The sequence below is a fragment of the Aythya marila genome (genome assembly GCF_965140915.1).
Source record: "Aythya marila genome assembly, chromosome: 2".
NCBI lineage: Eukaryota > Metazoa > Chordata > Aves > Anseriformes > Anatidae > Aythya > Aythya marila.
This window is the reverse complement of record NC_139043.1, coordinates 92584429-92728607: the sequence shown is the minus strand read 5'-3', so window position 1 is coordinate 92728607 and position 144179 is coordinate 92584429. Positions and strand designations below refer to the sequence as shown.

The following is a 144179-nucleotide window of genomic DNA, read 5'->3' as shown; positions in this document are numbered from 1 at the left end:
AATTGCCACCCGTAAGTTTTGTGAAGGAATCGGGTGCAGTTCTGTAGTGGTAGAAAGTTAATACAATCATGATCGTGCACTTGAAGGCAAGCAATGCTCTAAAAACGAAGAATGCAAGGCCCTGGTTAAGGACAATCTTCAGGCTGCTTCTCGATCAGCAAGAATCTTATTTGCTTCTTCCACACCCTCATCTCCACTTGCTTAGAAGTTGTGAAGGTCGGAAGCGCACTCCGTGTTTTTCATCCCCTCTGTGTATCTTTTCCCTGACAGCAACTTCTGTCTTGGCTCTTCACATCCAGCCAGAGCAGTTTCTTTGCCTGCGGAACCTGCAGGCTGTCCTCGCGTGTGTACCCGTGCTGGACTGAGGGTAATGCTTGTAACGCACACAGATGCTGTATTCACTGTGACTTTGAGAAAAGAGAGCAAGAAGCTAACCTGCGCAGCAGTTTCTTAGGTTTCTGTATATCTATCTATCTATCTCTCTGCGTATATATTTCATTACTTATTTACTTCTTTAAAGATCCTTTAAATAGAATAGATACTTTAAGAAAGCTTACTTGTTCTTCTCCTTTACTTGTTTGTAACGTTTACTTTTCTAACCAATCCTTAATGTTACAGCCTTGGATTTATTTAGTTCTCAGTTCTTAGAAGTTCTCCAAGCACATCAGTGATTTCTATATTTCTCAATCTTTCCATCTGCATTGAGACCTCTTATCTTACTTTAGGTATGAGGTGAAGAAGAACACTGCAACCAGCTGAAGCCGTATCGGACACATGCTTCTGTTCTGCTAGGAAGTAATCCAGAGTGATTCCACGGTGTACTTTAGACAGATTTCCTCTGGTCCTCTGGACTCAGCATCCCTAAGGGGTATTTCAAAGCTCTCTGAAGGCCCTGTCAGTATCTGTGACACCGCAGTCTCCATTAGGAAGGGGTAAATATTCCTTGCCCTTGTGGAAAGGAACTACTCAGTTAGCTGTTTCTAACCCCAATCTCTTTGTTGTCTTCTATTGACAGACAGCAGCCGGCTAGCCAAGCTAACCCATTGAAAATGGAAGTAGTGGGACTACTTCCAAACCCTGCTGCCGCTTCTAAGCAGGACTGCGCTGTAGGTGGGGACCCAGCAAGAGGACACGTCCAGGCCAGGCTGGAACTGAAAGGCACCTGTCTGAGCCACAGAACCAAGTCAGCGATTCCCACTTGGAGACTGTTGCTCGACCAGTGACACAGCAGCTGGAGCGCTTCTGGTTGCTGCTGCTGGGTTCCCGTGAATCAGCCAGGGATAGGAGCTATGAGAACGACTGAAGCGATCTGAAGTTACCTGAAAGAAAGAAAGAAGAGAGGAGAAAAGAAGACAAGAGGGGAGGGGAGGGAATAAAGGGAAAAGAGGGAAGGGGAGGGAAGGGGAGGGGAGGGGACGGGATGGGATTGGAAGGGGTTTGGAGGGGATTGGAGGGGATGGGATTGGAGGGGTTTGGAGGGGATTGGAGGGGATGGGATTGGAGGGGATTGGAGGGGATTGGAGTGGGGGGGAGGGACAGGGAGGGACAGGGAGGGCAGGGGAGGGCAGGGGAGGGCAGGGGAAGATAGTGTAGGGGAGCGTAGGATAGGGTAGTGTAGCGTAGTGTAGCATAGTAGAGGGGAGTGTAGGAGAGTATAGGGTAGTGTAGGGGAGCAGAGTTTAGGGGAGCGTAGGGTAGGATAGGGGAGGGGAGTGTAGGAGAGTATAGGGTAGTGTAGGGGAGCAGAGTTTAGGGGAGCGTAGGGTAGGATAGGGGAGGGGAGGGGAGGTGATCGTAGGGGAGGGGAGCATAGGATAATGTAGGGTAGTGTAGCGAAGGGAATGTAGCGAAGGGGAGTGTAGGGGAGGGGAGTATAGGGGTGTGTAGGGTAGTATAGTGGAGGGGAGTGTAGCAGAGTGTAGGGACAGGGAGCATAGGGGAGGGGAGGGGAGGGAAAAGAGGGGAGGGAAAAGAGGGGAGGGAAAAGAGGGGAGGGGAGGGAAAAGAGGGGAGGGGAGGGGAGGAAAAAGAGGGGATGGGAGGGGTGGGGAGTGCTACCATAAATAAAATTGCCAAATACATGACATTTTGGATCTGGAGCCAAATATTTGCGTTGCTGAAGGGATGCAAGACACGGACTCCTGATGGCTCTTGAACAGGAGGCGTTTATTGCCCTTTTTCACTCCTACATGTCCTCTCCCCGTAGCCCCACGTGCTGTCCACGCGCCCGAATCTATCCCACAGTTGGTCAGAGACCCTCAGGCACGCGCCTGGAGCCAGCCAGCAATTGCCCACTGCCCAAAGGTCCTCTTTAACACTGTAGCCAATTCTTGATCTCAGCCTTGCTCAAGTTTGTGTTTCTCCTGCTTGTTTCCTCATTCTCTCTAACTCAGGCACCTGCGAAACAGCGCCAAGCCACCTGCAAATTCCTTCCCCACACGTTGCCATTCATTCCACAACCTGACTTATCGCTGCCATCCGTGCCTTGCACAGTGCCATGAAAGGTTTGGCGTGCACAGAGGTGGCTGAGGATTTTCAGAAATAACTTTCCTTAAGAACTGCATCAAGACTTTTGCTGGAAGGCAAAAGATCGGCTGATCGATTAACATCGGGATGGCAGCTGAGCAAGGGAAGCATCTTCCAAACTTCCAAATATTGCCTGTATACAGAACTACAACTCCTCTGCTCTCCGGTTAGGAGTTTCTGTCACCTGCTTAGGAAGCAGAAGCAGTAAAATGGGATTTAGAGGATCCAGCTGAAGCATCAGTGCCAGTCAGAGGAAACCATCAATTTACGGGCTTTGAAGAGAGTTTGACCGGTTTTCCAAGGAACACGTCCTAGTGCTGCATATGTATGTATCTAAATATCTCTACAGCTGGCTTGTATCAGAACTAGAGTGGCCATCAGGACTAGGGAAGCGGTTGTCCCTCTGTGCTTGGCTCTGGTGAGGCCGCACCTCGAGCACTGTGTTCAGCGAAGACCTCGAGGTGCTGGAGCGTGTGCGGAGAAGGGCTCTGAAGCTTGTTAAAGGTTTAGAGAACAAGTCTGGTGAGGAGCGGCTGAGGGAGCTGGGGTTGTTCAGCCTGGAGAAAAGGAGGCTCAGGGGAGACCTTCCTGTGCTCTACAGTAAGCTTAAAGAGAGGTGGGGATCGTTCTCTTCTCCCAAGCCCCAAGTGACAAGACAAGAGCAAAAAACCCTTAAGTTACACCAGGGGAGGTTTAGGTTGGTTATTACGAAAAATTTCTTCACCGAAAGAGTTGCTCTGGTGGGTTTACGTGGCAAGGTTTTGGTAGCAGGGGGCCATAGGGGTGGCCTCCGTGAGCAGAGCCCAGCAGCTGCCCCATGTTAGGTAAGGGCTCCACTGCTGGCCAGAGCCGAGCCAAGCAACTCTGTCGTTTGTTCCTCTGTGAGAGCGTAATTAAGAAAGGAGAAAAAAAGAACCAAAAAAAGCTGCTTCACAGGGAGAAAGAGAGGAGAAGCAGCCCTGCAGCCGCCCAAGGTGAGTGCAGCAGGAGGGCAGGAGGTGCTCCAGGCAGGCAGCAGCAGTTCCCCTGCGGCCTGTTGTTATGTATGGAGTGGTAATTTGTGTCGAGAAAATGGTTGATATTAATAAAGAAGGGGGAGATTTGGGAATGTGGCCATGGGGGTGGGTCGGAAAGCCCCGTGGTTGAGATAACATTCGACTCTTAACGCTGAGGCCATCAGGAATATGAAAGAGTTTAGAGGGAAGAAAGAAGGGTGATTCAGGAGACTCCATGCAGTCTCCGGTTGGTTTCTTGTTCTCCAGCCCTTAAGGCATGGACGTTTCTGGGTGTTTGCTGTTGTTGTTATATTCAAAGTTGTTTGACCAATGAAAAGTTGTTTTGAAAAGAACTGCTGTGGAGAGAAGGGTATAAGAGGGGAGCCTGCCCTCAAGACAAGAAAACAAAAGAAAGGCAAGACGATGTGTTGAAGTTATGTCATCAACAAAGAAGCAGAAAGAAGGAATGAAAAGGAACAGGCTAGCAGAACGGAGACCAGGACGAGAACAGGCACATTGATCGCCTCGTGACGATAGCTTCGGGCAGACTCAGCAAACCGCTCAGAGAAGCTCGTCCAGAAAGTCACTGGAAATGGGCGCACGGGAGCTGGAGAGAAGCTCGAGCTGAGAGAAGTGTAGCCGTGCACACAACTGCCCTTCGCTGCTAAGCAGCTGCGCATTATGGGGAATCATATAGAAGTCTAAATATTACAAAATTCAGATTGAGTTGAGACTTCATTTATAACCCTGTGGAGAGGCCCCTGGTGGAGCAGGCTGTCCCCCTGCAGCCCATGGGTGCCCCATGGAGCAGATGTCCACGCTGCAGCCCCCCCGTGGGTGGAGGAGCCCCCGGTGGAGCAGGTGGATGTGGCCTGGAGGAGGCTGCGGCCCGTGGAGAGGAGCTCCCGCAGGAGCAGAGGCTCTGGGGGGAGCTGCCGCCCAGCCACGGGGGACCCGTGCTGGAGCAGTTTGCTCTTGGGGGATGGATGGATGGATGGATGGACCCTGTGGGACGGAGCCGTGTGGGAGCAGTGCTTGAGGAGCTGCTGCCTGTGGGCAGCCCGTGTGGGATCAGCTGGGGAAGGACGGCATCCCGTGGGAGGGACCCCACGGGGAGCAGGGGCAGGGAGGGACCGTGAAGGAGCGGCAGAGAGCAAGCATCAGTCAGGGACTGACCGCAGCCCCCATTCCCCCATTTCCCTGTGCTGCTAAGGGGGAGGAGGTGGAAGAGGGCAGATGGGGAGAAGGCGTTTTTGCTTTCTTTCCTTTGTTTCTCACTTGTCTAGTTTGTTGGTGGTAGGCAATAACTCTTCCTATCTCCCTACGCTGAGTCTGCTTTGCCCGTCACGACAATTGTTGAGCGATCTCCCCGTCCTTATCTCAGCCCTTGAGCCCTTTGCACCGTATTTTCTCCCCCTTTCCCTTTGAGGAGGGGGAGTGAGAGAGCGGCCGTGGTGGAACTCGGCTGCCCACCCAATTCAGACCACCGCACTTGCAAAGGACTGGAAAAGTTTTCCGAAGAAACAAGATGTTTAACAAGGAAATGCATAGTTTCCTTCTTCAGGCTTCCTGGAGAATTGGGGTTCTTTCATATTGCCAGCTCGGAGGAAGAGAATTGTTGATGTCCCCTTCTTTTTTCTTACATGGAAATCAAAGGTGAACTGCTCTCCAAGTACGGGCAACGTATCGGAATCAAGCTCTTGTTGTCTGTAATCCTTTCTCAAGGAACAGATTTATCCCACACCTTCCACAGACGTAGGGGAGCAGAGAATAATTTGGGAACTACTCTAATTAAAGTCAGTGTGGGCATAGTGGTACTTCTCTAGCTGTTGCTGAGACATACGCATTAGCTACAGGGAGTGTTGTGCCGTCATTGCGAGGCGCCTGCGGTGACGACTTCAGAAACAGACCTGAATTTTGTCACCACAGCACTTTGGGAACAGCTGCCTCTGTGCACGTTTAGCTGGGAGGGACAGAGAAGGGTGCTGGATGTGACGAAAGCACGTGAGGATTTGTGGATCTCCCCTTGAGGTGCACAGAGAGGGCCCATGCCCTTCTGTAAGTGTTTTGATGCTTGGCTGAGGAAAAAAGTGTGTTTTTTGTTTTGTTAAGCATAAACAAGAGGCTTAGGAGTACCCCTGTCACGTTCAAATTCAGGACAGCAATGGACTTCATCACATGGGCTGGCCTGTCGAGTAGTGTCTCAGGATTTGGTGTATGAAGATGCACTCCATCTGCTTTCAGGCTAGCACTTGCAGTAGGCAAGCTGCCTGACCTTAACATTTTTCCTTTCATTTTTCACATGAGTTTTGCTTGTTCCCCACAATTCATCCCTTCTCCGTCTAGGAAAAAAATAAAAAAAAAAAAATAAAAAAAAATAAAAGGATTTCCTTTCCATTAATTCCATGTTCTTAACTTGACAACTTTGGTTCTTGACTTGGAAGGCAAATATCTGGGCAGACTGCAAGATGTATGCTCGCAGCGTGGGACAGCTCTTGTAAAGGTGATTCAGGGTAGTTTCTGGAAAACAAGACATCAGATCTCCAAAGCAGCTTTCTTTGTGCTAATGTAGGAAGGGCGAGTAAGAGTAAAGGTGAGAGCCCAGCTACCGTAAGAAGCAGCAAGTGTGAAGGAAACTTCCTTCTGGCTGATACAGCTCCATATCTAGTTGTCAAGTATGAAGAGAGCAGTTCTAAGTTTCTTGGGGAGAGGTAGAAAAGAAGAGACTGTGAGACTGGAAAAAGAAAAAGTGGGATTAGCTATTTCAGGAAATCATAGGAAGTGGAACTAGAGATTGGAAGAGTGCTTTAAGCCAAGACAGAAACGTATCAAACCTAAAACCTAGGAGTTGGATGAACCAAGAAACGAACACATTTTGATTATGGAGTTGTGTCCAGTGTTATCTTGGGAAACATGGTTTCCACCTAAAATGTATCTGGTGCTTGAAGTTTTCCTAAGGCCCTTCTCTGTGTATTCCCTACTGTTTGGTAAGCGCTGAGGTCACACTGCAGACAGCAGCACGTCCTCTCCCCACCACTTAGCTGTCTGTCTTCACAACATGTCTAGCAACAGAATGGCTTGGACACAACTGCGCCTATGACCGAGTTCATTCAAGCTGGTGGACAGCATAAGCTCGAAGTCCTGCTTCTGTTCGTAACAGGCTGGTACAGTAACATGTCACATTCGATGACTTTGCAGCATAGATGTCAGGAGTGCAGCTTGGGATCACCTCCTTCTACTTGGAGTTCAGTTTGAAGGGATGAGCAAGTAATTTGTCCTGGGTTGACGGAAATCTGTTTCAAGGCTCTTTTCTAACACTCTTACAGACACTTCTCTGTCCATCGGCCTGTCCTGCCAGCTCTGGTGTGAGTGTGAAGCTGTGGCAAGAGGGGTTTCCCATTCCTGTTTGACCTGGTGGACACCAGCTTTCCTAGGAAATTGCTGATGTTGCTGAGGAGGCAGCAGTACCAAAGGCCTTGTTGGTGAAGGTACAACAAGCTGGGGAGGCTTTGGCATTTCTGCACAACGCTGCTCCCTGACTGTCACTCCAGACTCAGATTCGGAAAGAAGCAAAGCAAGCTAGAGGAAAACTGGATGTCCAGGTAATTCTCGTTTATTTATTGTTTCGTTCTTCACTTGGAAGAAAATCTAAGTCTTTAAACCGTTTGTTTGAAAGCACAGCTTTATGGAAATGCTTCTGGGTGTGCTCCTTCACCTTGTTTGGAACCTGCTTCACCTCGCTTCAGCTAGAGGACACCTACGCTCAAATGTATGCTTCCCATGAGAAAGCGGTGTGCTTTCGGTATCCTTTTCTGTGATGGTTGCAGGTGAGGTTGACAAGAGTTGTCAGTACGATTCTTCGTTTCCTTTGCAGTATCCAAAAGTCCGTATCGCAGCGGATCTTCTCCTCTGATCCGAAAAGCTTCACAGGCCAAAAGAGAATTGAGATGAAGAAGGCAATAGAGAATGCAGACCAATACTTCCAATTGCCACCCGTAAGTTTTGTGAAGGAATCGGGTGCAGTTCTGTAGTGGTAGAAAGTTAATACAATCATGATCGTGCACTTGAAGGCAAGCAATGCTCTAAAAACGAAGAATGCAAGGCCCTGGTTAAGGACAATCTTCAGGCTGCTTCTCGATCAGCAAGAATCTTATTTGCTTCTTCCACACCCTCATCTCCACTTGCTTAGAAGTTGTGAAGGTCGGAAGCGCACTCCGTGTTTTTCATCCCCTCTGTGTATCTTTTCCCTGACAGCAACTTCTGTCTTGGCTCTTCACATCCAGCCAGAGCAGTTTCTTTGCCTGCGGAACCTGCAGGCTGTCCTCGCGTGTGTACCCGTGCTGGACTGAGGGTAATGCTTGTAACGCACACAGATGCTGTATTCACTGTGACTTTGAGAAAAGAGAGCAAGAAGCTAACCTGCGCAGCAGTTTCTTAGGTTTCTGTATATCTATCTATCTATCTCTCTGCGTATATATTTCATTACTTATTTACTTCTTTAAAGATCCTTTAAATAGAATAGATACTTTAAGAAAGCTTACTTGTTCTTCTCCTTTACTTGTTTGTAACGTTTACTTTTCTAACCAATCCTTAATGTTACAGCATTGGATTTATTTAGTTCTCAGTTCTTAGAAGTTCTCCAAGCACATCAGTGATTTCTATATTTCTCAATCTTTCCATCTGCATTGAGACCTCTTATCTTACTTTAGGTATGAGGTGAAGAAGAACACTGCAACCAGCTGAAGCCGTATCGGACACATGCTTCTGTTCTGCTAGGAAGTAATCCAGAGTGATTCCACGGTGTACTTTAGACAGATTTCCTCTGGTCCTCTGGACTCAGCATCCCTAAGGGATATTTCAAAGCTCTCTGAAGGCCCTGTCAGTATCTGTGACACCGCAGTCTCCATTAGGAAGGGGTAAATATTCCTTGCCCTTGTGGAAAGGAACTACTCAGTTAGCTGTTTCTAACCCCAATCTCTTTGTTGTCTTCTATTGACAGACAGCAGCCGGCTAGCCAAGCTAACCCATTGAAAATGGAAGTAGTGGGACTACTTCCAAACCCTGCTGCCGCTTCTAAGCAGGACTGCGCTGTAGGTGGGGACCCAGCAAGAGGACACGTCCAGGCCAGGCTGGAACTGAAAGGCACCTGTCTGAGCCACAGAACCAAGTCAGCGATTCCCACTTGGAGACTGTTGCTCGACCAGTGACACAGCAGCTGGAGCGCTTCTGGTTGCTGCTGCTGGGTTCCCGTGAATCAGCCAGGGATAGGAGCTATGAGAACGACTGAAGCGATCTGAAGTTACCTGAAAGAAAGAAAGAAGAGAGGAGAAAAGAAGACAAGAGGGGAGGGGAGGGAATAAAGGGAAAAGAGGGAAGGGGAGGGAAGGGGAGGGGAGGGGACGGGATGGGATTGGAAGGGGTTTGGAGGGGATTGGAGGGGATGGGATTGGAGGGGTTTGGAGGGGATTGGAGGGGATGGGATTGGAGGGGATTGGAGGGGATTGGAGTGGGGGGGAGGGACAGGGAGGGACAGGGAGGGCAGGGGAGGGCAGGGGAGGGCAGGGGAAGATAGTGTAGGGGAGCGTAGGATAGGGTAGTGTAGCGTAGTGTAGCATAGTAGAGGGGAGTGTAGGAGAGTATAGGGTAGTGTAGGGGAGCAGAGTTTAGGGGAGCGTAGGGTAGGATAGGGGAGGGGAGTGTAGGAGAGTATAGGGTAGTGTAGGGGAGCAGAGTTTAGGGGAGCGTAGGGTAGGATAGGGGAGGGGAGGGGAGGTGATCGTAGGGGAGGGGAGCATAGGATAATGTAGGGTAGTGTAGCGAAGGGAATGTAGCGAAGGGGAGTGTAGGGGAGGGGAGTATAGGGGTGTGTAGGGTAGTATAGTGGAGGGGAGTGTAGCAGAGTGTAGGGACAGGGAGCATAGGGGAGGGGAGGGGAGGGAAAAGAGGGGAGGGAAAAGAGGGGAGGGAAAAGAGGGGAGGGGAGGGAAAAGAGGGGAGGGGAGGGGAGGGGAGGAAAAAGAGGGGATGGGAGGGGTGGGGAGTGCTACCATAAATAAAATTGCCAAATACATGACATTTTGGATCTGGAGCCAAATATTTGCGTTGCTGAAGGGATGCAAGACACGGACTCCTGATGGCTCTTGAACAGGAGGCGTTTATTGCCCTTTTTCACTCCTACATGTCCTCTCCCCGTAGCCCCACGTGCTGTCCACGCGCCCGAATCTATCCCACAGTTGGTCAGAGACCCTCAGGCACGCGCCTGGAGCCAGCCAGCAATTGCCCACTGCCCAAAGGTCCTCTTTAACACTGTAGCCAATTCTTGATCTCAGCCTTGCTCAAGTTTGTGTTTCTCCCGCTTGTTTCCTCATTCTCTCTAACTCAGGCACCTGCGAAACAGCGCCAAGCCACCTGCAAATTCCTTCCCCACACGTTGCCATTCATTCCACAACCTGACTTATCGCTGCCATCCGTGCCTTGCACAGTGCCATGAAAGGTTTGGCGTGCACAGAGGTGGCTGAGGATTTTCAGAAATAACTTTCCTTAAGAACTGCATCAAGACTTTTGCTGGAAGGCAAAAGATCGGCTGATCGATTAACATCGGGATGGCAGCTGAGCAAGGGAAGCATCTTCCAAACTTCCAAATATTGCCTGTATACAGAACTACAACTCCTCTGCTCTCCGGTTAGGAGTTTCTGTCACCTGCTTAGGAAGCAGAAGCAGTAAAATGGGATTTAGAGGATCCAGCTGAAGCATCAGTGCCAGTCAGAGGAAACCATCAATTTACGGGCTTTGAAGAGAGTTTGACCGGTTTTCCAAGGAACACGTCCTAGTGCTGCATATGTATGTATCTAAATATCTCTACAGCTGGCTTGTATCAGAACTAGAGTGGCCATCAGGACTAGGGAAGCGGTTGTCCCTCTGTGCTTGGCTCTGGTGAGGCCGCACCTCGAGCACTGTGTTCAGCGAAGACCTCGAGGTGCTGGAGCGTGTGCGGAGAAGGGCTCTGAAGCTTGTTAAAGGTTTAGAGAACAAGTCTGGTGAGGAGCGGCTGAGGGAGCTGGGGTTGTTCAGCCTGGAGAAAAGGAGGCTCAGGGGAGACCTTCCTGTGCTCTACAGTAAGCTTAAAGAGAGGTGGGGATCGTTCTCTTCTCCCAAGCCCCAAGTGACAAGACAAGAGCAAAAAACCCTTAAGTTACACCAGGGGAGGTTTAGGTTGGTTATTACGAAAAATTTCTTCACCGAAAGAGTTGCTCTGGTGGGTTTACGTGGCAAGGTTTTGGTAGCAGGGGGCCATAGGGGTGGCCTCCGTGAGCAGAGCCCAGCAGCTGCCCCATGTTAGGTAAGGGCTCCACTGCTGGCCAGAGCCGAGCCAAGCAACTCTGTCGTTTGTTCCTCTGTGAGAGCGTAATTAAGAAAGGAGAAAAAAAGAACCAAAAAAAGCTGCTTCACAGGGAGAAAGAGAGGAGAAGCAGCCCTGCAGCCGCCCAAGGTGAGTGCAGCAGGAGGGCAGGAGGTGCTCCAGGCAGGCAGCAGCAGTTCCCCTGCGGCCTGTTGTTATGTATGGAGTGGTAATTTGTGTCGAGAAAATGGTTGATATTAATAAAGAAGGGGGAGATTTGGGAATGTGGCCATGGGGGTGGGTCGGAAAGCCCCGTGGTTGAGATAACATTCGACTCTTAACGCTGAGGCCATCAGGAATATGAAAGAGTTTAGAGGGAAGAAAGAAGGGTGATTCAGGAGACTCCATGCAGTCTCCGGTTGGTTTCTTGTTCTCCAGCCCTTAAGGCATGGACGTTTCTGGGTGTTTGCTGTTGTTGTTATATTCAAAGTTGTTTGACCAATGAAAAGTTGTTTTGAAAAGAACTGCTGTGGAGAGAAGGGTATAAGAGGGGAGCCTGCCCTCAAGACAAGAAAACAAAAGAAAGGCAAGACGATGTGTTGAAGTTATGTCATCAACAAAGAAGCAGAAAGAAGGAATGAAAAGGAACAGGCTAGCAGAACGGAGACCAGGACGAGAACAGGCACACTGATCGCCTCGTGACGATAGCTTCGGGCAGACTCAGCAAACCGCTCAGAGAAGCTCGTCCAGAAAGTCACTGGAAATGGGCGCACGGGAGCTGGAGAGAAGCTCGAGCTGAGAGAAGTGTAGCCGTGCACACAACTGCCCTTCGCTGCTAAGCAGCTGCGCATTATGGGGAATCATATAGAAGTCTAAATATTACAAAATTCAGATTGAGTTGAGACTTCATTTATAACCCTGTGGAGAGGCCCCTGGTGGAGCAGGCTGTCCCCCTGCAGCCCATGGGTGCCCCATGGAGCAGATGTCCACGCTGCAGCCCCCCCGTGGGTGGACGAGCCCCCGGTGGAGCAGGTGGATGTGGCCTGGAGGAGGCTGCGGCCCGTGGAGAGGAGCTCCCGCAGGAGCAGAGGCTCTGGGGGGAGCTGCCGCCCAGCCACGGGGGACCCGTGCTGGAGCAGTTTGCTCTTGGGGGATGGATGGATGGATGGATGGACCCTGTGGGACGGAGCCGTGTGGGAGCAGTGCTTGAGGAGCTGCTGCCTGTGGGCAGCCCGTGTGGGATCAGCTGGGGAAGGACGGCATCCCGTGGGAGGGACCCCACGGGGAGCAGGGGCAGGGAGGGACCGTGAAGGAGCGGCAGAGAGCAAGCATCAGTCAGGGACTGACCGCAGCCCCCATTCCCCCATTTCCCTGTGCTGCTAAGGGGGAGGAGGTGGAAGAGGGCAGATGGGGAGAAGGCGTTTTTGCTTTCTTTCCTTTGTTTCTCACTTGTCTAGTTTGTTGGTGGTAGGCAATAACTCTTCCTATCTCCCTACGCTGAGTCTGCTTTGCCCGTCACGATAACTGTAGAGCGATCTCCCCGTCCTTATCTCAGCCCTTGAGCCCTTTGCACCGTATTTTCTCCCCCTTTCCCTTTGAGGAGGGGGAGTGAGAGAACAGTTGTCGTAGAGTTTGGCTGCACAGCTGGGTAAAACCACCAAATACCATATCATGATTATCCCCATGGAAAATCTGAATTTTCTCACCCCCAAGCACCATGTGTCTATAAGCTTTTATCCCACAAAACCATACAACATAGAGGCAGTTAAACATACAGCCAAGGAATGCCCTCACAGAAAATTAATACACACACCTTTAGAGCAAAAACACCTCAGCATCATTTTCTTGGCCTTGTGGTCTGTTTACATGTGCGCCCACCTGCTGCTAGCTCCAAAATTTCAGCTTACCACAGAAGCTGAGACCACTCGGCTCTGTGGTTATATGGCTATATATCAGTATATAAAGCTATAAGAGGAAGGGTTAACAGGGCAGCTTGCACAAAGTGCGGAGAGATACTCCAGTGAACCATGTCTCACAGAGGAAGGGATCCCAAGTCCAGCTGGGTGCAGAGAAGGAGTGTTAACACAATGCCTGAAGCTCAAAAAGATGGCAAGCCATGAAAACCAGAGGTTTTTACTGGGGTCAGCAGACAACTAAAATGTTCAAATGTTAAAAGTGTGCAAGTTACTATCTAAGTATTTTGGCTGAGACTTCTACTTGTGAGTGCTCCATAAGCTTAACAGAGACAGAATGATCAATGATCTAAAAGAGAAAATAAAAGGAGTGCTCACATCACACTCAGGTACAATTATCTTCCCTAAGTTTCCCGTTTAACACAGACATAAAGTTCTGCAGGTTGCTGGAGGTGAAGACTTCTCTTCATGTTTGATAGTACAGTTATCTCTTTGGAGCTAACATGTGAAACAGTCGTGCTTTCTGTATAATTTGTATTAACATATATATTAAGCTACATATTAACTGAGATCTCTTCTGGTTTTGTTCTCTGACTGTCTACAGTGGTCAGGTATCAACTTGCAGGAAAAATGGCTTGTGTCACTCATTAATAGCTTTGCCAGTTTTATTTCAGAATAAGTTGGAAGATTTTGACACCAGCAGGTTACAAGAGCAGCCTCAGCTACAATAGCTCCTGTTGAAAGCAGTGAAAAGGAAACCTCTCTCATCAGTTTCGGTAACAGCTGGGTATTTCTTTATACAAAACAGTGAAATTGTTTGTATGAATGAGAGCTGCCAAAGCCCTGAGGCATGAGCCCACTGCCTTTGCTCCTGCTGCACCCAGTGCAGTACACAGCTCTCAGCTCTCCTTCTACAGTAATCAGGTTTTGTCACCATGAATGAGGGTGAGTACAGCTGGCAAAGCCACAGAAACGTCCTTAAAGAGGAACACATGTTCAGCTCTGCATTTGGATCCTGTGACTAAACCATTCATAGGAGCACTGACTGAAAAATAGGAAATGCCAAAACTTCTATTCCAAAGAACACACCATTGCTGAGATATCATTATTGCCACCATATTGTGGCTGCCACTTCCACTCCCACAGAGCGTTTCTGTGAATGCTTTGAGTGTCATGAGTTTGGAAGTAGCCAGAGTGCATGTGACACACACTAGTCTTCTACATGTCCCCATGAAACCGGATACACCTGAAAAAAATATGGAAATAATCTCAAGATTGCTTCGAGGAGCAATAAAAGGCCACAGAAGTTCAAATTACTGTACTTTTTGTCACAATATAATTCCCTAGTAAAGAGCCTGCACCCTCATCTGATCTGTCAAGAAGTGAGAAGGAGACAGCCTCATGGTCACGTTGCCAACATCATCCCCTAACACATGGGCAGGTGCCCAACGCTTGCAGCCACTGCTCTGAAATGCTCTAAATTGAGTGCAGTGGCAAACTGAATGATGTAAAGGGCAAGGGAAGGTGACAATTTTGGCAATGTAAAGTAATGACCTTGGTGTACACATCATGTCTGTTGGTGCCAAGAGGCCTGTGGCCCTTTCTATGGGAGAGAAACACATGCCATATCTCTCAACACATCTGCTACTCCAGGAGGATGATGAAGCTTTTGAGAAAAAAACAACTGCTGCACTCAGAAATGGACAGAGGATGCAAAGGACTTCATTACACATAAGAAAAGAAAGAAAGAGAGAAAGAGAGAAAGAAAGGAAGAAAACACTATAATACATAATACATGTTTCCAAAAAGGAGGCCATACATAAGGCAAGCAATTACCAATGAGGGGATTTCCAGAATAGGGAAAATAGATAAAGCAGAAGCAGCCCAGACTTGGGCAATTCCCTAGATTGTAGCAGCCACAATATTTTACAGTTCCCTGTTTCTGCACAAGTGTTTGTGGGTGGCTGTGTCTAAGCTCTTGTAAGAGAAATTACTCAGATTGAAGAAACATATCTGTTAATGATTACAGTGATAAACTTTATTCTCCATTCTTCGGTTAAGCACTGGTTTAGAAATCACAACTTGAGAAGCTCTGACTATAAATGTGAATTGCTGTGTACTCACAGCTGTCAGTACTTCTCTTCTGTACAGTTGTCTCGTTTTTCCTTTTGATGCGAATGAATTTGACCTGGCCTTTGCTAAGATTTTCACATGACCTTTCCATTTTTTTAAACCAATAACTAGTTCAGGCTTGGTATAATGTGTGGTGGCCATCTTTGACTATACAAAGTCCTTAAAGAACCAGAAATACAATTGTTTGGCCTGCTTTAGCCTCTGCTTATGCTCACCTCTTGAGGTGGATTTGTTCCCTGTGAGCCATACATTCATGTGGATGTAAGATTTCTGAAAGAAAGCATTATTCAACACACTGTAGCCACTATCAGTCCTGAGCTGGTGTTTAAAGTTAAATAAATCAAGCTACAAACAGCTCTGCACACCCTGTTTTCTACTTCAGGCAGCCGCCTGCAGGGATTGTCGTTGGGTGCCATCCAGGCACAGGGGCAGAAATAATGTTTTGAGGTGATTTTCCTTGTGTCTAAAAATTAATTGGAGGAAAAATAGTGAACAGGTGTTTAACAAAAATAGATCAACCCATGAATCCTTTAAGAATGAACATTTAAAATCACTCATTGTGTCAGATCCATTCAGGGCCACCCACAGGCTGAAGGTCAGCTTTCTCAGATCCGTGGCTGTGACAATGAGCACAAGAGAATTGGACCCAACGCCATGCTGTGACACAATTTTTTTCTAGAGTGCCTCCACATCCCAAATAAAATTGCTGGAAGTGTTCTTATGATGATATTTAACCCTCAATATCCCAAAATTATGACCACTTATATCTCTGAATATCATTGAATGGAGTACAAGTCAGTCACTAGAACTGAGCGATGGGCACACATGCTGGCAACACCTACAGCTCATTTCCTTTGCAAGCCAGGTTAGCACCCCTTTTTGGTGCAAACACTGAGCAGCATTCATCAAGTAAAATCGGAACCTAACTGCTGACTAATTCAAATAAAAATTGATTTTGAAACTTTTACTCGGGTAGGGCTAACACTTTTGTACAGTAGATGAGGCAGTGGACCTAGGGAAAAAAATGTGTAATTGTAAACTGTGTCATAAATTATTGCCTTAGGTTCTCAAATTCAACCTGCATTTAAATACAAATAAATAAATCTTCTACATTTAAACATTTAAATTTAAGCATTTCTTGACATACTTAAGGTGAATCATTCCCAGATTTTCCACTATACATTGTTTTCACCATCTGTAGCAGCCAGTTTGTGTTCAGGTGAGAGCCATGAGGCAAAAAGGGTGCCTTTCCATTGCCTCATAACATTTCCTTTACCTTTACTGAGATACAAACAGTTAAAAGTCACCATATCCTCCAGTCACATTTTTGCTGTTCTGGTAATTTTGGCATTATCAGGCAATGGTGGCTGAATACCAAACATTTCCAAGGGAGAATCTATGTCAGTGTGAGCATCATGGAGCGATCTTTATTTACAGTTACAGTTGTACCACTCCAGAAGAATTGGTAAATTTGACTCTCTCTCCACAAGTGGCTAGTTTTCAGGTGTTACCAATTTTCATCATGCTGCGGGGGATGGTTTTTGAAATCCAAAGTCCTTTCGCAGTTCTAATGACTCCGAAGTTATCATTAACAAAATTCCAAGAGCAAATTTCAGAAAGTAAATGCTTAATATATAATATAACAACAACAACAAAAAATCTGCATTCTTACATATACTCAGTGCCAAAATACAAGACAATAATGTAAAATGAAAGATTTGACAGGCAGGGCCTTGCCAGGTTAAGAAAAGCTGAAAAGTATCCAATGTTTGCAAGCATCAGTTTGCTCAGCTGTCACAACTACCATCGTGTTTCACTGGACTGTTACGAACGTATTCCCATCAGAAGCACTACTTCAATAAACAAATAACAAAAAAATGCTCTTTATTGACATAAAAACCTGCCTGTAGAATTGGTGCTGAATTCTCAAAGCTGCACATAAAATCTGTGTGATGGGTTTATGGTGATATTTCACCCTGCTGGGTGAATGCAGTAGGATGACAACTCTTGGCAGTTAGGCTTGCACCAAGCTCCAAGCTTGCTTTTGAGTTAGTTTGCTTGCCAAAACTGGAACATCTTGCTTAAAATGTCCTTCATCACCACTGGCTGGCAAGACCTTCCTTCCCAGAAAACAGTGGGTGTCCTTGCCTGCAGGCTGTGGTGTGAGGTGACAAGAAATCAAGTTCAAGCACTGATATTTTCCACTGAAATTACATGATTATCCTCACTGACATTGTTTTTCCCTGAGTGGGCATCTGAGCATCTGAAACTCAGAAGACAGCACTGCCAGATTAGGTCTTTCTATTTTCAGTTTAAGAAACAGGCAGGCACTTGGCTTTTCTTTCTTCCCAGGTGCAAACCCCTTCCTTCACAGATTTTCATCTGCTAGCCCTACCCAGAGGCACAGATCCAGTGGTGGGACTGAAGCAGAGGGAGCCCTGACGTGGACCTGCTCCACATTTCAGTGGGGTCAGCCAATCCAAAGATATGCACTGCCTCTCTCCAGCTTTTAAAGCAGGATGGACTGGAACTCAGCCTAAAATATTGCTGCAAAGTAGCTCGTCAGGTAGAGAAAGTTTGCTAAGAAAATGACACAAATTGTTAAATGCAAGTCTTTAAGAAGTGCTCTGGTTCCTGGCATCCATGTAGGGCAGGTCAGTCCCTCAGGGCTATTGCTGGCTGCACCCTGCCCCTCTCTCCCCCTGCACAGGCTCAGTGCCCTGGGGCAGCAGCAGCGTCCCCTCCCTGCAGAGGATTCCTGTCCAACAGCACCTGCATACCAAACACAGCCTGCCCTGAACTGCCCCACACTGCAGCCTCCCAAGCCAAACCAGCAATGCTTTCCTCACCTCTCAGCAACATCTACCTTTAGTTGGCATTTTATAAACAAGATCCATCTTCTCTGCACCACAGATTCAATGTTTCCACCCTGCAACTTCCTCCTTCAGCAGCAGTGAATGGCCAAGGTGCAGGAGGAGGCCAAGGACCTGGCAGAGATGGCCAGCCTGCACAGGCTTTGCTCAGCTCCTGAATAAGCACATCTCCACGTGGCTACTCAGTGCCACGTACATTCTTCTCCAACCAGCTCAAAAAGTCACTGGGTTTTGAACCAAGCACTGCACCACAATGCTCTCTCACTCGAAGCCATGCACAGCACTAGGTTCTTTCATCTATCAGATCACTTATCTGTAGGTATCTCCTGCTCAGCTTCCAATTTCTTCCTTGGTGTAACATTTAGATAAGCTTTTCCACTCATCCCGATTGCTGTTAAAAGGTTACATCTTTAGCTCATATCAGCCCTGCTGACTGCTTGCCATCTGATTTAACATAGCCAGTGACATGAGGGCTTTAAATCCTCAGTGTGTCTGCAGCCTGTAACACAGCATTTAAGCTGACACAATAATAAGGTACTAGTGGTGAATTATCCCAGAGACAAATAAAACTCACAAACTATGTGTGACTAAGTGCAAATCCTCCTGAACGACTCCCCTGTCATATACTTTACAGGTCAGAAGTGCAAGAGAGCTGAAATGAAAGCTAAACAACAGCAAATTGGGCACTTCCAAACTTGTGCACACCAAGCCAAAACTCTTCTTATTATCATGTCGGCATGCAAATTTATCGATTTAACCTGACATCCTGCAATTTTTCTGGGGAAAAATCTTCTAGGAAAGCTTGATTTTGTACCACTTCCTATCTCTGCCAAGTCTGTATGGAATTTGTTTGGACAAATGGCCAAATTTCATGATGTGAGCAGTGCAAAATTCCTCAGCATATATCTATACTTTATCTGCATGGTTTTGTAGCCTCACAAGGACAAAAGCAATGCTCTGCCATTTGGTCTATGCTGGCAGGCAGAGGTGTGTTTGTGTGCAGTGGCACCTGGCTGCCCATCTGGGCTGCCTGGGAAGGGAGTGCCTCACACTCCCTGGTCCTGATGAGCTAAAACCTGAGCCATGATGCAGCGAGTTGCTACATGGAAGTGTCCTTGCAAAGATTTGGGGTTGTCAGGTACAGGAGGCAGTGTGAGCTGGATGAATGGAAAGAAAGGTTCTTCTCCTGTAAGCGTGAATTAAGAGTAGACAAAGGAGAATATGTACCAGCACCAGGTTCCAATCTTGCACCAGAGGCATTGCACACTCCAAGCGTCCCCCTAAATCCTTCTGGATATGATGGCAGGAAAGGAAGGTCGATAAGGCATCCCATAAGACAGCTCCTCCTTTACATCCTTGTTTCGTCCTTTAGGGGCCAAGAGGACCAAAATATACCATGCTCCTCCAAGTCTTAGTAGGGAGCACTGACCCCAGTCCTGTGAGATTATGGAGCATGAACTGTTTCTTCCTGCACTTGACATCCATTCCACAGATGGCAGGTGGCAGAAATGTTGGAGCATGTTTATGAGGGTGTATGGAGTCTGTCAAAGTGAGGTGCAAGTGATTAAAGTGAGGTGATGTGCTGGAGGACCATTCCCAAAACCTTCCTGCATCTGTGCTTTTGAATTGCCCAAAGAAGCTGTGGATGCCCCACCCCAGAGGTGCTCAAGGCCAGGCTGGATGGCTTGGCCAGGCTTGGCCAACCTGATCTAGTGGGTGGCATCCCTACCTATGGCAGGGGGGTTAGAGTTAGGTGATCTTTAAGGTCCCTTCCAACCCAAGTCATTCTGTGATTCTGTGATTTCTGTAGGGTGTGGTGACTTCAGTGAATTGTTCTTTCAAGAATGCCTGGGTGCCATCAGACGGCCCAACGTGGTTCACTACAGATGAGAATGCTACTGCTCTAGGATGTATACAGCACGAGCCATCAAGGAGGCAGAGCCGTGGAGCAAAACAAGAGGCAAAAGATGCCAATATAAGGAGCAGTTTTCTGCCTGGGGAACAGCAGCATGTCACCTCTCATAAGGCACAGTTAGTGGGATCACAGCTTTACTGACAAAACTGAGTTGTGGGTCAGTATCACAAAAAAAGACGTAACGAGTAAAACAGGTGACATTGGTAAAAAAACACCCTCGTCTATATGAACAGATTTCTGCTCTCTTGCTCACCCACAAGTGTACAGAGCCTGTTTTATTTGAAAACACGAGACAGTTTAAGAATAAGGCTCTACCTGACACACCTTGTCTTCTCTTTAAGGGTACAAAGGATCACGTGTAGCTTTCAAATAGAAGTCCTTCCTGGGATTGGGAAAGAGTGGATCACCAGTCACTCATGAAGCAGTTATTTCTTGGTCTGAATAATTAACCTTGCCAAAGTAAAATGGGTTTCATAACAAAGAAAGAAAGAAAGAAAGAAAGAAAGAAAGAAAGAAAGAAAGAAAGAAAGAAAGAAAGAAAGAAAGAAAGAAAGAAAGAAAGAAAGAAAGAAAGAAAGAAAGAAAGAAAGAAAGAAAGAAAGAAAGAAAGAAAGAAAGAAAGAAAGAAAGAAAGAAAGAAAGAAAGAAAGAAAGAAAGAAAGAAAGAAAGAAAGAAAGAAAGAAAGAAAGAAAGAAAGAAAGAAAGAAAGAAAGAAAGAAAGAAAGAAAGAAAGAAAGAAAGAAAGAAAGAAAGAAAGAAAGAAAGAAAGAAAGAAAGAAAGAAAGAAAGAAAGAAAGAAAGAAAGAAAGAGAAAGAAAGAAAGAAAGAAAGAAAGAAAGAAAGAAAGAAAGAAAGAAAGAAAGAAAGAAAGAAAGAAAGAAAGAAAGAAAGAAAGAAAGAAAGAAAGAAAGAGAAAGAAAGGAAGGAAGGAAGGAAGGAAGGAAGGAAGGAAGGAAGGAAGGAAGGAAGGAAGGAAGGAAGGAAGGAAGGAAGGAAGGAAGGAAGGAAGGAAGGAAGGAAAACATAGAGCAAAGAGGTGGTGTATACAGTGCTGTAAAAGGAGGCAGGGAATGCATGTATCTGAAAAGGATTTGGAAAGTGACCTAACAGAAATGTCATTGTCCTAGAAAAAGTGGACGTGATGCAAAATGTATTTGGGTAAATGTTGTTTCTTCTGTGAAACATCAATATTTTTAACAATAATACTATCAATAGGGAATATCATATTCACATCACTGTTTTAGATAATCATGTCATCGGGGTTTTTTGTTGTTTTTTTTTTGGAGGGTTTTGGTGTTTGTTTTTGTTGGTGGGTTTTGTCTACTGTTAAGTAGGAGAGGCTGAACTGGAAACTTATTCAGTGGCTGAAAGTCCATTAAGCTACACAGAAACCCCAAGCTGGAATTTTGTAATAAGTTTTTCCAAAAAGTTTGAAATAAAGGTCTTTGATAAGACTCTGGGCATATGTAGGAGTGCATTTTCAAACAGTTGTTTCCGGAAAGTTGGCTGGCGATCTGGGAGGCTCGGTTACAGACACATAACAGCTATTCATGTTGTTAATGCAGAGAATATTGTAGATTCATGAGGAAGCCCTGGAGCAAAACAGTTAATAATATCGTGTAAACATTTTCCATACAGAGGTCACATATGACTGACACACAGCACTACCGATTTGATAAAACACTTTTGTAGACTAAAACAACATAAGCCAGGCTGTCACTCATTTGAGCCTTACCCTCAAGGCTTATTTAAGATATAGAAATGAAAACGAAGTGTGTTTTAGCGATACTCTCTCCTGTTTCTCTTCTGCTGCTGCTGGAAGGACCGGTAGGAGTTCGGTACATGTTAGAGGAAATTGTGGTACCTATTGGTGAATGACACTGCTATTTGTACTCTGTGCCCTACATGACCCAATCAATTCTCTGTTGTAATAAACACCATTGCCTGACTAAAGAATTTAACCTGAGAAATACTGAACCTAAAACAAATGTCATTTGACCTAGATTGGATTTTTTGTTTGTTTGTTCATTAAAATTGTTCATAAGGTTCCATTTCCTGAGGCAAGCCCAGGGCAATAGAAAGCAAATATAAGAACCAAAACATAATCCTTGACAATTTTATATTGAAACATCTGTGCTCATTTACTGCCTTATATCTTAATTATCCTGCTGTACTCAAATATTAGAATTAACAATTCCAACTAGATATATTCAGAAATATCAAACCTTGTGGAGAAATAAAACCCAAACCACCTTGCCTTCTATGCATATCTCTCTTTTACTTATTTTATATTAATAGCTCTACCCCCACCCAGAATTTAGAAATGATGGATTTGCTCCTGAACTCAGAGGTTGGATTGTTGTGACAGCAAGCTATTCATGTCTCCTCACATCCTTTTTGTTAAAAAAGCTTTAAGACCTGTTACTAGAGGGAAATAACTAAGAAGTGTTATTGCAGGTAGTCTGGATTGAGAGTTTCCTCACTGTTTCTGTTGCTATCTGTTTCTTAGGATGTTTTTGCTCATTCAACCTTACACTTAAGGTGAGCACAAAATGTTACTGAGCTTGAGCTAGCCAAACACTAAAATTAATGTATTTGTTTCAGTCCTTTCTCCTGTAAATATCTAGAAAGGTTCAGGAATATTCCCCTTGATATCAGCTTGCAGAGCAGTTGTCTAACCTGCCTCAGTGATGGAAGCCACAGAGATGGCTGACCAATATGTGAGCAAAATAAATATCTTGCCACCTACTCCAGCAGCCCGAGGGACCATAAGACCCTAACCCAGACCTGAATACTTTCTAGGAGGCTAGAAGAATACCAACACCTTCCCATTGATAAGGAACTATATCATGAAAACTATCAGAAAGTTACGTTTGCAGCTGGGCAGTGCATGGAACCATACTTTTCTGGGCTTAATTTTGGAGTAACAACAGTTGTTCCAGGAACCCAAGAGGGATGGGAAAGCCCTTTCCACACTGACACCACTAAAAAGGGAGCAATGCTGCTGCCAGAAAAAGACTGGCTTTATAAGAATGTTACCAGTTGAATCAACTCCCTCTCCAGATGAACCTTCAGCAGCATATTTGTCATCCCCTGCCAGTGAAAAGTCCACTGTGGGATTGAAACAAATAGACCAAATCTATGATAATTACTGAAAATATTAGACTTCATTACAGCAGATGAGTTTGTCTTTGCATCACAACTGACATCCATAATGATTTTGCTGTTTTACTGAAAACATCTGGAGAAAGTGTCATTGCACCATCTATCAGGAGGCTCTTTATTCCAGAGACAGTGTTTTACTGTATGTTTTAATTTGTGCTGCCTTATATTCTGTTGCATTAAACCCTGATGGCTTTCATAATTTATTATTTAATGAAATAGAAGAGCAAAGAGCAAGAGGCATTCACTGTATGGCTCACTGGTTCTCAGAGAGGAACACACACACACACACACCAAAAATATATATATATATGTTTCATACAACTTCTCTTTACAGATATACTCTTGTCTCTCACCACACATATTGGTATTCTGGTAGCCCTGATGGACTAATGACATACATGTAAGCAGGTCAAGATTTGTAATCACCCCTTACTAGACTGACTCATATTTGGGAAAAAAGAAAAAATGAGGATTTGGGGCACAGAGTCTCTTCTTGTGTACACAAAACCTTGCCTTCATTTTCCACCACATGATAATGCTGGAGATAGACATTATGAAAAACACAGCAATGAAGTTTCTACAATTTGAGCTCTTTGGAGTCAGTATTTGAAGAGTCTCAGGCAGAAAAGAACAAGGTCTTTACTGCCAACCTCATTGCTATTACAAGCACTGTGATTGACTCTGTATTGTTTGATCGTTTTGATCTTGGGGTAAATCAAAATGAGTGGCATGAGTCCCCTTTCAGATAAAAACTTGACATCACTCTGAAGAGTTGTCACCAAAGTGGATTAGCCTTCACTTCAATCTTTGGCATGCATGATCAAATTATATTTGTTGTACACATAGCTGTGCAATTTTGACTAGGGATTTTTGTATAAAAAGGTAGAATCCCGTGGTCATGAATTTTCTGTCTTGGTGACTCACTCCCTCTAGGGTCAACAAAGCTGACTTTGGGGACTGATGACCTTATGACAAAGAAGATACTGAGATTTTCTTAGACTGTCATCACAACACATTAATTCCATCCAATTTCATTCTGCATTGAATATAGTTATATTTTTATTAGCATTAGTATTTCAGCATAGCTATAAAAACAAGCTTTGCTTCTGAAGATTTCTGTTTTGCAATGCACAGCATCTTAAATACAAGATTGCTACAGAAATCATTACGCACATAAGGTGGGTTGTAAAATGGCTAAATGATGGTTGCCCAAACAAACATAATTATTAATGAGGACTCGTTGATAAGAAGGGTTTTCCTAATAATGACTCTTGGGAATCAGCTGAAAACATTACTGTATATTTCCATGTCAACTCTGAAAGAAAATACAAAAGGCTTATGCCCATGCAGGGAAGCCAAAGAGTGTTTGGCAAAGAGTCAAGCAGTAGTGAAAAGGAGTGGCCTTTTATACAGAGGGCACCATTACTGAATCATGGGCAAGGAGGAAAGGTTTGTATACAAAGTGAAAATACTTTTGCTGTCTCTGAGGAAAAGTTAAAAAAAGATTGAGTGCAAGAGGAAAAGGAGAGAGAGTGAAAAGTGAAAGGATGCTTTCAGTCTTAAAGCCTTACTGCTTTTTCAGTCTTAAGGCCTGATACTTCTGAAAATCAGTAACATTTTCCTCACCAGTGGGCTCAAATCTCAAAGAAGAATATTTGGATGAAGAAGGTAGGGATTTTTTCTGTTTTGTAGTAAGAAATTAGGAAGTCTCATGAAGAGGGCGGAGCACTAACAGGATGGCAAAACAGCAAACTCAAGCACAGAGATCTTCTCTTCAAAATAATAATAAACATTTTTAATACTTAACTTATATACTTTACTTACTTGCATACTGTGCTTATAAAACAATGATTTTAAATGTTATCAATATATGTAATTATACTATACAAAGTTATGTTAACTAAAATAGATTCTTTCTAAAAGTGAAAAAAATGAAGAACATAACTTGCAATTTTTTCAAGGTTGAGTCATGGGGTTTTTTTAGCCAACTTTCATAAGATTTTGAAAAAAAAAAAAAAAAAAAGTTGGCTTTCACTCATACAAAGAATGAAGTCCTACTACAACAGTTCTCCAGAAAATAATAATAATAATAATAATAATAATAATAATAATAATAATAATAATAATAATAATAATAATAATAATAATAATAATCTTGTTAAACAAATAGAATTAACTGATAGTCTAAGGCAGTAATAAAAATAAATACAATGTCATTTTTTGCTTGTTGTTGTTCATCAGAGAATATCTCCAGTTCACACCAAGTCATTTGGAATCAGGGAACAGGACTCTGAGGAGCAATCAAAGTCTAGTATGCTTCACTAATAGAGTTTAGGAACCAGTAATTAATAGCGTGCAAGTCATATTACACTGCTGCAGTGAAATAGGATTAAGCAGAATGAAGGAAGTCATCTCATTACTTTGAGAAAATTTCCCATTTCTTGTAATACTGATATAAATCTGCAGTAACTTTGATTGCTTGAATATAGCCACTCAAGTTGGACAATAGTAGAGAACAAAGATAGGCCATTGGCCTTTATCAAAATTCTCATCTCCTGGACATCAATCCCTATGCTTATTTTCAAAACTACTAACATCAAAAAAAGCAATCATTGCCTGTATATAATAGTGCTAAACCAAGAAGCTTATGTGTATGTGATTATTTCATATCATTCTTTGTAATGTATAAATGAAAGCTACAATCCACAGAAAGACTTCTAGGCACCTATTTATAGTTATTACACTTCCTCCAATGTTAGACAACTATTTATTTCTGAGAAAATACAAGGTCCATATTCAGTAGAAATATGTTTGCTAACAGACCAGATGGAACAGAACAAACATTTAATTATGTCATTGTGCAACTCCAAGAGGATCAGCTAAGCTGTAATTTGTCATGTTATTCTGGTTTTGAATAGTTCACGGTAAACTGTCTGATTATATAAATTGATGTTGGCTTTCACAATAAAAGCATTTTTGCTTTGGAGTAGTAAAGCACAAAAAAGGATTTTCTCTCTAGAATTTGGGCTGTGGGGGAGCAAGTTTTCTATGGAAACACTACTGCTTCCCAAAAAACATCAGTTTACGAAATACCCCAGATGACTACTCTGAGCTAGGGTTTTTTGCAAAAAGGCTAAGGTATTTCCATGTGCTTTCATATGTCCAAAAGACATTCAAGAGTTATCCTAGGAATTATTTTTTATAGGAGACTGAAACAGAAATGATAGATCTGTTTGCTAAGGAACATATAATCTATAATTGATTTTACTCCCCTAAATTTGAATAATTCTTTCCTTTATCTAAAATGCATGAGCACATTCACATCTGTGGTCAATTTTGGCACAAAACTACACCAAAGCTTCTCTCCAAAAAGAAGTTGCTTTCTGCCCACATTACTTACTGTCTTCTCATCATTCTTACAATATTAACTCAGTACCACAATTAATTTCCAACACTTAGGTTATAGGCTTTAGTATTTTTGATTGATTGTTAGGTCATCCTGCTCAAAAGTGCCACACAAAAATAAAATTGGATAGGTAAATAAATACAGGATAAATAAATGTGATGTATTTAAGCAAATATGCCGGTGGAAAATGTGTTCAGTTATCAAGATTCATTAGGCCTTTTGAAGTCTATAATCATGGATGATGTAAAAACAAAGTTTGCTTTAAAGAAGAGTGTAATTTAGATTAAATATACTAGTTTTCTGGAATTGTTGTAACACTGTTAAAATAACTACTGATCTAACAAAGCTGCCCATTCAGCACTTGTAAGCCTTGACTTCACTTTAATGCAGAACCAATTCTTATGAAAGGAAATCTCCTTGTTATTTTGTGTTCTCCCCTTGAGTCCTCAGCCTGGATCCTATCCAAAAAAAGAAGATGCGTGAAGGTCATTTGTGGGAAGAAGAATGATATTACAGTGTTTCCTGTACCCTTGCTCCTTTTTCCTGTGTTTGCAGATTCCAGTTATTCTGTATATGTCTATAGAAGGTGTTCTGGTGTTACACTATCAAAACAATGTCAAATTAAGATAAGTCAATCAAAAATCATCTCTGTCCTGAAGTTTTTATTAAAATATTTTATGTCTTGACCATATTACTCAGTGCAGAGCTCTGAACACAATGTTGATAAGACATAAAACCCATCTCCTCCATTTAAAAGCTGGTAAATCACAAAGCCACGCAGTTGCAAGGCACAAAACACTCGTGTTGAAGCTGTCCTTTGCTGTAACACCACGATTGGCATCAACCTATCTAGAGAATCAGGAGGAGAAACAGCTCCTGATTTCATCACCAGCCATGCCAGAGTCAAGTTTAAAACAGTGCTGTCAGAGAGCTGCACTGTAGTCGGGATCATGAAGAACTTGAACCCAACATCTCTGTAACTTAGAGTAAAACACAGAAAATTATCTTTCCTGTACAAGTATAAAAATGTGAAAGGTAATTAGAAGGTGTTGGAAAAGGATAACCAAACAAAGACAAATGCTTATAGGTGTTAGGAGAACTCTCCAACAGCATAGTGTCTCCTGAGGAGTGGGTGCATGTTGCTGAGAGCCGAGGCGAGGCCTATGCCCACACTGTGTCTGTGGCCTGTCCCAGGGAGCAGACCCTGGTCCCCAGCCAGGTGACATGGACAGGCTCACCCGGGACAGTGCTCTGCCCCGGCACCCTGGGAACAGGCCACTCTCACACACTGCCCATCAGCTGGCCCAAAACCTGGTTCAGCACTTGCTCCAAAGCACACACAAGTAAGCAAGCAGGCAGGCAGGTCCACTCTCTTGTGACCATGGTACCATGAGCCCCATAAAAGCCCCACACCCCTAAATGTCCATGCAGAAAATGTATCTTCTCTTCCCATTTCATTTCCTTTGTCCTTCATTCCCAGGAAAGCACTATCAAAAACTGATCTCTGGTTCCAGTCACAATCATGACAACAGGCCTGCCTAGGAAGGCTTCAGTGTGTCTGTGAAGGAAAGATCCCCAGTCACATCTGCCCCCATAAGGTCTAAGTGTCCTCAGGTCAGCACTACATGTGGGAAGCAGCCAGCAAAAACTCCTGCACTCTCTGCTTGTGCCACAAAGAACAGTGTGGGGTGACTGCGTAAGCTCCATGACCTCTCTGGCCACAGATTTCGTGGTGTCCACACCTGTCTCCTGAGTGTAAACCGCAGACAAAACTGGTGTGGGGGGAAAGGAATATTTTGCGAGCAGCTTGCTATAGGTTTAGCTACTAATATTTTTTTTTCCTAACTTGTAAGAAGCACAAAGACTGTCAGAGAGCAGTGAGTGCAATATGGGTAGGAGGTGCAGGTACAGAGCACATGGTACTACAGGGCCTTACAGAAGAGGGAAGACTTGTTGGTGCTGACAAAAATCAGGTAGCTCCATTGTCTTGAAGAACAAATCTCACATTGTAGTGTGAACAGAAAACATTTCAGAAGAAGCTTATTCAACGAGCAGTAAAAGATATTAAAAAAATCACAAGATCTATCTTTCCTCTTTAATAAGAAATGCAATGAAATTATTACACTGCCATTTGCAGCGCATAATAAGGAGATAGTTCAAAGGTTCAACAACTTATTCAAAATCTGTAGAAAATGCGTCTGAGAAAGAAGTAGTGAGACTTAAAGACCTCAGCCTCTTTAACTTATCAAAGAAAAGACTGAGGAGAAAAGATTACAGAGTTCAATTATCTCCATGAGGGAAAAACACTAATACAGGGATTAAGCCATTTTAAAACTGGCAGCTAAAAGTGCAACAAGAACTAAAGGCTGAAAATCTAAAACGTGACATCTTCACGTTACTAAATAGGCAGAATATTTTAATGGGCAGGGTAGTTTACCCCTGAAACATGGCAATAGAAGAAGTAGCATATTATGCATCTTTCCTGGTCTTCAAATTAACTATCCTACACTAAAACATGAGGGAACTATGGTTTCTTAATGAAGCAATTATAGAGAAAATGTTAACAGATACAAAACAGACCTCTTCTTGTAATCTCAGTCTGGGAAATGAACAGACTACTTCAGGTGAAAATCAAATATGCATAAACACAGAGCCAGCTGGAAGCTGGCTCCTTAAAGGAGAAAATTTGTAAGGCTGTAGACAAATTAAAGGTGTTAACCTTAATTATAAGTAGTAGTATGAGGTCATTCTTTTCAAATAACCTTTGGGTTTTAGTGGTCTTTTGTACAGAAGCTGAGGCAGAAATGATTTCCACAGCCTAGAGTATTCATATTCAGCAAAACTACTGACAGCATCTAGTCATTGCTGAAGTGACCACTTTCAAATATGCGCAAAATGACTGCAGTTTCATATCAGTATTCATATATAATCCTAATGGTCTTGATTAAAATTTCAAAAGAAAAATAAGATTTTAGATTCAAAAAAAATATTCTTCATGAAAACAGTAACCTTTTCAAAATGTGATATAAGATAGTATAGAGTATTGTTTAAAATAGAAAAAATCTGAAATATTATGCAATTAAAGGGATTGAGCAGATTTCTTTTTTTTTTTTTTTTTTTTTTTTTTTTTTTTTTTAATAGTGGAAATATATCAGGTTTTGAGAGCTTGCAAATTTTTGAAAACTTTTTTTTCTAATTTTTTCATCAGTGTAGTACCCAGCGTAAATCGCACCATAGCCTTAAACTATAAAAATCAGAGAAAAGTCTGTACCCAAGCCAGACATACCCACATGCATATAGTAATATGCACTCATACACATGGATCAGATGCAAGTAACAGAGTTTGACTTCATGTTTGCAAATTGTATTTTTTTCTTTTTTCTTTTTTTCTCTAAAATTCAAGTGTTGTAATGTAAGCCTTATTAGATTTTCTACTTATTATTAACCTGGAGGCCCTTCAGCCTCCTCCCTGCTCTCTTTCTTATTCGTTTTTATACTTCTAACCCGATGCAATCTGCCTGCAGGGGCAAATACAGTTATCTCCTTCTAAATTAAAATTGTAACTCATTTGGTACAGTTTACACAAGGCCTCAGCTTTGACACATGCAATTACTATGAACATAGAAGGAACATGATTGCTGAGAGCCACCAGAAATGGAGTTTAATCAGAAAACATGGACTTGTTCCAACAGATTTATAATTTCACCACTTGCTATTCTTTTATGTTCCTGAGCGTTCGGATAATTAGAAACACTGTTGTGTTTTTTTCTTCCCAAGAGGCCAGGGAAAGCAAAATTTCTCCTTTTACATTAACAAGATAAAATTATAATACAAACAATCCATAACTTTTTTGTTGAAATGACAAATTCATACAACATAAATTTTAGTACTTACAAAATGTTACAAATAATTTGGTCTGTAGTATTTGTATGTACCTCACAACATAGACTTGTGTGAATTAATTACCCATTCAAGCGGATGGCCTAGTCTGACAGCTTTTCCTCACATAAGAACCTCTAGGCAGCTCACCTAGCCAGTCTTAGAAGGCAGCTTTTTTAAGATAGTCTTTAAAAATGTGAGGTTCACTTCTTTTACCACTGGTGTGGAATGATCTTCCTGGGCAAGGGATCAGATTGCAGGTCTGGGAAAAAATAAAAAAATAAAAATTGAGATGTTAAGGAGCCAGATCCATAGCCCTGCCTGATCTGTATGCCTCAAGCTCCTCTCTCAAAAGGCTATTTCAAATATGTTTGATGAATTTCAGCAAAAGATGGAGCTGAATGAACAAAGAGACACTACTCGCTGTAGTTAGGAAAGGAAGATTTAGACTTCAGCTATGTGACACCTCGCATCATCATGCATTCTTCTAAAGGTACCGGTGCTCATGACTTGAAATTACTGTTACAAATGAAACCATCTGAGCACTAAACATAACTTAATAGACACATGCAACATTGCAAGGTTTTACAGTCTCTTTACCGTGGTCTGAATGCATTCTTTTAACTTATATTTTAATATCAAGTTTTCCAGGCTGGTAGACAGGCCTCTGGGAGGTAAGAGTGAGGGTAAAGAAAATGAACAGTTTAGGATGTGCTCTGTAGTACAAACATGGGCCTGAAGCTCTGGCTGCCTTTTCAAGAGGCCACCTGCTTTCTATTTCTCCTTGTGTTAGCTATTAACTTTGCTGCCACAGGCACAATTCATACATACAAGGTCGGGGGCTCGGACAGGAGCAGCTGCTTTTTCAAGTGGTTCGCCTCAGTTCCCAAGGCAGTCAACTCAGCTGCGATAGCATATGTGACCTGGATACACGAATTCACCAAAAGATGATTTTTCCTGTCCCTGACACAGTCTTTTCTGCTGTATACTTAACACTGGTGCAAATCTATAAACCTGGAAGGAAACAAATTGTAAGATAAAGTCATGGAAAGAAAAAAAAAAAAAAGAAAAAGAAAAAGAAAAAAAAAAAAAAGAAAAAGGATTACCTAAACCCTAAACATTGCTGCTGAAGTTGCATATCTCCAGCAAACTACTTGATCTAGAAGTTTCTCTGTGTTATTAAAAACATAACTTTGGCAATGGTAGAAGACATCAAATTTATAAAGAGATGGTAAAATGGACCAAACAAGCAAACTGGTACCATCATGTCTGTGTAAATCAGGAATGGCTGAGTCCAGATCCAAGACAGATTTATCTTATTTGGCCCCAGGAAGGAGATGAGCTTTGATGTTGGGCAAGTGCTCATCTGCTTTTTTCTTAATCCTGTTTGGTTTCCTCTCGGCCCATTCTACGAAACCTCAGCCCAGGGATCCCTGCACCACGTCTCTGGGACTGCAAATGCAGGACATGCAACACAAAGAAGCCTGCTGTTTGTTATTACAGGTGCTGCTTCCAAATTTATTACAATTGCTGCTTCCATTGCAATTGCTGTAGGCTGTTCCCTGTCTTTTTCAGCACAAGAAGCAAAAGCCATCAAACAAATTCAGTATAAATCAAGTTCAAAATAAACAAAAGGAAATGGCTCATCACATAGCAGTTCTAGGGCTACAAAACTCCTCACCCCAGAGGCTGCAGCTGCAAAATTCCAGTGGGGCTCAAGTGGAAGCTGTAAAAGTTCTTAAAACTTCCCCTGAATGTTATAAAAGGGATCACAGCAGGCTTGAGAAATACCCGCAGGTGGGGAAGTCCCCAAAGGGGACTATTTTATACATGTGCCTTTGTTGTTCCCAAGCCATTTGCTTTGGGATATTGTTGAAGGCAACATAGTGGATTTGATGACCTGTGCCACCCCTGCCACTCCTCTGTTTTTAAGACTGATAAATCCCACCAGTCTCCGGTCATCAGCACCTGGGACTTTTCCAAGCTCAGGGCTGCAGCTAAACTGCTGAGTAGAAGATCCAACATTAGAACTATCCCCCAAAGATATGCCTAATTCCTTTTTTAACCTGTTTCTGATCTCCACATCATCTTGTGAGAGTATAACAATGAATGTTACTTTAAACATACCACTTGGCACAGTCATTGGGAGCTCTCTACTTGCCATGTTATGAGAGAACAGTAACAAAAAGTGTAGGAGATATCATATTCTTTCCCATGCACTCATATAGTTCTTTTTCCAGCTTCAAGCAGTTCATTTACTTATTTATATTTATCTACAACTCAGTGCAAAATTGTTCTTACAAAATGTTAGAAAATACATATGTTAGGAAGAATCTTGGAGAGTTCAACATGAAATTCTTCTACAGATAATGTAAGCATAGGGATTTAAAGAATAAACATTTATTCCTATAGATGATTTGCAATTCCTATTATGGTCTTCTCTTGTGCTGAGTTTTCACTAAATATAGACTCTCAACATTTATATGAGACGCTTCTGCACCCCTCTGTCTTGGTTCAGGCACTCACAGGCACATAAATTTAACCTAAGGGAGTGGGTTAGGACACTGAGCACTGTGATATGAAGGTGAAAACACCAAACATCAAGTGTAGTTGTGGAGAATCCACAGCACTTAAAAAGAAAGAGTTATAAAAAGGGATAAGCTGTATTTTTACAATGGTCAGGAAAAATGATAGTAACGATGGCTAGATAAAAATGAGGATGGACTAAAAACACTTTAAAATTCAATTCATTTCTATTGCTACACTTAAACTATTTTAATTCTCTTGTGTTTGCAAGCAGGGATAAGAGCAAGGGTTTAGAGTGCCGTAAAAATCTGCTGCCCTCTGAAAACATGAATTATTTGCTGGGCCAGCCTAGGCTGCCACTAGATGGTGCTGCCAGCCTTAGAAAGCCATAACTGGATTGATGTGTGCTGTCTAAGGGGAGGAAGGAGTTGTTCCACGAACTGGTGAACCAACACATGTGGTAGCTTCTTGCACATCTCAGCCACCTTCCCAGGTTCCCAGGCTGCAAGAATTTCGCTGTTTCCTCACGTCTCCTGAGAACTCACAAGTATAAAATTTTACAGTTTAATTCTCTTTTTGCAACATCTCTCCCCAGTAGCTCTCGTCCCCTGCCTGTGTCTCTAGCTATGAGCTGGCGCTGTGTCTTGGCCATGCTGTGTGTGTCCACCAGCCTCTGCTGACAGGCACAGGCCCTCTGAGCCCATGCTCCAGCCTTCCCATGGCAGGGTCTGGCCTTGCTGTCCCATCCTTTCATTCAGCTCCAGAATTTCAAAGAGCCTGTATGATGCTGCCAGGATGTCTTCTGCCGTGCCAAAGCAGCTTCATGAAGAGACACCTTCTCTCAGAAAGCCTCTTTATGGTTTATATACATGTATATTCCACAGTTCACTTATCTGATCTTGTTAATTCTTGCTGCTGTGCTTTTTACCACCTCCACTGATGCTTACCATCTTCATTTTCACTAGGTAAACAAAAACAAAACAAAACAAGCAAACAAAACACTTTTCCCAAGCAATCGTCTACACAGATGTTCACTTTTGAAATTCCATTGGCAGACACTGTAGTGAAGACTAAATCCAAAAGAAGGCATTAGTGTCTGACTTTTTGGCTAACACCTGCTGACAGCTTCCTATGCACTCCCTTCCACCTCAGTAGGGGAGCAGCATTTTCACCAGTCAGCCTGTTACCAGAAACTTACTTCAGACAGATGTTGAAACACTGAAGACATTTCAGAGGCGAGCTACAAAGGTGGTTGAAGATAGGAGAGAGTGTCTCCCTGTGAGACATTCAGAGTCCAACTCTGTCCAGTTAAAAACTGCTTAAGCACCATTGAGGCTCAAGTCTGGAAAAGAAAGGAAGAATTAACAGAAGACCAAAAGATGCAGACACAGCATGCCCAACATGCTATCTGTGTACAACTGAATGTGTTCACGTGCGTCTGGGAACACCTCATGCAGTTCCTGGGGACACTGCACTGGCTGGGCTGATGCAGAGCAAGTAGGCATTGTAAGCAAACCCGGCACACACCGAAAGCACCAGGCTTACAGTGGGTTACATACAGACCATGCACATGTGCCACAATCTGATGAGGTTTTTCAGATACACAGAAAGAAGCCTGGTCAGAGGTGCTCAACTCAGGTTGTACAGTTATCTGAAGGGCAGATGGAAAAGACCTGTGAGGTAGAAGAACCTAAAACTCAGCAGACATTTTTATATATCTATAATGGGGAGAGACTTTTTAATTAGGCAGATGATAGGACAAGGGGGAATGGTTTTACACTAGAAGAGGGGAGATTTAGATTAGATGTTAGGAGCACATTCTTCTCTCAGAGGGTGGTGAGGCTCTGGCACAGGTTGCCCAGAGAAGCTGTGGATCCCTGGAAGTGCTCAAGGCCAGGCTGGATGGGTCTTTGGGCAACATGATCTAGTGGGAGGTGTCCCTGCCCATGGCAGGGGGTTGGAACTGGGTGGTCCCTTCCAACCCAAAACATTCTGTGATTCTATGATACAGAGTCATGAAAGCAAGAAAGCAAGAAAGAAAGCAAGAAAGAAAGCAAGAAAGCAAGAAAACAAGAAAGCAAGAAAGCAAGAAAGCAAGGAAGCAAGAAAGCAAGCAAGAAAGAAAGAAAGAAAGAGGTTTTTTTGCAAGAACTGAAGAACTGTCTCTCTGGCTCCAGCTATCACTGGTTGGTGAAACAGAACAGAACAATACCTGACCGTACCACCAAATGTCTGCCTTAAGCCTGCAGCTACGGTTCACTAAAGCGAGATTTCTCTTCAGGGTGTAAGACTTTCCTCTGACATCCAAAAGGTGAGCATTTACAATTGCTGTAACCACCTCACTGTCGATAAACCAACTGTTACAGCAGTAGCATGCACTGCCATTGCACTGCCATGTTGCAATATGTCCAGAAATACCACATACCCATGTAGGATTCATGTACCCAACATACTGAGTTTATTCACAGAAAAAAATACTTCTCTTGTTTGCCAGAGTCACAGTGAAGTCCGTAGTTACAGTAAGATTGGCTTATCACTCTTAATAGGGAAAGGCAGCTTGTTTTCTGCTTCTCTAGGTTGCAAATCCCTTTAATAATTACTTTGCTGGAAGAGAGGAATGGCTGAACTTGGCCCTAGGAATTTGCACTGACAGACAAATGAAGAAATCTGAGGCTGAGGCTGACAGATCCATTTAGCCTATTCTGAGCGGGCAAGATGTGTAGAAGAAAGGAACAGAGAGAGCTGCTAGAAGCTTGAACTGCAAAAGATGTTTCTTTATGAAATCCTGCAGCTGATGGGGTAGCCCACTTTGCCCTACCTGTTCAGGGTCTGACTCCATGCTACAGATTTCATGCCTGTGCACCTAGATAAACAGTGCCCTTAAAGGAAAGCATTATGGACACTGAATGCTCCGAATAACACCCCAGATTAATACAGCTTTACCACCTCACCTAGAGTTATGGTCTTCACTGACAAGTATTTCATCCCCCGTCCCATATCCCAGTGCTACCTCGTAGAGCACCCCAGGAAGGGACATGTGCTCAGAGTGGTCCTGATGGCCTCTCGAGTACAGTGTATGCATGTGTGTACATGAATATATATGAATTATAATTATATATTCTATTTATATATGTATGATGCAGTTGCAAAGATTCTGTTTAAGTGGGAGGCTATCAAGCTGTATTTCTTGTAACCTGGAGAACAAGACAATCACTAGGAATTCAGCATTCCTCCCAGGGGAGAGGGCTAAGCTAACAGCTCCATGCATGCTGTGGCTTCTGTCATGGCTCATTTTTGGGAAAGCAGTCTAGAAAATTCTCTTCATCATATCACATAGCAAGAGGCAGCAGATCAGTGGCAGTAAAGAGGAAAAGTTACAGGAATAAAGTTTTCCAGTGCTTGCTGAAGAATCCCAAGAAGCAGTTAAAAATGAGGGGGAAAAAATCTTTTCAATGATCTGAAGAATTGGATGTGCTCTGAGAAAGCTCCTTTTAAATCATTGTCATTTCCTGATTCACAAACACTTCATGTGACAACAGCAGGCTCACTGATAATACTGTTACAGAACCTGAGATTTTTAGGGCAGTTGAGCCCTTCCATACATTTCAGCTTGGCTAGTGTCATATTTTGCTTCTTTCTGATGCTGACTTTGACCATTCCCAGAGTCTCTGGCAGCTGGCAGACCTCCTCTGCAGTTCATTAGTTTAACTTCCTGGCCAAAGAGGTAAAGTCCACAACTTCCGCAGCATTCAAGCAAAAAAACACCTGATTGTCCAGGCTGATCTCTATAACTTGTGCTCCAAATCTCAGAAAGTAACTATTGCATTAATTTCTACTTCATTTTGAAGGACCTCTATCTTTTTAGTAAAATTCTAGTGAGAGGGATGTAAGCATCTGAAAGGAGGTCTTTGAATGTTTAATTATTTCACTTTCACTAGTCCTTCCTCAGATTACCTCTTCTCCAATTGAATTTGAAGCTGGATGTTTTTAGCTTCTTGTAGCTATTGAATCTTGTTACAGTATTGTCTTCTGCCAGGTTAGAGTTATCTGATACTAGAAATCTCCCCAGGTATATTTAACTACAGATCCTACAAAGTACATCAGGCTCCAAATTTCTCACCAGATGCATTTTACCAGACCGTGGAATATTCTTTTGTGTTCTGTCTGAAACCTCACTTATAGGTCAGTGTCATTAATGAAGGGAGGATGTGGTACTCTGGCAGCAATCTCACTCCTGCAACAAGCAAAGGACTGCCAGGGCAGACAGGCACTCGAGCCGAACAGGAGAGCCATGTAATTGCATGATTACCACTTGAGTGGGAGCCTGAACATTGTGCTGGGAGGATGCTAGTGCTGGGCTGATGATCCCTTTGCCCTCTTAATAAATTCATCACCTCTGAATAACTGTTTCCCTTCTCTCTGCCTCGCTGTGATGCGAGCCAAAGAACTACGGCGCTTTAATTAAAGGGTACAGACAGGGCAAATTCATTGAGGGCAAATTCACTGCAACCGCCACGCAGGCATGCAACACCCACAGCTTCCTGAGCACAGCGTGTGAGTAGCTCTGTATTGACAGCTATGTGCAGGGACAATAATCTCTGCTGCTCCTATAGCCATGGAAAATCCTCCACTGGCTGGCCTGTGATTACTGATGGCTATAGGGTTGTGCAAAGTCACACAGCCGAGCTCAAACCTCGTGTAAAACACTGTGTTTAACGGGGGCTGCTCAGTTGACCAAGGAATCTGGATGATTATTCTTCTCTGACACTGAGTAGATTTTCTAGGACCTATCCATCCTGGCCAAAGCTTTGGGAAAACAGCCTGGTCTGGCCAGCAGCAGCACGCTATGAGGCTGGAGTCACTGGCAGGGAGCTCCTGCTAAGTAGTAACTGGGTACCTACTGCCATCTTTTCCCACCTTACATAACTGACGTTAAAAAAAATAATAATAATAATAATAATTAACATTTACCTTCTGGCAAGAGCCAATGAAAGCGTTAAAATCTGAGTACAAGAACAGTATAGAAAAAGACTGCAATTTATAACTGAACCATTCAAAATGATTATTGCTTCTTGACAGGTTTATAAGCTTTCACATTAAATTATTGTACTCAGTTTCACCATCCTCATTGTTTGTCGTCGTGGTTTATTTCTGTAAAACATTTGAGTTTAAACATTACTAACAGAAAACGTTCTGTTGAAAGAATTGCCTTTTTATTGGTTGGGCGAATTTAAGCTAAGCTGTAGAAAAGTTGGGTTTGGCCATATTAATTAACCACTCCACTCTCCAGTGCCTAGAAATAATTCAGAGCATGAATAAGAACAGCTAAACGATACTCAGCTCAGCCAAGAGCCTATCTAAATTTAACTACTGTATCATGTTAATGAGAGATATAATGCCCTGCGTCCACAAACAGATGGTGTTAGCCCACATTAATAAACTCACTGGAGAACTTAATATGCTTAGATTTAGATGGGTTATTCCATGGGATGACGCAGCTGATGACGCATCCTGAAGCAACATCTTTGTATCTGGCAGTTCTTTATCGTCTTACTCTGTGCTACAGGCAACGCCGTCTGCTCTCCCTGTGCCCTGTCTCGCCTCTGGGTTATCCTGGCCGGCGGATACAGAGGTGCAGCCCTTTGTGGGTCTTATTTGTGGAGGCCAAGCACAAGTGGGATAAAACACTTGCTGTTGCACAACCATACTTTGTATTTGTGTTGCTTGATCCCTGGATTTCACTGACCCCAGGGAAGACTTGTGCATCCATCTGTATTTGGAGAGCAGTCAGTGTATCCCTGTTCTCTCTCTATATACATACATATATATATGTTCTCTTTATATATACATACACATATACACTACTCTCTCTATCCCTATTTTCCTCTCTCTCTGACTTACTTATTTGCTTTTCCTCCCTGTTCTCCCAGCAGCATGGGGCTGGGCACACAGGTAAGGGAGACGTGGCTGCACGTTCCTGCCTTGCCCTGTCTCATCTGAGGGCTGCAGCTGCCGTGGAGCTGGCGTGGTCAGGGGCATGAGCTGGGCAGAAAGCCACTGGCGCTGCTGTGAGTCCCATATGGTCTCTTTTTCACTACAGGCTGTGATTTTGCCTCTCCTAAAATCTGCCTCCCAAGGCAACAGATTGGGCCTGGACATTCTTGCCCAGGGATCTTTTGGCAGCTTATCCTGATTGCACTTCCAAAAGCATAAAATGTTTGTATGTTATGTTTTGCATATTTAACCACTGCTACTGGCTTACAGTAAATAAATATTTGCAACATATTAAATAACAGGCTTTACTACCTCAGAAAAAGTAACTGAAGCATTTCATATGATTGCAAAGTGGTATTGGATTTGATTGGATCGTGGCAATAATTTCACCAGGGCAGCTTCTAGTGATTTCATTTATATGAATTTGATGCACCTTACCAGCAATGCCCTTAATTATTTCTCTCGCTATTTTGTTATATGAATAATGCACAGAGCTTCCTAAATTAAATCTTTTGGATACTGCTTCACTCATCTCTTAAAAAATGTTAACTCAGTGCTCTGTAAGTAAAGGTTATTTGATACAAAAGTATGTATTTACCTTTGCAAATGCATACAGGAAATTAGAAATGAGAAATCGTAGGAAGCAGGTGGAAAAGAACATGTGCAAAGTAAAAGTTAGATGTGTTGGAACTCAGAAGGTATTTTCATAAGATATTGTAATATTTGCAGAAAGATACAAGTGTGAAGTCTGCAAAAAGCTTAAGATGTTCTTATCTAGTTTATATAATGTGATCAGGAAGATGGAAAATATTGACTCGGTGCTTAGTATTCCGACTTGCAGAAATTACCATGACAGTATTACAGAGCTTTAGCCGCTGTGTGGTTGGGCATGGGTTTTAAATACGGACAGAGAAAAATTGCTTCTTTCAAGCGTAAGTAAAGAATTTGATGAGCAGGCATACTCTGCTTGCTAATGACATACATACCAGAAAAGTCACAGAAAATAATTTCAGGATTTCATTTCCTACCTTGTAAGATTATCTTATGTTAGGGACAGAGCCTGTTTCATTCCCTCAGGATTGTTCTTTTCTGTTAGGACTAGAAACAAAGAGTCCTTTCAGCTGAGACATTCAGAGAAAGAAGAGGAAGGTGTATGAAGATGAGAAAGCAATGAACACAGAGGTAGAGGGCTATCAGCATAGCACAGCACTGAAAATATGCTGCTTTAATTTGTACCTAGTACACTTTATCTGTGCCCTACTTTCATCTTCATATACCTTGGTTGTGTGGCCATCTATAAGGATGTGGTTTCTGCAGTAAGAACTGAGCCTAGATCTGAACCATCTCTAAGAGCCAATGTGTTTAAAGGTCAGTGAGATACTGCCAGAGCCACTATGGTCTCTTCTTCCTCGGTTTTAGTTTGAGAGCAACAGGGGGGAATAAAATACACAAGACTTGAGATGCTCTTAAGTAATTCTGGCATTTCCTATTCAGGCCTTCACAATGCCTTCACCCCTGGGTGGCCTAATCACCCTGCAGCAGCAATATCATAGCACTTACACATCGTTCTCCTGTTCTTTTCACTCCCAAACAAAACTCCTGAAGTTTTATTGACTTAACCTTTTACTGAATACTGATGTTTCTGCCCTTCTGTATGAACAGTGTATTGAGGACCAGGCTAAAAACACGATGCAAAATGGCAATGCAAGATGATTGAGTATGAGGCAGATCTCAGATTCCAGAGCAATTTGCTTTAGTCTTGGACTGTCTTTTGAAAAAGTCAAGCAAGGCTCCAGTTGCCCCAAATTTCTTGCCATTAACTGGTGAAAGATAGAAGCAGCACACAGTGTTCCTTAGGCTCAGGTACCTTCCTAACACTGTGTGTCTCTTGTGGCATCCAGGGGGAGAATTTAGCACCTGGCACAGGCTCTGCAGCATCTAATGTGCCTGTTCTTGCTCTCAGAGACCATCATCAGTGTTGACAAGTTTGATCTCTGTTCATAGAATCACAGAATGTTTTGTGTTGGAAGGGACCCTAAAGATCATCCAGTTCCACCCCCTGACATGGGCAGGCACACCTCCCACCAGACCAGGCTGCCCAAAGCCCCATCCAGCCTGGCCTTGAACACGTCCAGGGATGGGGCATCCACAGCTTCTCTGGGCAGCCTGTGCCAGGGCCTCACCACCCTTTGAGAGAAGAATTTCTTCCTTATATCTAATCTACAACTTATATATATATACACTATATAGATATACAATATATATACGTGTATTATACATACACATATAAAATATCTAATCTAATTCTCCCCTCTTTTAGTTTAAAGCCATTACCCCTTGTCCTATCCCTACACTCCCTGACACAGAGTCCCTCCCTAGCTTTCCCACAGGCCCCCTTTAGGTACTGGAAGGCTGCTGCTGTAAGGTCTCCCCGGAGCCTTCTCTTCTCCAGGCTGAACAACCCCACCTCCCTCAGCCTGTCTTCATAGGAGAGGTCCTACAGCCTTCTAATCATCTTCATGGCCCTCCTCTGGATTCATTCTCATACGTCCCTGTCCTTCCTGTGCTGGGGGCCCCAGAGCTGGACACAGGGCTCCAGGTGGGGTTTCACAAGAGCAGAGCAGAGGGGGAGAATCACCTCCCTCGCCCTGATGGCCATGCTGCTTTTGATGCAGCCCAGGATATGGCTGGCTTTCTGGGCTGCAAATATTTTTGCAGTTGCTGAAGCCAAGGCCATGTGGGAATTATAACACTGGAAATCTTGAGATGGAGAGCACATATTTAAGCAAGTGAATAATTATTTCTTGAAAACGCTAAATTGCACTTACTAATAAATACTGAATGAGATCTCATCGTTGTTTTTTGTTTGTTTTTGTTTTGTTTTCTGTCACAAGTACCTCTAATTTCTTCAGGCTAACACATCCAAGATAACACAGCACCATCAAAACAAGAAACTGCTGTTCTTCCCACAAACCTGCCATTAGCTCCAGTCGTTCTTTTCCTGATTCAAGAAACTCAAATGGATTCTACTTTGCTATCTACACATCAGAAGGAAAATATGAGCACATTTCATTAGAGTATCTGTATTACTGCTAGTAATTCAACATGAATATATTTGATATTTCTCTTCACAGAGTACATTTGTTTTCCAATTTTTTTTTTTAAGTCTGTCTTTTGGCTTGAACTCTGAATAGATTTGCAACAGGAATCATGAGGGAAAAATAAGAAAAATTAAAAGAAAAAACAAATAGAACTTTAAATCAACTGTTGATTTTTTTTTAAAAAAAAAAAAAAAGAAAGAAAAAGAAAGAGAGAAAGAGAGAAAGAGAGAAAGAGAGAAAGAGAGAAAGAGAGAAAGAGAGAAAGAGAGAAAGAAGGAAAGAGAGAAAGAAGGAAAGAAAGAAGGAAAGAAGGAAAGAAGGAAGGAAGGAAGGAAGGAAGGAAGGAAGGAAGGAAGGAAGGAAGGAAGGAAGGAAGGAAAGAAAGAAAGAAAGAAAGAAAGAAAGAAAGAAAGAAAGAAAGAAAGAAAGAAAGAAAGAAAGAAAGAAAGAAAGAAAGAAAGAAAGAAAGAAAGAAAGAAAGAAAGAAAGAAAGAAAGAAAGAAAGAAAGAAAGAAAGAAAAACACAGTTATTTCAAGGGCAGAGGCGTGTCTGAATTGTGCTGGAATAGGTATCAGCTGATTCTACCAAATGGCCATCAAGGTCAAGGACCATCTTAAAAATCAAAGCAAGGACTTTTTCTAGGCATGAAAGAATATTACTATTTTGAAGATTAGTGCTGTGGTCAACTTATTTGCTCTTTTATGAACATTTATTTGATTTGTTTTAGAGAAAGCCACTTCAGCTGTTAAATACTGAATATTCTTTTTCCTACTTCAGGGTTCACAGAAGCATATTTCATAATTGATATTTGTATGCTTTTTATATGAGTCATCTTATTTGTACAGCTCCCTATAAATCATCTGAATGAATGACAGAAAGGACCAATTAGAGCTTTTGTGTGCTGGGGTAGAATGGCACTTATATATTTGTGCAGTCTCATTTCAATAGTTTCAGGTTCCACAGTTTCCCTGAGGAGATTATTTGAGAGCTTACCGCAACATATTCTCATGGTAGTCAGCTTCAACATTTCCTTTTCCAATTGTATCATAATACACTTACATGCAACATAATGTATTACACATTTTCTTCTCCTGTGAAGCAAGGTAGATTCCATAAATCCTGCAATAAATTCGTCAACCCTTCCTATGCCCTTGTAAGTGGTTATTAGATGAGCTATATAGCATATGTGAGCCTTGACAGCAACACCATAGTTTTGTGATTTGCACAAAAAGTAGCAATCTCACCTACTACTGCCGTACTTCATTCAATCTCCTAATTAATTCACAAAAATTTGGACTATGGAATAACTAAATACTTAATCCCACTTCAGCAACCCAGTACATGCACTGATAAAATACTGCTCTTTCTAAATGCACGGTTGCACAGTCTTAACCCCCTTTTCTCAGGGTCATATAATAACAACCCAGGAGCAAGTTTCATCATGCGTCTCTGAAAGGATCCAGGTAAGCTTTCCAGCTTGCTGCACAGAAAGTAGTGTCATATAAGCGTGCTTTTTATTCTGTCCTGCCAGTCCCTTCACTGCCCCAGTTTACCATACGCCAAACTGCTTGCAGAGTCCTAGCCTGCCTTTCCCATTCAAGCTGTGCCACAAGATTTCCCCTACACCAGGATTCATTCTCGTTTTTACGGATACCATTGAAGGGGACTACAGAGATGGGAACACACATTCCCAGAAACTTGAGAAAGCGAGGCTGGACATTTTAAGTTATCTGTCTTAAGTTGTACTGATCACAGCAGAATTTTAAGAAAAACAAATGACATCCAAAATCCTGGTAACTCCATAACACCTCAGGTATGTTCATATTGTACCCAAAACCACCCAGAAGATGGCTTCCATTTTTGGAATCTGACTGTAAAAAACTAATACAACACACTCGGTAGAACTGGGGAAACCTGCTTGCATCTCATATCTCATTTTCCCTGTTTTCCTGCTCCAACACCCTCATTTCTTCCTGTCTTCCATGCCTGCTGGACTGGGAATGAGCGCATGTGCCAGAGTCCTCTGACAGGCTGTGCACTGTGCAGCCAGTGGCCACCACCTTCTGCCTGCTGCCCTCGCTTAACTCTTCAAGAACTCTGCTATCTGTCATGGAAACTAGCCCCTATGAACTAATCACCGGCTTAGTCATAGGAGAGAGAGCAAAGGAGAGGGCAGCCAAATTTTCCAGAACACAGCTAAAATACTTTAGAGAGCTGAGGGTTGGAAGGGATCATTGGATCATGTACTCTGGCCTTTATGTCATGGGCCATTAAGCCACATTGCCAGTCCCAAACCTAACTGCATAGCTTGCGTATGATTAAAACTGTTAAATTTGACTGAGATTTCCTCAGTTCCCAACCACTGATACTTCTTGCATGTTTTTCTAGTACTTAAAAAGCTTTAGCTCGTGGTACTTGTTCCATGTGAAGGTATTTAAACACTGCAGTAACTCTTAAAAGATCTGTTTGATAAATTAAATTGATGTAGCTTTCTAAATGTATTGTTGTAAGATATTTCTTCCAGCCCTCTAACATTTTTTTCAGGTCTTTTCTGCACCAGCTGATCTTTAATGTGAAAACTACACACCTTGCTCTAGCGTCAGTCTCACTGATACACAGAGTGGTTGACTTCCGATACACAAATCTTGTTGGTACACCCAACAACAGTACAGGCTCTCATTCCAGAAGCATCTTATATGGTTTGGAAATATATATGGAGTGGGCTGTAAAAGCCTGTTTGAAACTGTTAATTTTACCAGTCAGTCCACATGATTTTGCAGTTACTCTCAGCGTAGCTTACCAGGTTACCATTTAGCATGTCCACAGATTTTATTAACAGTGAGCTTATTTCGGATCTTTGGTAAAAATCTTGAGACTCTGGACCTGCAGAACCTAGGAAACTCCACTATCATGAAGATTAACCTTTGATGCCTTTTCTGATCTTTCAAAAGTCAAAAACTATTTGTGTACCACCTAGTTAATTGATACTGTAGCTGTAGAGTTAACTGTTAGAAGTATACATGGTATTAACCATTGGATTCGGGGACCATTTTGCAGTTCTAAGCCTAATGATTAGGAACTGTAGAGGCAATGCTTTATTGTAGTCACTTTTATCACCTTACCTTTAAATCTCACTGAACAAGGCCACCAGAATTGCCTTATAAGACCTGTGAGATGATCGATACTAATGATATCTGCACGTACTTCTTTATCAAACGGCTTATGTACCTTTTGCACTGCTTGGCCTGTGGCTGGCGTCAATTTAAGCAGCCCAGGATTGTGCCGGCCACTCGGCTAGGCTTCCTGAGACCTGGCAGAACACCAGCGCTTATTTAATAATCAAGAACTTCCTTTATATCCAAAGATTTATTAGGACCCAACCTTAGCTACTTCCTTCCAACTCCTTCACGATCCCAGGCTGCAAATTAGCGAGACTCCTTGGTTTATAAAATAAATAAATAAAGAAGTCTAGGTTTGCTTGGAACAAAGGCCCCCCAAGAGATCTGAAAACACCTCCTCGCATTTTGCAGCGTGTGAGAGACATTCACCCAGCTCAGTGGTCTCGGGGGGAGGGGGTTCACTTTATCCTTTTTATTATTTTTAATTCTTTCTTCAGCTGCAGTGAGCTGGGTTTCTCCTGCAGCCTGCCTGTGACCAAAACCCATGGGGAATGAAGGGGGGAGTCTCTCGTGGTAAGCCTTAACATCGCCCCCCACCCCCAACCGGGCGCCTGAACCACGGAGGGGCTCTCCCAGGACCCCCATGTGGGGTTGAACAGCCCCAGGGGGCGGGTGGTCTCGGGCGGAGCGTCGCCATGAGGCGAGCGCACCCCCCCCGCCCCTCCACCCGGCCCCCCCGCCATCCTCCCAACCGACGCGGAAACCGGCGCCGAGCCCAGCGGCCGGAGCCGGCGCGCAGGGCGCATGCGCACGGTCGGCGGGGAGGGCGGGGGCCGGCGCCTGCTGCTGGGGGAGCGAGCGGCCCCCGGCACCGCCACCACCACCGGCACCGGCACCGGCAGCGCCCGCTCCGCTCCGTCCCCGCTCAGGGCCGTGGCCGCAGCCCGGCCCCGCCATGAAGCTGAGCAGCCGCGGCCGGGGATGCTGCGTGGCCGGCAGCCGGGAGCGCGGGCCGCCGCCGCGGAGCCCCTTCGTGCACCAGCTGCGCCTCGGCCCCCTGCAGAAAGCCAAGGTAGGGGCACGGCCGCCCCCGGGCCCTTCCCTCCATCATCATCATCATCCTCATCCTCATCATCCTCCCCCCAACCCTTCCTCCCTCCTCCATCTCACCGCCCTCCCGCCTCCATCTCCCCCCCCCCCCCCCCCCCCTTCCCTCCTCACAGCTCCGTGAGGCGGCCGCGCCCCCGCCAACCGCCGCCGCCTGCCCGGGTTTATTTTACTCCGGGAATAAAGCCCCGGGTTTATTTTGCTCCGGTATTTCTGGTGTGAATTCGTCTTTACCTTGCCTCCTCGCCGCCTGGGTGTCGAGGAGGAGGCGCACATGGCCCGCGTTACCCCGCGTTGAAGCGCGCCTCATGTCGAGCACCTGACGGGCAGGGAATTCCTAGCGGGCTTCCCAAGGTGTTTTTTTTTTTTTTTTTTTTTTTTTTTTTTTTTACCGATTTTTTTAATCCTATGAGGCAGATCAGGGCTGAATCCGGTGGCTGCTGCTAAATTGTTTCAATGGGAGGCGAGAGGAGAAGGCTGGTGTCATCCGCCTCCTTCAGTTTATACCCAGAGCCTCCTCGATAAATCGTGCAGTCGCAATGATGTCTTTGCCATGTAACTTGCTTCATTCCTCGTGTCACTAATTATGTGGAAACAATGAGGCAAAAGTCTTGTAATGGGAAGAAAAGATAGCGTGTAGTCATACGCGTTCTGATCGTGTCTCAGTATAACAATAACAAGGTTTTATTTTGCATTCGTAACCTCTCTCTTCAATATTCCTTCTTTCTACCTGATTATTAACAAGGGGTTTTCAAAATGCTGTCAGAAGGGCAGAACACCAGTTTCATAGTTTTTTGCAGGCTCACGTAAGCTACCAGTGTGGTTCGTCTTTATCCTCTTCGCCAACTCAGTGGCTGGCCGTAGAGTGCACCCATCTTCCATGCGGGCTGCTCTGCGCATCTGTATCGGACGTGAGCTTTGCCGCTGGATCTCAAAGATTTGTTATTCCCAATGAGAACTGCAAGCTGCGTCGTGTTTTACAGTGTGAAGACCAGAGGAATAAGCTTATCAAAGCCTGGCTTAGTTTTGCTAACTGAACCATCTTTTGTGGCACAAAATTCTTTAGCCCATCCAGTCCTGTAATCGTCTTTCTGCAGTGTTTAAGGAGGGAGAATGCAAGCTGACATAGAGAGCTATGATTGATTTTCTTCTTTGCCTTAATGATGTTCTCCTAACCTCGTTTTTAATTAAAAGAATAGTTGGATTAGAAACTCTTAAAGGAGAGCTGTGAAACTATTTGGCTTATGTGAAATGCCGCACTCCCAGAAAGGGAGGCTTCTGGGCTGGGGAGGCTCCTTTACAGTCGATTACAGCAGTGCTTTCTCTTCCATGCAGTCCTGGCCTGTCACTAAGAGTTCAGCATGAAGTATTACAGCTGAACTCACTTCCTGTTCAGCTGGAGGCACAGACTGTGTCACAGGTTTTTCTGTCAGCCCTGTGAGTTGAACAGGGGTGAGTTCTGGCTTTGCACGGCCTCACCAAGTTAGGAACTGGAGGTATGTGAAGTTGGCGAGCACAGGGGACTGGGAGATGAGGCTGCTTTGTCTGAAGGACTGTTGTTTGTTGCTGATGGTCTGTCAGATAGCTCCATTATCTTCACTGCCACCTCATGCCTCCCTCATCCTGCACTCTGCAATGGGTTAGATTAACTTTTTTTTTTTTTTTTTTTGCTTGTTACTGCAATTCAGAGTAAATGCATCTTAAAGGATTTTAGCCACAGACTGGAAGCAAAAAAGTAGAAAGTAAGTGGACAAAGCAACCACAAAGAGGAAGAAAAACAGAAAAGAAAAAAAAAATCCCTTTGAGACCCAATAAACCGTTCACGTCTTTTATTGACTTGATAAAGACTGGGAGGTACCAGGGCAAAAGCAGCAAGCTGTACAGAGAACTGAGTCTCGTGCTTCCTGTAGAAGTTGCGGCTATTTGGCGCTAATCTGAGGATAACAATGGGGATCATTCCCGAAACTACCTGTTTTATTTTTATACTCCAATAAAGAGATCCTTTCTGGAAGACAGGCAGACATGATTTCATTAACCACAAGTTTCGTTCATCATCATAACATGCTCTGGGCAGCTGTCAAGTAAGTCAAAACTTTTTCTTCCTGGTTACCTCTGCAGAGCAGGCAGAAGCTTTGCTGAAGCTGTCACAGAGCATTTGTAGCCTTGCCTCCTGCCACTTACAAACGCGATATGGTGCCGTATTTCTTGCTTCCAGTGTTTCTGGCCTGTGTATTGCACCGGTGCTGGTGTTCCTTTGGAGCTGATTTGGCTCATTAAACCAGCAGATTGTTGTGTTTTCCTCTGTTCTGATTGGTTTTTACTTTCCTTTGCTGGGATTGCTTTTCTTCAGCTTAATGAGCTGCACTGCTCGCTGCGAGCTCGGATAAGTGCTAGAAGGGACCCGAGGGGAGAGCGACCAGGACCACCCTCCTTAGCAGCAATGATCTGTTAGGTTGGCTGAGTCACCAATGAACGGTTCCGCTCCCGTAATTATCTCCAGGAAGGTGGCAATCGGGAAGCTTGCAGAGTGGGAAGGCAGGTGGTAAGGTGGATTGCTGCTGGAGGAACTTCTTGCTCCTTCAGAGCCACCTGTGGTATTGGCGACTGGGGGCCGTAGAGGTGAGAATAGCGAAGAGGTGGAAGTGCAGGGCAAGTCATGGTCTGTTCTGTTAAAAAGAAAAATTAGAACCTCCCTTTTCCTTGTTCAGTATTTGGCCATTACTTTGTTGTAAGTCATGGAAACTTTGTTGCAAATGAACTGCTTATAAGGCTGATTCTCCCTGTATGGGTAATTTCAAAGGTGCATTTTTCAGCTTCCCTGCATGAGAGGTATGTTGCTGACTTTCAGGACAAGAAACTGGCACACATAAGACGCAAAGTTGCTCTGTGATTCTTGTGGTCAGTGTTTAGATATGTAGGACCTGAAGCTTTGAAGAACTTAGAAAGGCCTTAAGTTCATATTTTATACCTTCATTGTAAGTTCATACTCAAATCAGGATGTGGCCTTTCTGGACAAGGAAACCGTGATAACCTCTTCAGTTTCAGTGCCTTGTCTTGCAGCAGATTGGAGCCTTCTGGCTGAAGGGTGGGATCCAGTTTCTCAGGCAGACTCGTTACAAGCTCTCAGACCATCCTCTTCCTTTCTGCTGCCTGTAGGTCTTGCACATCATACCTGTCAGCTTCTGAAAAGCTAAGTAGGATCTCGCAGAACACACATGTAATTGAGCTGCAGTCAAAGCCCTCTTGAGAAAATTGGTCATGAGCTCCAGCTCCCAAAGTACAGGTCCAGATGGACCTCCAGATGTCCATGTTGATTCCAAGCCTTCTTCAGGGGCCAAATGTAGTCATCCTCTTCTTTCTGCTATCAGACTGCTTTTATTGGCAGGTCCTGCACTCCCACCTGCTAAACAAGAGGCCGGTGTCACGGTGGCTGCTTGGAGCTGCTGCTTGCTGGTTCTTTCCTGCTATCTCTGGACACAGAAGCCCAAGGGGCCTTTTCTGCTCGTTCGTGCTATCTTTCAAAACCTTGTGGATGCAACAGCTGCTTCTCTTCTGCTACGTGGCTCTAAAGTGGTCACGATATAACAGATTGCTGCACAGATGCAAAGGGCTGCATAGCTCAGCACCAGCCAGCCTCCTGCCCTGGTGCAGGAGGAGGCTTTGAGGAGTTGGGGAGAGGGTGTGAATCCCAGAGGCTGTGTCCTCACCTGCATTCTCCATCCTTTTTTTCTCCACAGCTGGTCCCTTCCTTCTGGAGAGCCTAGAAAGCAGCTGCTCTCTCTTCTCCAGTTTGCAGATGAATATTCCCCTATTCTATGAGTTTTCTTGGGGCTGCTGCTTTCTCCTTCTCTGATCTTCTGAAACATTTGAACCCTTTATGCTGTCTCTCGCTTTTTGCTTGTCCATGCTTCTAATCGATACTTGCACCTGTGCTCCTCATTCTCTTCTCCAGTCTCGTTTGCAAATGAAGATCGTGCGTCTCGTTCTTCTCACACAGCTGCCAGAGCTCATGTCACCTTGTCCTGAACTATTCCTCCCCTCTTTTTCCACAGTGTGAGTGAAGCTGTATTACACAGCTGATGTGACTCAATTGCTGCTTGCTGCCAGAAGCAGCAGTCTGTGGATGCAAAGTTGCGTGAGTTAGTGTGACTTCAGGGCTTATCTGACCATTGCCGCTTTAGGAAGTTGAACCGGTTCATCTGGGAAACGATCATATCAAAGAGGGAAGAAAAAAGTTTTCTTCTGCTGTGGCAAACAGAAGCTGTGTGCCCCGGGACTGGAGTCCTGTTCTGGGGAGTAGGACCGTAGTCCTTGAGAGATGATGGTGCTGGTCTGAACTGTTACTGTAAAACCTGGCGTTGCAGTGGGCTGTCTGAGGAACTGGTAGCTCTGGGTTTCTTCCTGCTCTGTTTCCTACCTCAACCCCAGATGTAAAGGTTTGTGCTGCCGGAGTGAGGTGGTTTAGTGAGCTCTTTGGGGAAGCGAGAGGAAGCGGGAGCTGGTCAATGGAAAACTGAGCTGCATGATGACACGGGCTGCATCAGGGAAGAGAAGCAGGATATGAATGATGCTTTCCACAGCACCCTGGGATGCATGAGATGAAGCACGGTGTGAGACAGCACCATATGCCTCATTTCTCATCCTTGTCTGGCCATGATGATGTTGAGAAGTACTTTTCTGCTTCAGCTGGTGCACCTGTGGATGCACAGCATATTTCCTTTTGAATTCTTTCTTCACAGATCCCTTTTATCATTTCATAGCATCTTGTCCGTCTTCTGCCAGCTTCCCCTGAGCAACTAGAGCAGTGCTGGTGCAACCCCGGCCAGCATCAGACAGTTTTCGGTCCTCACTCTTTCCCCTAGCCAGCCTTCTGGAGCCTTACCCCATCCACTTAAAGAAGTAAGTGCACATCACTGGCTGCGTGTGCTGTGACGGACTCGCTCCTCGACAGGGCAGTAAGATTTACAACACACCCATGCTAAATATTTACTTAATGTGAGGCTGCAGAAAGGAAAGAGAAGATGCGGATGTATTCTCAGACAAACTCTGGATCTGAAGAAGTGCAGAAAGTTGACTGTGTTAGCTTTTAAGAGCGTTGCTGTGTTTCAGCTGTAATTCAGATCTGTGAGTACAAAATTGTGACACATACACTACGATTGTGTGCTTGGGATTGAAACATACGCGTTTGTGTTTAACATGAGGTATTTTAAATTTAAATATGCAGTTTCTAGCAATTACTCTTTCAGTCTAAAATTGTGTTAGAATAACTCACTTGTTTTGGGTTTTGCAGATTGCCTTCATGACCTTGACTCTGTTTCCCATCCGGCTCTTTTTTGCTGCTTTTATGATGTTGTTGGCCTGGCCTTTTGCGTTCATTGCTTCAATGGGATCTGACGAGCAAGAGCTTGAAAAGCCCCTCTCCTGGTGGCGAAAGTGAGTGCCTGATGTAGTATGGTACTGAGAGAACCTGTGTTTAGTTCAGCAGTTGGAAATAGAGAAGACTGGAAATATCTCATGATAAGTCTGTCCCATGGACCTGCTTTCCTGTTCAAAAGAAAAATATAAGAAAAATGTTATTTACACATTCTCCTCAGTTGGGAAAATAAAAATACCTAACAAAACACCTTAACAATGTTTGATTTACCAAACGACCCAAGAATTACAGGGAGAAAAACAGAAAAACATTGCTAGCATCATATCTTTACTGAGGACTCACTGAAGATGTCGTATTAAAGCTTCATTGTGCCATCCTTCAGTTTTAATTATTCCCATACAGTTATGAAGATTGACGCTTTGGAACGCGTCCAGATTTCATATTCTAAATTGTTTCCAATTTTTTCACCCCATTGTTTCCTACCCGGTGATGAATTGACAAGACTGCTGTTGATTCTCCGAGGGCTTGCCCCGTGCTTTGGCGCTCGTTAATAAATCTGTGCTTGCTCTCGTATTGGAATGCTAATTAAGGTAGAATGTAAGGTGGTGCTCACCCATCCGTGAAAACTGCCGCTCGAGAAGCGAGGAAGGGGTGTAGTGTATTGCCTGTTCTGCAGAGAACATTAAAAGTATGAGCTGGCAGTAGCGTGAGGGAAGCTGATTGCATTTTGTATCGCAGGAGGGAAGGAGGCTGGGAACTGCGGAGGCATGTCGCTTTACATTTAATTTGGAGTGATACTGGTATAATGACTGAAGGAATAATGGACCGCCTTCAATTCTGCATACAGTAATTTTCAAGCCTTTCAGCAGGCCCTCTCCTATTTCGTCTTCTTTTGTGTCACCCAGCTCTCCAGCCTCCGATCCCCGTGAGGATAACAACTTGTGGTGGTTAGGCTTTGCACCCTGTTGGTTCAAAACAAATGTTTCTCTTTTCATTGCTGCCAAGCTATAACAGCAGAGGGAAGAAAGTGAAATATTTCCAGAGCTCCCAGATACGTTCTGTTTGCAACCCCCTGATTGAGAATCTCTGCACTAAGTTACTGCAGAGGTTTGTTTGGGTAAACTTTAACCCAGGAATCAGGGTTGTTGCATTCTAACAACATCCTAATAGTGTTGTTTATTTTTGTTTTTTGTTTTTTTAGGGCTCAGTTTTAGAGCTTTTTGGGTATTAATAGAAAGCATTATTAGGCATTGTATATGCAAAGCTCAACAGTCATAGTGTGAATCAGAATTAATGTTAAAATAAAAGCCAATGTTACTATGATTTACAAGTATTAATATTTGGGAATGAGATGAAATTGAATGGTGTCTCACCTTAAGTGGCATTAAACCTGCTCAGAAAAAGAAAGCAGGAGGTCTGTGCAGTGTTCCTGTTTCAGCAGTGCATCCTGCCTATGTTTTTGTCTTGCTAATAGTTTTTATGTAATGTTTTTCTTTTTGTTATTTGAAGGTACCCCTGTGGCAGTGTAACTGTTGTCTTAACTCTTTTCAGGATAGTGGATGTTTTGCTGAAAGCAATCATGAGAATGATGTGGCTTGCTGGTGGATTCCACTGGATAAACGTGAAAGGCAGGCGGGCGTTGCCAGCAGAAGCAGCGATCTTAACAGTGGCTCCCCATTCTTCCTACTTCGATGCCATTCCAGTAACTATGACCTTCGCCTCCATTGTGATGAAAGCAGAAAGCAAAGATATTCCTGTTTGGGGAAGTAAGTTTTTGTTTTGTTTTGTTTTAAATTAAAAACCATTATTTAGGAACTTCACTGGTTGTGGATGAGAAGGTCTGAAGCACAAAGAAAAAAATGCTATAACACGTGGCGAGATTATTTTTCTTGGTCTAGCTTGAATATTAACAGGAAAAGGGAGGGTGGAAGGGGAGCTGTCCTTTCTCCAAAGATGAATTATTGTACTGAGTCAAAACAATTCCAGAGAGCTCATGGTTCTATTTCTGCTGAAATTGCAACGTCTTAGGACCCGGTAACTAGAAAAGCAAATTAGGATGAGGCTATAGAAGCAAAGCATGAGGCTATGGAGTCTACCAGAGCTTCCCTTTCTTAGCATGGGTAGGGGTGCAGTCCCAGAAGTGTTTCGTGGAGCATTGTCGGCTTTGAATGGTAACCTGCATCAAGGGTGTGTTGCTAACTCCTCATGCATCAGTGGGTTTGCTTGTGAGGGAGAAGCAAAAGCAGATGGTTGCAGATACCCAAGTCAGTAGTGTTTAAACAACCAACGTAGATTTTCATCAGATTAGTGATTTTGATTTATTTGGTGCAGTTGTGCTGAAGAGCTCCATGTGGAGCTCTTCTTTGCATTTAGCGGGACTCCTTGCAGGACCCCAACTAGATGAGGGAACTCCAGGCCATGTTGTGCTACTGAAATGTGATGGGTGGTAGGATGGCATTTGACAGAACACTGTAATTGCCACTTAAATATTCCATGTTGGATTCAGTGAGGATTAGTGGAAAAACCTGAGTAGAATCTGTAGGGATACCGAGATTGCTACCTTCAGTGCAATGACACAAATAATGTATATTAAAAAGTTCCAGCTGCTTCCTATATACTTAATTTACTTTAAGGTGATTTCAGAAACTTTCAATTGAAAGCCTAGACTTACTGCAATCAATTTTTAAAAAGTTTCACTTAATGTTTTGTTTTTTTTTTTTTTTTTTCCATCTGTGAGCAAAAACACTTACAAAAGTAAAAATCAGAAAACTTCATGTAGGGATTGGGTGGACTATTACTGGAATATTATAGTATGGTCTAAGTGTTTTTTCCTATATAGCTGCATTCATTTTATATCGTGTAGCCACGAAATTGATGCAGTCCATTATGAAGTGTTCAGAAAAATGACATGGAATTAAGTATGGTAAAGGTCATAACTGAGATTCAGAATTCAAAAAAAAAAAAAAACTTTTTTTTTTTTTTTTTTAAATAATACTTTTATATGAGCAACATCATTTACAGTAGCTTGTGGTGCTAAAGTAAATGGACCTTAAAAGAGAGGTAAGGAATCACTGTAATGAGTGGTCAAACGTTTAGTGAAAACTTCCTGGTAGAGAGAAATTGTGTTTTTTGTATATTGTGTGTGTATATATATATATATATATTTTTTTTTATTTTTTTTTTATATATATAAATATTGCTTGAAAGAGGTTTTCTGTGGAGCAGATGCAACTGCCAATCTTCTCCTCCTTTTGAATCTGCTATTTTAATTGTAATGTTATTTATAATTTTTTTTTTTTTTTTTTGGTAGAGATATATTTTGTAGTACTAGACTACTGGTATTTCTTTAATGCTACCTGTGAAAAGGTGGTCATGTTTTTCTTGAATTGCTTGGTGAATTGTCAACACTCCAGATACTCATCTAGAATTTCTCAGAGCAGTCAGAATTGGTTTTTATGTTCTTCAGCTTTGCAAGTCTTGCAAACCTCTTGTACTGGCTGCAGTGGAGTTTTGCAGTCAGCTGCTGATAATCCTAAGCTTCCTATCTCTTAATTGAGGCTCGTTAACAGTCATTCAGAATCTTCTGATAAGTTTTGAATAAAGTACATCCATTTAACTCTGAGCTGACTTTTCAACACATGACGAATGAAGCATTGGATGAAATTTAAGGTAATTTTAATTGGTGAGGACTTTGGGTGAAGAGATGATCTTTGTCTAGCCATGTATGGATGTCTTCCAAATATATATAGTAAATAATGTAATGACAGTGTTGATCAGGGTATTATAATTGTTTAACAGAAGGATCAGGTCATTTAGTAAGCACGAGAAGATCTGAATGCTAATGGCGTACCAGGATTGGTTCTGGAATTATTTTAATAGGTTTCTGGAGAAGCTGCCTGTATTATTGTACCCTTAGTTTGCCAGTCATGGAATATTAAGCTTTTGATTCATTGGCAGTTTTATTCCTGATGATTAAAAGCTTGCTCTTCATGGCACTGGAAGTATTCCACACGTGTGTCTGTATATACATGTTTTATTGCTTTCTAATTTGAAGGCAGTTCTCCTGGACCACAAAATCCAGTTTCAGAATCAGACGTAACTCGTGACTCCTTCGGACAACTTCCTTATTTTTAGGCAAACAAAGAATAAAACAAACAAAAACCCTTTTTGGGCTCTAAGAAGAGTTATGACCTCTCCAGTCACTCATTAGTAGTGAGGAAAATCACCTACTTAACACTGGCTTAAACTTCAGGGAGGAACTGCTCACCCAAAGACCCCACCTGGCCCCATCCAGCTTTGGGGTCTCAGGTGGAAGAAAGATATGGACCTGTTAGAGCAGGTCCAGAGGAGGGCCATGAAAACGATCAGAGGGCTGGAACAGCAGTCCTGTGAAGAAAAGCTGAGGGCTGGAGTTGTTCAGCCTGAAGAAGAAAAGGCTGTGGGGAGACCTTGTTGCGGTCTGCAACATGCATAAGGAAGACTTATAAGAGAGATGGATAAAGGCTTTTTACCAGGGCTTTTAATTACAGGACAAGGGGTAATGGTTTTAAACTGAAAGAGGATAGATTTGAATTGGATATAAGGGAAAAAAAATCTTTCATGATGATGAGGCACTGGCACAGGCTGCCCAGAGAAGCTGTGGATGCCCCACCCCTGGAGGTGTTCAAGGCCAGGTTGGACGGGGCTTTGAGCAACCTGATCAAGTCAAAGATTTCCCTTCTTGTCCCTGCAGGGGTGTTGGACTAGATGACCTTCAAAGTTCCCTTCCAACCCAAACCATTCTATGATTCAGTGAAATACACGTGAGATTTCAGTGATCATACCAAAAAATAAAATAAAAATAAACAAGCAGCATCTGGTAAGTAGAGAGTGACAGAACAGGCTGAGCACATCACCATGATACTGAAGTAGGAAATGTCTTTCAGCACGATGGCTTTCCAGAGTCTTGGTAGGTTGGGGCCCAAGGAGGGTGGCATCTGTGAATCTGTTGCATCATCTTAGGTGGGCTGAGGAAGCTGGATCTGTTCACCTGTCAGCATAGGTCCTTACATTTTCACGTTAAGTCTACTGGATCCCACTTCAAGTTCAGCTCTCTTACTTTTGACTGGTAAAACAGCTGGGATAAAAGCTATATTTCAACTAGTTTTCATAGCTGATGAAGTCAGTGCTAGTGCAGAAATAGTTCAGTGAGAAGGAAAGGCAATTTGTCGTCTGCAAAATCTGATTTGGTGCTCTTAGGCAACTTTTGAGATTCAAAACTCTCTTGCGGTCTGAACATTTTGAAACTGAATTTGAGTTGATAAGCCAATTTAAACTTTAAGCAACTGCTCCACGTCTGTAACTTCACCCTCTGAAGAGAAGAGAGGAAGTTGGTACCTTTTGAAATGAATAGGGAAATATGATAGTCAGTTGAAGTCTGTGAAGGAGAGGAGGTAATTTGTACTTTGCAGAATACAGAGAAGCTGTAGGAGAAGGGAGGATCATACTGTGCTATAAAAACTATCAATTTTTGATGTCAATTGATCCCCCCATCTAGTAAACGTATGAGTTTCCATTCAGGTTTATCCCTTGAAGGTGCTTGATAGGCTTTTCTTGCACATCATGAGTAAGAAATATTTATATAGAGGGAAAAAAATATGCCCGGGTAGCTGGACATGTTTTCATCTTAGAACTGAAAAGATACCAAATTACTTCCCCATCAAGTTCTGCAACTTAATCATCCAGTTCTCTATCCCAACACAAGACAGAGCACCATTGTATAGCCATGGCCCTTCAGAGAGAATCTCACATTTAGATACTGCTGAAATTCATTGAAAGAGTCCTTAAACACTTTTTCACCTTACAGCAGTTTGTTTTGTTTTTTTTTTTTTTCAAAAATGTTGCAGATTTCTTCTCTCTATGTTGTAAATCAGCAGCCTACAACACCATTAAGGTCAGCAGCTTGAGTGCCAACAGCCCACTTTTTGTTGGCGTTGTAGCCTGCCTGGAGAGCACGAATGAACTCCCGGGTTCTTCAGAGTATTCTGAATTTATTGTTGAGCTTATCTATTTCAAAGACGTCTGCCTATATTTTGGTATCTTTCTCATAGTAAAGTAAAACCTGCTTGCTTAATTTCTTCTGTTTTAAAGAAGTCCTGTAACAAGAAGTCAATTTGTATAAGAGCCTTGGAGCTCTGAAATTTTCCTGTTCATTCCACGGTCTGAATTCCATCACCTGGGCTTAACGCAAAAGAAGTTTTTGGGGAAAAGCTGAGGATGCTTGAGGTTTTTCTGTTATAATTGGTGTGTTTTTGTTTTTTTTCAATAGTAAGAGAAACTCATGCCTACCATCAATACGAAAGAGTTGTGAAATTCTGTATGGTTTTCTTTGCTTTTTTTCTTGGCTTGTTCTGTTTTTTTCTTCTTTTTTGGGGGGTGTTTTGTTTTGTTTTTTATTTTTGTTTTTAACCTTCCCACAACAGTAGCCCCAGCTGGCCCACGATGGCCTTCGATGCTCCCCTAGTCAGCACCGTTCTGTGGATATTGGTCAAGAGCAGGCATGTAGGAAAAAGTGCAAACGTGTTTTCCGGTAACTTGTATCTAATAAACTGTGTCCTAAGCTTCTGCAACTTGTGGGATAAACGCAATTTCAGAGGCTGGTCAGATGTCTGGGAATTTGCTGCAAGGTGCGATGGGTTAGTTTAACACAACCATAGGACGATTTTGGTGAGTGCTGGCTAAACTGCCAGTGGGACACTAACTGAACCAGCAGCTTTTGCTGAATACAGGACTGTTCTTTATGCTGTGTTTTGTTTGTTGTTGTTGTTTGTTGTTGTTGTTTTTTTTTCTTCACACTTTAAGTACTGGCTGATCCATTAATGCAGCAAGTATATCCTTGACAAAAGAAGATTATACAACTAGTGTCAGGGAACTCATCTTATAGTAGTGGCAAATATGAAAACTGTGTTTTATTTGTGTGTTTTAGGCAACTAGAATAGCTAATGATTTAGTGACTTAAACCTCTAAGTAAGACTACAAGATATGGAGGTGATAAGTTATTTAAGGACAGCCTGCTGATGTTAAAACATAGTGGTATATTTGCAGATGCTTCTGTTGTAATGCTCTTCGACACTGCAGATTTGTATATACATGGGGTTTTTGTTTGTTTTAAAAAGAGGGCTTCAGTATCCTTGATAGGCATGCATGGGTAGGGTATTGTGGATTGCTTTCTGACTCCTGCTAATTCAGATTTTGTGTCTTCCTGTGTATAAAAAGTTTTCCCACTGAGCCAGGAAAAGAATGCCTGAGATCTGAATCATCTAGTATGAGAAACAGGCAAACAGGTGACAGCTTAGAAAATAAGCATGCATTTTCTTTTGATTGTGCTGATTGCCCCAGAAAAGATAACGTAAAGCACGTATGCAATATCTTTGATAGAGTACCATCAGTGAAGCTGAGCTGTCGTAGGAAATAAAGACAATGGCAGTTCAAGCCATAGGGTATGTTTTTGCTTGCCTAGGGAGGCTCCTGCTGCTTTTAGGGGTGGGATGGGGGGAGTACTGTAGGTTTTGTAGGAGGAGGAAACTGGCTGTAGTCAGCCACAGCAGCTTTGTTACAGAAAACTATGCATAATATGCACAATCGTGTTTTAAATTGTGATTTATGTATAATGGTCTATTAAAGATTGAACAAGTGCCAGAATTGTGAAACTGGTTTCCCTCGCAGGAATTCATGAAAGTATTTGAATAAAACTCCAGTAATTCAGCTGAGAATTTAATGTTGTAGTAAATATAATAAAGTAGTTACATACATTTATCAGTATTTGTCCAGAGGACTGCAGGGGTAGAAGTGGATCTCTTTCAAACAAAGTAGAAAAAAATGCAGTTTTGCTTGTTTGTTTTCCTTCCTCTTTAGCTCTTATCAAATACATCCGACCAGTATTTGTGTCTCGGTCAGACCAGGATTCTCGCAGGAAAACTGTTGAAGAGATAAAGAGACGCGCTCAATCTGATGGTAAATGGCCACAGGTACTGTATGCTCCTACTGGGTGTCAGATGGTATTTGGCATTTCGAGGCTTCAGATAGGCAGTTTTCTTCATTTCCTTGCAGGATGCTTTAGGTGGTTTGTGGGGGGTGAGGTTCTCCCTTCTTTTTGGAAGATCAAACATAAGATCCTAATCTATACCCAAAAAAAAAAGTAACCTAGCTTTTCATTGCAGTGTGTTTTCAAGGGGAGACTGGATAAGTTCCTGGGAAGAGAGGTTTTAAGTGATATTGAGTGGACAAAACCGTGTCAGGTTTAGGAAGACCTCTAAGAAAATCATTAGGTGCTCAGTAGAATACCTGGGGAGTATTGTGCGTTCCTGCCCTTCTCAGTATTCTGGCATACTGTCACTGCTGGAGATAATCCAACAATTCAAATGTTCTAGTAACTGGAGTATGTCTCTGTTGGGCCACATCGTGAAAACAGTTCTGTAATCGTGTTTCAGGGTTTTTTCTTCACTTAAAATGTGACTGCTTATAAAGCGTGTTGGAAGAGAGTAATGAGAAGGGAGGGATGAATGCCTAAGGTCTATGTTTTATAAAAGCATGTAATTTCTCTCAAAATTTGAAGCACTTTTCTTGTGATTTTTTTTTTTTTTAGAGTAAGATAAAAAGTATTACTTTTTTTTAATGGCATTGTTACTACTACAGTTGTTATGTCCACATGTTGGACTACTGAAACATTCTGAACAGTGTCAGAAAGGCGATCCAGAGCTTTCACATCATGACTTTTATCAATAGATTTCAAAGCACATAAAAACAAATAAATATTCATATTTACAGATGATGAAATTGAATTACAGAGCTGAAATGATTTCTAGAATATCTAACAAACTTGTACAAAAGTAGGCAATAAAACCAGTAATGATCATTCTAGTTCATTGCTGTCTTATTTACTTTCTTTTTTTTACTTCCTTTAAACGCCTAGTTCTGTAACGCAGCAAAGTTTCAGCAGTTCATGGCTTTTTGCCAAGATTTTTTGTGCATTTTTTTCAGTCTAATCTCTTCCTCTGAATTTGGTTCAACTTGAGCATTTTTCTCCTTGTTAGAATTCTGTTTAGATATTTTCAGCCTCCGTCATTCTCATATCTGTGTGCAAGCCCAGTAATAAATGCAGAAAGAAGATATCAATCTTTCTTTTCTTAGCCTGTAAGCAGGTAGACTGGGAGCAGGAATTTAGTTTTGGTGCAGAACTGAGTACAATATTTTTACAGGCACCAAAGACTTTTATGAGAATTCTTTCAAACTCGTGAGGTTTTCCTAGTCCTTGTTAATGTTCTGATAGAATCATGTTGTTATCAGAGGTCAAGAAAGAAGCAAATTAACAGTTTAAAAAAAAAAACAAAACTCCTCAATGAAGAGGTCAAGCAGAGTTCTGTCTTAATAGTCAAAAATGTTTTTCTTTTATCAGGGAAAAGTAGTTCTGCTTTTTTTTAATGTAATTGGTTAACATTATATTTTAAAAGATTTTATAAATACACATTCAAATATTTCTTAACTCTTTTTTTTTTTTTTTTTTTTTACTTGAAGATAATGATATTCCCAGAGGGCACTTGCACAAACCGATCCTGTCTAATTACATTCAAGCCTGGTAGGTATGATGCTTACTTCTCTGTTCTCTACAGACTGTTCTTGTTTCTTCAATTTCTGAAATACCGCTTGCATTGTAATTTGTTTGCTGTTGCAGAAATAGAATTAAATCTTGCAGTAGGGTGGGATTGAAATAGAAATTTCTTGAACTGCAATTGTTTTGTAGAATTGTAGTTCCACTGTTATGTAAAACGTTGATTTGAATAATTAGATTTATTTTCTTGACTTCTGAAATTCATGAGAGCTGAAGGAGGTTTCTTACTCGGTATTTGTTTGTGGTTGTCTTTTTTTTTTTTTTTTTTTTTTTTTTAATGCATCCTCCATTTCCTCTTTTGGGTCCGTCTTGTAGTATTTCAATATGCTATAAAGGTATCAGCTTGTATCCATTTCAGACTGGTGCTGCATTTGCTGCTGTGTAGTGTTTGGTTGATTCCTGACTTCTTGAACTTTCCTGTTGAGTTGCATTCTGGTGAAGATAGTACAAGAATCTTGCCAGTATAACACTGTTACAGGGGCTCTTTTTTTTTTTTTTTTTTTTGTCTCAAGCTTTATTATCAAATGTCTGCATTCTAGGCTGTTTTCTGTTAGTAGCACCCTGTTAGCTTATCAAATTAGTAGAGCACATAACACTGAACATTGTTGCAGATGTGAGTCGTGGTTATAATGGGATTGTCAACACTGCGGTGAACGAGCAATGGTTAATAAAAACTTGTCTTCCTGGTGTAGGTACAAAGATGAGAATGAGCAGGCTGCGGTGAACAAGGCCTTTGTGATATATGTTTGTTTTTTGTTTTTTTTTGACTCTTCATAGGCTTCTGCCTAGCTCACCGTGTTCTGTTCTTACTGAGTGTCTCATTTTATGTTGCTCGCAACTTACATATCCCTACTGGAATATCATGCAGTGAGTCAGCATTGTGGTTCCTTGCACTAATTCATTTGGCTGAAGGAAATACTGAGCAAACATTCAAAAAGCTCTTTCTTCACCCTTCTTAACACTTACCTTGTAGATGAATGAGTGGTGGTTAGAACATCTGCTTCTTTCGCGCTCTATTCCTTCCCTCTCCTCCTTCCCCAAATCCTGGCCACGCTTTGAAAACCCATCCAAATTCTTCTTTAAAACCCTGTTTTCCTTCTCTCCCTCTGTTCCATAGGCATTCCAGCCACCAGATGCCATATACTTTCTGCCTCCAATTCCCACTATCTTCCTCTCCTCTGGTCTAGTACATGCTGCTGTCTGCCTCTTGACTATCTCACTTTTCCTGCTGCAACTTCATTCTGTATCCGTCCAGCCTCCCAGAATTCCTTTGCCTCAAGATACCTCACTTTGATATCAAGTAACTTTAGGTCTCTGAGTAACTGCTTTCAGGATGCCTTTCCCAGTTCTGCTTTTATGGCCTACATTCCTTGTTCTTATTATGCAGTTTTTTGTTTGTGGTCATGCAAGCTAATCACATGGGCAAACTATCTAGCTTTGTTTAAATAGTAACGTTGTCATCTACCACTCAGATTTTGTCATCTTTGAAAGTTGCTTAGGCTGCTGTTCTTGGAGACATAATAGAAAGTACTACTGGGCCAAGAACCACATCTCTGCAAGGCCCCGTTCAAACAACCTTCATTAAAGATGTTTATACACCACTAGCAGTTTTTCTTTTTACGTCTATGTAATTATTCATTCTGTAAAATAAGCATAATGCTAAGCATACAGTATACTTTCATCATTTGGTTCTTAATTTTAATTGGAATATTCAGCAGTATTTAGCAAATTACCATACAAAACTTAGTTTAAGTAAAGTTTTCTTTTCAAACCAAATGTTTTCACAAAAAAAAAAGATGTTTAGAAGAATGTTGAATAAGATAATTATAAAAAAACGATTAGCAAATGACACGTAGATTTTGTGCCACTTATTAGAACCATAATTTTCACATGAAATGAAGTGACACTTCCGTGCAATACTTCTAGTTCAGTATACTCCATCGTATTTTACATAACTGACTAAAAACAAGCCCTTCTGAGGGGAATTAAGGGGGGGAAAAAAAAAGAAAATAATTCTGTTACTTCAGAGATGATACATTTCCTCTAAACTAGTGTTGCTTAGCTAAATGTAGAGAGCTTCTTTTGCATAAGAAAGCTTAGATTCTTCATGGAAAAAATACTGTTGACTATGAGGAATCTTTTGACTTAACTATCTTGCATGTTCTCTTAATTTTTGTAATAATTTATCAAGTTGAATTTGGTACTGGGCTCTGAGATGTGTGCATGACAGTTTATGTAAAGTATAATTTAGAAAATACAAGTAAACATTCATAATCTTACCTTCTGAAAAGGTGGACATACACTGTCACTCTTTTTTTTTTTAATTACTTTTGAGGCTACTTCTGGGTCTTTTTTCTCTATCAACTAATCCTTATACATTATCAGACCATTAATCATAAAATCTTTTGCTGCAATAAATTCTGTACCAAAATGTGCTATAAGGTAATGGGGTGTCTTGTGCCTTCTAGGAGCATTTATTCCTGGAGTTCCTGTACAGCCAGTGGTTTTACGTTACCCAAACAAACTGGTAAGTTCAGCTTGCAATGTAATTGGAAACATGGGGCATTTTCCTCTAAATTCATTGGTACTTCTGTAACCTTGTAGGTTAGATAATTAGGCTTAGAAATTTGGAAAGTACTAATAAACGCTTATTTGCTGAGTATGCGTTCCTTAAGCTTCTAGCAGGATAAATAGACTTAATAAAAGCAGAAGCATTTAAATTTCGAGTTAAGTTACTCCATTAAACAGTGCTCTCAAAGTTATTCAGGTTGTTGTGAGAACTGCTGTGCATGTGACAAGGCATAAAGGTCCTAGACAGAAACTGACACTTGTTCTGAGGCACTGCCCGTTATTGCACTGTGTGCTGGGGAGTTTTCTTCATTTATTGCTGGAAGGTACATCTGCACCTGCTGAGTGTGAGGATGCTAGTCACGCATTAACACAGCTAGCTAAATGATAATAGAAAAACGTGTTGGGGATCTTGGCACCTTCATAAGGTGTCTCATTGTCCATGTTTCACATTCACTTTGCACTTGGGTCGCTAGCTAGTTTGAAATAGTCCTTCAGTAGACATCAGATTAAGGTAAAACACAGTGTTTCTTTACAATATCTAAAGTCAACAGTTGTCACAAATGGTTGCAAAGATCTAGGTAAACGAAGATGAAACTCACCTGATCTACCTCAAGATCATGAAGGATTGTGTTTTACTTCAGCTTTCTTCCTGTGGATACTTTCTTGTCCTGTTGCAGCAAGAATCCTGTCTTTCTGCATTCCTCAGTTAATTAGATGCTTCCCAGTCAACCTTGCTAGCTTTTATAATTGAACTTCTTTTTTTTTGAGCCCTCTGGGGCTATTTTCAGGTCCAGTGTGTCCCCTTATTAAAATGGACATTATGTAGGGGAAGGTGGGAGGAGAGTCAGAAGTAATATAAGGACTACCTTGCCTCTTTGATGTGCGTCACATCAGGTCTCATGTCATCTCTCCTTGACTAGCCCGTTAACAACCCCTTGAACTAAGGATGGATTTCATTTCCTGAGTGCTTATGTTTTAAAGTTGGTTTTTGTTTTGTTTTTTTTTTTTCATCCATTGAACTTTCCATCAATTTATAGGCTGATATCAAACATGCTTGATTTAAAAAATAAATAAGTAACTTTTCTTAGTTCCTTTATTTAACTTGCATAGACCAGCACTTGCCGTTGACTGAGATCAGGCATGATAGCAGTAACTCAGTTATCTTCAGGGATGCTGTGACAAGTGTAGTAGTTGCTATGCTCATGTAGAATTAAGAGCATTGTAATGCGTTGCCCCTGACTTCTGATTACATAACTATTTCCAAGAAAAGGTTGAGTAGCTTCTAAAACCTTTATTGCACTGCCAGTTTTTTTATAATGCAAATATGCATATTTATAAAACTACAATATGAAAATATCAAACCATATATTTTTATATTTTATATAAGTTTTTAATAAGGCTACCGAACTTTAATCTACAAGTATCTTAAAACATGTAGTACATAATATGCAGTGTTTGCAAGCTAATATAAATGTTCCTAATGCTGTATGAAGAGACTGAGGCTCACATTGATTTATCTTCAATATAAGAAATTTTTGAGCTTTTAATTTATTTTTTTTTTATTATTACAACGTGTTTTAAACCTGTAAATATCTATGTAGATATTCAACAGGCCTGAATCTGTGTATGTTACTTTACTTGTTCCTACTACTTTTAATTACTGTAAAATACTGCTAGGTTTCAGTGCCTTGCTGAGTAATTTAACCTCCAAACTTTCATTAAACGTTGAGTGGGGGAGGAGAATAACTGCTATTGCTGCTTAAGTTTATATTAGTTTGGGATCAGAGAAGAGTTGTATCGAAGTTGGAATGAGGAGGGGAAGGAGGAATACAATACGGTGGTATATGAAGGTGAGATTTTGATTAGGCTGCAGTTAAGAGTTAAGTAGCAAGAAAGAATGGAGTAGGGAGATAATGGTTTTCATAGGGTAGGACTACATTTCTGGAAAACTTTAATTGTTTCTGGCTTCTTCTCTGTCTACTTGTTTGACCACTGCATATTATAATTTGGGGTTTACAGAAGAATTTAAGTTCTTTCCGTAGCCAGCAAAGTCGAGTCAGGCATTGTGTTCGGTCACTCCACTGCTTTTAGCTTGAGCTCAGCCATCGTGCTCTGCATGTAGGATGTTAGACAGCTACTGACTATATTCCATTTAAAGGAAATGCTCGGATGCCCAATCCACAGGTCCTACAGCAATTGTTTTACAATTCATTTTTATGCTAATTCCCTTCATTGTTCATATAGCTCTTCCTTTATTTGAATTTTCTAGCAGAGTGCTGGTAACTATGGAAGGCTATATACCTCTCTAAATATTACAGATCTATTTTAACCGTATTTCGATGTCCACGTGTCTCCCGAAATTAGCCGTGCTATTTGTTGTGAGGTTTGGCAGCATCTCTTCTTCAGTGTTACTGTGTCAGAGCTGAGTGGTTGTATTTTTATATGCTTGCTCTCCTTCTGCTACAATGTTTGCTCTTATGTTTATAGCTCGGTATGGTTCTCCAGCATCTCCCTATATCAAATAAAATTATGTGAAGGATGGACTTCTACACCATCCAAAGGATCCATTAATAGATGTAAGAGTTTCAAACTGTTCTTGCGGTGTTAGCAGAGTGTGTGCTGTCTGTGAGCATACACTGGTAGCTGTGAAGTATCTTAACCCAGGTATGGAAAACACTACTTACTGTCTTCTGCTTGCTCTTTTCATCCTAAAAATATACGTTAGCAAGAGCTTACTAATAAATAGTTCTCTCTTCTGAAGGACGCAATCCTCTTCTGCACTCCCTGGCATTTACTCCTTATCCCTGTTGCATCCAAATGTTCTCGATGAGAAAAAAGCCCACATGTCTACTGTGACATTCGTATTGGGAATTTCTCACCAGACTGTTGATAGATATGTTACGTATTTGAGTTTATCGAGGGCTGAATTCTGAAAATATCTACTCTTCTTTAGTGATCCTTTGCCTAGCCAAAGGCAGGGGGATTGGCTTTTTCTTTGTCTCCTGCACTGTTGTAATTTAGGGAGATGAGTGAGATACATGTAGTGCTTTGGTGCTCTATTATGGCAAATCTATTCCCTGGTAAGAGAGAACATCAACCATCTACTCTTCAATGGCCAGGGCTTATAAATGAAAGCTCTTTATGGGAAAAACAAAGCCCCTCATGAGTTTATTTGCAGTATTACCAGAGACATCAAAATTGCCATAAGAATTTTATTTCATGGCAGAACTAGAGACCAAGTTCTATAAGATTACTAGGTGGAGAAGTCTACACTCGTGCACCCATGTCAATTGCTGGAAATGGAATGCTTTTTAATGATATTTTGTTTGGTTTTAAGATAACTGTTGAAAGTCAAAATTTAAATTCTTAGCAGTCCTTCATGGTGTATTGACCTTATTCCAGGCTGTCGATCTATCACAATAATCATATTTTTCACTTTTCATGCCTGTGCTGCCTTCTTTCAGTTTTCCTTGAGTCACATTTTTAAGTTGTAATTAAAAGGAGTTTAACTTGATTTTTTTCAAGATCACAGCATGTGATCGATCACCTAAACTCTTTAAAAAGATTTTCTGTGGTAGCATAGAACGAACCTAGAATTTTTTCAGTAGGCTAACAGAAATCTTTCCAATGTTTTAGAAACATGAATTTCTTGAGTCCTGTTGGCTTTCTGCATGATTTTTCCAGTTAATCAAAAAACAAACAAACAAACCTGGAACTCATTTTCAGGTTTTTGCATTCTTGCTCCTACATGTAAATTAAGTCTCCAAGTATTGCAATTTTTTCCTACACTGTTTCTTAATCTTACAGTTTAAAAATCTTGTGACCTTTGTCATCTTCCTTCTTGTGATCTGTTATATACTCCATTCAAGGTCTCTGTTCTCTTTTGGCTAGTTGCATCTTGTTTACTTCTTTAACTGCTATTTCCCCTCTGTTAATGTTTTACACACGATTCCTTTTTTTTTTTTTTTTTTGACGGTTCATAAAGGCATCATCTCCATCTCTTTCAAGACCCTTTTATTGCAATAAAAAATTGGTTAGAATTCAGGGATGATTGACAGTAATTTCTGAGTAGTAGAAAGGAGGTTAAAACTCCTGCTAGGCATCACCCCCTACTTTCTGAGCAGGATTATAACTGTGGATTCCAAGAAATGTTCCCATGTGGCTTTGGGATTTGGAGTTGTAAACTTTTTCATGTCAGCCATCTAAAAGTGTTGCTCGTCTTCCCTGAGAGCAGCTCGGTGGGTTTAGATGTCTTGTACCATTTGATTTTTGGATCAGGCAGATGGATGGATGCCATGCGTGAGGGGAAAAAAAGCAAGTGGAAATATCCTCTTTGAGGTAAAACATGTGGTCTTCCTGGTCCTACTAATTCTTTTCAGTTGAGAGGATTCCCATTAAGTCATCTCTACAGGTCTCAGACACTCGAGAATTGTTGCAGAGCTCATATCTGTAGCTTGGAGGTCCAGCTACAGTGTAGGGACACTTCCTGGACACTCTGTCCAGCAGGGTGGGTCAGGAAAACGCACATGGACTGAGAATCTCAAGGAACATCAGCTTGTGGTTTAAAATATTATATATATTTTTATTTTCCAAGATTAACAGCTTTTTAAGAATTCCCTGAAAATCTTTACATGTCTTATAACATGTCTTATAAATACAGATATAGATATTCCACATTTATGAGCTGAATTGGTGGGTGTTTCCTAGCTTCATAAGAGTTTGATTCCTGCTATCTTTGGTTTACTCATGTTGGGACTAAGAACTTGTGGAAATTGAATTTTGCATGAAAACCTATTAGCCATATGTCATCAGTTATGCCATCTATAATTTAACAGAAGTTTCAAGTGCAATAATTAAAACTGTTATGCTTCCTTTCTGAAGGATACAATCACATGGACATGGCAAGGCCCAGGAGCGTAAGTGGTTTATATTTTATTGCTTGCATCATAATTGCTTTCCTTAATTAGCTTCTATTTACATGATTTGTAGAAGTATGTAGTCAAGCAGTAATTGCTGGCTATTGCATTGTGCTGTGGGTTTTAGTCTTTTATGCATTATTCCCTAACTATGATAATGTTCAGTTAGAGGAATCCAGTTATAAACAGTGTATTTCTGATACTATGGTTTTGATGGCTTGCTGGATGAATTTTATTTCTTTTCTTCTTCCTCTGAGCCTGAAGTAAAACGAGATGCTTCTGCTCTACATATTTTATTGCCTGCAAGTTGATTTGGAGTGTCTGTATGAAGTCTGTATGGCTACTGTTTGAAATTGGTCTAGTCCCATGGAGACAGTCATCCCACCTAGGAAATCTGAAAATATCGTTTCCATTGTCTTGCCTGATTGTAACTTTGACTCATTTTAAAACACTATGTTATTCTAGAGGTTCCTTAGCAAATTAATGTCATGTAAAATTCAAAATGGAGGAGTTTGGGTTCATTTAATTTTTTTTCCTATGCTGTTTCAACATTGGAGTCAGTTTAGAAGTTCTAAAACATTTAAATGAAGATCAAAACCAGAAATTTTCAATCCTAAATGAAGGGTAGTTGGATTCCATGGTTAATGGTTTGCCTCTTCCTTGGTAACTGCTGTTTTGAATGTCCCACCTGAGATCCTGTATTTTAGTAGGAATGAAGAAACCATTGTGATAAGCCAGGATTCAAGTAATTTAGCATTTTTTTCACCTTTAGTTGGACTAAGAGCCAGATCTAATTAAAGACACAAATTTGGAGACTTGAGAAAATCACTGATCACATTTTAAACTTTTAATTGAAACTTGCAGCTTTAAAAACTTCCAGCTCCTGTCAGAGGAGTCAGGAACATATAGGAGTTGGGGAGGAACTTGTAGATGGGTTACCTCAAAGCACTTAAATGTGTATAACACAATACTCTCATTCAGAACTGTTGACCCCTACGAACAAACTTAAGTCAAATGAAAGCTGAATCAAATTCTGAAGTAGCATGTAATGTTATGCAAATTCACTTGGGGCATTTAAATTACTGTTTTACTTAATTAGGTTTAATTCTCCTGAGTGGCCTAACAGGTATTTCTGATGTCTTAGCAGAAAATACTGTTAAGGCTGCTACATTCACTTTCTCAAACATCTGTTGTCTTATGTCATTTTATTTTGGTGTCAGCCAGAACATAATCTGAAAACGTTGCTGTATCCAGGCGTGTTCTGTTTACAGAAGATTGGCAGGGTATTCAAAGTTGATGCGGCCCATAAAATAGATTGAAAACGTGTTTCATGGAAACTGAACGCTTTCAGAAAGTAATGTTTTTACTAGTTTGCTATTCAGCTCAGATTAATTTGACTGCACCTTGAAAACAAAGACTTTGACAACAGCATACGATTTAAACTTTCTCTACCTCAGACTTGGAGTTAAATATGGCTTCTATCAACTATTTATTAATGTTTTTAATTTAAGGTTAGTGTGTAAAAAGTTGGAGCAGATTTTTTTAGGTATCTTTGAGGATTATAGAGTTGGAAGTGAGAAAGTTGTGCTTATAAATTATTAGCTGTTTTTAATGTTCTTGGAGTAGGACGTAGAGAATCAGATCTTCACATTTACTGTTAATGGTGTAAACGTGAAGTCATAAGTTCTATTGTGGTGGTTGTACCTTTTCTTTGTTTTAATGTATTGGAAGTTAAATTGGAAAGGAGACAAACGTGCTGCATCCCTGAATGAGTGTGTCGCAAATTAGTACTGCTTCTAGTAAGTGCACTTTATCTGCCTAAGAGGATTTTTATCTGCACTTCTAACATAATAATTGGCTGCTGTATGTACCCAAATACAGTATAAAGTGTGCCTACTAATGCTGCTCCCTAACTTAGGTTTACTAATTCCTATCCTGAATTTGAACACTACTGGAGTCCACTCAACCTTAGAAAGCAGTATCTTGTGTCTTAGACTACTGAAACACATGTACTGCATTTCATTAACAGATTTCTGAAGTATAATTTGATTCTAAGCAAAGATAAAGATATAATCATAGTGGTTTTAATTAATCTTGTCAACTCTGTTGAATACAGCATTTTCCTGAAACAGACTTGCAGTTTCTTTATGTTCTCTGCATACATGTACATCAGTCATGTTGTTATATGTGCGAGTAACTGTGTATGTTACTGTTTGTCTTTTTAATTTTGGGTGTCTTTTAAGATGCTGTATATATTATACACATATATATTCAGTATAAAATGTTCCTGTCCCCCCTTACAGAACGTAACGTGTAGAAGTACTCTCAAAGACCTTTTCTGTTAAATTTGTATTTGAATATGATTGTATGTACATACCTGCAAGTAGGAATGCTACCTGAAGAATTCAGAGCATCATGTACTACTGTTTCACTATGTTTATTTTTTTTCTTCATCCTTTTCCTTTTTTTTTTTTTTCTCCCTTTTAGGTTAGAAATTCTGTGGCTTACTTTGTGTCAGTTTCACAATTCCGTGGAAATTGAGGTCAGTAAAATAAAGTGTATTCAGAGCAGCATCATATACAGTAGTATATGATCATATACAGCAGTATACATCATATTGTTCATAATTCTGCAGTAAAAGTTTGCAATCAAACTCTGCTTACACTGTTTTTTTTTTTTTTTTTTTTTTTTTTTTTTTTTTTAAAAAGTTTAAATACCACTTATTTTGGACAAGTATATCTGTATCTGAAAATGTAACCTAAAACTAAAAAAAAAAAAAAAAAAAAAATACGGTTTCCCACTTGGCTTATGACTTTCTTATTTAAATTGAGTAGATATATTTCCAACTATAGAGTTAGCATTGTGAATAAAGCTCTTATCTTGTAATGCTGTCATTTGCTATTCTAGCAATCACAGTGAACTTAGTGAATGCTGATGTACAAAATAAGAACTATCTTTTAAAGAATAAGAAACCGCTTACAGTAACTTTTACAATTTCTGCAATGTTCTGAATGTGGAATCAGAAAACACAAAATTGGAGTTCATGTATATTCTTAACATTGTTTTGAGGAAAACATTGTGGTCTTAAGGCTGAAGGCTATTGAAGTGGAAATGTGAAAATGTATTTATGTTTGACTGATGGATCTGATGGCAGGGTAAATTAGTAGGAAGAACTATTGCTATTGTTATATACAACATATCCTAATCACAGTAATCGTTGCAATGTTCTGTGTTTTGTTTCTTCAATAAATATTTGGAAAACAATGAATGCACAGAATACTGGCCACTAAACAATTGTATGTCTTGCAGAAACTTGTGATTGGTGTTATCGCTTCAGCTGAAAGTTTTCAGCTATTAACGGCTTAAAAAAAAAATCTTATTTACAAAATAGTGGTCTGATCGTGGTGTCAAAAAGAAGAAAAGTAGATGTACTTTAACAACAACAAAAAAAAAGTTGCATATAAGATAATAGGAACTGCCAGCTTACAAAAGGGATGATAAAGTTATCTGAAAATGTTTTTACAGTAAACTACTCCCCGTTCTGTTTTGGTAACCCACAGCAGATAAGATCTTTTTCACAGGGGAGATATGTTTTACTTTAAAAGTATTCTACCAGGCTCCTACTGTCCTGCTTATATAGTGTGTAACAACTGGATTCTTTCACTTTATATCTGTTTATAATACTTTGTTTTTCCCATGTTTGTCTTGTAACTTTTTTTCAAGTACTCTTAATGCTTGAGAAATTCCATTGCAAAGATCAGTCAGTATTCTCTACTTGTGTGAAAGACTTTTATATTCAGATGAGTATCTCAAAACTCATATTTTGCCTTCTAGTAAGGTATATATGAGCTAGAAGGGCTGGGGAGTTATTGCCTCTTGCAAGTATAAAACAAACCAGCTGATGAGCAAGCAGGATTTTTACTCTCTTGGAAACATGATTTTCTGCCCTAGGCAAGTAAAATGAGTCTTTTCACACAAGTGAACACTGCTGAGCTTTCTTGATTTTTGAGGCAGCAGCTGCTAGCAGTTGCTGAGTTTTGTAGCTCACAGAGATCTTGCACAAGGACAAGTTATGGTCTTTGGTCGTCTTTAAGTAAATGAAATACCCTGTCCTAGAGCACGAGCTGGCAGGGCGTAGAGGAGCAGAGATTTTTGCCAGGCTGTTTGCAAGGGTGAGGCAGCGTGCTTGAGAGCTACATATTGAATCTGGTCTTGTAAAGGAAGTGCTGCAGATTGAGGAATGTAGTGGAAGAAAGGGTGGTTCTGTGTTCACAGTCGTGGTTTTTCCCTGCTCTACAAAGTTAGTTGGCTTTTACTCCTGCCTTGTTCCATCAACACAGGGATACTGGTAAATAAATACCAACGTTGATAACAGAGTAAGAGCTGAAGATCCAGTTATTCAGGGAGGTGTACAGCCAGACAGTACAGTATTAGTATGGTTTTGATTAGATAATAGCTGGTAAGGTCTAACTGCCAAGCAATCAGAATCAGAGGTTTTCTGGTCTGGTTTTCTATGTATCAAATGAATGTCGTGGTGTACCATACATGTCATCCAGCATGTATATTGAAAAGCAAACATCAGCGTAGGTTTTATGATAGGTTGCTATAAAGATTGGGCTGTCCATCTTTTGCATACCAGAATGATTCCAAGTGTGCAATCAAGCTCTTAAAGAAAAAAAGGGTGTGTGATCATCAGCACGTGCAGCTTGCTTTGGCTCGTGCCAGTTTGTTTTGCTGGCCTGTCAGCATCAGTGTTCAAACATCCATCACCTCACAGTAGCTGAGAGTTCTGTTGGTTTTGCTCGTGATGCCAGAATGACGGTGCTGTTTCCATCTCGTTAGGCACAGGTACATAGAACACCTCTGAAATTGCCTCATATTCAAACTTGTCCTGCATTTGGATGAATTACTTGATAGCAATTTGCAACTCAAGTAAAAGAAATATAATTGGGCTTGCAATTTGAAGGAACAATCTTTCTGTCTCTGTTAGCTTCATGTTCTTTGTCCTTTTATATGTTATATCTTGCTGGACCAACATAATTACTTGTGCACCTAGAAGAGAAGAATAGTGTGTTTTCAGTTACAGTGCTGAGTATAGGGAAACTAGGAAAACTCAAAGTAAATTTTTTTTTTCAATCTTTGAACACTTCTAAGAAACAAACTTCTAATGATTTTAGATGACCCAGAATTTTGGATTCTGCTGACCATACCATTATGTGATACTGAAAATGCTGCTAACTTCAGTTATTAAGAATTCTTTGCTTAAATGATAAAAATAGATGTTTATTTTCCAATTCTTACTTTCTTTTTAAAGACCAGTATGAAATTCCTGGATCATAATTCCAGTTTTGTACTACCCATAGGTAACTATGTTAAATATAACTAAGCTTATGACAGTTGTTTTCTTCTTCCGAAGCTTTCCACAGAACTATAAACATTTTGATCAGTTAGTGTATAAATTTTCTCATGTCATTACACTACCAAAGGAATTGTCTGTCTTGTACTGACATGGGGTGGGGAGGAGTCAGTGATTCCTTCTTACTCGTTATATCTGAAGAGTGAGTTAGTGGAAATGAGATGTTCTGAGGGTTTTTGTAGGTGAAACTGGGAATGATCTTGGTGCCTACATCATAGTTTAATAAATACTTAGTCATAGGTAAAAGCTCAAACGTCTTTGAACGTAGGCCATCTCATTCTGAAAGCTGCCTCTTCTATCACAGGTCTCCAGCAGCTCTGGTTTAATTGTGTGGTCACTTCTGCATGCATTTAGAGGTTTTCTGTTAATTGAGTACTAATACCCGGTGCCCAATTTGAAGGAGAAATTTTTGAAAAATTTCCGACAACAGAAGGATGAAAATGCTTGACTGCTTAATGTGCAAATTGAATGATTACAAAATACGAGGTGGGAACAGTAAATATCTAATGTTCTGAGAACTTTAATTCTCAATATTTAAGCTAATTTTCAACAAAGCTCATGTAGCAGATGGTTTTCTTGGTTATCTCTGAAGAGCTGAACAAAAAAGAAGTATAATTTCAATGTCAGGGGCTCATGGAAGAAAATGCTAATACTTCCAAATGATTTAAAACTTCCTGTTCCCACTTAATGAAAAGAAGATAAAAATCTTTGGGTTCCATGAGGTAAGAAATGAATTTCTGGAAGTGTGATGAATTTTAAGCATTTGAGTTGTGCTTTTTTTTAAAGATGCACTGTATAAATCTTTCACCACGGTACTGCAATACAAGTTGCTTAAAACGTTAAATGTTCTTGGTATAATTCAGTTTTCTGTATGCAGTTTCTACCTGTGTATATTCCGTCAGAAGAAGAAAGAAGGAATCCAGTGTTATACGCCAATAACGTCAGACGTGTAATGGCAGAGTAAGTATGTTGTAATATGCAATAAAAACAGATGGATGATTTAATTTTACTATCAAAGAAATGTGTTAAATCAAGTCAGTGTTTTTGCCTACTGGCAAAGCAGTTTGTCATCTTCCGTAGTGCATACAAAACTATATAGCACTCGCCTTCCTCGGTGAGGAAGGCAGGGAGGCAGGAACTGTAGGGGTTGCTTTTTTTTTTTTTTTTTTTTTTAAACATCTTTATATAACAATCCAATACTTTCGCTGCTGTGGGTGTGAAAGTCCTCTGGGGAGGAAGGTATGGTTGAATCATATGAAAGCTAATGTAGCTGAATTGTGTGCTATTGAGGTTGCATTTTCAGCAATGACTTTTTAATGGAGTTAAGAATAGTTCCATGTATTCGTTGTTTACCTGTGGTTATTTCAAATAGTAAAGCATAGGAAAGCTGCTGCTGTTTTAGAAATAGAACACTGATGAAACACAAACAACCACTGATACACACTTCAATTCATCCCCTGCAACAGACTGGGTTTGCAAGAAGACTTTTGTATTTTTGTTTTGCTTGAACTGACTTGCTGGCTTTGGAATTCCATGTTGGGTGGTGATATGAAAGGCAAATGCCCAGCATTTCAAGGAAGGCAAGGGTGAAAAAAGTCTTAAGGTATGTCAAGTAGACATGCATATCTGGCCACATAAAATTAGCTGAACATTGAAGAGAGCAAGCTCAGGTTAACGAACTGGGGAAGTAGAGGTAGTATGAAGAAAAGAGGGGGGAAGAAAAATGCTTCCAGGTGAAGGCATGGGAAAAGCTGCTACATTCATAGTTTATAAAAAACATGGTGCACTTGCAATCTGCATCTCAAATTGAAATAACCTTTCTTTTCCTAGAAGTTGAATTGAAGTAGAGAGAGCTTGATGGAGACAAGTTGAAATAGTTCTGTAGAAAATCCTGTGAGTTAAAGTTGCATCAAGGTTTTTACATTGAATGCTAGTATGCCTGTCTTTATTCTAAGAAACTGGAAAAATTGCAAGTTGTAGCAGAAGTAATGAACTCTGGATATTCCCCAGCTTCAGCTTTTTCAGTGTTCTGAGCTGAAATCAAGGTCTTCTCGTATTAAAGTGTTAGCCCTATATGGCTTGTGATTTATCTTCTGAACTCAGGAGCCCCTTGAACTCTTAATTTTATCTGGCCTTGGCTGATCGTACAACTGAACTTAACTCTGAACAAAAGTTGCTTCTTCATCTTCCTTGCTTCTGATTTTTTGTAATTCTAAAAGTCTGGATGTATATATAAACATACGATTTTGTTTCGTTTTGCTTTTTCTGGAGGTACGAAGGCTGGAAAACTGCCAACAGATGAGCAAGAGAAGGTGCTTTGTCCTTCTCAAGCCTGTTTGTGTCTGTGTTGACGATGCAGGTGTTAGCTGCAGTAGTAATTTTCCTGTACCGATTGCACTGAGTCTGGTTGAAATGCTGCCCCTTATGTAAGGGGGGTACACAGCTATTTATTAAAAGAGCAGGTCATAGTTGGTTTGTTTTTTTTTTTTTTTTTTTTATAATTTGTTCTATCATAAGATTTTTGTTCCTCTTTCAAAAGGCTTCGTCTAGGGACCATTATGTAGGGGTTGGTATTTAAATCTGGCATTGCTCTTGGGATGCCAGTATGGCAGGCCTTTACCTAGCATGGAGTTTGAATAGCCTGATCTTTCTTAGTCATCTTCCTTTTGAGGTATTTGAAAAGCTTCCAACATTTATTTATTTTTACAATTTATCGTTTCTTGCTTTGGCTTGCCAGCTTATGATTATGTTTTAACTTGTCTGTCATCTTCTGTTTTCCTTGAAATTTTCTTAAGAAAAAAAAAATCCTTCCAATTGCCACCTTTAATCTGTTGCTTAGTCATATTGGACTTTTTTTGTGCTAACAACTTTTTTTTATATTTTTTTTTTTATCCTGATTCCCTAATATGATGTCTCATTCTGTACCACAAATGAACGTTTACCCTTTCAATTTCTTCTTTTAGCTTATTTTTAACTAGCTTCTCTTTTTCTGTGTCTTTTCCCCACACTTCTTCTATAAGTTCCCATATTTCTGTTGCGTGCTACACCTACTGTTGCCTTTAAGATCTAATTAAATTTTGTGTAATGTGCCTGACTGGACGTGACCTTAGTGATTACCACATTCCTTTAGGTAAGCCGCTCTGGGTAGTACTCCTTGTGGGTTATATTGTATTCTTTCAGCCCTGGAATTCATCTGTTTCCCTGCCTGATCTTTGACAGGGAAGTTTTTAACAAGATAATCTAGAGCACACACAGTACGAAAGTAGGGAATAGGAAGTAATCTAAACTGGCACGATAAGCACTCCTTCTTTCTTCTTCCAAAGAAAATTAATTTCATGTTGTGTAATACTAGTGCCTCTTCTATACACCTTTTTATACATCTATACATTTTTTTGATTTAGTTGGCTGCTTCTTTTTGTTCCCTTCCTATTTGTTGTTTGTTTTTGTTTTTTTTTGTGCAAGGGTGAGGCCATTCATCCAGAAACACGACAGTGTACGTCCTGTTTATTCATAAGTAGCTTATAAATAATATCTAACACATTTAGTACTTTTGAGCTTGAATATCAGTGATATTTTTTCATGAGTATTTACTTTCTTATCCTTAGAAGAGAGAAACCCCGATCAGTAGCTTTATTATTAAGTGCATATCTCACTACTGTATTAGAATTGCTGAAGTTAATCAGTGGATAAAAGATCTGGCTCGTGGACCTCACGCTGGCATTCAAAGGCCTTTTAAGAGGTTCTTAGGAAGAAGCTACTTAACAGAAACTAATTGGTTATTATATGAAACTACAATTACAGATCAAAATGGCTACAATAAGTGCAGCATTGGATGCAGAATCTTCATCACAGCCAAAATGACTGTGATATGTCTCAGGATTTTTTAAGTCTTGCTATTGATGTAAGTTAATTTAATAGACAAAAAAGGTGATTACTAATGAGGTAGAAAAACCTCCAGATGAAAGGAATGAAAGTTAGGAAATCCTGTGAGGACTTTATCAAACTAGAAAAGGCTGCACAGTAGAAATGATGTTCTATATTACTACAAGTAAAATCGAGTATAATGGAAAATATGGCAGATGAGTAACTTGTATGAAGCTGTTTGCTTTCTAAATTGCTTTTTACATTTGTACACTGAATTCTTCAAGGCTTCTTAAAAAACAGTCTTTCTCTAAACTTCAGTGCAGCAAATATAATGTAACTGCTTTATCAAGATTTCCTTGTGAGCTATCTTCGTTGCAGTTTGTACCACACAGCATCAAGTTTGAAAAAAAAAAAATGAATACTTAATTGTTTGGTGCACGAACACTTGGGAGTATTTTTTTTTTTTCTTCCATCTATTGCATATATTTAAATATGTCATGTTTGCTTAGAGTTTACTTGTTCTTTTAAGTTCTATCCATTCTTTATGGAGTACTCTTAAAAATATTGCCTGTTGTATAATTTTAATATCTGAAGGTAACAGTTCTGTTCAGGTGATGATTGATTTATTAATGTTAATGTAATAACAGTATAAAAACTTCACATTAAAACTTGAAAAATACATAATTATGGATGAATAACTTGGAAATTATTTTTGTTACTTCTCTGAAAGTATTAAAGACTTTTGCCTTGTTCTTTTACATTTTCATGTACTTATGAAGTAAGGATATATGTTCTGTAGTGGGTTCATAGTGTACAATATTTCATTCTTTGTATGTGAACTTTCTCCTATGGGATTCCCTTATTTCTTCAGAGAGGAGAAGAGTTGTTGCAGGGTTTCTTGCAGTACAAAACAAAATAATGAACATTCTGCTCAGTTTTCATAGGTTAATTTGCTTCCTGTGTTTCTCTGGTTTATTCAAGGGCATTGGGAGTTTCAGTGACAGACTATACATTTGAAGACTGTCAGCTAGCCTTGGCTGAAGGACAACTTCGTCTGCCTTCAGACACGTGTCTTTTAGAATTTGCAAAGCTTGTGAGAAGCCTTGGGTGAGCATATACAATATTTATACATAAGGTGCATCTTTATTATATATCTATGTATGGTTTTTCTTCATATAACAATATTACATTTATGAGTACATATGGAATGTAGTCATACTGTAGTCAGGGAAACTAATATAAAGGTTAAACCAATACTGTATTAGAATCAAATGTCTCAAAGCCAACTTCAGATGTCAAGACAATTACTTAAACCATCAGGGAAAAAAGAGCAGCCCTAGATGCCTTTAAAATTATTTCTTCTTTTTTTTTGTTGTTGTTTTGTTTTGTTTTCTCTTCATGCATTGGGGAATCAAGCCTTCTCTTTTGCAGAAAAGGGTGGATAACCTTTTTCTGGTCATCTGAACAGGAAAACTATATAATTATTGTTTACTGCATACTTGCAAGGGCTTTAAGCCTTTCCCCCTGACTGGGGAAGCTGTTTTATGCATAAACAAGGGCTCGCATTCTTTTCTGCCCTTAAGATGAGAGTGGAAACACATTTTGAAAGGCGTTTGCCTGTGCACCGAGAAATACAGGATTTTTTCTACTTGCAAGCAATGCCCCTAGACCCAAATGTGTGGAATAAGTTGTAAAATTTATATAATTTTTTTTTCAGTCTAACAAGTGAGCAGTGTATAGAGTTCATTCCTGTACAGAAGTGGAAGACCCCTCCCAGGGAGGGTCAGGAATACTGTGGGGCTTGTAACATTTGATACAGCTAAGGGTCAATTACCCTTTCCCCATGCCATCTATGAAGGAGAACAGTGCTGGCATAGCACAGTCTTGTGACTGGGTAGTGTTGTAATAGAGAGGGCAGAGAGGTCACTGTTTCCCAGGAAGCACAAAGTGGTTGGTCTTTTGAGTGGGTTACTGCTAGATGTACTTTCTAATGAAACTGTAGCTTCTTTTAAGCAGTATGTCTCATCTCTTCTCTCCTCTTATGACATCAGTTCCCTCTGGCTCTACCTCCCCAAAAAGCTTCAGGAAACAGTGGGGGGGGGGGAGGGGGGAACACATAAACCACATAGAACTTACTGCTGTTTTTAGCTTTTCTTCTGTGTTTCTCTTCTCATCCTATTAAACAACCACAAACTAAACTTACATTCTCAGCCTATTAACTACTTTAATATGTAAACACCCTTTTCCTTTTGTGTCTCCTTACCTGAAAGTATGGAGCATAGTTTTAATGTTTCAATTCCATACTTTATTTTATTTCACTTTTTTTCCTTCATCTTCCAGCTTCTGTACATAACTGGAAATAAAAAGGAGGCAAGGATGCATTAGAGAAAAAGGAATGTAGAACAGCATTTCCAGTAGGATGATAGAGACTTCTAGAGGTAGATGAACCAGATAGATTCTTGCTTCATTTTTCCAAAACCTCTGAATGTACAACACATGCACACAAAACACACAACACTCCTCCAACATATTAAAAAAAAAAAAAAAAAAAAAAAAAAGCCTCGTTCTTATGATGCAGTTGATAATCCCAGGATTCAGTTTAATCTCCTTGTAACATTCACTGGCTTCTGTCTGCTGAATTTAAAGCTGTGTTTTTAAATTACAGTTCTTGATATCTTTGCTTTCGCCTCTAAAATGATTTATGTATATTTGTAAGTGAGGTTCCCCACAACCCGAAAGTTTTGTCTGGTTTGAGCAATTGCACATTGGTGAACTATCATCCTGTCTTGATTTGTGTACATGCCAGCAAAGAAGGCTATTACCATGGTATTTTTCTGGCACAATTGGATGAAGCTTGTAATGTGATTTCACCTCTAATGCATGATTGATGGAAATGCAGTCATTTGCTGCTTATTGAAAGGCTTTGAGGCCAGCATGGCATTAAGATCATCTAGTCATATCCCTGAATAACTCAAACAGTGAATTTTATCAAATGGATTTTGCTTCCAGTTTTTAATACTTGCTTTTGAGCAAGAACATACCTTCTAGGTAACACCCACTTTTAAATGCAAGACTTCTAGAAGGCAAATCCAGACTTGCTTTTCCTCTGTTTTCTTTGAAGTCAAGTTATATCTTGGTTTGCTACACTGCAGAACTGTTTCTGTTCCTATGATGTATCTACAGGATTCATTACCGTTTACATGTCTGTAAAATTTGCTCAGCCTGTACTCCAGTTGGGGCATCCAATTGCAATCCAGAAGCCATGTAGCCACAGCAGCTAGGAAAGAGTTTGTTTTCAACTAGCTTTAAGGAGGGTAAGACGTTTCACTCACTAAGAACAGTGGTAATTCTGCTGAAAGTATCCTACCACCAGGGATCTGGTTTTCCCGTCAAGTCTGCTGTGAAGGATTAAATGTTCAGAGCTGTTCATCCTGAAAAATAGCCTTTCCATCTTTATGGATTGGTTTACAAAATCAGGCAAAACGCCACGGTAGCAAACAGTGTTATGTCCCATATAGCCTTGATGCTGCACTGAAGCCATTAGGCAAACAAACGTGATTTCATGGGCAGAGGCAGCCACTACTGGCCTTCTAGCTTTTATAGCCTCCACTGGGATAAAAGTAACAATTGTAAAGGAATTGAGACATTCAAACCTTTTCATATTGGTTTTGAACTGCAGCCTGTTGTGGGATTTGGAATGCTTGGCTTCAAAAGACCTCAGCATTGTATGTCTTGGTCATCCACACACCAGTTACTTTCTGATTCTGATGGGGCTAGAGGGAAGTGAACCCCCCTTGGATTCCAGCTAAGTACAGTGCATTCAGACTCAAGCTGAAGCAAAATGGTCAACTCACTGATCCACATACTGGTTTTGAGATTGTCTTGAATCTTTTTCTATATTTATAATCCAAAACCACAAGATGTCTGTAAGATTTGTGTTAACTTATGTCTATTTTCGATACAAGCTTTTGCCCGTCAAACTTTTAGCTTTTCAGAATATTTAGCTAGATGTTTGGTGAAGACTTGACCCCATCAAGCCTCAAATACTACTCACCAAACAAGTGCTTACTCAGTTCTGGAAAGTGAATTTTGAGTCACTGTATTCCAAATCAAATCTCTCTGGTTTAGAGACAGATGCTAGACTGCATATTCTGTGTCAGTGCTGGCTTATCTCAAGGGAGCATTCAGATGCCAGCTGGCCTCATCCTACAGTTAAAATCCATTTCAGCTCCTACAGGGAGGATCTATCATCCGTGGACTGGTTTTACATGTAATGCTGCATGTTAGAAGCTGAGTGCTGTGTGCATCTCAAGCCTTCCATGGATTCCTTTGTGCCTGCTCCTTTTTTTTTACTACATCATGGAAAACAAATGTTGCAGGGGAGTGTTTCACTGCTCTTTTTATACTTCCTAGGACTGAAACTTATGGCAGGTGCTTTCCTGCCAGGAGGGCGAACATATGAATGTTCTGTAGGGTATGCGGTCTCTGAAAGAACTTGAACATACTTGGGTCTTATACTTCAGAAATACAGTGCTTGGAGTTGTTTAGTCCTTTTTTGGCAGGTTAAGCTAGCTAATGGCAGAGAGCATTGTAATTGTGTTTTTATTTAAGAGCAACTTTTGGGAAGGGTTGTTCAGTCATTTCAGCTAGCAATCGAGGTCTGGAGCTTAAGTATAGGATAATCTTCCTACCAGGAATGCTTTCTTTTTTTTTTTTTTTTTTTTTTTTTTTTTTTTTTTTTTAAACTTTTGAGTATGTTGTTATTAATTAAATATTTGATTAAAGTCTCCTCACTGAGAGAAAGCTGCTGAGGAGGTCCAGCTGCAGTCTGGAGGCAATTCTGTTGTGAGCTTGTGGGTTTTGTAAATAACTGCTTGCCCTTGTCTGCACCAGCAAATGGCAAAACAGATAACTGCAGAAGAATACTGTAGAAGATGTTACTGGCTCCTTTTGTCTTCAGACTGAAAAATTTGGGTGCCTACCATTACCCTAAACCAGTTCAGAATAAATCTATTGGTCAAGATTTGATTTGTTTTACTAGGGACAGTGTTCACTTTACCCCACATACCTGCAGCACCACTTATATTCATAGCAAAATTTATCTTTACAAAACAAAAACAGGAAGCTTGACTTAGCAGAAAAAAAACACCATGCAGCAGATACCTGCATTAGTATAAACCCGTTCCATCATCCTTCTGGTTTTGCAATCAGAAGGAACGAGGTAATTTTTGTAGCTGTATTAACAGCTGTAGCCTTGTTTGATGGGTAGCCTTATCATGGTGTCTAACTACAGACCGAATGTGAAAAATAAGAACTGACAAGCAGGATTAGCAGTATAATCGCTATTATGTAATCCCTGATTTCTTTTAGATGAGATGCATCAGGTCTTTCCTGTTCAGTGATATTAGTAAATTTGGAATCGTAATTGGTTTATGTTACTGTCCTGCAACACAGCTGTGTTCAGGTGACCTAAATCCTGCCTAGCTCTCCATGCCTGGTATTTCTTACTGGCTAGTTCTAGGTTCATGTTTCTTGTACATGTTGGACTGCTTATACATCTGTCTTATAACCGAGATAGAGGACACAAGTTTATGACCAGGGTTCCTGAAGCTTACCAGTCATTTCTAACATATTTCAGGAACTAAAGGGAGCCTTAAAATGGTAGGAATCCTGTACTTATTTTTGTAATAAAGCAGTTTCATAACACTGATTCTGTATTTTGTTGTATTTTACAGTATTATTACTCATCGCTTCATTCACTGTATTGATACTTGTCTTTTAAAACTAGGTTTATTTTTAAAATGTGCAAAAATAATGTGCTTTCTAGGCTGAAACCAGAAACACTTGAAGATGATCTTGATAAATATGCTACAAGTGCCATGAAAATGAAAGAACAGAAGGTTGCTCTTAGGGAATTTTCAGCATATTTGGAATTTCCAGTTTCCCACACGTTAGAAAGTATGTTTGCCCTTTTTGACGAGGTAAGAAACAATATCATGTTTACAAATTGTACTACTTGTGATAAGCTCTGCTCTAGCCTGATTTGCCTCCTGTTGAATTCGTGGAGGTCTGATTTGGGCCAGTGTTAAGTGCTTTTGAGCTCTTCACTGCAGTATTTGCCTGCTATACCACAGTATTTGCCTACTGCATTCCCCTTTCTACATGTAAGGACATCCATCATCAACTAAATGAAGCAGTCATTCAGGTAGAAGGTAAAAAGCTTATCAGTTTCAGAAAACTCATTTTGTTTCTAGATGCAAAATATAAAGAGGAAGGAAGGTAGGCTCAGGCCAAACTATTACTACTGCTTGTCGCAACTGAATGTGGTGTACATTAGCTACAAACTTAACACTTGGCTTGTAAATAAATTATTCTTCTAGGATACCCGAAGCAAACCTTGAAGGACCTAGGAACATAGTAAATGCGCCAGTTTTTCTATCCTCTGGCAATCAGACAGGATGGGGAAATGACCATTAACTTCGTCTTGATGAGATGGTATTTGAACCTTGAACCAGGAGGTGCATATGTTCACAGTGTTCTCTCCTAGACCAGAGAGGAGATTAAAATGTCATGTGTTCAGGGCTTAAATCAGAGTAGTTTGACCTCTGGTTCTCTAATTTTAATTTCAGCCTATTAAGTCAGATGATTTAATGTAAAAATCTTACATATGCAACTAAAGGCTCACAATAGCAGCACTGTCTTTGAAGAATCTTTGAATTAGGAATTCTGGCTGGGACTCTGAAAAGGGCCTACAGAGCTTTTGCAACCCTAGTTCTCTCACTGATGTAATTCCATTTCAGTGAGACTTCTTTTTGCATATGCAGTGATCTTTCTGAATATTCTGCATCTTAGTTGTTAGCTGTTAGTTATTTTAAATGTTCTGAGGCAAACTGCAGTATTCAGAGGTGAGGTTTTCCTTCACAGAATGAAGATGGCGTCATTGACGTTCGGGAATTTGTCATTGCTCTGTCAGTTGTCTGTAAGCCATCCAAAACTCTGGAAACAATTCAGCTGGCATTTCAGGTAAGTAGAGTTTTCTTCCTTTATATCATTTATTTAAATTTTGTGGGTGTTTTTAGAGATAATTAATATTGTCAATTAGATTTAACAGAAGCTTGTTTCACATGCCTTTTTGATACTTAATTACATTAAGATAACATCAGTGAAATGTTAGATTAGGAGATCATGTTCAGAGAGGAAAAAATGCATCATTTTGCATGACAAACTTGGAATATTGCAAAGTGAAATTGTTCTGTGGAGTTCTTATAAAATCTTTCCATGCATGAAGTCTGTTCCTTTGTATTGATTACTGTGGACGGAAGGAGAATGAGTTGTGCTTGCTGCTTGTAAAATATTTCACCAAAATCTTTTTTGTCAAATTAAAAAAAAAAATAAGTCAAAATTTTCATTTCTGCATGTTAACACAGATGACTTTTTCCTCCTTTATTTTGTTGAAAATATTTATTCTTCCCTCTTAGTCTTGCAGTGTCTTTTTTTTTAGTCCTGCAGTCTCTGCCCAGATTTTATACTTCCCATAGGTGCTCCTGATCTTGTTCTAGACTCGGTGGTTTGTTGCAGTATCAACATAGGTAGTTATTACACACCTTTTGGAAAACTGACAGCAGCAATGCTTGAAGTTAGCCTTTCCAGTAGGTTTGTCTGACACCTTAATCTGGTACTTGTAGCTTATTTCATTTCATATTACTGCTGTGCTGCAGCTTACATCATCATTTCCTATTGCCTTGAACTCATAGAGTCTTGTGTCTTTAGTGCTACGGAAAACTGAGAATGTTAACACTTCACGGTGTCATCGCAGATGAATGCATGGACTTGAGAACTTTGAGTTGTATGGTACTACATGGGAGCGTAGCTGTTCTCAGGTTCTTCAGCAAATTTGTACGACTCTCAACTATATTTGGTAAAGAAATGAGGCTCCTGTGAATGCTTAGTGTTCAGATCTATCATTCTCGCCCTTTGGCCACTGTCAAACAAATCTGACAGAGGAGGAAGAAACAAAAATATTTAGTCCCTACAATTTCTGTGGAAAATCAGCTGCTGTTGGAGGGGTTAATTTGCATGTGAGGGAAAAGCCAGAGAGATTTCTGCACTTGTTTATTCCATTTGATCAAAGTAATGCAACAAATGATAACATGGTGTTTATCTCTGTCTTCATCTGAAAATTAACAGTCCTAAAGTAGACTTGAATGTGGTTTTGGGGCAGTATTTCAGTGAAATTTCACTTTCATGATGCAAAATGTGCAACATACTTCCTCAGTTTGAGGAAGAAAAGACCACAGACTAGGTGATTTCTTTTTGGAAGCACATAACTTCAAGTCAATTGAACCGTTTCTTCAAAAAAATAAGTTCTTCTCTATCTGCTGTAGTCTTGGAAGCTCATAACCAGGGAACTTTGTATTTTGCAATTAATACATAATTTTAATTTAACTGCAGAATTTCTACACGTTTATTAAGAAAAGGAAGCATTCAGCAAGGAGAAGCAGGTATAGCTCACTTTATCCTTCTAGTGATGATCAGAAGGTTAAAAAAAAAGAAGTCGTCAGCTGAGGAAAAATTGCTGACCACTATTCTAGGGAGAAAAAAACAACCGTGAAGTGATTTTTTTCTAATAATTTCTGCCTGGTTTCCTGGGATCATGTATATTAAGATATTCACACAGCTTACTGTTAGTCATCAAAAGATCTAGCTAGCTCATGAATGCATGACTTTGAATAGTTGCTGTCCTCTGCCGCGTGCTGCTACTTGCAAACCACCATGTCATTTGTTTTTAGGGATAATGTGCAGTATTTCACGTAGCTGAACAAGTTTTTGAAGCGGGAGTGTTTAGTTACGGCTGAAGAACTTGAAAAATAGGCTTACTGAGCCACCAGAGATCTAAAGTGGTGGGTAATTAGAAGCAGAAGTGGGGATTATGTCAACCGGTTCCAGAAGCAGCACTCCAGTGTATGTGCTAGGCGGCCTCCTTTTCTAATCACTAAGGAAGTGAAAGGCTGTGGCAAATCTTGCCAACGTGATCCTTGTGAGCGTTACCACCAAGTATCACCTTCTGAGTATTTGATCTGTGAGAATATAGCAGGTTTTAATAAAGAAGTGTCTCGTCCTTGCCCCTACTTAAGAAACAGCATGCAAGTTGGGTGCTAGGGAACAAAATTCAGGAGTCCTGAATTGAGCATAAATTGAATTCTTTCCATAGAATTTTAGTTTTGCATTCCACTGACTTTTTTTATTCCATCGAGGTGTGTTGTCTGTGACAGTAACTTCTGCTTCTGTGAAAATCACTTCCTTATGTGTCTGTTTTGTTCATCCTCAGCAGTTCCCACCTTAATGCTGTAGAGAAACTAAAAGAAAGTTTCCAAAGTAGCTTGTTTTTAAAAATATGAAAATATTTGTAGCCATGTCATGCATTAGAATTAGACGATGATATTTCAAAAACTCTTTTGTTTCAGTTTCTATTGAACTGGAAAAATTAGTTATTTTAGAAAATGTAATGAAGTTTGTTACAGATGTTATGGAATACTCAAGTTCTTTTGCCAGGGGAAAGCATTGCACATATACAAAGATAGAATGAGTATATGAACGATTATTTTTAGTTATCTATTATCTATCAGTAAAGCTAAGTTTTTGTCTATGAGCAAATTCTTTTCTTCAGGACTTGAAAAGAAGCAAATTACAGTTTTCTAGAAAATTGAGGAAGTATTTGTAGAAAACTATAGGTTCATCACTGTTTAGAGTGGGATTCTTCGGATTAATACATCTTCTATCTAATAATTTAGATGCAGGAATCTATAAGCAAGCTGGCTGTCCAATCAGATGGACATTGGTCTAGCCAATCTTGAGTTTTATACCTGACCAAGTGGGAAATTGTTTCTGCTTAGGCCAACCTAAATGTATGTCCTGATTCCACAGGCTCTCTGGGAGTTTGGACATCTAGCTAAATAGACTAATACTTATTCGTAGTTACATATCTGCAAAACATCTTGTTTCAGAGATAAGACAGTTTAACAGCATCACTGAAATTCCAGTGTTCAGGCATGTAAACGCACGGAGTCTTTCTGGATATAGCAAGCTTTACTGTGTAAGTGTACACAGGTGAACTAATAATCTTCTATCTTCTACCCAGACTACTCAGTAATCCTTAGTAGACCATCATCAGTCTGAGAGTAACTATATTTTCTCAAGCCAAACTTTAATTTTGTATAACTTATTAATGTGGGGCTGTTCATAGGAGTTAGTATTCAGCTTCGGAATGATTTGTCTTGCTGTCATGTTTTACAGCTATACCAGTCAAAAAATGGAACTATAACAGAAGAAGACTTAGCTCATATTCTGAAGACTGCCATGGGTGTGTCACAGATTAATGTTACACATCTTTTTAGAGCTGTAGATGAAGAAGAGAAAGGAAAGATTACATACGGTAAGTATTTTAAGTGGATCTGAACTATCACAATATCAAAGTAGTCTAAACTCCTGTTGATATACAAGCCAGTTATATTTTTCTTAGACTTGTCTTTTTAGTGGGCTTGGTTTTATAATGAAAAAAAACATTGCAGACAAAGTAAACTTAGATTAAAAAATAATAATAAAGTTTCACCTTTTAATATCAAATGTCATGTGTGTTTCCAGTGTTTCCTTTCTGCATTGTCAGATGATACCTAGACTGACTCTTTCAGTATATTCTGTTCTCTGGCTTCCATGCATGTGAATGTATATTTTTAAGAAAGCAGCCTTATCTCTGTCCTCTGGATTCGTCTCTTGTATCTGTTCCTCACTATATCTGTCCTCCCAGAATACGGGATAATATAAGATTTTCTACCTCAATAATTTCTCAGCCTGTTTGAAAGTTAGTCGTGGGGGGGGAGGGTATTGAAAAGGCTGCTTGATATATAGTCTGTAATGCAGGTGATATGGAGGCGAGAAAATTGCATTAGAAAAACTGAGGTATCTGGGTGATTAGATTATGCTGGGAATCAAAGTACTTGTGCGTTACTTCAGATTCTTCATCTTTTATGCAGTAAAGTTCTAAATTTAGTTGTATTATTTAAGTATGAACTGAGTTGTTGATAGCCAATGTAGCACATACCCCAAATTGAAGTGCTTCTGACATGCTCCTGTTCTTGTGGTTTTCCATCAGGATAATTCATAGGCATTTAAGTATTAAAAAATGTTAATTTAAAACATCAATGTTAGTAAATCACGATTTCTACACGAGTATTTCCTGATCAAACAGTATTTATGTAATGCCTCAGCTACAGCACAAGTTTAGACTCATTGAAACGAGTATTATTGCACCATCCTCATGTTTTACCCTCTTATCGTTTGCCTCCTTGATTCCTGCTCTACTGCCCATTTCCTTTCTGTACTTCTCATCTGCCATATTCTATTTTGATCCCTTTTGCTCCTATCTGGCACTCCTTGTTGTCTCCCAGCTCATTCGAGTGGTGACTCAACTCTTTTTTTTTTTTCCCCCTTATCACCAGCTTCAAAAATACCAGCAGAGAATCTAAGCTGATCTCTAATTTTGGCACATCTCATTGTTTGAGGGAAAACTAAATTTAAAATAGTATGCTAGTGAACTGAAACCAGCTCATGTGAGTTACCCAAGAATTCCTACTTAGTATTTATCTTTAATAGCACCAAGTTGCACTTATATCTGCAATGTCCCCTGTCTGGTATTAGTATGTTCGCACCACAATGAAACCTGGACAGCTGAGCCACAATGTTTAGCTCTTGCTTTCTCTGTTTTTACTCTTTTTTTTTTCATTCAAAAGTAGTCTGTTGTGTGACTACATGAAGTAGGATGGTGGTTACATCACTTCCTTGAAATTCTGCTTCTGGATTCTGGATCTTTTTCTGAGGAAAAGTGCTAAGAAACAGTGCACAGAGATTTTAATGTATCTGAAAGCATAATCATTAGTAAGAATAAATGTCCAATTTGTTGTGGTAAAGAACTGAAAGATGAAGGTAAACTTCTAGTATTGCACTTCTGTCTTGAAAGTTGTTTGCAATAAATATTTGATGTCTTGCATTGCCTTTGAATGTGAGTAACTTTCCGCATGCTCAATTTGTTGCAACAGAATAGTGAAGAAGAAGAGGCAGGAAACTTGCAAATTTTACCTTTTCTGAAGTCATTATCCAGACAAGTTCTGAGAAAGAAAACATTTTTATCCTGTGGAAGAGCATGAGGGGTAGGTGGGGGGGAGTGGAACTATAGAGGTTGAACATACAGCTTCCATCAGGAGCATCAAGTAGTGGGAGGGTATTGTAAAGGCAGGAGAAAAGCCTTTTGATTTGAAGTTCCTGTAGTTCATATGTAGATTTAATTCTTGTTATAAAGTTAGCAGTATCAATGAACTCTGCTCTGGGTTCTTTTCCCCCCTTCTTTGTTTCTTTCCTCTTATAGTGAGAATAGAAAGCAAAATGACATTTTCCCCAAGCAAATGACTGAAGTTAACATCTTCCAGTCCTCTTCATGGTTGCTTTAAGCTTGAACTCCAAAATGAGACCTGTAATTAGAAATAATGCTGGAGTGGGTCATTATTTCTACATCACCTTGTCTCTTGTTTCTGGTGTGTGAGGCAAATAGGATCCCAAAAGCTCTTTTTTGGCTTCTGCTGTGAAAAAGTTTGTAAATATTCTTAAATATCTTCAGGACTTCTTCCAGCAAGACCCAGAACATTTACATACTCAAGTCTATCAGAAACGTTATCTTGTTCAATTCAGTCTTCCCTGGAATATGAGTTTTTTCATTTTGATCCAGAACTGACAGAACATTGAGGGATAAATCATGACAGAATTGTCAGGATTCTGGTTTGAGTATAGACTTATGTCAACAAATGTTTCCATCACTTTCTGCATTAATTTTCTCAGAAGATGCAGTAGCTTTTTGAAAATTGCTTAGAATGGCTTTAAAGTAAATACTCGAGTCTTACCCAAGCAAAAAGTGTTATGCTTCATATGATTGTAAGACCATTTCTGGTACTGTTGGTTGAATCTTTATACTTGTCTTACTTGAGCAGGGCTAACTGTCTGAATTACCTTTTCCTCGAAAAGGCTATTTTTTCATGGTCATTAATATGATGCACGTGTTGTTACAAATATGTGTATGTCCCTGGCATAGGCTTAAGGCTTCTATTTGAAAAAAGGGAATGCTTTTGTGTTCCTGCTGCAGGCCAGGCCCAGGTAAGGCTGGTGGCTTTCTCTTAGCTGGAGAAAAATAATGTACTCAGTTGGATTAACTAAATGTGCTGAAATGCTTTGAATCTGATGAATTGGTTTGCATGCAAGTGTTTCTGATGTTAAATTTTCTAAATGTAAAAATGGTTCTGTTTTCTTCTTGGAAAATGTCAGATATATCAGATTCTTTGATTTTAAAAAAAAGTAGCCAAGTTGAACTTGTTTTGAAAATGTTATCAAAGGAAAAAAATCTGCTTTGTGCATTTTCAAGCATTTAAGATTTTTTTCTTCCCAAAGACTTTGATGTCGTTTGTGATATAACAGCCTGTGCTGTAAATATAGGTCTTTTGACATAAATGATAGTGTTGGTTTTGTTGCTCTGAATATCATCAGCTTTTGTTGAAGTAACAGGATTGAAAACGCTTTATCCATATAAATTGTGGATAAAAGCTATAACTTCACCCTTCTGCAAACAAAAGTATGCTTTCTGCATTCTCCCCACCTACCCCTTTGCAACAGGTCAGAGGCAGTGTTGACCTACAACTCCAGTGCTCCTTTGGGCCAAGTGGCATTCCTCTGCTCTTTCTAATGTTGAAAGAGTGTGCCCTCTCAAACAGAGAAGGGTGATGGAGAGGGAAAGCTGTGGTGGTTTATCTTCCACGCCAGCCCCTTTGTACCAGGAGGAACTGGGCTTTGCTCCTCTGGAAGGTCACTTCAGCTGTCATCTGCACTGCACGCCACGGAGCTCACACACAGTGTTGACTGGTCACGAGTTCTTCCAGGATAACACGGTGAGCTGGAGTGGGCAGTGTGCCACGTACTGTAGGTGACAGGAAGAGTTAGTGACAACGTTCACATCTGGCTTCTTCCAGTGTCAGTCTGCATTGCAAAGCAGCTTCTGACGACTTGGCTCCTGTACGGTACCTTGTGTATAAATCGGGTCTGAATAAACAGTTACAGGGGCAGCATTGTGACAGGGCTTCATTGCTGGGTATTTAATACAGAAATGTCCTGATCTTAAGAAATCCACTCTCCTCCAAGAACAAGGGAATCTTGCCCTTTCTGTTGCTTTGTAGGTAAACAACATTAAAATCATTTTTTTTTTTTTCAGAATGCTACAAAATCACAGGTGTTTAATTAAGTGAGCAAATAAGTTACCTTCTCACACTATCATTCTCTGAAATATCAGGAGTTTGGAATGCTGAAATCTTGAAAGTGGAAGGCAGCAGTGACAAAGAGCTGCTTTTAGGTTGAAGAGAATTATCAGCAGAAAGCACTGGAGAGCATATTTGCCAAAAGACTGCAGATTTTATGAAGTGACTGCTCTTGCTGTTCATTGTTCCTCATCTAGAGGGCTTCTGCCTTTCCCCAGCGAATGGCAAGCTGTGATGTCTGGGCGCGTGGTACTCCCCATGCATTTTAATTCAAGTCTGAGCCTGTTTACCCCTACGCCATGCAAGCTAAGGTCTGCTCTGAAACGTTTTAAGAGGGCTTTGATAACCCTTTGTGGCATCTCAGTTCTGGGGATGTGGTAAACTTCAGAGAAGCTAAAACAAGCTATGGGGCTAGCGCTATGTTAACTGCTGCTATTTTCTCCAAAGTCATCATGTGATTATACCCTGCATGTATTCAAATTTAGCATCCTTCTATTTCAAAGAGCTGATTCTGTGTAACAGCATTTTTTATTTTTTTTTTTCAGATGACTTCTACAGATTTGCTGAATTGCACCCCCACTTTGCAGAAGACTATCTCTATCCTGATCAGATGGGAGCTGAGCATGGTTTGGAGACTTCATCTCTTTCTGCTCCTAATGGTATCTGTACTGACTTCAGCCCTGAAAATGCTGAAGATAAAAACAAGCCCCTGCAGAAGAAACTGAATTAACACTACAACTGTAAACTTCCTCTCCTGGTGAGAGGATTCTCTTTTCTTGGGATTTTCATAAGTCACTCCAATTACACAGCAAATACCAGTTTTGTGTGTGAAAGTTCTTCTACTTCAATACCATCCTTTGATTCGTACGTGCTATATTTAACAATATGTTCCAGGTTACTTTGGGGGAAGGTGTGTTTATTTTATTTTTTTTCCAAAAGGTCTTTGAAAGGCAAAAAATGTGAATGTGCTTCATTATTAATGTTCATATTTAAAAGGAAGCGGCACACTTATTTATATTCCACTGGCTAGTTTCATGTACCAAGTGTTGCACACATTGCGCATGTATAAAGAAACTGTAGCTACTATGGTGTTAAGTGCACTTTGGTGATTAGTGTTTTCCCTAGTTATGGGGATGTTTATATGGGGCCAAATTTTGCTGCTCATATTTGCGTAGTCAGTTTTGTTGATTTCAGTGGGATTATTCCCTTGAGCAAGGCAAGCACATTTTGGCCCTTTTGTTTTGGTTTCAGTGAACAGTTTGGAAACAGTCATGCAAAAACTTGCTAAGGATTATTTTTTATTGTTGAATGACAAAATTGTTTCTCTTTCAGTCTATTCCATGGTAGAATGAAAAGGAAAGACTCCTTGTCCCTTACCCCAACACTTTTATATTTTCATCTTCCAAATGCGACTAAATGTGATTTTTTTTTTTTTCAAACTGACATGCCACATACTGTTTGCAAACACGTGACAAAACTGCTTTTCTGTTACAATCAGTTCAAGTCATGTCCACCTGCCATTTATATGGAGATGTTTACAAAATTGTTTCATCAGGAATCACGGTTTCTCTTGTAGCAAGCCTGTATACACAGATAACTTAGCATGGAACACACTATAAAAACTTGGTTGTATCAATGCAAATTTGAAAACGCTGCAGTTACTCCAGAAGCCAAGCCAGCAAGAAGTTGCAGAACATCCTGAAGGAATGCTAGTTAAATCTCTATATCAACATTACATATACTGCGTATAACATACGAAGCTTAAAATAGTTTAGAACTATTTTAAAAATTTGAAGACATTTCTATTCGGTAACATTTCTTACCTTTCCTTTTGTAAAGCCAGATGCCTTAAATTACCATTGAGGGTCTCAGAGAAAAATTGAAGTTACTCTAAACCCACAGACCTCTACTGATTAGGAAATGAGCCAAAGGCCTCATGGAATAGGAAGGAGAAGTGTGTTGCAAAACAACTGTGCTCAAATCAACTATGTTCAAATCATTTATGTGACTAAATCTGCAAGGCTGCAGCAGAATTACGAGGGTTTCCTAACTGGAGAACTGTCATTGAGATTTGAATCTTCTACTTGTTAATGTAAAACTAGATTTGGAAGGATGACATTTCAGCAGAAGGAAATGTGTTTATACCAAATGCTTTTGTTATTATTTTTAAATAGCAGGAGGTTTTTTAAGCTTATTAGGGTATTGGAACGTGTCCTTAGAAATCCTTAACTGTATATGGCAAGTCTCCAAACTGAAACTGGATTTAATATAGAGTGGGTATGGGGAAACAAAATGTGAAAAATAACGCTTTCCGTGGGGTAGCAGGCATACATCCTTATTTGGAGGTAGTAATTAAGTTTTTTATTTACCTAGATTTACCTAGCATGCCATGCTGGCAGGGCTGCAGCACATCGGCAAACAAGATTTAAACTGATCATGAAAAATGGAAGACCTTATTTGAAAATAATGCATGTGAGAAACTACTCCTAGGTAGGAATAGTCAGCTGCACAAACAGAGGGAGTGGGTGTAACTGCACAAAAGATCTTGAGGCAGAGATAGTATCAAGTATTGCTGCAGAAAATATGTTCGTTATAGTGGGATGCATAAACACTTGTTGCCTGTGAGAAATCAGATGGTATTTCTGTGCTACTAAGGATTGATAAGGCTTTACCTAAAGCAGTTGTCTGTGTTGGGGCACTTGAGAAAGATGGGGAGTAGCTGGACAGAGTCTGGAGAAAAGAAAATATTTGGTAAAGCGTTTGAAAGAATCGTTTCCTCCAAAGAAGGAGACTGAAGGAAGTTATGAAACCGGTCTTCAAGTGTGGGAACTGTCACTAGAGGGAAGATGGGAACTGTATTTTCTCCATGCTGATGGTAGGGTGTCCCTTACAGACAGACGATGAAGACACTGATTTTATTGATCATAACCCACAGGATTGTAGGGATAGATCTCCTGAGGTCTTTTCTCTGTGGTTAGGCAGGATGTATTTTAGTATGTAAGGGTAAGGTACGGTAACTGTTGTCTGAGCATATCACACCTCCTCTGCAAGACCTTTAACAACACTTGGCCCAAGCTGGCTGACTATGAGATAGTTATCTTTTGCCTTGTATGTGAGCTTGGGAATTTGAGAATTTCAAAGTGCAAGGCATGAGGTAGGATTCCCTGAGACGTGTGTCTGAAGGGAAGAAAAGCTTAGTATCCCATAGACAGACAGCCTTGGTGTGGGAGAAGCTCCAGAGGAAGAAATTACTCGTTCCACATCTGTGGAAGAGCAAAGAAAGCTGATTGAAGTTGGCTAAATATAAGCGTTCCTCCTTTCCATGTATGGCGCCTATAGCCTGAGGGTCTGTCACTTAAAAGGCAAAGAGTTCATTTGGTTTCTTACTTGTTTCTGGTGAGTATTCTAAGCAGGGTGAATGTAATAACTGTAATAACTTAGTGTGACTAAGCTGTTCAGTGTTGAGAAAGCCTGGTGAGCAGCATCTCGCCTGCCTGGTGAGCAAGCACTTTTGGTGGAAGCAACTCGTTTAAAAAGCATCCGGCTTCTGTAGTGACTTGCAGCGTGCACTCTTTTGTGAGATTGTTGATCTGGGTAGAGAAATAGCAAAGTTCTGAGCAACCTGCATGGAAACATTGTTGGATGGCAGATAATGGCACGAACAGATTAATTAAGACAGTCCAGGGGATTTCAGTATTATTAGTATATAAGGTTATCGTACGAGACTGCCCTGTAGTGTCAGGTGGTAAACTCAGACTTTGTCGGGGGCTAAGACCTGTAGCACATGGCATTACTGCAAGAGCGTTCATTGCAATTTGTCTATTGAACTCACTGAAATGTTTTACTATTTCCATGCAAAAGGCATCCAACTGTGGAGCAGCTGGGTTGTGACACTCAGCGGCTTGCTGTACTGCAAGGACAAAAGTGAAAGCTTCCTTTCCCATTCACTAAACAATAACATAAAAGTGCTTTCAGTTACAATATTACCAGCTTTACAAACCTTAAATTTACAGGGAAGACATAAATAAATGTCTTCAGTTCTTTACGACAATTTAATACGTGATCCTTACACACAAAATGCAGAGGTGTGAAGACATTTGACACTTGTCTGATGATCATTTTCCTGCTTTTGTGAAATGCTGCCATCCCTTGACAGCAGAGCGTTCACATCAGACTGGATTTCTATATATTGTGTGAGAGAGATTCAGCCAAAGCTTTGTTATTCCGATGTGGTTGAACAAGTAGCTGTGTGTTTTGAATGTATTTAACACAAAACAATGAAATCTGAGATAACTAAAGTGTCTTTTTTTGCTTCACCTGTTTTTCTTCGATTATAATAAAACCACATTAAAAAGAAACAGAAACAAAAGTTTAGGAGGTACAAAGCTCATCCAAACCACTGGTTCTACCACAGTAAGGCAAGTTCTGTTACAGATTTCTCAGGAGTCCAGTGCTATAAGCAGACGCATTTAAAAAATATTATAGGGAATTTGTGATCCTTTTGGAGAAATAAGGTTGTGCACTTAATGTTATACCAATAAATTACGCTATATATTTCAATGCATTTATTGCTTCTAGAATCCTCTTGCTATGACAAAAAGGCAACCAGACCCTTGTGTGTGTTTGCTAATCCTGCTTTAAAGGTTTAAAACCTCAGGTCACAAGGCTTACTTGAAAAGGAGATGTGTGCATTAAGGAAGTGATGCAATCTCTTTAGAGGCAAAGCCGCAGGAAGTAAATAGTGGTTTTGTACATGTAATATTTTTAAGCACACTGAATAGGGTTGTTAGCTAGTTTAAGCATTGGGCTACTTGGAAAATGTTTTCATTCATAATATGCAGTAAATATTTTTCTGGAAAAGGAATTGTTACACTTTGGTATAATTTGGTAATTTTTTGAAGAGGTATTTTTATTAATTTGAGTTCCTTTATAAGGCCATATCTGGTATTGTCATTAAATGAATTTTTCTACGTCATTGCACGGTAAGTACGGCTATTCATGTCAAGTTTTAGTCACGTTCTGCTCCCTGCTCCTTCAAAAACAAATAAAGGATTTACAGAAGGTAAGCTGCAGAACTCAAGTGGCACCTGCTGTAGATCTTATGATCTCAAAAACTAACCACAGCTTTGCGTGTGTTATGGGACTTGAACTAGGAAAGAAATTATTCTGATGTAACAAAAAAAAAAAAGATGTGATCAAGTTAAATTAATTTTCCTTTATGTTGAGCTGTTGCATTCTACTTGATGGGAGGCCTCTGCTTTTTTTCTAGCAGCACTTTCTGTGTTCTGTAATTAAGCCCAGGTGTTACAACTATGTTGGCTAAGAGTTTTTGCATCAGCAAAACTTAAGTTTGTCTCCTAAGCTCATTGAAACAGAAATTCCCTGTGAACGAAGTACTGCAGATGATTTGTTATTTTTTAGGTATCTGAACTTCAATTAATGTGGCTAGCTTCTGTACAAGACAAAAAGGAATACTAGGTCCAACGGTTTGAAAATGCAGGTAAGAATTCATAATAAGCACCATCATTCAATCAGTCAGCCAAGTGAAACCTCGAGATCTGTCTCTCAGATGAGCAGGAAGACTGAGATAGCCATCCAGGTAATTTTGCTTTCCGGGACATGGCATTGCAGGTAGCAATTAAGCCAGCCGTTCATCCGTCAGAGGACAATTTCCTGAAGGTAACGTCTAAGTAGGCATTTGTCATCTAAGTGATGTCTAAGTCACTAGCGGCACAGCCAGTGCTGTTTTATCGGTTCTCCCTCTTTTTTCCTATGAAGACCAGAAAAAAGTACTCTGTGATGGGAACCTTTAAAGACATCCTTAGAGGTAAAATCCTACAGCATGTCCTCAAAGGAATAAACACAGTGGTTCTATGCTATAGCTAAGGCAGTGAAGTGAGTATACAAGTTAGTCACCAACACACTGTGATCAAAAAGTGCATTTTAACTGAATACTGAGGTATAACTACAGAGAATACAGTTGCAAGGAGAACTAGGCGTGCCTGGATTTGGATATATAGTTCCTGCATCTCATATTGGTCAAGACAAGACAGGTTTTTTTCTCTAGGAAGCCTCTCAGGTTTATTTCAATATATTAGTTATTCTCTTATGAGTGAAGGAGTCATTTGTTTTGTAGAAAATGGCTTCTTTTCCCCCAGATGTTATGATGTGTAACGATGGCACTCTTACATTGGAATATGTAACTGGTAAAAAAAAGGATGTATGATTCTGAAAGGATCAGTCTTTTAACAGTAGAGATGGAAACAGTAGAATCACCTCAGCACAGATTGTACGTATTTTTTTCTTTTAATTTGTGGGGATTTTTTGACAACATACTTGTCATGTCTCTTGATTCTGAGCTACTGTTTGTACACAGCCATATGAACAGCCCAGCTCATTTGAGTCTAGCATCAAGATCTCAAAAAGATGTACATTTATCTATGGATGTAATGTTAAGTCTTGGTTCTTTCACTTTGACCAAAAAAGGCTGGAAGCAAGATAAAAGGGCTAATGACTTTTTGTAATATTCTATTTTGATATTATGAGTGGTGTTACTTGAGAGTGCCAATCCAGAGCCAAAGAATCTGTTGGAGAAAAATCAAGCTGAACTAGAAAGTAGTAAATTCATTAAGGCTAGCATAGCAGCAAAGCTTTCACTGTACAACTGATCTTTTTGCACAGTAAAGAAGGATATTTTCCATCTCTTGGGCTGGTGAATTTTGTTTTTGGCATCCCTTGCTCTTGATTGTGCTGTCTTGTTCCTTTTAGGCTGGGTGCAGCCTGAGGGAGACCTCTTAAGATCAAGTGACATTCACAGGCCACTTCTCCTGACCAGTAAGGGGCAGGCAAACATTAAATTTGCATTCTGGTAATGCCACCCAAAACTAAGAGCCCATGTACTGCTTTAGCTCGAGTCTGCCTTTAGATAAAGGATCACATTTTCTTTTCTCCTGCTCTAACCACTGCAAAGTTGTCCAGGTGTTAGCAAGTTTGTAAGTACTTTGGAGACTCCAAATGTTTTTAAGAACAATAAGACATTAAATTTAGAAATGCAGTGTGATGAAATCTTAATTTGCATTGACCTCTGACTTTGTCATTCTTAGTGTGTGTCTGTTTACTTCCAAGTTCAGCATGCAGTATGTGTAAATGTGTTAGTAAACAAATTCTCCTCGTGGATACTGAAGAAGGCTGAAGCTCAGGCACTTTTCATCCTACCATGGTACTGGAAATGAAATTATCCGATGATAGATTACTTCTAAGTTTATGAATGTGTATGGGGAAAACTGAAATACATGTCTTCTATTCACTACCCCTCATCAAGACAGTTTTATTTTAAATACTGAAGAAATAAACTTGTGCTGACCTGGTATGTCCTAAGTATACATTTTTGTCCCATGTTTTCTTTTATAATAAAGTTTGAACAAAATATTTCTTATATCTCAGAAGGGAAACTTAAGTTAGCCCCTACCATATTTTCCAGACTACGGAAGTTTTGTTTTTTTTTTAAGTAGACACCTAAAGGTGAAACTGTATTTTTAAGTATGTGGACTACAATCCCTTAAATTAAACATCTCTCCTTAGCAATTGTATATACTTAGACAAAAAGCGCATCGGTTGCGGCTGCTTGTCTATCTAGTTGTTTGTGTTGGTGATTTGTTATATTGCTTTCTGTAATTGCTCTAAGGTATTAAGAGCTCCATGTAAATCAGTAATGTTAGAAATAGAAGTCAGAAGTAAATCTCTAGAAGTGATAGATTTTTTTTTTGTATCCTGGAGGAGGACCAAGACTAAGCACCTGCTAACCTTTAATTATGTACTATATAACTTCAGTGTTCAGCATTGTGTTGAAAGTATCAGGCATCTGTTCAATGGGACCATTTTCTAAACCTTTTTGTAATTCCCAGCATCTACCCGGGTGTGCAAGACGTTTCTAATTTGATCGCAGGTACTAGTTCATCTTTTCTGAAAGAATAAAATGCAATATCAACAAGCTGAGAAATAATTCATAAAAAATTTTTGATCTCTTGAATTACTGTTAAACTTGCATTGAGGACATAATTTATACATTTTTTAAAAAGTATTGCTATGTTTTTGAACACACTTGAGAATTTAAATGCAAAAGCAAAAAAAAATTAGCCTTTTAATGATCACAGTTTGGGATTTTCTCTTTCCGCTACTGAACCCAAGTTAGGCACTGCCATGAAGAGGATGCTTTTAGCTGAAAACCTGTGCTGATAGAGCAGGAAGTACAGCTTTGTAGGAACTCGCTCGCAAGGTATGGTGTGCTTGTTCCATCAGTGGTACAACTCCTGTTGACTTGAAGGCTGCTCAAGCAGTTGGTTTAAAGCTGCATATTGGCTGCAAGCTTTCTGTTATAGCCCTTGGATATGCAGTGTAAACCTGTAACAATATATAGTGCTACTGGATGATAATAATGACCTGAATGCATTTTTTCTGCTGTATATTTCCCTCCTATGGCTCCTAAGGTATGTGTATATAGACTGTCTTTGCACTGAACTGGCTATACTTTGTAACTGAAAGGCAGGTAGCGTACTAAAGATGACTGTAGCTTGTGGTTCCGATTGTGGAAATACTTTCACAGAACGCAAAGTATAGCTTCAGTGCTACAAATTTGATTTTTATATTTTTTATTAACATGCATGGAAGACTACGGATAATATTTTTAAAAGATGAACTTGGTTTTGTACATTTTTCAATGTTTAAAACTATATGATTTAACATTACCTCTGAATACCAGTGATCAGTAAATTCTTAAAGGAAATACCTCAATTTGAGTATTCTTTTCTTGCTAGTTTTGCTTGATAGGTTGAAATGGACTACAGTGTGTGATGAACTAACTGAGCCAAATAGCAATGACGTAAAAGCTTCAACTCTGCTGTAAGCTGTGTGATTTACTGAAAGGGAACTAAATGATACACTACAAGTGTTGATGTTGCAGTATACAATCACGGCTCGTTCTGCCCAACTGGACATTTTCTTTATGACTGGCTTGTAAATTGAATTTTCAGCGTGAAGCCAAATTAAAAATGAGAGAAAAAATGTTCTGTTTCCTTTGGATTTTGTTCTTAGACATTATCTTGATAAACAAAATATTTGGATATTTCCAAGGTAAAGGATACAATCATAATTGTGAATAAAACCAAGTCCTATACGTGTTTAGATGTGCTTTATTGATGTATGTCCTCTGTTGGCCACATGTATGCAGGAGACCAGCATTTACCTAACAAGTGGGAGTATGAAATACAGAAATGCAGGCTTTTATGGTTGTTTTTGTTTGTTTGTTTGGGGGAAAGGTTGTGGGGAGGGGTCTCTTTTTAACCTTTGGATGACGGGTATATGGAATCCAATTCTATCTATCATCTGTGCCTAAAGAAGAGTGTTGGAAGATCAAAAGAGATTCAAAAAAGGGGTTCTGGAGGCCTGGAGAACAAGACTATCTAAACTATACTGCAGTAGTTCAGGCTACTTCGTTATCCAGGAAACAGGCAAGAGGTGAGGTGACTGCAGTTACTACACACATGAGAAATGCATAACAGAAGGTGGGAAAAATGTATATTTAGGTCCAGTGGATATAAGCTGAAATAAACCTATGAAAGTTTTTTTGAGAATGAGTGTAAGGTGGTGAAGTTTACCAATGACACATTCTTAATGACGTGAAGAGTTCAAGTGAAGACCTGTTAATGCTTTTCTTAAAATTAGTCACTAATTTGAATTTATGGTGCACATGCAGGTTTTGAGTAATGTTGTCTGGCTTAGTCATGCCGTGGTTTGCATGAAGAAACAGACAGTGTGGAGGACCGTAAACGCATACGTTGTCAACCTGTTTAAGGAGAAAACACTGATAATCATTTTTCAAAAGCAAAATTTAATTTCTTCTTTCAGTGATGTCCAATAGACATGCACATTTCATTATGAAGAACTGCTTTAAAAGTCAAACCATTTTTGCTTCAATGTATTTTTTTTTGTTGTTTTCCTTGCTTCAATGTATTTTTTCATTTTCCTTCACTCTCTTTTTGCTTCAATATATTTTTCCTTCTGCTCCAATATGCAAATAACATGCTCGTTTTGTTCTTGTGTGAGTACATTACATTAATAGTGCTTTGATTTTATACTTGAGGGTGTAGATTATATTAATAACGCTTTGGTTTTATACTTGTGGGTGTAGGTTATATTAGCAGTGCTTTCATTTTATACTTGTGGGTGTAGATTATATTAATAGTGCTTTGGTTTTACACTGGTAGGAGTAGATTATATTAACAGACCTTTGGTTTTTATACTTGATTATAGATCATATATAGAGATTATACTATAAAAGGTTAAGGAAAAGAGGGCAGGCAGGGCAGCCCTGCTCCAGCTACCCCCTGGGATATCGCCACTGTTTCCTTTAAGATTTCCGTATGTTGTCGGCTGAACCTTAGAGAAGAAATAAGGAAACCCTGAAGGAAACAGGGAGGCGGGGGGTTGGCGTTGTTTTATTTTTACAACAATCCCCGAGTAAGGGGGGGGGGGACGGGACAGAAGGCCGCAGCGCCGCGCCGGTTGCTAGGCAACGCCGCGCCGCCACTTCCGCCTTCCTCCCCTTCCCGGAAGTGACGAGCGGGGGCAACGGCTTCCTTCCCCGGCGACGGGGAGGGGGGATGCGGCGGCGGGGCGGTTGCCGTTACCGTTACCGTTACCGTTGCCGTTACCGTTGGCGGGGGGGGGGCGGCGGCGGCGGCGGCGGGCGGGCGCCATGCTGAGCCGCAGCTCGCTGAGCGGGCTGGCGGTGGGGCTGTTCGCCCTCTACGTGGCGCACACGGGCTGGGTGATGTACGGCATCGTCTACACGAGGCCCTGCCCGGCCGCGGGGGCCGCCGCCGCGCACCCCGCCTGCGTCTGGCCCTACCTGGCGCGGCGGCCCAAGCTGCAGGTGGGCGAGCCTGGGGGGGCGGGCCGGGAACGGTCCGTAACGGTAACGGGGCTGTGAGGGGGTGAGGAGGAGGCACCGGGGCGTTTTCGCCGTTTGTTGAGCCCCCCGGTGCCCTGCCCAGCCTGTGGGGCTGCGTCACGAAGCCCTGAGCTCTCCTCGCTGTGTGTGCCCCTGCCCTCAGTGCCCTCTCCTCTCCTCCTCCTTTCCAGCTGAGCGTCTACACGACCACGCGGTCCAACATCGGCGCCGAGAGCAACGTGGATCTGGTGTTGAACGTGGAGGATTTTGATGTCGAGTCCAAGTTCGAAAGGTAAGTGGCAACGTTAGTTTTTTATTTCCGTTCACATCAAGTGCGTAAGCTGATAGTCACATGGGCAGAAATATGCATAAAGTGGGTAGATCTACTCTTGGTGACAGTATCGTTGAAGCAGCCGGGTTGTCCTTGCATCCTTTGGTTCAGGGTTGAAGCTATTCCTGCACGCTCCGTGGGCCATGCAGCTCGCACGTGTTTTCCATATTCTCAGTGCCAAGGCAGGAAAGCTGTCAGGTGGACTTCAGCCTTATAGCCAACGACAAAGTGCTACTGTAGATAAAAACCAGTTGTTTGTTTGTTTCCTTAATGGAAGGTTCCTAGAATATTTCACGTATCACAGATCAGTGAAGCGTCTGCCTTGACAGAAACAGTGTACTACATTTGTGGGGTGCCAAAGAGCAGGCTCTTTGACAAACCCTTACACAAGCTTCTCTTACACTGAGTGATCAACTCTTGGTTGCAAGAAAGAAATCCGTGCCCAACAAAGTCATGCCAATAAATACAGAAACGTTTGTTTCTCTCACGTAGATCTTACAGGCCTTGAATGATGTCGTCTGTTGTCTAACTTTCAGATCCCACTCTAAACACTTGTATCACAAGCTGTGCTAGATCACTTCAGCGTTGGTTGGTTTCAATCAACATATTGTTTTAAGTCACATAAATATTTTACAGAAGCGTGCTTTGCTTGTGATAGTAAAAGTGGCTTTTCCTTGTGAAAATGTAAGTCAATGTGTCCGGAATATCCTTAAGACCTTTCTCTAATAATGTGTAGACAGAATAGCTGTGGCTTCAGACCCTGAAAAGAACCTAGAAGTCGTAGATACTGTGTTCTTTCTTCTTGTGTTGTAACAACATGCTTTGGTATAACTGTTTCAGTGCTGACAATCATAAAAGTAAACCTTTTCTGGTGGTTTACTGTTCCAAGATCTTCTGAAGGGATGGTGGTGCTAACATCATGCCCTTAGATGAATTTCTGAATATAACGCTGCGCTCTTTAATTATAAAGAGACACATGCATGTATAACAGTTAGAACAACTTTTGTATTAGCTGCTTCATTTTTTTTTTTTTTGTTTAAAGTTGTTATCTTGTATCTGAGGTCAGAGGCTTACCCTGGTTCTTTCACATTCTGCGTGTTTCATAATTTAAGAACGTGAACTTCCGCTGTGTAGGTCATGGTGAACTTGATCTCTGGCAGACGTGAAAATAGAACTGTTTTACTGACGGCCTGCTGGGCCAGTGAGAGTATCCAGACAAAAAACAATTTTTTGAGCAAATGAACAGGGCACTTCCCAGGCAGGTACAAGAGGAGTGACTTTGTGGCTGGAGGCTCTGTAGAGTTGTGTGCTCAGCATACTGTATCTGAGAAGATCCGTCCTTAACTCAAAGTGCTTGGCATAACTGAATTTCCTTCTAATCTTTGTCATGTATACACTCTGTCATCATACTCAGTGTGTGGAAAGTTATTTTCTATGAGTTCTGTGATAATTTGGCAGTGTGACCTGTTGGCTGGGTTACAAAACCGATAACTCAGTCTTGTGTTATTTAGGAGAATAAAGGATGAATTGGACAAAGATGAAAGTGTCTTAAGATAGCAGTAAAACTTTGGAAATGCAAATACTAAGTTACAAACCAAGGTACATAAATTGAGGCACCCGGTCATGGTCATTAGAGAACATTAGCCCCAGCATGTTCTTGCTTGCTTTCAGAACATCTTAACATGTTCAGTGATCCTCATCTGTAACAGCTTGATATTCCAACATATGTCACCTCATAACGTACTTATTTTGTGTTTTAGGACAGTGAATGTCTCTGTACCAAAGAAGACTCGAAATAACGGCACATTATATGCATATATATTTCTTCATCATGCCGGCGTTTTGCCTTGGCACGATGGTAAGCAGGTGCATATAGTAAGCCCTCTGACCACCTACATGGTCCCTAAACCAGAAGAGATTAATTTGCTCACAGGAGAATCAACCACGCAGGTAGGTGGGTTTTCCATCTATAGAAAAATTGGGGGAAAAAAGTATGGGGAGGAAGGGAAAAAACAAAATGCCTTTCTGCTTGATTATCAGCTGGTACACTAATAGTAGACCTTTCAGCACAGCAAATGGGGAGCCCTCTGTAATAGTGGCTCCTATTAAAACACTTCCCTAGTTAATGTGAATTACTTCTTCAAGGTTTCATTGCTCGTGGTAGAAATACTGTATTGTTTTGTAACAAAATGATGCTGCTTTCTGAGTTAGATTCGTGTGAAATAATGCTTTGCTTTTGTAAAACAGATACTAACTCACATTGATGAGTGACCAAAGCGTAGATTGCTTCTTTTCTGTAGGACATTCCTACTTTCCAGCTCAATTCAAGAGAACACGATAGTAGCATCCCTTGACAAATTCTGTAATAACTCACTAGAGGAAAAAATGTGGTGTTATTTAATGAAACGCTTGCAATGGCTCTTGTATCTCACTGTCAAGGGGAGGTAGAGAATTTCACCTTGCTCTTCTTCGGAATCTGAAATACACTTGTAGCTATCAGTGCTGTTTCTAAATCCTGTTGGAATAAAGTTGAAAATGAGCTGAAGCTAGAGTCCAGCATTAAAAGGTCAGAGCAGGTGGTGGTCAGCCAAGGAGAAGTGAGCAGAATGCCTGGGGGCTGAGCATCTACTGAAAGCTGCGGTCTTAACTCTGTTTCAGCACTGCTTTGCACAGCATTTGGAGGCTCAGAAATTCAAAACAAATGGTCAGATCTTTTTTACTCCCCCAGATTAAGTACGGTCAATCATCCTTTTGACTGTGTTGAAGTAATATCTGAATGCTCTACCGTTCTCGTGTTCAAGTGACTGTTTTCAGAGTATGCAGATGCATAAGGAATTAAAATAAATAAGCTGAATATTAATTCTTGGTGAACAGGGTTTTGAATGGGCACTGAAGTTTTTCAGTATCAAATTATGGTTGGCATTTCTATCTGTTCTGCTGTATTTGAGCAAAATACTTGGTCTAGTGTAAATTAAGGTAAGGTATTTCTTAATGAATGTCTATTTTGTGATACAGTTAATGACTCAGTAGTTTCTGTGAGTTAGAGTTTTATCCTGTTCAAAAGTCTGTATTGTTTAGCTGTGTGTGTGTTGTATTTTTAAAGCAAATTGAAGCAGAAAAGCAGACCAGCGCTTTAGATGAACCCGTCTCTCACTGGAGGTCAAGGTTGACCTTAAATGTCATGGTAGAAGATTTTGTGTTTGATGGATCATCCCTCCCTGCTGATGTTCACCGTTACATGAAGATGTAAGTTGATGACTTAATTTTGCTAGATTATAAGCTTAATTGGCTTTTCTACAAAAATCTTTCCTATCCCCCCTTAGTATTTTATTTTTGTATCAGAGCTTAGGAGACAAAAATAGGCACTCTTTAATGCCTGCGTTTCAGTAGTGACGGTTAGTAAGGTATTATGTACTAGAACGCCTCGTTGGAAATACCTTGCTACTGGGCAGTTCAGTTTAAAATACCTTTTCATATGGGGGTTACCAGGGTAACACACAGCAGAACTGCAAAGACACAAGCAAAATGCTACAGCAGGCTTCACACCTTGTTCTCAAATCATACTTCTGGCCTTTAAAGCAATTATTGTCCCTGGACTTTTGCAGTTAACCTTCACGTCCAGTTGTGTCTAAACAGCAAGTGCTTAAGTGGCACGGCTGATCTCCTATCCCATCTTTCCCCTCCCTCTTTGACAATGTGTTGTCCTACATAATTTCATTTTCTCAACAAAAACATAAAAAGCGCGATTTTTAGGCAGGCAGTAGCTTCTGTTCACAGCTTGCTTAAATTTCTTCCAGTGTTAACCATATAAATAGCGCTGTGTTGGCTGGTGCTGCCGTATGTTGATGCCTTTCTCTACAAGTATCCTGTTAAATCCAGAAGCAGTTGCTTAGTCAGCAGACTCTGGGGTTCTGGGATAGCTTCCCAAACAGAATAGATAAACTTAGCAACTCCTAAGACACTCAAAACAGGAAGGGGTTGATGGATCTTTTCTGGTCATGTCTAGATGCTCTTCAGTGCTGTTTTATCACATCATGCAGAAAGTAGTTTGGATGTGAAATAGCCTGCTGCAATTCCACTAGCGGTAGCTTTAATTGTAGTTGCTATATAGAAATTGAACTCTCTTCAGCTGAAGAATCAAACTATTTCTGATCTTCAAGTTAGTACTTTTCTATATTACTGTTGCCCCTTGAGTACTTATTATGTAGTTTTTCTTAACATGTATAGAGACTTCTTTGTTTTGTGAACTGCTAAAATCCAATTTTCAGACTTTAATAAGCTCAGTTGTGCTAGTTCCATAGCCTCTTACTAAGTATATCATAGTGTAGATAACTGCCTCTCTAGTGAAGAGCTTTAAGAATTTGTCTCTTTGAGGGCCCTAGGCTAAATATTTGTCCAAAATCCCAACAAAACAATTGTCCAGTGGTCAATTCTGTTGAGGCCTCAAAGATTAAGTTGTTAATTGGTTTTGTGCAGGCTGGTGAAGTGATAGAGCAATCCAAATGGGTGAGTTCAGGAGAAGGCAGAGATGACTGATGCTCCTTGTGCACTCTCATCAGTAGTACGTAGACTTTTAGTGCGCATAGCAGCCAATGTTTACATGGTCCTGTGCTAGGTAGAGCAAGTGCCTTTGCTGAGCAGCTAGGTGTCACTGGGGCTGGAGAGGAGTGGGGGAGATGGTGGAGAGTTGTAACTGCAGTAGGAGAGGGATACTTGAGACAAAGGATACAGATATATGGTGGTAAACCTCATTGTGTTTCTCTTTGGCTAACTTTTAAATTTCCTCTGCCCTTGTTCGTGCAACAGCTTCAGCATCATCACGGCTAATTTCATTTGTCTTTCATTCTTTTTTGCTTATTTTTTTCTACTGAAAAATAAAAACAAACTGAAAAGAGAAATACACACTTTTTATACAGACATCTCTCAGTGAGAGATTCCAGGCTAGCAGTTGCTTCTTTCATGCTGTGTGGTAAAGAATAATGTGCCTGAAAAGATGGTGGGAAATTTCTACATGGGTAGATCTGAAAGTGCTGATTGAGTGCTAACTTGAATAAAAGCAGTTTTCTTTTTAGATCACAACAGTTATAAAATCCGTGTTTAAACATCCTAGGGTTCAGTTGGGGAAGACAGTGCATTACCTTCCAATATTATTTATTGATCAGCTAAGCAACAGAGTGAAAGATTTGATGGTGAGTAATAGAAAACCTTTAATTACATTTAATAGTTTTAACAGTAATCTTCAGTGTTGTTATAATCAAGATTTTCTTCATAGGTTGTTTAATGAAAAACTATAAAGTCACAAAAGGATTTTATCAATGACTTGTTTAACTTAACATGGTCAACTGTGGCAACTGCAGAGTCTCAATCTGCATTCTGAAATATCTGCCAAATGCTCCCTTATGTTCTGTCAAAGGGTATTTGGATTCCATCGCTCCTGCCTTTTGGGCAGATACGGAGGAAATCAGCAGCAGCAGCTGTGGTGGGAGCAAACGCATGAGCAGTTTGACTCTTTAAACCATTTGATGAAGTCGTGTTAGCATTCCAGAGCTACTCCTAGTATCTTCTAGGGAAATAAGCGTACTGAACACAGGTGGTACTGCAGTAACATAGAGATAAGAGAATGGCCACTTACACATTTCCAAAAAATTCACTTATGTTTAAATTTTCCAGTGGTGCCCTCTATCACGTTAGAGTAACTTCTGCATCTGAGAGTTTGGTGTTTTAGTACCTGCTGCCAATACACTAACAGTACATCTAATGAGTTTGGGCACTCAGATCAGGACTTGAAAACATTGGTGACAGAATCACAGAAGGATGAGGTTGTGAGGGATCTCTGGAGGTCACTAGGCAACACACCTGCTCAGACCTGGGGCACCAAGAGCAGGTTGCACAAGACTTTGTCCATTTGGTGTTTGGATACATCCAAGGGTGAATTCTCCGTAATGTCTCTGGGCAACCTGTTCTCGTGTTCATTCACCCCTGCAGTAAAAACAGGTGTTTTTTCATACTCTTAAATTGAATTATTTGGGGGAAATCATGCAGTTTTGTTACTGCAACTCATACATCGCAGCCCCCTGCATTTAAGTCATGTTCATCTAGCACCTTTCAGTTAAGCCCTGCATTTTTTTTTTCAGTTTGGAAATGAGGAATGAGTTACTGAAAACAAAAACCTTGAATGCTTAAGGATGTCTCAGAATTGTTAAATGAGCATGTCTGGGTTCAGCGTCTTCTAGGTGGGAGCTATGGTAGATAAAAACTTTCCATAGACCTTTCTAATTGTCTTTCCAATCCAAAAGAATTTCATTACTGAATGCTTGGAAGAATATCCTTTAAGAACATTTCTACCTCATCCCAAGCTTGTCTGGAAAAATAAATTCCTCTGCATTTCAGTTACAAATCTTCAAACAATCTCAAATACCAGATTGTTCTGTCCAGTATTTCATTAGATACTCTTGTAATGTCTTTACAAGCAGTCACTGTCCTTTGTTTTGAGTTTCTTACCACAGCTTATTGTTAAGTTCAGTACATTCATGTGAGTTTCAAACTGGTCATGTGCCCTGTTTACAAATAAACTCAGCGTTCTCATGTGGCTAAGAGCATTCCCACAGCTGTCATGCATGTCATGGTCAATGCTATTGCAACTCACAGTGATAAAGATCTTGAGAACGTGCTGCAAAGACTAATCTATCAAAACTAGCAAAATATCCCTTCAGCACTGGCTTATGTAACTTCTCAACAGCGAGGCAAACTGCTCTACAGAGCCCTACAGAAAGTCTGGTCTAACAGTACGTGTCCAATGAGCTAATGAAGGGTATATAAAGAACAGCTTGTGTGTGGAGCAAGGTCAGCATTTTGCTGTAAATAGGGAATATGTGTTGTCTGCTGTTCTGCTAAGTTGTGTAGGTTTTGAACTGACTATGATTTTTCACCCAGCTGTAGGTCTTAGAAGTACTAGAATTTAGTACAGGATGATGACTGTGTTTCTCATGTTGACAACTGCATAATGCAATGGGTGAACAGTGAGCTGATGGGTCGGGCTCAGAAGGCTTTACTAAATGGGGTTACACACAGCTTCAGTGTTATTATAAACAACCTGGATGCAGGACTCAAATGCAGACTAAGGAAGATTGCAGATGATACTAAATTAGGAGGAGCTGTTGGTTCCTTTGAAGGTAGGGAGGCCTTGCAGACAAGTCTTAACAAACTAGAGGGCTGGGCAATCACCAGCAGCATGAAATTCAACAGGAGCAAGTGCCAGTTTCTGCACCTGGGTTGGCACAACCTTGGCTGTACGTACAGACTGGGGGATGAGACGCTGGAGAGCTGCCCTGCGGAGAGGGACCTGGGGTTCTGGTCAATGGCAAGTTGAACACGAGCCAGCAGTGTGCCCCGGCAGCCCAAAGGGCCAGGTTTAGTCCTGGGGTGCCTCAGGCACAGCACTGCCAGCTGGTCAGGGGAAGGGATTGTCCCGCTCTGCTCTGCGCTGCTGTGGCCTAACCTCAAGTACTGTGGGCAGTTTTGGGTGCCACAGTATATGAAGGACATAAAACTATTAGTGTCCAAAAGAGGGCTACAAAGATGGTAAAGGGTCAAGAGGGGAGATGTGTGAGAAACAGCTGAGGTCCCTGGGTTTGCTCAGCCCCGAGCAGAGCAGGCTGAGGGGAGGCCTTGCGGCAGCTTGCAGCTCCCTCACGAGGGGAGGGGAGCGGAGGGGCAGGCGCTGAGCTCTGCTCTCTGGGGACAGCGACAGGACCCGAGGGAACGGCATGGAGCTGGGACAGGGGAGGTGTGGGATCTGTAATCAGATGAGGTAGGTTTAAATAACTGTGCACATAGATGAAGGACTCATGACCACATGAGAGTCAGAGAAGGGAATTCTGGAAGATGAGAGATGTGGAGTATGAGAGTCACCATGGAGCCTGAGGCGTAGATAAATAACAAGAGGAGATAAGAGCAAAGACTGCTAGGAGGCCCAGGGGAAAAGAAAAACAACAGAGCAGGACCAGAACCAGGCACAGGATCAGGGGCTTGTGATAAGGTACATACCAGCCCAAGAGATACATCAATACAAAGATCAACAGATGACAAGACAAAGGGACCAAAGGACTGTAAAGGGGGGTTGGAGGGTTTTTAATGGAAAACATCTGGAAGGAAACTATATAAAAGGAACATTTCTGGGTTGTAATAAAGACTCATACTTGATCACACTAAGAGTCCATGCAGTCTCTGCAGGGAGAGTCAGACTCGGTGTTAGGAAAAGGTTTTTCACCTAGAGGGTGGCCGGGCACTGGGACAGGCTCCCCATGGACGTGGTCCTGGCACTGAGCCTGCTGGAGTTCTAGAAACGTTTGGACAGTGCCCTTGATACGTGGCTTACATCATGGGTAGTCCTGTGCAGAGCCAGCAGCTAGTGATCCTTGTGGGTCCCTTCCTACTTGGGATATTCTGTGATGCTGCGTTCTTACGCGTTCTCCCCAGTACTGGGGGCTTGGGGATTGCACAGGATTCTGAAGTAGTGAAGGGAACGCATCAAAATGCATATTGCAGAACTCATTTGCTCTGTTTACACACTGCTTTGTAGCACTGATAGTGCTAGAAGTAAAAGATGATGTTCTGAGGCCTTACTCCAACAACAGGTTGTATTGCAGAGGATCGAAAACCTCCTAGTGTTGAAAGGCTTAGCAAGCATCACGCACCTCAACTAGGTTGAGGCAACACTTGTAGACATTTAATTGTTCCTTAAGAAAGAGTTCATTCTTCTGATCTTTACAAATTTAATTTGCTTTTGGTGTTCAAGAATTTTTGTCTCTGTCTTGCTTGGCAATGTAGTTTTCTCCCTGCACAACTCCTATCTCCTTAGCAGTGCACTGTGTGCATAGAATGTTACTTGCCTATGTATTTGCAAAATTTTTGTGTTCTGTCTGTCCCGAATAGGTAAAATTTCTTTCCATTTTCTGCCAGACATGTTGATGTTAACTTTGATTGGCTGAGAAATTGGAATGAGAATGGAGGGATTACAGGCATCCTGTATAAAGGAGAAGCCTGGAAGACCTGCACATTGCTTTTGGTAAAGACCATTAGAATCTTGCTAGCATCCTCAGCCTTCAGCTCTAACCCAGTTGTTTTCATTCTGTTTTTCTTCAGACTGTTTGGAGGTGCCTGACAGTTTTCTTTCTGCTGGATTTATAAAACTCTCACAACTTCAATTTCTTCCCCTCACATAAATTTGTGTTCTGCCCCCTCCCCCACATTCATAGGGTCATGAAATTAAGAATCATTTACACACACTGGAGGAAAAAGGGAATGGAATGGGAGAGTGAACAAAATCCCCAATTTACATCTGACTCTGATATATGGGGAGGCTTAAAGCATTTTCTGTAACATTAGGATCAGAAGAAGCCCATTCATCTCTGATAATCGTCAGCTAACTGATTACTGTAGAAACATACACAGTGTGGAGTAACAATTCTGAGATGGGAATTGTGATTGAGTAGTAATTAGCATCTTGAACTGTTACCATTCAGAGTGCCTGCCTGTCTGTAGTCTTAAACTATCCTTGAAAGTTTAATGCATACTGCGTGAACTTGTGCCTGAGTAGCTGTGGAGAATTCTAACATCTCTAAGGACAATTTTTTTCTTTTGTTTTAAAACTATTTTAGAGATGGTCAACTGTGATACAGAAGGAGCTGTGGCAATTTAGGACTTTTTTTTTTCAACTTAAGGAGTCCCCAGATAGTTCTCATTGTAATTAAAAGGTAGATGAGACAGGAGGATTAGGTTAAACTTAATTGTGACACCCACTGTGTAATATTTTACAACTGCTTAGCTTTAGCTGTGTTGTTTTCATTATTCTGAGCAGGCAGCAACATCTTGCTTCACCATCTTTTGTGTCTGTATGAATTGTTATAATCTTTGCTTCTTTCAAATACAGATTCAAATAAGTAAATTTAGTGAAGCTGTGACTAGGGCCTTCAGAATATGTTCCGTTTGTCTTGTCTTCTAGCTTAACATAATCTTACTGTATACATTCAGAGAAGAACTATCAGAATGGAGAATTACTTTAAGCACACTTTTCCCACTTCAGCAGAGACCAGCAGAGGGAACTTAGTGTAAGCTTCTCAAGGGCTTTTGTACACAGTAACAGTGAAGTTGCTATAAGATTTTGAACAGAACAAACCGTTAATTTAGTGCCTCTTGGAAAAAACAAAAGCAAAGATTTCAAGCCTTAAAGAAGTCAACCTCTTAAATTGTGTGAAAGAATGAATGGAAATAATTGTTGCAGTGTTCTGCTATTAAACATAAACTATTTCTTTTGGAAATTCAGGTTATAAATCGTTCCACGACAGAACTACCTCTTACAGTGTCATACGACAAAATATCTCTTGGAAAACTCCGATTTTGGATCCACATGCAGGATGCTGTGTACTCCCTCCAACAGTTTGGTATGTTTTCATCTTTAATGACATTAGGTATTAAAAAAAAAAAAAAGCACCTTTTCTTGTAAATATACAGGTGACATTTAATTGTGCCTGTTTTTTGGTTAGCTGGTGAAAATATTTAGTGCTACAACTTAAATTGCTTTACTTTAATAAGGTAAGATTGGAAATGAAGTGTTAACATGGTAGGAAATGAGTGCAGAAGTTAATTAACTTTTTTTTTTTTTTTTAAGTATTAACTTTCAATTTTATTTGGATAGTGCTACCGTGAAAGCATAACAGGTCAAAATAGAGAATATTTTGCCCACAGGTTTTCCCTATCATCCATGGAACAGAAAAGTTGGATCAGAGCTATATCAGCTTTTATATTAGCTATATATAGCCAGTCACTCTGGACCTGTGGTGAAATGCAGCCAGGCATAGCAAAGACTTTGGGCTCAAGTTGTGCATAAGGAAAGAGTGTTGGTTCCGATCATACTACTTCAGACACTTCAGAACTGGCTTCCCTCTCACTTTGGCTCAGGTCAAGTACCTCAGTTACAAATGTATAGGATAATTCAGATAAATTGGAGGCTAAACTGTTAAATTCTGTGTTTGGCTTAAGTGGAATGGCTTGGACTTGGACAGCGTTGGTGATTTTTTTTTTAGTATTTTTAACAAGTGAATTGGTTGGACAGTTTTTACTGCATTTTGATTTTATTTGGTTAGCTCAACTTTGATCATAACGGGCATCTGTGCTGAATTAAAATAAATAAATAAAAAAAAAACCTCCTAAAAAGGGATGAAGGAAAAACCTAGAGAGAGAGAGACGGTTTCAGCTTCCATTTACTGTAGTAAGTGTACACCTTCACTGTGCAGTTCTTGTACTCTTCTGTTGGTGATATAGCCAAGCTTTTACTGCCTTTAAATATCTGTTCCACCGATGCAGACCTTTAGGAGTCTAATCATCCTCCTTAAAAATCTACGTATTATTTTAAAGGGCATTTTCACTGATTTAGTTTTCTCTCACTAGTCTCTAGTTGGCTTCTTTAGGCTAGGATAAAGAATTGAACGGTGTCATAACTCAAGCAAACTATTCAAATGTCAAAAAAGCATTACATTACAGTCTGAAGAAGAAGCACGTGTTGGACAAACACAGCAACTGACTGGAGGGTATAATTGGAATAGAAGACCCTCATGGGATCAATCATGGGATCAAAATGGATTTCAGGAACTTGACAATCTGATGCTGGCTGCAAGAGCTGTTTTGTGATCTGTCTTAATGCTGACTGAAAGAGATCAAAAGCGTACCGTGTCATTTGGAAAACGCAGTCCTTCATACTGGCACCCCTATTTATCACAGACTGCTCTAACTCTTTGAATTAGTCCAATAAGTAACAAGATGGCAACATTCCTCCTTTTTTCATTTGATAAGATGTTAAAGAATATGTACTCAGCTTACAGGTTGTGATTTCTGGAGGATGCTTTTCCTTTTTCCTTTATCAAGGAGAAGCTTCCAAGTTAATCTGGCAAGGGCCAGCAAAAGAGCTGATGTCTAATCTATTCTCTGGGGTTTGTAATGCTGGCCAAAAATATGGCCAAGTTTCTCACTGGCCTTGCTGTCTTCCACAGTGTACTCCTTTTATCATTTTTCAGTCTTTATTGTGAAGCTCACTTTTCTTGCGTATTTTACAAGAGTTCATAGCGAAAGTTGAGTAATCCTTATTCTTCCCACTTGGGCTAGAATGACTTGCCATTTGTGTCTCTGTTCAGCTTAGGCTGTATTTGTACAACACGTTAAGAGAACATCAGTATGCTTGTAAGTGATGGGTTTTCTTTAAGTCTACCCAAATAACTAGCCAAAATATATGTAGATTGGGTTCTACCAGTAAAGCTGCCATCTTGTTCTGGATTTATGTTTTCTTACCAAACGCAGATTGAAGTAAGAAGATTCATACTGGACCTAACAGCAATTAACTGTCTACTACTTCTTGTGTAATTACTTGTTCTTTCTCGTAGGATTTTCTGAAAAGGATGCAGATGAAGTAAAAGGAATTTTTGTCGATACTAACCTCTACTTTCTGGCTTTGACATTTTTCGTAGCAGCATTCCATGTAAGTGAAAAACGTGGAGTTTTAGATATTATAGCATATTAGGAAAAAAAGAGGGTGTTTGTACTTTGGCTCTTTCATTTATTGAGAACTGTTCTTAAAATAGTAATTAAAATAGTAGAGAAATAGAAGTGGTGTCTGGTGCAAGTCAGTTTTTATTTCCAGTAATATGAAAAAGTCTCATAGGAGATAGAAATATGAGATAACTAGGTATAAACTAAGTCTTGACTGAAATATAAAACATTTAAATCTATTATCACTTCTTTTAGTCAGAGTTCAACCGACCTAAGAATTAATCACCTGTTAACAGTGGTTCAAGCTTTCTGTAGAGTTCTCACAAAGTGTACCACTGCAGTTGCATAGATGCAGAACCCATAGTAGGGTTTGAGTCTCTGACTTCTAACCCCAGCAGAAATTTAGATCAGTCAAGCTAAATTGCTTCACAAATTTACTGCTGTAAATCATGGAGCTTGTGGTTCTAGGCATGGTTATTTCTTCTTGCTCTGTCCCTTGCCATTGGCATTGTGGGTGTGGTGGTTTAATGTGACTCTTCATTTCAGTGAACAATTTTTTAAGACCTCATTGTTTTACTTTAAACATTTTTGTTGTCTACAGTTATGCGGAATACAATTCTAATCTTCAGTGAGAGATAAAAACTTGCCAGGCATATTATTTTTCTTTACAGTCCCATTACATAAAATTAATTTGGTTGGAAAGTCATATATTTTCCAGTCATATGCTTTTTTTTTTTTTTCCTCTGTTTATCAGATTGTAACATATCTGTAGTTTGGGACTATTTTTTTCTGATTTTTTATATTTTGTGTACCATTTTTTTAAAAAAAGGCTTTTTCATTGAAGCTCACTGACCCGAGAATTCCTTGAATCTGTGATGCCTTTTTTTTTTTTTTTTTTTTAAGTCATTGAATAGATTTGTGCAAAGTATTTGACACTGTCCCCATGGTATCCTTCTCTATAAATTGGATAGACATAGATTTGATGGATGAAATACTTGGTGGTGGATAAGAAATTGTCTGGATAGGAACACTCAAAGAGTTGTGGTCAATGGCTCAGTGCCCAGGTGGAGGGAGGTCGTTCTTCCCCTCTGTGCTGCTCCTGTGATACCCTGCCTGGAGCACCGCATTCAGCTTTGGGTTCCACAGCTCAAGAAGGACATGGATGTATTAGAATGAATCCAGAGGAGGGCCATGAAGGTGATTAGAAGGCTGGAGCACCTTTCCTATGAAGACAGGCTGAGGGAGGTGGTGGTGTTCAGCCTGGAGATGATAGGGCTCTGGGGAGACCTTACAGCAGCCTTCCAGTACCTAAAGGGGGCCTACAGGAAAGCTGGTGGGGCTTTGGGCAGCCTGGTTTAGTGGGAGGTGTCCCTGCCAAAGCACTTTTAATCTAATTTAGTCTGGATTTCCCTCGTCTGTCAAGGAGCTGAACAATTCCTTCAGGTCTTCAGTCCTTCATCCTCCGCCATGTGTTATCCTGCATTGGGTTGTTAACTTTCCTTAGAGGGTGCAGCATTGTAGCAGTAGCAGTACCTGCACTTCCTTCTGTCATTTTACAGTGCTTTTGGAGCTTTGAGCTTTTAAGGCAAGTTTTCTTTTTTAGCTTTTATTTGTAGTATTTAATTATTTCTTTTGTGGGGCTATCTTAAATTTTAAGATAAACCTTTTTTAACAGTTCAGCTGACAGTCTATTGCTGCCTGTTTTAAGCAAACAAGAATTTTTCTTGCAATTTGCAGCTTCTCTTTGATTTCCTTGCATTCAAAAATGACATCAGTTATTGGAAGAAGAAGAGGAGTATGATTGGGATGTCAACAAAGGCAGGTATGGCCCAGCATGCGAAGTGTTGTGTGTGTGCTGTATAATATACACTATGTGTTTTTATTCTAACTTGTTTTATGTATGAAAAGACAATGGCTAGCAGACTGGTTCCAACTTTGTTAGCGTGACGCTCAAGTATTACTTTGGTCACTTGCAAGGTTAGACCGTCTTGCAATAGAGAGTAAGTTTAAAATTAAATCAGTTACCATATTTCCCTTGCTGAAGGAACAGAAAAATGCTTTAAAAAAAGAATGAGGACAAGGGAAATATCCTGTGGATGGAGAGAATGTGCTGTCACACATAATTTTGTCCTACAAGTCCTGTGTCTTCCTTGTAGTAACTACCAGAGAATTTCAGATTTAAGTTTTAAATGCCAGTTAAATAAGTGAGTAAAGTCAAATCGGAAGACTGAATGGCAAGGGGTTTTCTAATCTTACTATCAAAGTATCAGTCTTCAGTAATAGGTGGCTCCATTCTCTCATTAGCAAACTTTAGTCACCTTTCTGTATGTCTTTCTTGCCCTGAGTGAAAACTATGACAGGCAATTGCTCTGAAATAGCGCAGAATAATTGTTGATGTTTGAATGTATTGTAGCCTTTCCTCTTCCCAGTCCCTATTTAATCTAAGAATTACTTGGTGGAAATTTAGAAGCAGTCAGGATTTTGCAAAATCTGAAAAATAACCGTAAGATACTGTTCTTAAAATTTGCAAGCATCAAATTAGTTGTGTGAGGTTCAAAGACTGCCGTTATCTCACAGCCTTTCAGCTTTCATAAGCTTAGTTCGTAGTAGTACAAATACTCTGTTGAATTGACAATTTTCCTTCCATCTTTTGGGATAAAGATTTTTTTTTCAGTATTTGTCCTTTTTTATCTGTCTAGATATATAGATCACTGCCTGCTTCTGGGGCTGCTTGATATATCAGGATGTGTATCCACAGAAGTTCATGCTTAAACTGCTTAGGACGGAATTACAGTAAATAGGCCAACAGTCATCTGTCATCTCAACTCTTAATTTAAATATTAATATCTTTTTTTTCTCTCAATCTAGTGCTTTGGCGATGCTTTAGTACTGTAGTAATATTTCTTTTCCTTCTGGATGAACAAACAAGTTTATTGGTACTGATCCCAGCCGGCATTGGTGCTGTGATTGAGGTGAGTTGTTACAACTCCAGAGCCAAGTAGCAATATTCTCAGTAACATCCACCACCTGTGTCTGGAGTCTTCCAGTATTGTTTAGCAGAGTATGTCACAGCTTTTTGTGGAAAAGAAATGCTCAAGTAGTTGGTATTAAAACACTGCAGTAGTATGGTGTCTTAGTAGCATTGTTCAGGTGGCTTTCAGTGGTAGAGGAGTCAGTGTCCCTTTATCAAACGACTAAGCTGGAAGCATCATTTTTTTTCTGGGAAGGACCAGCTGGTACGGTGGAAACCAAGCACAGAGCTGTGCTGAGGTTCCTTCCTGTCACATCAGCTGATATGCAGCACTTGTGACCAGGCATGTTTACACTTGTGAAAGGTTGTGTTGGCAGGCCATGTACCATCAGACAATGCCTCAGGTCTGCAGTTTTTTCCCTGGCAATGCCTCAGGTGCTTAGGGAAAAAGGAAGAGGGAGGGCCTGATGGCTGTGTGTGTTATTCCAGCAGGCCGTGTCCAGTCAGTGGGCTAGAGATACTGCTTAGGAGCCTGCCTATGTGCAGTGAGGTACAAAGTCAGCACTAAGGGTAATGGAAGACCTCTATCTACACTGCTCGAAGATCTAATTATTTCTCAGTATTTAAAAACAATTTCGGGGCTCTCTGGTGGACTTTTTTGACTATGCATCTGTTGCAGTTGCAGATAGCCCCTGTGAACACCAAACAGTTCTGAATTTTTAAATAGCAATTAAATTGTTGAATACAAAGCCACAAGGTGACCCTTAAAACTTGTGTATAAGACAAAATAAGCTTTTGCAAAACTATAAACAGTGGTGCTATGTTTAAAAAAAAAAAAAAAAAAAATTACTTGGCAGGTGGTTACTGGAGGGTTCTCCAGTCACCTTCCCTAAGGTGCATGCTGAGAGCAGCTGACTCCCACCAAGGCACCGCAGTCCAGATGCCATGGAAGGACTCTGTTATTTCACTTGCAGTACCTCAGCTGATGTGGGGACTTAATAGTGCAGTGCCACAATATTGTACTCGTCTGGTGACGCAGCATGTGGTTGGTATTGACATGCAGACTGAGCTGCAGTCGGGCTGTTGCTGCTTTATACACACAGGGTGCTTACAGTGGACATTCTAGGGTCTTGGTTCTGATTTTATGAATCTTGCATAAGAATTTCCTTTGGGCAATTCTTTACGTATACATTTTGTTTTTGTTAATCACAGCTCTGGAAAGTGAAGAAGGCTTTGAAAATGACAGTCAAGTGGCAAGGCATATGGCCCAAAATTCAGGTACTTCGTTGGTTTAACAGTTACCACTGTTGAGATTTCTGCCTCTTAGAGTAGGTACTGTAGAGTACTGTACTGTGCGGCTTGGCTTTCAGTGATGTGAAGATTTAAAAAACTGCTTAAGCTTCCAGTGTAAATCTTATCTTTATGGATGGCTTAATACAAAAACTGGGTGAATAGTTTCAAACTTAGGAATTTCTACGATCGATTCTGTAGAAGCAGCAGCAATTTGTATGTATTTGTGATCTGAGAAATCTCAGAAATCCTCTGTCAGTCCTGCTAGATCTTGACATATAGACCCGTGCTACTACCACTGCATTGGAAAGGCACTCGTTAACTAATACTGTGATTTGAACTAAGGAACTGAGTTTTCCATGAAGCTGTAGGCATAACTTCTCCATTGTGGAACTAATGAATGTTGTCACGTGTTCAGGGGACATGGCAGCCTTCTCCAAATCCTCTGGGTAACAGGTTAAGTCTAAAGACTGTCTGCAGGACATGCTGTGGCAGCAGGGATTGGAATTAATGCAGATTATAGTTTCTTGGGGGTTTTTTGTTTGGTTGGTTGTTTTTAATGTAAACAAAAAACAATTGTACAACCTTCAGTGTTTACTTTGGAAGAAGAACAGACTTCTGTATTGTTTGATGTCTGTACATCTTAAGCAGCTGATTGCTCTGTTTGCTCCTTGTTCCTGTTCAAGGAAATGTGTTTTTTTTTATATAAGACTTTGACATGTTTATAAGACTACAGGAACGCTGTTGAATTGCCTGTCTAGGTCATTAAGAACAATATTATTTCAGTCTGGAAACAGAAATTGGTTAGCACTTATACTAACACTTAAAAGCATCTGCGTGCTCAAAACACAATAACGTGCTGTAAAATAAAATCCAATTCAGGATTGGGAGTCAAACAGCAAATGTTTTTTTCCCCCAGCTCTGACTAATTATACATTTTATGTATTTTGCAGTTTGGTACATACAATGACTCTGAAAAGAAAACCGAAGAATATGATGCCCAGGTAAGAGGGAATCCTAGGACTTCTGATCTATAAAGACCAAAGATCTGGATATATCTGGTCTTCTGATTGACTTATTTTGCTCTTTAATCATCAGATCTCCTTGGCTTGAAAAAAAAAAAGAACAAAACAAAACAAAAAAAATCACAATGACTTATCTTTATTATTTTTAGATTAATATTTAGTCATGTCATAAATATGTCATATATGAATAACTATGTCTTGAAGACGGATGTGAAGAATATATTTAGTTTTTCTGGGATTGCCTACATTTTTGAGTTCTGTTTGACATCATCTATTAATTTTACAAGTGGAGATGGAGGGGAGGCAGGCATTGGAAATTTGCTCTTCAGTCCTTTTGGCCTCCTGAGCGTTGTTTTTAAGTTGGCTGGACTTCTTGCAAGCTTCGTGATAGTCAGACATTTTGATCCCCCAAAATTGTCTTCATGTTCCTCTCAATAATTATGCTTAGCCATTTTGCCTAGGGATGTCTAAAGTCTTCTATTATTCAGAAAGTAGGCTTCTTGTTTAAAAAAAAGAATTGCACAGGAGTTACATAATAACAGTTTGCACATGGACCTACCTTGAGATTGGGGAAGTCATGTTTTGACCAGTCATATCAAGTGTATGTATAATATTTTCATTTTTTATCTTGATGGAACAGACAACATGGTCAATTGATACCACCACCCTCATTGGAAAGAGCTTCTTTGTAGTGTCTTATCTAAACCGATCCTCTCTTAGTTTGAACCCATTATCCTTTGTCCTATCACTCTGCTCCCTGACACAGAGTCCCTCTCCAGCTTTACTGTAGGCCCCCTTTAGGTAGTAGAAGGCCACAATGAAGTCTCCCTGGAGCCACCTTTTCTCCAGGCTGAACAACCCCAACTCCCTCAGCCTCCCTTTGTAAGAGAGGTGCTCCAGCCCCCTGATCATTTCTGTGGCCCTCCTGGACTCATTCTAATACTTCCATGCCCTTCTTGTGTTAGGGGCCCCAGAGCTGAACCCAATGCTCCAGGTGGGGTCAGTGTAGCTCAGGATATGTTGGCTTTCTGGACTACAAGAGCCCATTGCTTGCTCATGTCGAGCTTCTTAAGCTTCACATCAACCAACACCCTTAGGCTCTTCTCCTCAGGACTGCTCTCAATCCATTCTCCACCCAGCCTGTATTTCTGATGTAGGGCCTTGCACTTGGCCTTGTTGAACCTCATGAAGTTCGCACAGGCCCACCTCTCAAGCCTGTTCGAGTCCCACTGGATGGCATCCCTTCCCTCCAGCATCTCAAAATTACACAGATTTAAGGAACTCCATCTGTTTTTGTACTGGAAAGACTTAGAAGTTATGACATTAGTTTGATCTATGGTTCAGATATAGGTTATTGTTGCATTCATAACAGGGACCAGAAATTTTGAATAACTTTTGTGGTTGAAGCTAGAATCTGATTGAAACATTTCTCTGAGAAATAGAATTGGAAGTGACTTGTCTGAAGAGAAGTGTCTTAAAGGGTTACCATTTTTGTATTTTCATTACAGATTTGAAAATCAGTATTTGTACTTATGGAATGAGTTGAACGTAGGGTAGCAATACTGGTGTTAAGCTACTCTTACATTGATCTTCGTACTGCCTCTTGCAGCTTATGCTTCAAGGTCCTTGGTGGCATGAGCTGAATTTTTGCCATCTCTTGAACTAGAAGCAGATTGAAAATAATAGTAAACGTTTAAAAATGCAAAAAGATTTACAGGAAAAAAAATACATGTCTGTCTTCCAGTTAATGCCATGAGAAATTTCCTGAATATAAAATGTAAACTAATGAGTTATTTTCTTTGTCTATTAGGCTATGAAGTACTTGTCATATTTGCTCTATCCACTGTGTATCGGAGGTGCAGGTTACTCCTTGCTGAATGTCAAATACAAAAGGTACTGTAAATCTGTAAAGGGTCTTATACAAGATTGAAACACTTCCCATTTTTCTGAATTAATTGGAGATGATGGGATGCAGAAATTAGTTACTTCTGTTTGTGGAATTTCTAAGCTAGGAATTGAAAAATTCTATAGGATCTAAAGCTTTAAAATCCAGCTGTCTTTTAACATCCTGTAAGCTACAAACTGTTTCAAACTATGAAACAGGCTGTGCTTTTTCAGAACTAATCTGATATTACTGTAGTATTCAGTAAATTGCATAGGCAATTGCAATTGCAATTTGCTAATTGCATAGGCTGTCAATCAGGAGAGAAAGAAGAAGGCTGCTAGTAATGTTCAAAGAATGGATAGTGACAGGAGAGAGAAGTACAGTGGTTGAACCTTTCCGGTAATGGAGAGAAGCAAAAACCGTCCCAAAATTATGTGCTCTCACCAAGGGATTCTTCTGTTCCTAAGTATGATGAGAAGAATCCAAACAAGTAAAAGTGTTTTTAAAAAAGGAACCTGTGCTCCCTTAGAACCATGAGCTTACTGTGGTACAATACTAAAGATTCCACATTTCAGGAAAAGGTGAAACTCCTGTCCACTTTCACTCAAAATAATGTATCTAGTTCATTTTGTATTGGAGAGATATAGACAAGTAAATAGCCATGAAACTTTGTGTTTTTTTAAAAAAAAATCTGCAAACACAAGCATGGTGATGGCTGTGTAGGCATATTTTTCAGAGTCTTTAGGCCCAGAAGCGATGAGAGGGAGAGGGAGCAGTACCTTAAAATAACAAGAATGAACTGTTGCTGTCTACATGGGCTGTAGCACTTGTACTAGAAACTGGGGCAATTTCCAGGCTATTAGAAAAATAGTTTTTTCAAAAGGTTCTTGTCTCAGAAGTTGACAAATATAACAGCACTGAAAAATTCTGGTTCTCCTGCAAAATTCTTAATTTCATTCAGTACTGCAAAATGCTATATGCCAGGTGTTCTGGGAGCTGTAGCCTGAAGTGAAGACAAGTCATAGGATGTTTATCGCTGTTAAATCTCTTTGTACGGGAATGTGATGGATTCTTAACAGTGGATTATCTTTTAATCTTGCAGGCATTTTGTGATGTATTTTGTAGATGCTTGTGAATTAGTGGAATGCTGCTGCGGCTGTAAGGTTGCTATTAAGTCAGTAGTGCAGCAGTGCAAGTTTTAGTTAAATAATATAATCTGGGCATCACGATTATTAGCTGTTCTTACTATTGCAAGCAGAAGTAGGGAATTTGGACCATCTGTAAACTACTAACGATGGAGCTAAGGTTGTCCTTGTTGAACATCTGGGGAGGGGTTGTTAGATTTAAGGAGAGAAAAATGCAGATTTCTTGCATTTACCTTTTTATTATTATTACTAAAGTGCTCACTATAGTGGTTTGCACTGAACAATATTTGTTGTCAGAAATTTAATTCCTTACAGTGTTATGTCTTCATTTACATATGTCTTTATTTAGAATATAGCGCTAAATATAGACAATGTTCAGTGCACAACATTACCTGATGACAGTGTGCAGAAGTCTTACAATATTCTGAAAAAGTATAAAAAGCAGTTGATAAAGCTCTCCAGAACTGTTGGATGCACTGATAAACATAGCAGCTTCACTGGAACCCTTCCTAACAAAGGGAGAAGTGAGGTATTTAGTTCATGCATAAAGCAATCTACAACGTATCCATTTATTGGAGTAGTCAGCATACTGCCATGTACAGGATGTATGATAGGTATGTATTTTTGACTGAGGTGAAAAACTAACTGGGCTGCCTTTCTTGTTTGTAGCTGGTATTCCTGGTTGATTAACAGCTTTGTCAACGGTGAGTCCTTTCTTACTTTTTTTTTTTTTTTGTACTATTCATATTTCTTCAAATGGAGGCCAAGCCTCAAAGATAAAAAGTCACTGATATCAGCTAGATCAGTGTAATATAATACAACAATAACTTGACTGTAGGTTCCAAAACTATCACAGTGATTGAGAAAGGAAGAAGAGCCAAGAAAAATCAAAACAGAAGGATTAGATGCATCTTCTTTTTAGGATTATGTGTAAATCTCTAACTGTGAAAGTATAGTTGCATGGTGTACTTCTGTTATGTGTATGTCTATAAATTTTTCCATATTCTATCTTTAGGAGTGTATGCTTTTGGATTCCTCTTTATGCTGCCCCAGCTGTTTGTAAATTACAAGGTGAGATTGAAAAGCAATAAAAGACAACTTCTCTAGTCTCTCTGTCCAGACTTTATTACTAACTGATATTTTTCTAATCCTAGATGAAATCTGTTGCACACTTACCATGGAAGGCTTTCACATACAAAGTAAGTAAAGCTCTAGTTTGAAGGCCATTGCTGTCACTATGGAAATGATTTTTTGTGTGGATCAGCTTAGTAATACACAGCTTAAGGCCATGACTGCTTTTCTTCATGTATTAAGAACTAAACTGCCTGTAAAAACAATGTTTTTTTGCAACTGTCCTTAAAAAAAATACAACAATTTCAGTTTTACATAATGACCTCCATATAATGGGAATCTCATCCAATCTAGGATGTAGGTAATGCTGTTTTCTCTGCTCTCACCTGTCTCAATTTAATACATCATTACATCAAAAGAGGGGTTATATCAACAAAGCTTAATTCTCAACAAACAGATAGGACCACTAAGAAACCTTATTTTGGCAGGCTCCAGGAACCACCAGAGACTGGAGTAATGTACACATTTGTGCCAATGTATTACAATTCTCCAGAACATAAGAACTTTAAAAGAAAGTGTTAAGAGCTGCTCTGGACACTGTCCAGTTCTGAACAGATAATCTGAGGCAAAAGAAATAAAATAAAGTACCTTTCATAGCTTTTCCATTTCTGTGAGCCTACAGCAATAGACAGAATTTCTGATGCCTTAGTATTTTTAAGGAATAATGAGGCATCTAAGAAAAAACAGAATGAAATGTAGCTGATGGCAAAATAGCAACTAAATGGTATTTAATATGGAAATAAACATCTAGTTTTTTAGGCAGATTCTAGGCAAATTAGCATGCCTTTCAATAAAGGGAATTAAAAGGTATATTAGTGAAGTAATTTCACAGTACCGAATTGGCAACAAAATACAGTAACTGAGCGGAGACATCAGCAGCTAAATAGGTAACAAAAGGACAGTGTTCAAGCAATGGGCAACAACCTTCAAAGCAGAATGTTCTTGCTGAACAGCCTTTTCTTACAGAGTGTTTATGGTTCCAGTTAAAAGATGCCAGGAGCTATCTACAACAAAAGCTTTTGTGTGTGTAAAAAAAAAAAAAAAAAAAAAAAGCATATGATGTTTTCAATTATGTTCAACTTCTTGGGCTTTGGAGAGAGTAATTGGCTTTTTCCTAGTGGAAATTTAAAGTTCTTTCCTCTCTTCTGCACTTTCCTTTAGAAAGAATAGTCTGAGGTCTTTTCTGGGACTTTTGGTGGTGTTTTGTTTTTGTTCTATTTGTGTTTTTGTTTTGTTTTCAAAATAAGAGGATTTTTTCCTTAATTCAGACTTTTTTGTTATAAGACTTTGGCAAAAACGAAAATCCTTCTAACTTTTCGTCTTCTGTAGTCTTTACGTTTATGCCCTGTATACTTCAATGACATGTACCTTTAAATGAAGTAATCCCAAAAGAAAACTAGCTAGATTAACTACTGTTAGATGAGCTGCTTGATGTATTCAGTTTCATTGGCTTTTGAGGACTGCCTAATGCCTGAAGGAGGATGGCTTTAGCCTTTTCTTCCTTTCATCGTGGTAGGATCACTAACATGGAAAGGCCTACTTTTCCAACTTGCAAAGCTTTTTTTATTTTTTTCCACAATAAATCTTTGCACAGGCTTGAGAAGTGCCATCCGTATTCTTTGATCACTTTAGATTGATGAATTTGTTTTGACTTGTCAGAGGCAACTTGCCTGTTGAAACTAATCACAACTTTTTCCTGTCAAACACCCTAGCGTTCTGCTGATGCTGTGTTTCATTATACAGACACGAGTTTATTTTCAGGAGCAAGTCCTTTTCTGGTTAGAGAATACATGATTTTCTTCCCTTCTTGTGGCATGGATTCGTGTACAGTGAAGCCCGAGTAACAGCTTGCTAACAGTGAAAGGAGAAGCCCTGTGATTGACTGATGATTATTCACTGTTGGGTTAGCAAACATTTTTTGCTGAACTTTAATGTTTTTAATGAGTTGAATCACGTTATTGCACCATCTGATGAGTACTGGAACTGGTACACTGTAAGAACTGACTTTTAGCCTTCCTTGTAGACTAGAAACCAATCCAGAGGAGTTGCCCTGCTCTTTGTTTCACTTACCTTCTTTGTCAAAATATTGGCATCTTTGCATGCTCAGAGCTTCTGTGCTGCTTTCCCAGAAAATGGCTGTGAATTTAAACTTTCTCACTCAGGAAAAAGCAGTGAGAAAATGTTTCATAATTGCTTCAGAAATAGAGCCTACAGTATGCCTAGTTGAGGGGAAATGGTGTAGAAAATTACATCTCAGATAAGGCGTGGATGATTGCTTCCAGGAGAGCGCTGGAAATGTTTTAAGATCTCAAGGCTGCCAAGTTAATGTGCTTAAGAACAGTTTTTACACAAATTTCAATTTCCCCACAGAAAATGAAGGTGACCTATAACATTTTGTAAGTCTTAAATAATTTGCATAAAGACTTTTTGCCAGTTTCTTTTAAAGATTTCACTGGAGTTAAATCCATGTTTTTCCTTTAGCATAGTAGTACTCTCATTTACCTGAAGCAGACTTAATTCCTTTTCACTTGTAGCTGTAGTGGTGTGCTCTGGATTTGACAGTATGGCCTTCATTAAAGGAAAGCATTTTAAAGTTTGCAATAGTTTTCCAGCAAAACCCTCAAATATTATTATAAACATGAAATAGTCTGCGTACCTACTGAAAAATGCTAGGAAGCCTGTTTCCTGTAGCTTTGTATGACAGATGATTTCATTTCTTCACAGCCTATTAAAATGTTATTTGTTTTATTTGTAGGCATTCAACACCTTTATTGATGATATATTTGCTTTTATCATCACAATGCCAACGTCTCATAGGCTGGCGTGCTTTAGAGATGATGTCGTGTTCCTGGTCTATCTTTACCAAAGATGGTATGCCTTTCTTTAATATTTATAAGAGGTTCTTCAACACCGTAGGTGGTTACAGTCTTAATGATTTAAGAACTAAAAAAATAGTTTGGGATAGAATTTCTAGTATAGAGTATGGTCTGGATAATGGTAGTTCAGCAAATGGAAGTGTAGAGCAAGGAGCCTGAAAAGAATATTCAATAAAATTATAGGAGCAAAAACATCTTCCCATAACTGTTGGTATTCCTGAACCCTTTCTAGCATGCTAAGAATGTAGTCAAGTAAGAAATTCCTCTTCTCACAGAACTTACAAATTATTTTCTGTTACCCCTTCCCCCCATACTCGCCAAAACTGCAATCCTCCTTTGCAGTAGATAGTTTGCCAATTTGGAGGGAAAAAAAGGGGAGAAAAAATAAATAAATCAATAACTGTGAAATGAAGACCTGAAATAAGACAGAGTAAGGCAATTCTTAAAATTGCATTTACAAACTTGCTTCAGAGCTCTGGGCTTCTAATCCTCACCGAGGGGCTACTTGTCCACTTCTGCATCTGAAGCATACTTCCCAAGTTGCAAGACGCTAATGAAGGATGTTTTTTGGTGAGGGATTGCACTGCTTTATATAGGTTTGAAACACAAGTTTTCAGGTTCTCTTGTGACTTGAATATCTGGCAAGTTTCTGATTCTTTAAGTAAATTCAGATGGGGATGAAGGCTATATGCAGTAGTCATTAAAATATTATTCATAAGTTAATCTACAGACAGTGTATTTTTGTTCCCTAGAACAAATATTTCTCTGTGTTAACAAGAATTGTAAGCTAAGTTCACATTATACCAGAATGCTAAATGTGAACTTCACTTTTAGGTTTATGTGATTGCACATAAAAGAATAGGTCTCCTTCCAAGGTATTTTTTCTGGAAAAAAAAATAAAAGTACAACAACTTCTGATAAGGACTATAACCTGGATTCGAGTTGGAGAAGTGACTTGGATTGCTTAACACTCCAGCCAAGCTTTAGGGAAGCCTTTTTATGAGACAACTGGATAAGTCTTAGTATGAAGAAGCTTGTGTGTCTGTATCTAATTTTTAAGACTCCTGTGTTTTTAGGACACAAATTGAAATAGAGAATACAATAAGAAAGGAATTCCTTTTTAAAATTAAGCAGCACAGAATTGCTTAAATATCCTTCTGGTAGCAGATAGTATTATGTGTAACTAATCTTTTTTTTTTTTTTTTTTCTGCCAGGCTTTATCCTGTGGATAAGAGCAGAGTGAATGAGTATGGAGAATCTTATGAAGAAAAGCCAAAAAAAAAAGCTCATAGAGAATAATTAAGAATTGAAGAATATTCTGACCCCTGGACTCCTACTGGTTACGTGTATTATCTGGTCTAAGGAAGGAAAAACTTATTTAATAAGAGTATTTTTAAAGCTTATGACAGAACTACATGGACTATACATCTTCTATATTGCCAAAATCTAGTTTTGATATCCTCCTATTTCAAGATCCCGTTTTGTCCTCACAAGGTCCACGGTCTGCCAGATGTCATTAGATAATCTTCCTGCATTTAAGCTTCTCTTCAGTGAAAACCTTAAGTGTCTAGACCGTTGTAATTAATATCCAAATCCGTGTTTTTAAGACAATTTGGTAAGTGGAAGTGTGGCGCCATGCCACTATGAAAAGTGAAAAAACAAGCCATTGTGTTGCAGCAGAGTCGAGCATTACTGCCAGACTGGAAGCTGTCAAAAATAAAGTGTATAATTACTGGGCTGTACACTAATAACAACTCTTTCTAGTTGGAGAATGGAAATCCTTGAGATTATTGTGAAAGTTGTAAGCGGACATTTGATTGAAGTTCATAGCTTAAAGTTAATTTTGTTGGAAATAAGGATAAGACAGATGGGGTTCTGTCTCAAGAATTGTTAAAATTCAAATTGTGGTCATATTCTTAGCCCACAACATGGCAGAGGGCATCAGTTGTCTTAGGATGTGAAGAATGAAGATGTGAAAAAACTATAACATAATTTCTTTCAATATGTATCCAAGTTTACATAAGTCCTTCTGCATTGTTGGCAAACCTTATGATTTCTTGGCATAGCAGGTATTCATGTAACGCAAATCATTGTTATGTGCTAGGAAAGTCTCTTAACACAAATTATTCATGATGTGGTATCTCAGTGACCTAATAGGCCACTTCTTTCAGGCTTCAAATGGAATAATTCCTTGGTCCTTCTCTTCTCTCTCTCTCTGTTCTATTTATACAATGAAACACATCATTCAAGTGCAATGGCTTTTCTCAAATACAATACAAGTTCAACAAACTAACTGGAAGCAGAAGAAAAGAGCCTGGTAAAGAACAGATACCTTCCTTTCAAATGATTAAAATTCCATGCTCCATGAGAACAGGTCGTTAAGGGAGGTATTTTCATCTATTTTTATCGTATTAGTCCAAATAATCAGTTTGAAGTTGAATTGTTAAACTAAACTTCACAGATATATCTAGAAACTATGGCTCTGTTTCTAAAAAGCACTTTTCTTAATGACAGCAAGTGAAATAAATAATACATTCCTTTCAACACTAAATAAAATGTGATTCAAAAAAAAATCCAAAAGGCAGAATTCTAGTTCATAATTCTAGTTTTGGTTTGGTCGATAAGTTTGCAGATTAATCCTAATGATTTTTAAGCTTCTTCATTGAATTGCACCCTATTTGTGCAAGACTATTTAACTTCAATTTGCCATTGACTGAAAATATTAATTAACTTCAAAGAACACAGATGTACTCCTGTAGTCTCTAACTACTTTATGAAGTAGATTTTATCCAGTTCTGATGCTGAAGAAGTCTCAACATACAAATACTTGAGTCCCAAAAGGATACGGAAATGCACCTAACTTCAAGAAGCCCCAGACTATAGTCCATCTTATCCTGAAGTCCTTCTTACATGCTTCTGGCAATGGAAGGGAGTCTTGAAGTGAATATTTAACTTATATTTAACTTATGTTTATCTTAAAGTCTCTTTACATCATTAATTGTAAATAAGGAGGACTGTAGATCCATTGATGGTAACATTAAACACACATAAGTCTTTGCAAAGCTGGGGTTGTATTTGCTACATCTTATACCTTTTTTGGATTTGGTTGGAAGAAGATATTTGCTGCTAAGCAAATTACTCTGGGACTCCTATTTCATAATAGTAATTAAACGTGTGAAAAACTTTCTGGATACAAATGATGCTTAGAGCACATTCCCTTATTTGTGACATTTCAAAACAATTAAGTCATCGGTTCTTCTAGAGTGGCTTTTAAAAGTCCAGAATACCATATTTAGGTATTTCTGATGTTTCAGCATTTATTTTTGTATGTAGCTGTTGAAAAATCACTCTTGCAACTTTACAGTGAGTTTATTGATCGTCTGCCTTGCATTTCCGATGACAGTAACCCCATCATATTCCATACAGTAGTCATAAAGAATATATAATTTTAAATATTTAAATTGAATGAGACTTTCCTTTTTCATTGTTTTATGCATTCCATTTCCAAATAAAAGATTTGGCATATGGAAGAGAGAATTATCTGTTGTTGCTGGAAAATTGGTGAAAACTGTGTAAGTAGCGTGACTTTGGAGATATTAAACAAAATGTTTTAACTCTAGTTGTAGGAATTGTTAGCTTAAAACAAAAATAGGGTTCCATATGTGGTCAAGGCAGAAGAAAAACTTCTTATGTAAAATTTCATTGAATGTATTGCAGCTCATGCTGAATTATCAATCTTATCTATTGAAGACTTCAAGAGTAACTTAAACACTTCCTTACTTACAGGATTCACTGTGGTAAGCAGTTAGGTGACCATCTCGCGTTCTTATCTTCATTAGGCATGTAAAAAGCTTGGAAATTGAAGGATTAGTGGTTCATTTTTTTGTTTGTTTGTTTTGTTTAAGAGTTTATTGGGAAAATCACGTGCTTCTGGAAGATAGCCTTGCACAGTACTTCATAGCATACAATAATGTAGCAAGCATGATTCTCTAAGGAGCTGTCAGCTCCAGCATCTATACCTCAGTGCCAGAAGTATTGACAGATAACTCTGTAGAGTTTGTTTACTTTTAAGCATAACATTTTCCATTTTTTTTCCCATCAGATGATAAATCTCATGATTTTGATTGTGAAATGTATCTACTAGTAATGCTGGTTCTCCTTATATTACAGCTTCCTGCTTCTCTGTATCGTGGGAGTAGGCTAATTCAGGTGGGAAGGGACCACAAGAGGATACATTACGAGCACAGCATCTTTTCTTCCCTTACAGACTCGTCAGGTTTTCCTGATGATCCTGTGTAAAGTCATCTGAGTGAACTGATCTAAGTCTAGGAGCTGAGAAATAAAACCAGAGAGAGCCTGGTTTTCCCAGATGCCCAATGGCAATCTCTGACTAGTTCACCTCTTAGACCAGGGAGAAGTTTGGTCCCACATCTGTGAGGATCAAGGCCAGTTTCCAGTGGTTATGGTCTGTGCTCATAGTACGGACAGGGGTACTGTGATCACTCCCACCCTTCATTCATCTGTGTTAAATACCACTGCTGCTGCTTGAGGATATTCTGGAGCTAATCAGTTTGCTCCAGTTACTCTTCATGCAATTTTCATACTTCTTAGTGTTGCTTTTAATATTGGGTACCCCAATGCCGTGTATTGTCTTCTTTTTTAACTAACCCCTAAACCTTGATGAGTTTACCTCTTTCAAAGGGAATAGAATACTTTAGATTTAAAAGACAGACACTGATAGAGGGGAATTTTGGCATATGTTGTCTGCCTGTTAATAAACTTCTGAATACGACAGCTTCTCCCCTTCTCTCCACAGCTTTCTTTTTAGGAGATCCCTGTCCTTTTAGGCCTTGCCGTATGGTACCCATAAAAAATTGAAGCTCTTCGGGTATGGTGTGTTCCAGCTTCTCAGTTTCTGGCCCCTAATGTCCTCCATAGTTATCCACACCTCCATAATCCTTACCAACTTCAGAGAGCTGTCTGAGGGTTGTCTTTATGGTGTTGTGTTGTCCTATTCTTGGCCTAATGAAGTCTTGCAAGCCTACAAAGACTTGTGGGCTATTTTGGAGTTGAAAAAGTTCACTGTGTGTGTTTTTATTAGACTATTTGCAGCTAGCAGTCTCAGGTTAGTCTGTTGAGCAACCTAAAGCTCAATAGATGTTTCATTGCTGTGGTTCATTTGCATGCCCTGGCCCTGCTAACCACCCGGCTGTTGAAGCAAGAGCTTGTACCTGGATTTTGTGTTTCAAGCCTACTCTGATTTAAACTTTGGGATCTCAGAGCATCAGTGCAAGAGAACCATGCAATCTGAAAAAAAATCCTGATCACAGAACTTAACTCCATTATTCTTGGCATGCAATAAGCATCACTCGGCAGCCTTGTGTAAGCTACTTATAATCCTCTTAAGCTACCCAAAGGTGCAAGGATCAGCAACCCGTTATGGATGTGTTTGCTTACTAGCAAACACCACCACTGAACAGCAGCCTGAAAAGCAGACATGAAGATACAAGACTCTGCAAGTGTCCTTCACTACAGCCTTCTTCAACTTGTTGCTTCAGAGATTTCAAGAAGCAGCTGTTGCTTGTAATAGGGGAACAGAAAAGCATGATCCCTTTGGGGCATGGAAGAGGGGAAAGGAAGAAAATGTTCTTTGGTTGTGCTGTATTTTTAAATGAGTTGTTATAAATACCTCTAGTAGGAGTGCCAGAGAAATCCCTCACTCAGGATCTGGGCGTCAATCTCAGGAATTTGAAAAGGATTCGGGTCTTCTGTTAATCAGTTACAGCCACTCTCAGGCTGCAACAACAGTTTTTAAAAGCTGCTGTCTTCTGCTGATCTCTGCATTTCTAAAGAAAGCATGGTCTTTGGAAGTCTCCCAGTGCCAAAGGCTAACTGAGTTCATACACAAAACAACAGGTATTTGATTCAGGTATTTTCATTCAAGGAACAGTTCTTACATCCAACTACCAGCAGAATTGTGTCTTTTGCTTCTTTCAGATTACTCTTCCCTGACACTTTTTTCCTAGGTTAATGTAGTTAGATATCTTTCTTGGGTCTGTGGCCTGGCATTGCTGTATTAGGCGCTGAGCTGTGAAAGGTTCAGCTGAGAAGTGAAAAGCTCCTGCCTTTTCTAACGAAGTTTCCAGTTAGCAGCTCTTTTTTAGGGTCAAACTGAAAAATTTCAGTCAGAATGACTCTAAAATGAAACAAAGAATACATTTGAAAGTCATCCTGTATGTGGTGAAAATGCAGATTACAAGGTGTAAAAGATGGTTAAAGAGTTTTTTTGTTTTTTTTTTACAAGAACAACAAAAAAAAAAGGCTTCAATTCATGTCTTGGTACTGCAGATTCTGCTATCACAAAGTAAAAAAAAAAAAAAAAAAAAAAAAAAAAAATTTAAAAAAAATACCCCAGTGAGGTGTGAAGTATTGAGTAAATCAAAATTTTAGAGAGTTAACTGTGCAAATGTTTTCAGCTCCACCTTTTCCACGTTACAGTCACAGATTCTGCACTTGGGCAGAGCAAGTTTGGATGCAAATGGTGGATGATGCAGGCATCTTCTGCACTCAGGTAAGTCTGGAAGCAGCAGGACAGACCACGCCAGGGCTCCAAAGAGATTTTTGCCGGAGGGAATGATTTTGTGTGAAGGTCTCAGCACTTAGGAATCTCATCTGCATGAACAGAGGCATGTCGACACACTGTGAGCTTTCAGAAAGCAGTCACTGAGTTGGGACTGAACCACAGAAAATGATTTCTTCTCGACTTCTCTGTGGTGGTTTCACACTGATGGCTAGCTAAGTTCCTCTACACTGCTCTCTCACTCCCCCTCCCCAAAAGAACGTAGAGAAAAAGAAAATACAATTAAAAAATAATAATATTTAAAAAAAAAAAAAAAGCTCATTAGTTGAGATAAGAATAGGGAGATGACTTGTCCATTACTGTTAAGGGCAAGAGAGACTTAGTGTAAGAGACATTAACATAATTTCTAATTTATTAGTAATGGAATTGTTATAAATGAAGTCTCAACTCAATCTGAATTTAGTAATATTTATAAAAGAAATATTTATAAAAGGCAAGTAAACAGGGCTGGGTGTGCAGGGAGTCTACGCTCCACCAACACGCACACACAAACATCCTAAATATACAGAACATAGCTTTTACATACTAAACCCGAGTCCACCTATACAACATATGTACAATCAGAAAAGGTAACAAACAGTCCAAGCAATCCTTTAAGTTCCATGACTTAACAGTCTCCATTTCGCATTCTTTTTGAGTGATATGTCTTGCTTTAAGTTGTCAAGCAACTCGGCTTTCAGGCCTTACATATCCCGTTCCTCCTGGATCGAAGAAAAGCATGCCCATCTCCTTTCCAAGGCCAATAGGTCTGGGTCAAAAGGCACGTCCAGGTCAGCAGGGGTCGTAACAGCAAAACCCTTCGATGGCTGTAGCAGCAGAGGGGCCCATGGCATAGCAGTGCCGCAGCTCCCTCACTGTCTGGCAAGCCACACGTTTCTGGCTGCGGTCCCGCACGGCTTGTTAAGGCCTCAGAGACTGTTTGCCAGGGGCCGAGCAATCCCACTGCAACCTTGTCATTTTTAGTTACAGAGTCCAACACCCTGACCTCAGTTTGGTCCCATATTTCAGGCTCATAATCTGTCCAACTGTTAATAAGGAGAATGAGCTGTAAGGTTACCAGGACAGTCTTTGTTCCTAAGGACGTATGATTCACCATAATGTGCAGATGTTTAGCAGCGAGAGGCAGTTGTGTGCACGGGTACGCTTCTCTCAGCTCGAGCTTCTTCCCAGTTCAGGGGCGCCCATTTCCAGTGACTTTCTGGACGAGCTTCTCGGAGCGGTTTGCTGAGTCTGGCCGAAGCTATCGTCACGAGGCGATCAATGTGCCTGTTCTCGTCCTGGTTCTTTTCAAAACAAGTTTCGATTGGTAAAACAACTTTAAATATAACAAGAGCAAACACCCAGAAACTTCCATGCCTTAAGGGCTGGAGAACAAGAAAACCGAGACTGCATGGAGTCTCCTCCATCACCCTTCTTTGTTCTCTTTAAACTCTTTATATTTCTGATGGCCTCATCTATAAGAGTCTAATGTTATTTACCACGGGGCTTTCCAACCCCCATGGCCACATTCCCACATCTCTCCCTTCTTTAATAATATCAACCATTTTCTTGATATGAATTACCACTCCATATATAACAACGCAGTTCTTAAGGAAAGCTATTTCTGAAAATCCTCAGCCACCTCTGTGCACGCCAAACCTTTCATGGCACTGTGCAAGGCACGGATGGCAGCGATAAGTCAGGTTGTGGAATGAATGGCAACGTGTGGGGAAGGAATTTGCAGGTGGCTTGGCGCTGTTTCGCAGGTGCCTGAGTTAGAGAGAATGAGGAAACAAGCGGGAGAAACACAAACTTGAGCAAGGCTGAGATCAAGAATTGGCTACAGTGTTAAAGAGGACCTTTGGGCAGTGGGCAATTGCTGGCTGGCTCCAGGCGCGTGCCTGAGGGTCTCTGACCAACTGTGGGATAGATTCGGGCGCGTGGACAGCACGTGGGGCTACGGGGAGAGGACATGTAGGAGTGAAAAAGGGCAATAAACGCCTCCTGTTCAAGAGCCATCAGGAGTCCGTGTCTTGCATCCCTTCAGCAACGCAAATATTTGGCTCCAGATCCAAAATGTCATGTATTTGGCAATTTTATTTATGGTAGCACTCCCCACCCCTCCCATCCCCTCTTTTTCCTCCCCTCCCCTCCCCTCCCCTCCCCTCCCCTCCCCTCCCCTCCCCTCCCCTCCCCTCCCCTACCCTCCCCTCCCCTATGCTCCCTGTCCCTACACTCTGCTACACTCCCCTCCACTATACTACCCTACACACCCCTATACTCCCCTCCCCTACACTCCCCTTCGCTACATTCCCTTCGCTACACTACCCTACATTATCCTATGCTCCCCTCCCCTACGATCACCTCCCCTCCCCTCCCCCATCCTACCCTACACTCCCCTAAACTCTGCTCCCCTACACTACCCTATACTCTCCTACACTCCCCTCCCCTCTACTATGCTACACTACGCTACACTACCCTATCCTACGCTCCCCTACACTATCTTCCCCTGCCCTCCCTGTCCCTCCCTGTCCCTCCCCCCCACTCCAATCCCCTCCAATCCCCTCCAATCCCATCCCCTCCAGTCCCCTCCAAACCCCTCCAATCCCATCCCCTCCAATCCCCTCCAAACCCCTTCCAATCCCATCCCGTCCCCTCCCCTCCCCTCCCCTCCCCTTCCCTCCCCTTCCCTCTTTTCCTTTTATTCCCTCCCCTCCCCTCCCCTCTTGTCTTCTTTTCTCCTCTCTTCTTTCTTTCTTTCAGGTAACTTCAGATCGCTTCAGTCGTTCTCATAGCTCCTATCCCTGGCTGATTCACGGGAACCCAGCAGCAGCAACCAGAAGCGCTCCAGCTGCTGTGTCACTGGTCGAGCAACAGTCTCCAAGTGGGAATCGCTGACTTGGTTCTGTGGCTCAGACAGGTGCCTTTCAGTTCCAGCCTGGCCTGGACGTGTCCTCTTGCTGGGTCCCCACCTACAGCGCAGTCCTGCTTAGAAGCGGCAGCAGGGTTTGGAAGTAGTCCCACTACTTCCATTTTCAATGGGTTAGCTTGGCTAGCCGGCTGCTGTCTGTCAATAGAAGACAACAAAGAGATTGGGGTTAGAAACAGCTAACTGAGTAGTTCCTTTCCACAAGGGCAAGGAATATTTACCCCTTCCTAATGGAGACTGCGGTGTCACAGATACTGACAGGGCCTTCAGAGAGCTTTGAAATACCCCTTAGGGATGCTGAGTCCAGAGGACCAGAGGAAATCTGTCTAAAGTACACCGTGGAATCACTCTGGATTACTTCCTAGCAGAACAGAAGCATGTGTCCGATACGGCTTCAGCTGGTTGCAGTGTTCTTCTTCACCTCATACCTAAAGTAAGATAAGAGGTCTCAATGCAGATGGAAAGATTGAGAAATATAGAAATCACTGATGTGCTTGGAGAACTTCTAAGAACTGAGAACTAAATAAATCCAAGGCTGTAACATTAAGGATTGGTTAGAAAAGTAAACGTTACAAACAAGTAAAGGAGAAGAACAAGTAAGCTTTCTTAAAGTATCTATTCTATTTAAAGGATCTTTAAAGAAGTAAATAAGTAATGAAATATATACGCAGAGAGATAGATAGATAGATATACAGAAACCTAAGAAACTGCTGCGCAGGTTAGCTTCTTGCTCTCTTTTCTCAAAGTCACAGTGAATACAGCATCTGTGTGCGTTACAAGCATTACCCTCAGTCCAGCACGGGTACACACGCGAGGACAGCCTGCAGGTTCCGCAGGCAAAGAAACTGCTCTGGCTGGATGTGAAGAGCCAAGACAGAAGTTGCTGTCAGGGAAAAGATACACAGAGGGGATGAAAAACACGGAGTGCGCTTCCGACCTTCACAACTTCTAAGCAAGTGGAGATGAGGGTGTGGAAGAAGCAAATAAGATTCTTGCTGATCGAGAAGCAGCCTGAAGATTGTCCTTAACCAGGGCCTTGCATTCTTCGTTTTTAGAGCATTGCTTGCCTTCAAGTGCACGATCATGATTGTATTAACTTTCTACCACTACAGAACTGCACCCGATTCCTTCACAAAACTTACGGGTGGCAATTGGAAGTATTGGTCTGCATTCTCTATTGCCTTCTTCATCTCAATTCTCTTTTGGCCTGTGAAGCTTTTCGGATCAGAGGAGAAGATCCGCTGCGATACGGACTTTTGGATACTGCAAAGGAAACGAAGAATCGTACTGACAACTCTTGTCAACCTCACCTGCAACCATCACCGAAAAGGATACCGAAAGCACACCGCTTTCTCATGGGAAGCATACATTTGAGCGTAGGTGTCCTCTAGCTGAAGCGAGGTGAAGCAGGTTCCAAACAAGGTGAAGGAGCACACCCAGAAGCATTTCCATAAAGCTGTGTTTTCAAACAAACGGTTTAAAGACTTAGATTTTCTTCCAAGTGAAGAACGAAACAATAAATAAACGAGAATTACCTGGACATCCAGTTTTCCTCTAGCTTGCTTTGCTTCTTTCCGAATCTGAGTCTGGAGTGACAGTCAGGGAGCAGCGTTGTGCAGAAATGCCAAAGCCTCCCCAGCTTGTTGTACCTTCACCAACAAGGCCTTTGGTACTGCTGCCTCCTCAGCAACATCAGCAATTTCCTAGGAAAGCTGGTGTCCACCAGGTCAAACAGGAATGGGAAACCCCTCTTGCCACAGCTTCACACTCACACCAGAGCTGGCAGGACAGGCCGATGGACACAGAAGTGTCTGTAAGAGTGTTAGAAAACAGCCTTGAAACAGATTTCCGTCAACCCAGGACAAATTACTTGCTCATCCCTTCAAACTGAACTCCAAGTAGAAGGAGGTGATCCCAAGCTGCACTCCTGACATCTATGCTGCAAAGTCATCGAATGTGACATGTTACTGTACCAGCCTGTTACGAACAGAAGCAGGACTTCGAGCTTATGCTGTCCACCAGCTTGAATGAACTCGGTCATAGGCGCAGTTGTGTCCAAGCCATTCTGTTGCTAGACATGTTGTGAAGACAGACAGCTAAGTGGTGGGGAGAGGACGTGCTGCTGTCTGCAGTGTGACCTCAGCGCTTACCAAACAGTAGGGAATACACAGAGAAGGGCCTTAGGAAAACTTCAAGCACCAGATACATTTTAGGTGGAAACCATGTTTCCCAAGATAACACTGGACACAACTCCATCATCAAAATGTGTTCGTTTCTTGGTTCATCCAACTCCTAGGTTTTAGGTTTGATACGTTTCTGTCTTGGCTTAAAGCACTCTTCCAATCTCTAGTTCCACTTCCTATGATTTCCTGAAATAGCTAATCCCACTTTTTCTTTTTCCAGTCTCACAGTCTCTTCTTTTCTACCTCTCCCCAAGAAACTTAGAACTGCTCTCTTCATACTTGACAACTAGATATGGAGCTGTATCAGCCAGAAGGAAGTTTCCTTCACACTTGCTGCTTCTTACGGTAGCTGGGCTCTCACCTTTACTCTTACTCGCCCTTCCTACATTAGCACAAAGAAAGCTGCTTTGGAGATCTGATGTCTTGTTTTCCAGAAACTACCCTGAATCACCTTTACAAGAGCTGTCCCACGCTGCGAGCATACGTCTTGCAGTCTGCCCAGATATTCGCCTTCCAAGTCAAGAACCAAAGCTGTCAAGTTAAGAACATGGAATTAATGGAAAGGAAATCCTTTTATTTTTTTTTATTTTTTTTTCTTTTTTTCCTAGACCGAGAAGGGATGAATTGTGGGGAACAAGCAAAACTCATGTGAGAAATGAAATGAAAAATGTTAAGGTCAGGCAGCTTGCCTACTGCAAGTGCTAGCCTGAAAGCAGATGGAGTGCATCTTCATACACCACATCCTGAGACACTACTCGACAGGCCAGCCCATGTGATGAAGTCCATTGCTGTCCTGAATTTGAACGTGACAGGGGTACTCCTAAGCCTCTTGTTTATGCTTAACAAAACAAAAAACACACTTTTTTCCTCAGCCAAGCATCAAAACACTTACAGAAGGGCATGGGCCCTCTCTGTGCACCTCAAGGGGAGATCCACAAATCCTCACGTGCTTTCGTCACATCCAGCACCCTTCTCTGTCCCTCCCAGCTAAACGTGCACAGAGGCAGCTGTTCCCAAAGTGCTGTGGTGACAAAATTCAGGTCTGTTTCTGAAGTCGTCACCGCAGGCGCCTCGCAATGACGGCACAACACTCCCTGTAGCTAATGCGTATGTCTCAGCAACAGCTAGAGAAGTACCACTATGCCCACACTGACTTTAATTAGAGTAGTTCCCAAATTATTCTCTGCTCCCCTACGTCTGTGGAAGGTGTGGGATAAATCTGTTCCTTGAGAAAGGATTACAGACAACAAGAGCTTGATTCTGATACGTTGCCCGTACTTGGAGAGCAGTTCACCTTTGATTTCCATGTAAGAAAAAAGAAGGGGACATCAACAATTCTCTTCCTCCGAGCTGGCAATATGAAAGAACCCCAATTCTCCAGGAAGCCTGAAGAAGGAAACTATGCATTTCCTTGTTAAACATCTTGTTTCTTCGGAAAACTTTTCCAGTCCTTTGCAACTGCGGTGGTCTGAATTGGGTGGGCAGCCGAGTTCCACCACGGCCGCTCTCTCACTCCCCCTCCTCAAAGGGAAAGGGGGAGAAAATACGGTGCAAAGGGCTCAAGGGCTGAGATAAGGACGGGGAGATCGCTCAACAATTATCGTGACGGGCAAAGCAGACTCAGCGTAGGGAGATAGGAAGAGTTATTGCCTACCACCAACAAACTAGACAAGTGAGAAACAAAGGAAAGAAAGCAAAAACGCCTTCTCCCCATCTGCCCTCTTCCACCTCCTCCCCCTTAGCAGCACAGGGAAATGGGGGAATGGGGGCTGCGGTCAGTCCCTGACTGATGCTTGCTCTCTGCCGCTCCTTCACGGTCCCTCCCTGCCCCTGCTCCCCGTGGGGTCCCTCCCACGGGATGCCGTCCTTCCCCAGCTGATCCCACACGGGCTGCCCACAGGCAGCAGCTCCTCAAGCACTGCTCCCACACGGCTCCGTCCCACAGGGTCCATCCATCCATCCATCCATCCATCCCCCAAGAGCAAACTGCTCCAGCACGGGTCCCCCGTGGCTGGGCGGCAGCTCCCCCCAGAGCCTCTGCTCCTGCGGGAGCTCCTCTCCACGGGCCGCAGCCTCCTCCAGGCCACATCCACCTGCTCCACCGGGGGCTCCTCCACCCACGGGGGGGCTGCAGCGTGGACATCTGCTCCATGGGGCACCCATGGGCTGCAGGGGGACAGCCTGCTCCACCAGGGGCCTCTCCACAGGGTTATAAATGAAGTCTCAACTCAATCTGAATTTTGTAATATTTAGACTTCTATATGATTCCCCATAATGCGCAGCTGCTTAGCAGCGAAGGGCAGTTGTGTGCACGGCTACACTTCTCTCAGCTCGAGCTTCTCTCCAGCTCCCGTGCGCCCATTTCCAGTGACTTTCTGGACGAGCTTCTCTGAGCGGTTTGCTGAGTCTGCCCGAAGCTATCGTCACGAGGCGATCAATGTGCCTGTTCTCGTCCTGGTCTCCGTTCTGCTAGCCTGTTCCTTTTCATTCCTTCTTTCTGCTTCTTTGTTGATGACATAACTTCAACACATCGTCTTGCCTTTCTTTTGTTTTCTTGTCTTGAGGGCAGGCTCCCCTCTTATACCCTTCTCTCCACAGCAGTTCTTTTCAAAACAACTTTTCATTGGTCAAACAACTTTGAATATAACAACAACAGCAAACACCCAGAAACGTCCATGCCTTAAGGGCTGGAGAACAAGAAACCAACCGGAGACTGCATGGAGTCTCCTGAATCACCCTTCTTTCTTCCCTCTAAACTCTTTTATATTCCTCATGGCCTCAGCGTTAAGAGTCGAATGTTATCTCAACCACGGGGCTTTCCGACCCACCCCCATGGCCACATTCCCAAATCTCCCCCTTCTTTATTAATATCAACCATTTTCTCGACACAAATTACCACTCCATACATAACAACAGGCCGCAGGGGAACTGCTGCTGCCTGCCTGGAGCACCTCCTGCCCTCCTGCTGCACTCACCTTGGGCGGCTGCAGGGCTGCTTCTCCTCTCTTTCTCCCTGTGAAGCAGCTTTTTTTGGTTCTTTTTTTCTCCTTTCTTAATTACGCTCTCACAGAGGAACAAACGACAGAGTTGCTTGGCTCGGCTCTGGCCAGCAGTGGAGCCCTTACCTAACATGGGGCAGCTGCTGGGCTCTGCTCACGGAGGCCACCCCTATGGCCCCCTGCTACCAAAACCTTGCCACGTAAAGCCACCAGAGCAACTCTTTCGGTGAAGAAATTTTTCGTAATAACCAACCTAAACCTCCCCTGGTGTAACTTAAGGGTTTTTTGCTCTTGTCTTGTCACTTGGGGCTTGGGAGAAGAGAACGATCCCCACCTCTCTGGAGCCTCCTTTAAGCTTACTGTAGAGCACAGGAAGGTCTCCCCTGAGCCTCCTTTTCTCCAGGCTGAACAACCCCAGCTCCCTCAGCCGCTCCTCACCAGACTTGTTCTCTAAACCCTTAACAAGCTTCAGAGCCCTTCTCCGCACACGCTCCAGCACCTCGAGGTCTTCGCTGAACACAGTGCTCGAGGTGCGGCCTCACCAGAGCCGAGCACAGAGGGACAACCGCTTCCCTAGTCCTGATGGCCACTCTAGTTCTGATACAAGCCAGCTGTAGAGATATTTAGATACATACATATGCAGCACTAGGACGTGTTCCTTGGAAAACTGGTCAAACTCTCTTCAAAGCCCGTAAATTGATGGTTTCCTCTGACTGGCACTGATGCTTCAGCTGGATCCTCTAAATCCCATTTTACTGCTTCTGCTTCCTAAGCAGGTGACAGAAACTCCTAACCGGAGAGCAGAGGAGTTGTAGTTCTGTATACAGGCAATATTTGGAAGTTTGGAAGATGCTTCCCTTGCTCAGCTGCCATCCCGATGTTAATCAATCAGCCGATCTTTTGCCTTCCAGCAAAAGTCTTGATGCAGTTCTTAAGGAAAGTTATTTCTGAAAATCCTCAGCCACCTCTGTGCACGCCAAACCTTTCATGGCACTGTGCAAGGCACGGATGGCAGCGATAAGTCAGGTTGTGGAATGAATGGCAACGTGTGGGGAAGGAATTTGCAGGTGGCTTGGCGCTGTTTCGCAGGTGCCTGAGTTAGAGAGAATGAGGAAACAAGCGGGAGAAACACAAACTTGAGCAAGGCTGAGATCAAGAATTGGCTACAGTGTTAAAGAGGAC

The 144179-nt window shown here is 40.8% G+C and overlaps 2 protein-coding genes across 2 annotated transcripts; both read left to right on the top strand.

Moving 5' to 3' along the window:
• Nucleotides 1-45766: 45766 nt before the first annotated feature.
• LPCAT1 (lysophosphatidylcholine acyltransferase 1) lies at nucleotides 45767-99507 on the top strand. The gene is made up of 14 exons (XM_082755237.1): nucleotides 45767-45958; nucleotides 51284-51426; nucleotides 52919-53133; nucleotides 59261-59373; nucleotides 60920-60980; nucleotides 63482-63540; nucleotides 68466-68500; nucleotides 70988-71042; nucleotides 74794-74876; nucleotides 78762-78887; nucleotides 83608-83761; nucleotides 84705-84803; nucleotides 88074-88212; nucleotides 92671-99507. Exons 1-14 carry the CDS (start codon nucleotides 45842-45844, stop codon nucleotides 92853-92855), a joined length of 1584 nt encoding a protein of 527 aa, XP_082611363.1. The 5' UTR covers nucleotides 45767-45841; the 3' UTR covers nucleotides 92856-99507.
• A 3266-nt stretch (nucleotides 99508-102773) lies between these two features.
• CLPTM1L (CLPTM1 like) lies at nucleotides 102774-133022 on the top strand. The gene is made up of 17 exons (XM_082752608.1): nucleotides 102774-103055; nucleotides 103265-103365; nucleotides 105165-105354; nucleotides 106508-106650; nucleotides 108515-108593; nucleotides 113729-113846; nucleotides 115839-115933; nucleotides 117682-117766; nucleotides 118813-118916; nucleotides 120128-120193; nucleotides 121159-121209; nucleotides 123041-123123; nucleotides 124930-124964; nucleotides 125276-125331; nucleotides 125415-125459; nucleotides 128147-128262; nucleotides 129482-133022. Exons 1-17 carry the CDS (start codon nucleotides 102879-102881, stop codon nucleotides 129564-129566), a joined length of 1629 nt encoding a protein of 542 aa, XP_082608734.1. The 5' UTR covers nucleotides 102774-102878; the 3' UTR covers nucleotides 129567-133022.
• Nucleotides 133023-144179: the final 11157 nt, after the last annotated feature.

Coding starts and splice junctions, on each gene's coding strand:
- CLPTM1L (XM_082752608.1), top strand. CDS start 102,879: ATGCTGAGCCGCAGCTCGCTGAGCGGGCTGGCGGTGGGGCTGTTCGCC. Junction 103,056..103,264: donor CGCGGCGGCCCAAGCTGCAG/GTGGGCGAGCCT, acceptor CCTCCTTTCCAG/CTGAGCGTCTACACGACCAC. Junction 125,332..125,414: donor AGCTGTTTGTAAATTACAAG/GTGAGATTGAAA, acceptor TTCTAATCCTAG/ATGAAATCTGTTGCACACTT.
- LPCAT1 (XM_082755237.1), top strand. CDS start 45,842: ATGAAGCTGAGCAGCCGCGGCCGGGGATGCTGCGTGGCCGGCAGCCGG. Junction 45,959..51,283: donor GCCCCCTGCAGAAAGCCAAG/GTAGGGGCACGG, acceptor TGGGTTTTGCAG/ATTGCCTTCATGACCTTGAC. Junction 60,981..63,481: donor TCTAATTACATTCAAGCCTG/GTAGGTATGATG, acceptor TGTGCCTTCTAG/GAGCATTTATTCCTGGAGTT.